The 144179-nt window shown below is 39.4% G+C and overlaps 4 protein-coding genes across 12 annotated transcripts; 1 reads left to right on the top strand and 3 right to left on the bottom strand.

Moving 5' to 3' along the window:
* Positions 1-52818: 52818 nt before the first annotated feature.
* Positions 52819-64679, bottom strand: RWDD3 (RWD domain containing 3). Of its 3 annotated transcripts, none has more exons than XM_051795019.1 (4): positions 64423-64679; positions 58072-58556; positions 57253-57368; positions 52819-57154 (listed from the first exon to the last, which is right to left on the bottom strand). In XM_051795019.1, the coding sequence occupies exons 1-4, from the start codon at positions 64427-64429 to the stop codon at positions 57040-57042; spliced, it is 723 nt and encodes a 240-aa protein (XP_051650979.1). In that variant the 5' UTR covers positions 64430-64679; the 3' UTR covers positions 52819-57039. The 3 variants fall into 3 exon arrangements, with proteins under 3 accessions (XP_051650979.1, XP_051650989.1, XP_051650973.1); XM_051795029.1 differs by lacking the exon at positions 64423-64679 and adding an exon at positions 64348-64369; XM_051795013.1 differs by lacking the exon at positions 64423-64679 and adding an exon at positions 64011-64110.
* A 5107-nt stretch (positions 64680-69786) lies between these two features.
* Positions 69787-76388, bottom strand: LOC127474352 (holocytochrome c-type synthase). 2 transcript variants are annotated; one of them, XM_051794995.1, is made up of 7 exons: positions 76252-76388; positions 75674-75823; positions 74805-74953; positions 74050-74198; positions 72996-73115; positions 72390-72476; positions 69787-72150 (listed from the first exon to the last, which is right to left on the bottom strand). In XM_051794995.1, exons 2-7 carry the CDS (start codon positions 75786-75788, stop codon positions 71952-71954), a joined length of 819 nt encoding a protein of 272 aa, XP_051650955.1. In that variant the 5' UTR covers positions 75789-75823; positions 76252-76388; the 3' UTR covers positions 69787-71951. The 2 variants fall into 2 exon arrangements, with proteins under 2 accessions (XP_051650955.1, XP_051650965.1); XM_051795005.1 differs by lacking the exon at positions 76252-76388 and having other exon boundaries at positions 75674-75825.
* A 3855-nt stretch (positions 76389-80243) lies between these two features.
* Positions 80244-121742, bottom strand: TLCD4 (TLC domain containing 4). Of its 6 annotated transcripts, none has more exons than XM_051799316.1 (7): positions 121537-121742; positions 103021-103186; positions 98415-98504; positions 93938-93996; positions 91243-91337; positions 89247-89320; positions 80244-86841 (listed from the first exon to the last, which is right to left on the bottom strand). In XM_051799316.1, exons 2-7 carry the CDS (start codon positions 103173-103175, stop codon positions 86526-86528), a joined length of 789 nt encoding a protein of 262 aa, XP_051655276.1. In that variant the 5' UTR covers positions 103176-103186; positions 121537-121742; the 3' UTR covers positions 80244-86525. The 6 variants fall into 6 exon arrangements, with proteins under 6 accessions (XP_051655276.1, XP_051655257.1, XP_051655246.1 ...); XM_051799297.1 differs by lacking the exon at positions 121537-121742 and adding an exon at positions 108165-108289; XM_051799286.1 differs by lacking the exon at positions 121537-121742 and adding an exon at positions 107890-108045.
* An 89-nt stretch (positions 121743-121831) lies between these two features.
* Positions 121832-142320, top strand: ALG14 (ALG14 UDP-N-acetylglucosaminyltransferase subunit). Its single transcript, XM_051799253.1, has 4 exons — positions 121832-122177; positions 124066-124217; positions 128632-128754; positions 141516-142320. The coding sequence occupies exons 1-4, from the start codon at positions 121832-121834 to the stop codon at positions 141744-141746; spliced, it is 852 nt and encodes a 283-aa protein (XP_051655213.1). The 3' UTR covers positions 141747-142320.
* The last annotated feature ends 1859 nt before the right edge of the window (positions 142321-144179 follow it).

The following is a 144179-nucleotide window of genomic DNA, read 5'->3' as shown; positions in this document are numbered from 1 at the left end:
AACTACAGCTGCTTCACTTGTGAGATGTCTCCTAATGCTGTTGATGAATAGCCCTACATTTATCACCCAGGGAGGCTGATCAGAAGGGAATCTGCCTTGTGCTCCAGATTTCAGTACAAGTGCCTGAAACCATGAAACGCCACAGACAACCACAGGCTCACCTGGGAAGAATGATGCCATTGTTATGACTCCTAAATAGTTTTCAGATCCTGTCAAAACAAAAAGCAAGCATGCAATTGGAACAGCTAACAATGATACAGGGGTTTACACACTAGAGGTAGGTCTTCTTTCAAGCTGTGTCTTCTTCAGGTGCTCAGGTCCTTGGCTCTTCTCCAGGACCCCCTCAGAGAGGGCTGCGAGCCTGCCTGGTCTGCTTTAGGGCCAGAAATCTGGTACAGTCATCAATTCTACATTTCATCCATTACTAACCATAGTTAATATTAAATATTTTGTGTCAATATTCAACAGGGGTAAATGAGATGACCCAGATAATTATAAACTTCTCAGCCCTATTTGAAACCAGAGGAAAATACTGAAGTGGTTGATACAGGACATGACTAAAAAAAAGTGATAAGAGGTTGTTTGATGTCAAACAATGTGGTTTTATGGAAAAAAAATAGAACTTTTCAGGCAGTTGTTACCATTCTAAAGGAAAAAAAGTTTCAGAGAGGGGTAATATACTTAGCCTTCTGTGGGGTATTTTAATTGCTAGTCCTGATACAGGAGATCAAATAATAGGAGGTCAACAGAGTTAACACTTCATGTATTAAAAACAGGCAGTCAGGCTTCATCTTAGTAATTTGAAGTAATTAATTATCACAGAATCACAGAATATGCTGAATTGGAAGAGATCCACCAGGATCATCAAGTTCAACTCCTGGCCCTGCACAGAACCATCCCTGAAAATCACACCATGTGCCCGAGATTATCATCCAAACGCTTCTTGAACTCTGTCAGGCTTGGTGCTGTGGCCACTTCCCTGGGGAGCCTGTTCCAGTGCCCAACCACCCTCTGGGTGAAGAACCTTTTCTAATATAAAACCTAAATCTCCTCTCACACAACTTCAGGCCATTCCCTTTGGCTCTGCCACTGGTCACCACAGAGAAGGGATTGGTGCCTGTCCCTCCTCTTCCTCTCATGAAGAATTTGTAGATTGCAATGTGGTCTCCCCTCAGTCTCCTCTATAGCTGAAAAGTCATCACAAAGTAGGTATGTGTAGGAAGGACCCCAAAGATTTGCCTCTTGGACCTATGCTGCTGACATTTCTCCTTGGGACATGAAAGAAAATAGAGCCTCCCCACTGAAAATGGCCATAGAGCTGAAGATTAGGGAGGTGGTCAGAAACAGAAACACATCCCCCATACAGAGCAATCAAGTCACATGCATTTCAGAACAGCCAAATGTGCATGTCAAAATCCACAGATAGCCTAAAAACAAAGAGTGAAAGTCAAAGTTTAAAAAAAAATAAGGAAAAGGTGTTTAAAACCCGTTTCTCTGGGCAGTTGCTCCTGCGCTCACTCCTCTTTTAGGTGGAGCTAGGGATCATGCAGCATGGCTGACTAGTTGTCTAGGCAGAGTTGGTTTCCTGTTTGTAAATTTTGCAGGCTTTAAATAAAAACACTGAAAAAAAGTTTCCAGATATTATGTGGCAGTTCCAAGGCTCCAGCTAGCTAACATAAGGGAAAGGGAGACAAGAGAAATCCCTCAGGAGATGCAGAGAGGATAAAAGGGAGTTTTACTTGTTCCAGAAAGTGCCCCACTGAGACTTCTCATTGTTCCTCATGCTGTGGAAAAGTCATAGATGCCATGGGTGTTCCCACATGTTGTCTCATCATTTTTGACAAATGAGCTCTGGATAAGAAATGACAGGTCACAGCGTGGACCCAGAGAGTGTCCTTCCTCAGGACAGCACCTCAGTATATGTTTAAAGTATCCTGCTGCACTTAAAGTATAGCTATATGTTACCTGCCTCTGATTTTTGTGCTTAAGAATGATGGTTTCAAGTACGTGCCTAAATCAGTGTCAGAATCCTCCACTTCTTGGCTAAGCAATTAGTGTCAAGTCAGGGAAGGGGAGCATATTTTTATTATGTGAACATATGCCCAGAGAGAGTAGGACTGAGCCCAAAAATCATCAAATATGGTCCTGAGTGTTGCCTGAGGGTAAATTTCAAGTTGTGTCAACTTGGCCCACATTCGAAGCAGTAACTTCCGGCAGACAGGCAGGAGTAACCTGCCAGCCCGGAGAGCCATTCGTTACATCCTCCCTGACACAGAAGGAAGCAGGTTAATTTTGATTCAGACAGCCCAGCAAAATTCTGCTCTTGCAAAGTGAGCCATTCTTCCAGGTTTGTTTTGAAAGGCTTTTTTTTTATAATAGTTAAATAACTATTTGTTTTTGTGCTGTTATCAATCATTGTGTGAACGGCCAGTGATAACTGAAAAAATTGGATGTGTTCAGAAAGGAAGAATACCTGGGGACCAGGCTATAAACATCCTTCAAAAAAAAAAGCATCCTCTGTAGAAAGCTGATTTTCATTCTTTCCAAACACATATCCCAGACACACTGGCACTTTGTGAATAAACAGTTTAACTGCTTTAATTAAGGCAATACAGCTAAGCCATCACATCCAGCTAAGCTAATGTGACTTCTGTTGAACAATAACAGTAAAAGTATTATTCCCTGAAACTTCAGTAAAGGAGAATTTTACAAATTATTCATTTTCTAGTCTGTCCATCATCACTCTTGTGTGAGACCAAATTTGTGGTCTCTTCTGTACTGAAACTCACTGAGCTAGAAAACGTAAAGGCTAGAAATATCTAGTCATCAATCCCTGTTAGAGTATCACTTCAGGAAATATCCAATAAAAATTTTACTGGTTTTAAAAGCTGAAGTCTGATATCACCATTCTCTCCTCTCCCTCCCATCCTTTTCAAAGCATACACTAAGTTTCAGCAGTTTCAGAAGGAACTGTTTCTATCACAACAATTGAAACTCTGGCAAGTGTACCTAATATGGAGAAGGAAATGGCAGTGCTCTAGGTTTCAGTATTTGCAGGCAGAGAACAATGCCTTTAAAAGTAAACAATGGAAGAATGCTCTTCATCTTGTACAGTGAAATTTTAATCAAAGGATTTAAAAATATTTATGAACATAAGGACAAAAATCACAAGAACATTAGAAGAATTGTCCAGCATAGGCAAAAACACCACTGCAAAAACATCTCTGACAGGCATGGACAGTGTGTCCTGGAAACTTCCAGCAAAACAGCTGCTCCCTTTAGTAAGAAACCAGCCTGGAGACCCTCCCACCCAGCACTGCAAAGCTGAGGGGCCACAACCAAGCTTAGAGTTTTGTCACTAAATAAAAGCATAACAAATTTTCAAATGTAATGAAAATAGTTTCTGGAAGTACTTAAACATGCCTCCTCCCAGCATCAGTAGAGTGTGGGAGCATGAATACATCAGCCTAGTAGCCTCTAGACCAATTTCAAGAATACAGAAATACATTATGTGAGTATGAGGGCCCTGACCAGAGGTTAACTCTCAATTTGAGTAGCCTGCAAAGAGGGACAAGACATGTCTTCTCTCCTTCCTTCAGATACGCAGTCAACAAACCCTCAATTTCATAGCTGACTTTTGTTGTACTTTCTTAATTCTAATCTTACAAACTGCCTTCTCCATGAAATACTAGGATATTTTTGTAAGTTACTCCAATTTAAGATATTTTGTACCCTTAGCCCTTAAAAGTACCAAAAAACTTTGAAAGAATAAACTCCCTAGGTGTCCTCTGGAGATAATACTTCTGCACTCAAAACTGCAATAACCAGAAATTTTGTCTCTCTTTTAATCTGATCTTATAGATCAGATCTTTACTCCGAAAAAAAAAATGTGAAATATGGAGAAAATTAAATTATAAATCTCAGCAGCTTCTAAGGGACACACAGTTGAGGAGGGATTCTCCTGAACCAAGGCACCATGACAGGCAAAACTGGAGCCACCCTGGAGGTCTGCGTTGCCTCAATGCACACTGTGTGCTCACAAAATCTTATTTCATGCCTAGTGGCTGCAGAGCCAGGGCCTGGTTGTGCCTGCCACAGGAAGAGGGAGAGTACTGGAGATTCAGAGAGAGAGGAAGCCTTGGAGGTGTGCCTCACTGCTCTCCCACCATGGAGCAATGGAAAGGGTTTAGGGACAGGCACCTGCCCACAGCTGCCACCCTCAGACACCCCTTGGCACAGGCAAAGGAGGCACAAGGCCACAGCTCTTTTGCTGCAGAAGGAAAACAGCTGCCCAAGGCAATGGCTTTTTTTGTCTCCACTGAGGATTAATGTCTCGTCAGACATGCCCACACCCGCAAGAGGAGCTGGGTCCTGCAGAGCCACTGCCTGCAGCAGCTCTGCATGGTTGTGCTGCCCACACCCCCAGCAAACTCAGGAGACAGAGAGCGAGCCCCTACCCTTGGGCTTACCTCAGCATGCAGCACCCACCCCAACAGCTTTACTACTCTGTACCACTACAATGTTTTGTGGATTCAAATATCCATGCAACAAGTCCAGAAAAGCTCCACCTGCCTACAGCATCACAGGATTTGTGTTCAGATCCCTACTCTTGGGTTAACTTATATAAGTTTATGTGAACTGTAGCTGCACCTTTGAACTTCATTGTAGGTATAATGCATTAGCCAAGGTGACATGCCCAGCCAAGGCACCCCTTGGTGCTGCTGGTGACATTGCTGGGACATCTGTCCTCTGCAGCACATGCATCCCTAGAGAGATGCCTTTGTTCCCCCTCTTTCTGACCTGAATCTCTCATGTCACACCTCCTGGGGCACAACAGAGAAACCTGGCCAGATGTTTCAATTTCCTCATATTCACAGTTTTGATTGCATTAGACTAGACAGGATTTCTCCACTGGCACTACCCAGGGGTAATGTGAAATGAGTTATGAACATTATCCACTCTGCGGTGTACATATCTGATGCCAAGAAAGCCTTAATGGGGTCAAGTGGAATTTCATGCTTGAAGAATCTCATATGCTTGGACATGACCCAACTTCAGGAAATGAGTTGGTTTTATGTCTTTACAAAGGCTTTGGAGATGTATTTCCTAGTAGAAAGCGACCGCTGTGTGAGGAAGCCCGGCATAACCTGTCCCTAAGGGGAGTCCTGTGTGTGGAGGCAGCTTTCTGTCATTTACATCATAAACTGTTTGGTGCATTAAATGGCTCTTACTCTTTTCGAAAGAGTGACTATAGCAGCCTAGCATGTTTGGTTCATTTATTGAAATGGATAACCTGACCTACAAAGGAAAGAAAAATAATACCAAGTTTCGCTTTTGAGCAAGAGGTAACCTTGCTCTACACATGATCTCAGCATTTCAGATAATTAACAGAGAGCAGCAGACACATCACCACTTCTTAAATCAAAAGCTGAAGTTTTGATAAAATCCTCTAAATTGTTCAGTAACAGCATCAGTGAAGCCTCCCTCCTGCACATAACTCTTCCCAAGGTGAGTGCCTGCAGGCAGGTCTGGTGTCTGATCTGGTTTAACACAGCGCTGCCCTTGCTGGTGTATCAGGAGGGTTTCCAGGTGCCCTATCTAAACACAGAAGGACTCGATGTCTTTGAAATCTCCACCCTCAATCAAACCAGATTGACACTGTCTGAACCCAACAGGTTCAGAGGTGACAGGGACAGGGGAGAGGGAGAACAGTCAGCTAGAAAGAGCAATCTCGTAATGTCTCATTTTATTGAGAAATCAGACTAAAATCATTATCTAATTAAGATGATCATTTTTCCAATCGAAACACAATATGTTGGTATTGACTGCTATATACATAATCAATAATAATATTTAATGTTGCTGTAGCATTTTTCACATTCAGCATGCACTGATTTAATCACTGACCAAGCAGTACCAAGGATGAAATTCTGATGCCTGCACAGTTTTTACATAACAACAAGGGAGCCTTGTCTGATAGAACCTGAACCAGAAGGAGTTAACACAGAGTGCACACCTACCATTAAAGAATACGTAATTGTCTTAAGATAAAATATATTTATTTTCTTTTAACACAGTAGTTTGACCAATATGCACTCCATTACAACTGCATGCCAAAGATTTGATCCAAACCTGCTGAATCAGCTACGGTTACAAACGGTTGCTTTGTGTAAATTTGTGGATTTTATAATAGAGGAACTTCAGGAGGAGCAGAGTGTCCAGCAATCCATTTACTGCTGGCAGAGGTCGATTACCACATGGTTCAAAGGAAAGCACAAGAAACCCTTTGTAGACGTATAGGGAAAAACCTGTTCAGAGAAAAAGCCCTAATTAGTCAGAAGATGGCTTGTACCCTGAAGCACAGGAGACATTTGAAGGTAATTAAATATAAAGAAAATTAGCATGTAGTTCATGAACCACACAAGCAAGACGACACAGTGCCTGGTAGCACTGAAGCGAACTATTCTGGACGCAGAGAAATTAATACTTTTGTTATTAATGTGACCTTTTCCTCAGCCCCAATTTCAGTTTGCAAGAAAAGGAGAAGGATGAGAATTCAGGAGCAACTGGAAGAGGAGGTGAGACTTGCCAGTGACAAACACAGTGTGAGGTGGAGGCAGAAATGACAACTGTGGCTCGGCCCTGACCAGGCAACCAGCAGGCAAGACACAGGGAGCTGCTGCTGCTGCACCTGCTTCTGTCCAAATCCTGCAAGAAACACACCAAACAGAGCATCAGATGGTTTCCACTTCAAAGAAGAAAGTGGAAAGGTCTCCAAACAGCAGCTGAAGATACTCAGGGGAAAAAAAAAAACTAATGCATCGCAAAGGGGGACATCAGCTAGAAGACCTGTATGATAGACTGAAATGTTGTTAATGCCTTAAACATTGCAAAAATCATAGAAAGACTCTTCGTCAAACTGTAAAGAAGCAACTGCCCATCTGTGACCACCAAAGCACACCACCCCACCCTCCCCACCGCACTGAATATGCCTCCTGACTGGGATGCAGACTGTAACTGGAACTTGAGACAAGACTATTATCTAAGGTCTAAGGAGAAGGAAACAAGCCTCAGGGAAAAAGAACGTATCCACAAAGAAAGCCAAACTCAGCAGCTGTGCTAAGAATCAGTCCTAGCTGGTCTGCAGGGAGAGGAAGGTTTTGGGGGTGTGATGGTGAACTCCCCACACAAAGCCCCTCTCTCCTCTCTCCAGGAAGACCACCTACCCATGGGACATTCACGTGAAAGGCAGCTGAGACCATCAAAGACACCCAAAGCACCCCAAGTCATTTCCGAGGCCTTCCAGAGGACTGCACATGATCCAAGTGATGCAACAAATCCAGAGTCTGTCGCAGGGGACTCTAAAACTTCCCCCTCGGAGGAGGTGCCTGGGCATCCCCTGAACAAGTATTAATCCATTGGACTCTGTTTTGTAGGACCCTCACCACCAAGAAGGCCAGAAGAAAAGGACCTATAGGACACTGTTGGGTTCCATGGAGTGGTGATGTATTTTCTATTTAATCTCTCTCTGTCCCTCTCTTTCTTACCCATCCCCTCCTTTTTCCTACTTCTTTCTATCTCTCTCTGCCTCACATTTACTGTTAAATAAAATCCATACTATTGACTTTGGCATATGGTCTTTTTTGTACCTTAATTCAGGCAGAGGCACCTCTAATAATTTTAATAACTGGATCATAACAACATGCCAGATAAGATGAGTGTGAGGAGAGAGGTAGAAAAAAGCAATTGAAACATGAATTTCCTACTGTACTGCAGCAAGGTCCTACAAGAAGTCAGAACGAGGAGACATAGAAAGAGCTAAAAACATGCAAGAGCCTGGCAAGCAAATTAAAAGGAAGCACTGAAAGGAGGAGAGACAGGTAAAATGATCTTGACAGTATAATATGAGAGGTAAAGTGCGTATGATACAGACCATGAGAATAACAATAGCATCTCAAGTGCAAATAGATACTCCTCCCCACCAAACCACACACACAAGGCATTAAAGAGAAGCATCAATTGATATAAAAAGGATATGCAGAGTAAATTCAAAACTGTGTTAAAGACTTCAGTGTTTGGCAACAGCCTCTCCCCGCAGCGCATGTCAGGTTGCTGGTTTTTTCCAAGCCATGCTACATTTTGCAAGGATAGAACGTTTGTCTGGAGGGAGTGGTGAGGGCAGGAAGAGTGTCTTTTCTACCCACCCCAACCTACAGGAATCTTTTCTTTTGGGCTATAATGTCTCATCACAAATGTCCCCACAAAGGTTTATTCTCTCTTCTCTCTATCAGGTCTGCACCAGAGGACCTTGTATTTTGTGCTATTAAACTCATCCTACTTTTATACTTTAGTATGGGCAGTGACCTATTCTGCTGATAAAATAGTCTAATCCTTGTCTCTATTGAGAGTGCCTCCTAATTTTTATCATTGTATCTGCCCAAGAACATTTTTCAGCCCTGCTATTATTTTTCAAACTGTACATCAGTTCTCCTTAGGGAGTCCCTGTGAAATACATCCTCCTACTCTCAGGTCTCCTGTTTTAACTCCGCAATTAAACATTTATGTTTGAATTCCTTGGCATTGCTTGCAATCTGAGATGTGATTTCAGACCATTCTTCCATGTGAGCATTTCTCTGGCATTTGACAAGGCATGGCCCCAGTGTCCCAGACAAGCCCCATGACCCCTGGAAGCAGCGATCTTCCTGAGTGACCATCCTTCCTGCTTCAGTGGACAGTCCTGAAACTTCGGGAGAGGAATGAAGGTGAATTTCAAAATCTCCATATTTTTCACAGGTACGCAATTCATATGTAATTTCAATTTTTATAATTTATAAAGAGATTAACAAAACACAGGAGCATCAGAGAGGCAGAGCAGGATGACTACCTTGCCAGACCTGGCAGATGGCAGTGTTCCTGCTCCCGGTATCTGATACAACAAAGGCACACTCAGCTAATCCCTGCTGGCAGCTACCATTTCAGCTTCTGCTTCTATTGGCAACACAAGACAGTTAACACCCCCTTAAATGCCTGGAAGATTCATGTGAAAAGAAATACAGACACCTAACTGGAAAAAAACACTACAGAGCCATAAATCTCAAGTTAAATTAGGAAATTAGGAAAGACCTCACACAGTATTGCAGGCCACAAAAAAGTGAATATAAGTATAAATGGAGTCAATCTGCATGTTTACAGGCACTTGCCTTTAAGTGAATACCTTTTGTCTTTAATAAACATACATAGCTTTTTATAGATGTCAATTCAGACAAACAAAGCAATCAATACTCCTGCTCAAACAGTAGATACCAAGCCTTAATAATTTTTTCAGGAATTTATCAAGCTATAAATGTGAAAGCCACAATGTTGTCTTAAAAAACTATTCATAGCTAGTACAAATTAGGAATGACATGGCTAGCTAAGGACTACAAGTGTATGAAAAAGCAGAACCCACCTTAGGTATCAAAAGACCACCGCAACTGTTTGCCTGTTTTTCAGACTGTCTGTTATAGATGTTTATTTGCCTGTACTCTCTGCAGGAAGCCAAGGTCTGGCAAGTTGAGATTATGGTTTGTCTCAGTTCCTCACTGCAGGTTTGGACAGAGACCCCACAGTTGGTTCCTACATCAACTGGCACCAAAGTCTGAGGTAGGTGGTTCAAAGGCAGCCTAGACTAGAGTCTTAAAAAGAGCTGACCTCAGCTGGGGCTCAGCTCATCCCTGTCCCACCACAGCTAGGCCTTGGAGTTTTCAATCACAAGCTGGAGTCCCCAGAGTAATAGAATTTTCAGAAATCCCACATATTTAGAGCCACAAAAACGGTGAGAATGGAGCTCTCTTTTGTGTAGACCCTACGCTCACTGTCTCATGCCTCTTCCTAATGCTCCACTCTGGAGCAAGCCTGCTCCTCTCCTTTCCACTTTCAGGGCAGAGTATCAGCTCTCCAGCCTAGAGCTTCAGCCAAGAGGTTCCAGTAGGCTGGGGAACCGGTGGAAAGCCGGTGTGAAGCCTTACAGCTTTTGTCACCAACCACTTGCTGGGCAAAGCAGAACCCTGCTTCTACTTCCTTTCTAACCCAAAAAAACAGTTTATATCAGTTTACATTTCCAAGGCTATCATGGCAAGGAAAAGTGCCAGAAAGTTCCTTTTTTTGAAATGAAAGCCTACTTTACATGTTTAGCTCCTCCAAACAAATGCAGCCTATACCATGTTTTGAGAGGCCCAAAGTCTAGCTCTGCACAAGTGAGAGAAAAACTCAGGGCCTAAATCTTTTTGAAATACATGTTGAGTGTCTGTGATTACCAATGGAAACGTGCCATAACACACGTCAATCTAATTTTGGAAGCAAAATGTCCAACTGGATGGCATATTGCTAATTTTTTTCTCCTTCTCTGTGATTCCCTGCAGACCCCGTCATTTCCTCCATCTCTGCATGTCCACAGCCATCAGAAACACTGCCTCCTGTACACAGAGAATTTAGGCATTCTGACAAGAGCCAGCCCTCCCAATCGATGCCAGTGCTGCCAAAGGAGATCTTGATGAGATTTACAGACTACAGGAATTTGTGTTTTCTTTCCTCTCCCTATCTCTGCAAAGCGTCCCAAGCCATTGTTGTCTGTCACCATGCCATTAACCTAATTAACAACAGGAAACAAGAAATTGAGACAGGGTTTAGTGTGCTGAATTGCTACAGCTTTTGACTCCACACAACAAGAGTATGTCATGAGAGGAGGAAAACTGAAAGTTTATCTAAATTAATCTTTGGGAATCAGAAATAAAAAACAAATATAAACACTCTTTAGAAAGCCTTATTTCTGCATTAGTTTTTAGGTTTTTTTCTTTGAGAAAAAAGGTATTTATGTTGTGTTAAATTTAAACATTCAATATTTAAAATTCCAGCATTATACAAACCTTTAGTTACATAGAAGAGATATTAAAATATTAATACCCTGTTATTTTTTTTTCTTTTTGAGGAGATGGCCATTACTCTTTTAGTACATATTTGGCTGGTTTATCAAGTTTAACAATTGTGGTGTATCTCTGGACTATAGGGTTAATGTAATTAAATCCTATTAACACATCAGGAATAAAATCCTTTAATAGGCACATGAGGCTTTGAGAGGCAGCTTATTCCTGAGCAGATTTAATATCCTTAAATTAAGCAAGTGTGAATGGGAGGATGAATCTTATTAAAAACTTAAATCTGATTATATTTGAAAATTATTGGTTTCTTAATGTAATAAATTATCCAATACAGACTAGAACAAATAATATATCCTAGCTTCACATAACTCCACTCTATAACAAGTGACAAACGAAATTAAGAATGACTGTGGGGCAAAAAGGAAGGTCTTTTTATAAAAGTCATTTTGCATAATGAAATACTTAAATCATTTTAACAAACACTGGGGGAGGGGACAGAAGATATATGTGCAGATGAAGGCATTAGAACAGGACTCATTTTTCCTCTTCAAAAAGGAAACTCAAAGACAGTCGGATTGGGGTTTTTTCCTCTAAAAATGCCATTCTGACGAATTTGTTGTAAATTTTGAAAAGAAAAGCTGAAGCTTATGTTGGTGGGAGCTGATTCCTTTTCCAGAAGGCTAATGCAAATGTAAACCATCTGCCACACATTCTGCTGATAAAGCTGTACTTCCGAACAATGGACCAACAGCACTGGAATACTAAAACATTAACTCAACATTAGGAAAAAGTTTTGAAAGAGACTATAACTTCCAGAAAATAGAGGTATTTTTACTGTCTCTTCATGCAAAGAAATTATTTATTTTACATGTATATGTATACACATATTTTCTTATGTAATATATATGGAGCATAAATCATGAGTACTGAGGAAGAGGTAAGAGTGTCTGTTAAGGGGATCCTCTGCTAAGGTATATATCACATTAAATCACTTATGTAAACAGAAATACCTCAAAGTTTATAAATAGCATTTCTACTTTAAATGAAAGCTGGAGGTTGCCATTAGTCACTAAACACAATTAGGTCTCTTCCTTTTAACATGGGGTCATTCCAAAGCACTAGCAAGTAACAGCCCAGCAAGCACTAGTTTGACAATCAGTAGTCTGAAGTCTTTAATCAGGAGAGTAGACACCATTCAATCCCTAATGAATCCAACGGAAAGCCCCAGTGGATTTTTAATCAGGTCCTATGTGACACATTTATGAATGGAAGAACTGGGGATCAGAAAGCTTGACTTTTGGATCAGAGTAACCAAAACAATTTACTGTGAATGCATACAAATAAAAATAGTTATCCTAAAGAAAACACCACAAAAATGTCTTTATGGAGATAAAAAACTACGCAACTGATTAAATATGTCCCAAAATGGTTTCTTAAACTACTTTGATGATGGTAGACACCAATATAAAATTTCTAGTGAAAAACTTTAAGCTATTTCTATCACTCTAAAAGTGTTTCCCTGTTTCATCACTGTAAAATACTTTCAATTGCATTTCATGCTAAGCATAGGGCACCTTTTTGTATCCACTGCAACAACAGATTTGGATATAATATAATAATAATATAATATAAGACTTCAATATCCACTAGTTCCCCCAACTATGTTAATTATTCAGGCATCAAGCTGGGGTGAGAGGACAAAACTGTATAATCACAAATTAAAATTTCTCTAAAATGCAACACCAGAAATGCAAGAAATATAATTTTTCTCTCTTTTTTTTTTATATGCCTGACTACTAGGGCTGATGTTGTTTCCAGCTGTAAGCAGGCAGCAACAAAAGGAAGACCAAATCAACCAAATGTCAGAGATATTTGCATGATTCTGCAAGTCCACCTCCACGTGCACTTCCATATGTTGAATGTCTCTTTAGGTAAAAAGTGTCATTTAATTGCAGAAAACAGATACAATTGTGACTTCTTTAACAGTAGTTGTTTTGCTCTTCCTCAAAATTCGAGCTTTAAAAAAATCACTATTAGTCTTTCTGGAATTACTGTCTCAAGTTGTATGTGCATTTTAGATCAACAATTTCCTCTCATTCTGTTTTATTTATTGAAGTAAAATAGCAGATACATGTGTGTTCAATAGACAAAATAGGTTATTCTAGAATAAACAAAGTAACTCTCCTCCACCATCATCTTTGGTAACCAGTACTCATTTCTCTTTAAATCTGAGGCAAAAAAAAACCCCCAAGAGTTCTGGTTGTTTCTTAGATGGATGACAGATTTTGTTCTAATTAATCTAGAGCACTGTGTATAGAAACGACTGCAAAAGCAAACATGTCTATTAACAAAAAGCAGTGATTACTGCTTGGCATTTAGCCAGTAACTCTACATAAGCAATGAATTGATGCCTGCAACTGTCTCAGTGCCATATGGGTTCTGCTGTAGCAATGAATTGGATCCAACGCAAGGTTAAGATGTGTCAAATTTAACTGGGGTTTAATTGATACTGGTAAAGAGGCTCTAAATAAAGAAACAGTGTGTGTGCTATTAGAAACAGGATGCATGTCAGCCTACATCCCCCAGCTTGTTGGCAACAAAACTATTCTGAGAGATCCAAAGGAGTTTCCAAACTCCCTTTTTTTCTTCCCTCTTTTTTTTTTTTTTTGATAGAAAAAGAAAGAGACAACAAAAACTTTAGGTTAACAGGTTTACTAGCACTTAATTGGAACTGAAAGACAGAACACTAATCAAGTATATGGTATTACCATCCTCATGCGTTCCTGTTTTTTACATGCTAACAAATCTCTTCACGGCAATGCCAGTCATTTTGCCTGACTGAAAATCCAAGCTAATGTTTCCATTTACTTATGAAGAAAATATCCCTAAAGTACACGAGTAGCAAGCTTGCACAACTTAATATCCAAGAGCTAGAAGTGATAATGTTACCCCCAAGAAGGATTATCTTCTATTGAACAGCAACAAAATACTGTGTGACCCCTAACCAGCCTTAGAAGTTACTCATTCTGTATGATCTCTATTTTTGTTCCACTGACAGCTTTGGTGCAATGAGCCTTTTATACAAAGTGACACATACTCAGAGCGTAAAGACCTGAATTGCTCAGTGGGAGTGGATTAGTGCCTGGCCTGGGAAGCAAGGAGCTACAGAGAGTTATGCCCATCCATTTTGTGCTTGGAGTGAGCCAGCAACAGTGGGACACTGCAAACATCCATGCCAGCCTCTCAGTCTGAGACCTCGAGCCTGGCTGGCTCCTGCTCTGTCAAGGACTCTGCTCCCTCCATGCTGCCAAATCTCACCCCAAACTGCAGCACCATCCAAAAGAAAACCAGCACCAGTCACCCGCCAAGCCCTTTCCAGCCATCTTCAAAAACACTGCTGTGACCAGGCTGCAGACCCTCCTCTCCTATCCAGGCTCAAAACATGCCAGACCAGAGCTCCCAAAGTACCACCATCCTCAGTGTCAAATGCTAATATTCACAGTAACAGCCTCCCACTCTGCAGCCTTCAGGTGAGGAAAGGGGATGAAGTCGTATAAGGAAGAGAAACAGGAACCACTCTTTGATTTGCAGCTTTCCCCAGTAAGGAAGAAGATGGAAACAGGAACAACACACCTGAGTTTTTCAGAAGCCAACATTAACTACATTCTCTGAAAATAGAGATGACTGCCCCTTCAGAACTCTTCAGTTCTTACACAATCAGGATCAAAGATACGGCCTATAGATATCTGATGGGAGGGAGCAAAGACAAGAGGGCTGAACTCTTCTTAGCAGTGCCCAGTGAAAAGATAAGCAGCAACAGGCACAAGCTGAAACACAAGGAATTTCACTTAAACATAAAAAACAAATATATATAAATAAAATATCTAGATAAATAAATAAATACAGGCATAAATAAATAAATATTTTTACATTAGGAGTGATGAAACATAGGAACAGGCTGACTGGAGAAGTTGTGGAATCTCCATCCCCGGAGATCTTTACAACCCAGCTGGGCACAGTCTGGAGCAACCTGCTGTAGCTGGCCCTGCTGGAGGTTGGACTGGATGGTCTCCAGACATCCTATCTCAACTACTCTGTGATTTGGTGATTCTGTAAATTAGCATCACTTTAATACTGAGCCAAATCTTACCTATCATAATACAAAAAAACCCACCAAAACCCCAAAACCTACTGATAAAGAAAGTTGAGAAGTAAAAATATTAAACTGGGGTATTTTTACTTGTTACATTTCCAAAGATATACTGCTTCCTTCTAGCTGTTCCTCATGCTTGAGTGGTAGCAGCCCATAAATATCTCTAGTTTCCTTAAAACAGTTCTGATTTACTTCCTTCAAAGAGAAAAAAGAAAGAAACCACCTACACTGAGACCATACTGAACCTATGCTCGCTCAACTACATCCATCTTCCATATTCTAAATTTTGTTTTGGAATTAGGTCACTGCTTTACCTCTTATTTGAGTAATACCTGGTGCAGTGAGATCCATGTTGAAAGCCAGGATTTCTAGGCATATCTCTACTAGCAGTAATAATTACTTTATTCTAAGAACAACCTTGATATATGAATTTCTTTAGTAATATCTTTACTTCTTCCTCCCAGACCAGTATAATTTAAGTTAGTGTTTATGACGAGTTTGGCATTTATACATCAAATGGCATTGAGCTTTTATTTGATAGCCTTTAGTCCTTTTATGTCAACATTTAATTCTTCCAATATCTGTGACTATTCTGACAATTCTTTATCATGATGCTTTATTGTGCAACTAAATTATTTTTTATTATCATTTTGGTGCGATTTTGGTACCTTTTGCAGCAGTGGAAAATGTTTTCTAGTAATTGTAATAATTCCTTTTCACTTTGCTTTGCTGGCAATGTTCTAATCCTGTAGGTAGCTTTCTGCATTGTTTTTAACCCTGCAGGGAGTAATGACTGTGTGACATATTCAGCAAAGGAACCATTTACTGTAAAAGGACATTGTTCCATTACTTACATTAAGAAACAAAGACAAAAAACAAGACAGGGAAATAGAGTAAAACCAACTGTGTCTGTACAGCTAATGTTTGATATTTGTCAGAAAGACATAACAGAGTTGTTGTTCTCTGTATGCAGGCAGTGGAATCAATAGTATTCTACAAATAAATAAGTGACAAAGAAAAAAAAGTTGTTATTTGTTTATTAATGCCCAGTAATATTATAAGCTGTATATATTTCAAGCAAAATGCAAACCTTGGTCTCATGCAGCAAGGAACATAATGACAAAACAGTTATTTACTGCTGTATCTTTAATGCCTCACTGACCGTCTTGCCTGAAAAGTGGGAGCTTGATTTTCTTCCTCTCTGTCCTTTGAAATGATGCCTGTGTCTGAGAGACAAGATTGCCACGTTACTGCCAATTCTCTAATACACAGTCTTGTACACTGGAAATCAGTATGGAACACTGCACTCGCATCTCCCCTAACTTTTTACAGCCTTTAAATTGCCAGTCTTCTGACTACATTTCTTCAAACAATATTGCCATCTGACTGATATCAATCAAACACATTGCCCTTTGATGTCAGAACTCACAGAGTCATCCCACTTGACTGAATTTTGATTACCTCTGTATTCAGTCAAGTAATGTGCTGTTCTTCAAAAAATAAAGAAGCATAGCCACTGTGCATATCTAATAAAAGGACTATTGGCTCCTGTATTAGGAAAATAAAGCCAAGAGCATTAACTTTGAGATTCCAACTTCGCAGGCATGTTTTGCTTCCTGAGTAGAGGTAAACGTTTTAAAGTGTAGTATGGAATGAAGGAGAAACATTTAGAGATTTAAACTCTAATATCAGATTTTCATCTGTTGTGGCTTTTTGTTTTTATACATATAATTTTAACAGGTTTTGTGTTAAAGCGTGATTCAAGGACAGAAGTCTTTACTCAACAGGGAATTAAAAACCACAAATATCAAATTCCTTATTGTTTAAGTCAGGTAGTCAGGTACAAAAAACTGCACTAGCAAAGGCACAAAGGATGGGAGTCCACCTAAAATCCTGAAAATCACTGACCATGATAATTCTCACATGGACTGACTGAATGCAGCAGTTAAGAAAGACTGGATAGCTTACAACGAAGCATCACATAGGAAATGGTCTATGAAACTGTGCTGAAAACTAAAGTTATAACTATGAGGTTTTCTGATGCTAAGGATTTGGGACTTGGAGTTAAGGGGCTTTTTTGTGATTTTTTTGTTTGTTTGTTTGATATTTATGTTTTTCCTGAGCTTTATTTTAACCCCTGCAGTATTCTCTTTCTCTGGGCTCTACTCTTTGTTTCAACGAATGCATACCTTTCCATTGCTGCTGCACCCACCTCCATCCCTCCATGCTGCCAGAATGAAGGGAAAAATAGCAGGTCAAAAGAAGAAATTTCAGCAGAATTTCCTTTGCAAGCAGGTATTTTTAAAGCTGCCCAAACAGATAGAGCCAATGACCATCTTCCAGTCTGAGACTGAGCTTAAGTATATGGTGGTCCACTCCTGAACAGGAAAGAAAAATCTGTTCCAGGATATGAGATCAAACATAGTCTAAGCATATTGAAGATAACTGTTTCCAGAGCAAGTAGAGAGTAGTGGAAATCACTCTCTCCCTATATGTTAAAAGTGCTGAGGAGACAGGGAAGATGGGCAACCAAAAGAAGGAGGCAGCCCAAGCCACCATGTAGTGGAAATAACTTGTGGATAACAAAACTAAAAATATTAAAAAGATTACTTTCAGAAGATCCCTTCTAAGAAATAGGACCTCATGCAGCTAATTTTTTTTTCTAGAGGAAAACATCTATTGATAGTTAAAAAAAAAACAATAAATAAAAAAGAGCCAACAAACCTCTGTATCTTGCTAGGCTTCCTTTTTGGTCATTTATATAACCGAGTGGGCTGTAAGAGTTCTTGATTTGGTTATGGGTACACCTGCAGTACAGTACCTACCCAAGTATGCTGCTTAGGCTCCCTAAATTAGCACAGTTTCCATGATCTGTGTTTCAGACATCACTGACTGTATTTTGCTTATGTACCTCATGAAAATTCAAGTCGTTCACAATGCTTAGCTTTTGCTGCACTCTCACTCCATCACTGTTGCCAATACATAAAGTTCCTTGGCACATCAGGGCAGACAAACTGTTTCTCTGGATGGCTCATTTTTCCAGAAATGACATGTGTCACAGTGCAGCTCAGATTCCTTAAACCCTACATTCATTCCCAGCCAGTCAATATATTCTCATGTCCTTGTATACAACCTTCAGTCCTCGAAAGGAAGAAGAATTAACTTTCATAAAATCAATCCTCAGTATTCCTAGTGTAACTGACTGTACTGTCACACCTAAAGCCTCTGCTTCTTCAAACATTCTCCTCATTCCTTGAGGGAGAAGAAAGGGATAACAACTATTTTCTTAATTCGCACCCTCAGAACAAGCATAAGTGCTTATGGAGGTAGAAAAACTCCATGCCTTCAGAATTAAGTCCTCCCTCTGCTGGAGACAGACACTCTGAATGCTCACAAAATCATTTTTCTACTTCTGGGCCAGGAAAGCCACCCCAGTCATTCTTTGTTGATTCTGATCAAGCAATGAGACTTGCTTGAGGCTGTACATAATTCTTAAAATTGTACTTTGAAGAATGAATTTAACGCAAAAGGGTGGAGGATTTGTTTTTTCCTTTCAGTCTAAATGGCTTCTAGTGACACATATTTCTACTGGTCAGCTAAACAAAAAGATTAGATCTGCCAGACATTCCAGTATGTGGGTAGTGCTCATCAGAAAACAAACGAACAAAGAAAAAACCTACTAAGATTCACAACTGTGTGTGTAGTTTATAGTTTATACCTCTGTTAGTTTTCTTTCTTAGTTAGCCTCTTCTAAGGCCATTAAAAACTTCTTTTGAGTTGTACTTATAACATGACTTCAGTATGTAAAGAGATATATCAGTATGAGTTTAGCTTCTTCAAAGTGCTGTTCTTGCAGACACACAGGCTCCCATCCCACAAGGAAACATTTCATGCATTCAGTAACCATCACAAATGCTTCACTTACTATCCTAGTTTTATTGCCTGGCTGAGCATGTTTAAGTAGAAAAACCAGGGAAAAACAGAGGCGCTGAGGTAAAAACCTGTGGAGCAGAAGCAAGCGGGGCTGCCCTCCGGCGCCTCACCAGGGCCACCTCTGCCACCTGCCGGCCACCACACCCCGTCCTGGGACACGGTCCAGGCCCACAGCAAAGGGGTTGCTCGCCCAAACCGGGAAACCCCCATGCTTGTTGCATTAGGAATTTCATTTCCATTTGAAAGCAAAAAAAAAAAGATGTAGTCCTATAATATCCTTCTTTTTCCTCTATCCCCAGCTCCTGATTCGCCAAGCCTCTCCTCTTTCTTCTTTCTTTTTTAATCTAAGAAAGTATTTGCCTTTGACCATAAAAAAAAAAAAAAAAAAAAAAAAAAAAAAAACAAAACAAACAAGAAAGAATATGTAGAGAACTCAAACATTAAAATGCCTCAATCTATAACCACATGTCCTTAACAACTAGCACAAAACAGTTCCTGAATGACAGTAGGAAAAGCACAAATGTGACTGAAATGGCATTTACAAAATTAAGACTCAAATCCTTGGCACTTCCTAGAAGGATTGGTTCCAAGAAAATAGCATTAGTGGTGCACTAGCATGGGGAGTAACCCTCCTCCAAGTCTCTGACAAAATAGCTCACTGAAGGATGACTGTCAGATTTTGCATCATTCAGGAAAAAAAAATAAAATTTGAGTAGCTGAGCATAATATATATTAACATTAAATGGTTATTATGTTCTGGACAACTGTTAGAAAGCTGTTAGAAGATGACATCTGCTCTTCAGAAGAAAACCATACTTAAATGGGGCTTATAGCTCTTAAGCATAAGTGATTCAATTTTTAAGTCATGCTCAGTCACAACTTTTTCAGACATATTTCTTCTTTTCCCTTCTGACAATCTAAGCATAAATCTGCTGTTCCAAATCTGATGGATACCACTCCATCAGAGTCAGAGTCTACTTACAGATAAGACATTTTGGACTATAAGGTCCAAATCATGATTTGGTTTTTCAGTGCTCCTAAAACAGCAGTATCCTACTTCCTTCTTCAGCCCAATCCCAATCTCTTAAATAATTGAGTCCAAGTTCCCACATTATGTGCAAATAGAGTCATTGCTGTTTAAAAAAAGGCAGGGAAATTAAACACAGTATGTCATGCTAGAACAGGGGTGCTGCTTAGATATTAATGATAATTAGGATAAGCACAGATATGCAGGCTATGGACTGGTTTAATGAGGAGAAAATCCATAATCTCCCCCAGAAGATGCTCTAGCCAGTGCAGGTAAAAATTAAAAAAACTAGCCCAAGGCTGCCCATCCACCCACAGAGTGATTAGTGTGGGCTTTGGTTGCCAAAGCCAGTTCTTTACTAAAGCCTACTGTGTACCAAGAAATACAGAGAAATACAGAGTTTCTTCTGGTGTTCTTTATGGAATTAATGGAAAAACTAGAGAATAGTTAAATAATATTTTGGTTGGCTGGGATGTCCATTTCAGCAATTCAAAGGACAAAAGATTAACTTGAGAAGTACTCGCAAGGTGTTTCAAAAGTCAAGTGCAAAGGAGGTTAGCACCAGAGGAGACAATAAAAAAGTAGTTTAGCCTATGATCCAAGGTACTGCATTGTTCTTTAAAAGTTTACACTATGCTGCAAAACTGTATGGTGTGCTGCCAGCGAAAAGTTTCAATTATATGCTTTTGGAATGGCAGGTCTTGTGTTTGGTACTCATCTAAAATTGGCTCTTGTTGCTTTTCCACCATAGCTCATTGTGTTTTGTTGTTCTGGACCAATTCCTTCCTTCTTGATTTGATGCTTCTTGGATGCTCAGTCTTAAAACAACTTATCTTTTAATAGTCAAATTAAACACAACACAGCAGTACTGCTTTTTGGTATTGTCCTTAGTATTATTTTTGAAGCCCTGTTGGAGGGATTGACCTTCCACTCTCTTGCCTCGAGTCAGTGGGTTGTCACTAAAGACTAGGCTGAGCTGTTTCTCTTTACATAGTTTTCCATCCCTGAGTTTTGTGCCCAAGGTTGGTAACTTCCCAAAAATCAGTCTCTTAATCATGGTGCTACAGGCCAATATATCCAGGTACATACAGTATGATTATACTCCCATGAAAAAAAATTGGCATTTTATCCCAGTGAGGGGTTTTACAAACTGCGCAATTTTCAATTCTGAACTGCTTTGACAGTTACTCCCAGGAAAACTAAGCATACAGGTTCAATTTTACCCTTCACCAGTTCAGAACCAACCATTTTATGAACTCCATTAGGAAATATTTGTTTATGGATACATTCCTCTGGACCAGACTATTTGTATTTCTCCACTATCAGTTAGAATTTCTTTTCCACCCTGACCTACTAGGCCCACCTTTGGACAAATAACAGCACAGGCCAGGCACTATGATCTCATTTCAGTTACACAGCACTATAATTTTGAGTCTATAATTCCCATTCTGCAAGGTTTTGCAAAAAATTAGCTTTTAAAACAGTGATATACTCAGTCAAAGTCCTGAAATGATACACATTGACCATCCTAATCAGGAAACTCAGACAAGTTTCAGCCTCATAAAGTATATTAAGCTTAAAAAAGCATGAAGAACAAAACACTGTATAGCTGTACTTGCAACCACTTCTGCAGTGCCGTGGTCCATTTCAGGGAAGCATCTCTGTTCAGGAAAGCAGTCACAGATGAGTTCGAAACAGGCACTTGCTGAGGTGCTATCCTGAATGTAGCCAGTATTTGGGCCATTTTTATAAATCAGTGGCCTTGTGAAGGCTTGGATAATCTATACTTTTGCCTTTTGGTTTTCAAATGCAGAATACAAGCTCAGCAGTCATTAAGAAACATTGCAACTGTGGAGCAATGAGGGCAAGTACTGATAGAAGGTCCTAACCTACTTCTGGTTCCAGCTGTGCAATATCCTCACATCTCTAACGTACAAAGGAGGTGGCTCTCCCATTTCATTCATTATTACACCTCCGATTTTAATTCTTTCTAGATATTTTGCTAGAAATATTGTTTTCAAACAAAGCTCACTCTAAGCTGTCCCTTTGGCAGTGTATGGGTCACCACAGCAGTTCTTGGAAACCTTCATTCCTTGCAGCAGGTTCAGTCTACTCTAGCACTCCTGCACAGGTACCTGAGATCCTGCAAAACAGGATGATATATGGCACTGAATATTGCTATGGAGAGAGGAGTATTCTCACTCATGCATGCATGTGCAATAATGTGCTGCAATCGCCAACAGTCCTTTTTATTCAAAATTTCACTCCCTTCTCATATCACCTCCAAGGACCAGTAGAATAATAGAGACATCTGCAAAGGGGAGCAAGAGATCTTTACAGATCCTCCTGCCCTACCATAATTTACTGCCTTTACATCCCATCCTGATGGCCAGTTGCTTCCTTCATCACCACCATGCTTTTACCATTATGACAGAAAACGATGAGGCAAGAGGAAAAGACCTGCAATCATGAAGCAACCCAGCGATAGCCCAGCTAATAACATGAAATAAAATGCATTGTGCTTCCCAGCTCCAGTGAGAGAAAATGATGAAGCACAAACCCAGTTCTCATCATTCAGCAGTCTGGCTTGAAGAAAAGAAAGAAAAGAGACACCACATGATAGCTAGAAAAAGATTTTGGATAATGTCACAGAAATCGTTCCATTTTCTGTATTACATAACTGACTGGTTTTAGGTCCTTCTTCTTACCTACATATGTGAAGTTGTCAGACCGGATAAAAGTGAAGGGATACTACACTATTTGACAATAAACCCCACTTTCAGCAAGCAGTGACAGTCATCCTGTTTCAGAAAGCATATGTATGCTCTTTTTTGCCTGTAGATTATTCCCTCCAATAACTCTCAACTAAACTTTTCCTTGTTGCATTGTCTATAATCCAAGAAAAACCCTGATGATCGTAATGTGGGAAGATAGTTGCCTTCTTCTGCTTACTTATTTCCTATAAGACTGCTCAAAAGAGCAACAACTTTATTGTGTTTAGTCTTTTCCCCAAAAGCTAAATTGTTGGAAATGTAATCCAATAAAATGTCTTTGCAGTCCATTTCATGATCTTCCAGTAAAGATTTTAATTTTGAGCAGACTTTTACCTTTTTTTTCCAAAACCAACAAGTATTTGTTGCTTGCCACAGAAAAAAAATTGGGTTGAAAAGCTCTGATTTTCTGACACTGGATCTTATAATCTAAATTTTTATTTCTTCCTTAAGCAGTCTGACTTCTTGGGGGAATATATGAGAGCAATCAAAACCAGCCTGAGAAGCAGGAGAGGCCACCAGAGCCCCCCCAGGTGTGACACTGACCGACATGGGGTCCCAGGCTGTGCAGCCCCACAGGGCCAGGTCCCTGAAAGGCACCTTGCAGGCAGGTGTGCAGAACCTCCTGCAATGAGAGGTGACACTGGCCCTGGACATATGACAGAGGTCCCACTTAACCCATGAGCCCGAGCTGTCCTCCACCCAGCCTGTGCCACAGGAGTTCCTGAGCTTAGAAAGTGAGGAGTTTTCGGTGTCTGCTACTCTGTCCCTAGGAGCTCGATCCGAACAAAAAGTGAGTTCCTTTGGGATCATAGGAGGAAGACCTCCTCTGCCAAAGACATTACCAGACTTTCCTGTTCTTCACTCTTATGATTTTTCCTAGTAAGAAAACACCATTTTTTAGGCATATTGCAAAGGATTGTGGACCAGTTCAGTAGATATATCACCAATAAAGGGTTTTTTCCTTCAAATTATTTCCTTACATCTTAAATACACAATATTACATTCAATTTGCTTTTTTTTAATTGCTATTTTTACTAGCCTTACTGAGCATACAGTGACTACATATTCTTGGCTATTTTATAGAGGAGCTCTTTGAAAATAAGCAAAGACATAAGTCAATTTATGAGATGTAGAAGTGTATTACCACCTGAAATTGTAGCTTTCCATACTATGTAAGTCCACATTGTTTTGTAGCATTTTTATTTTTATCAGAATTTCATTAGAGTACAATGATAAATGGCTGTTGCATACCCCCAGGCTCACAAGTAGTTGAGCAAAAATCTACCATTACAGGAAGGTACAATTGCTAGATTTTAAATAAATACACTCTGTCATGCAGCTGTATATAGCAGGTATATATAACAAATTAGTATCAGAGGCACATGTATATTATATAACCTCACTCTAATAATGTATTTATACCCTGATTTATTCAAACTCTATGTGATGAGCTTAATCATAAATAGAGACAAATTAAGAAGTGCATAATAATTTTCAGCTCAGAGACCAGCACCTACTGTGGTGGTCTTCTGCACAGGAATGAATATCTTACTTAAAAATCACTATGCACAGTAATTTGGAAGGAAATAACCTCCTTTGTCATGTTTGCATCTATCCAGCAAAAGGAAGTTAGTGATTAATGCTCAAGATATTTTCCATTATGAAAGAATCTGTTTCCTCTATACACTTTGATTTACTCTCTCTTATTTTTGTGTCGTATTTTGATAAAGGACATTGTACTCATCCATCAGGCCTGGTCTTAATCTTTGTAACTAACCCAGCTCCTGAAATCCTCAGGCTTCATGCAAACCATTAGTACTTGTATACAACCATATTACCAACTGCTGCAGACACAAAGCAGCTCTTTGCAGCCAGGCTACCCTTTTATATAACCTCAATATTTTCTCTTACAAAGAAGAATATAATCAAGACAAGGCACCAGAATTCATCCTGCAAAGCGATACTCATTGCATGACTTCATGGCAGCAGCCTCATTTCCTACGAGTTGCCAATATATTGTATCACAAGTCACTTTCTCTCAAAATCAGTTCAGCTGACTTTTTTCTCAGAAGGTTTTCCAATACTCCCTTGAACCGTGAGAGTCCACTGCCCAGTGCTGCACAGCAGGATGGTTTTCCGGGGAGGGGTGCAAGGGGCAGTGGTGGAGGCACAGGGACTTGCCTTGCCACCATCACCACCCAGCCGGGTTCTATCTCACCCAGGCATGAACACCCACCCGGCAGGGATCCGGTCTATCCTCACTACAGCTCCCTGCTTTCCTAAAACCACAGAGTGCTCCCTCCCCTGTTCTGGAGGCTCACTGCACAGGAATCAAAACCTTCATGGTCCCCTTGGTCTTCTTCCCATTCTCCCTTCCCCTCTAGGTTATTTCTACCTCAAGCCATCTCAGCAGACAGCAGAGATGCCTTGTGTCTCCCACAGCCTGCCCTCCACAGACAACCTCAGGAGAAAAGCCACTCCAGCAGCCGTGTGGAGGGATGCTCCTGCCTGGGAGACAAAACCCCAGTCAAAGCTTACAACCACCATTTAAAAAGAATGCTACCACCTGTTTGGCTATGACATCTGCCTAAATAAAAATTAAATACAAAACAACACCCCGATTTTAACAATAATTTGAATATTTTTACAAACACTTGTTGAAGGGAGAAGACAACTTGCCAGGAGCACAAATGCTCCAGGAGTCGCTGCATCCCAATCTGACTAGCAGCGTTTATTCCCTGCAGTTTATAGCTCAAAATCGGATAAATGCTGGAAAATCTCTCAACTCACCACACTTAGGAGCCACAGTACAAAGCAATGTTTGTTTTAGAAATAAGATTACAACGTATACAGTGATTTATAAATATTTGCATTTTATAATTCTTTCTGCAAATGAGTTTGTAAGTCAATCCACACAGGGATGAGATTCTTCTCCTGCAAAAGGAATGAGTCACAGAATTTTAACTAGTGCCCTCTTACTGCCTGTGAGCTTTGGTCACTTTTTCCCTCCCAGGGCTCTTCCCTCATGATGTGCCAGGGAAAAATTACTAACTTTTCCTTTCCACAACTTCTTACTTGGGGCTGTGTGGGAAAGGCAGCCATTGTCCAAAAAGCAACAAAGACGGCAGGAACAAAGGAATGGTCCATTTCAAAACAGAGTTGATATTTCAGACAGCCTCCTGCAGTTCCTTCCCTGTATTGTACAAGAGAGTGTAAATACTTGCGGCCACAAAGAGGCAACATGCTCCAGCTCTTGCACCACACAGAAATCCACCCATCAGGGTCCAGACAGAACAACCAGTCTTACAAACACTTTTTACAGTGATGTTAAAGAAATCCCTAGCACTACTGGGGAAGTCAAAGGGCTAATTGGCTCACAACAGGGATGCAGGTTAATGTACACCCTCAAGGATGCTTTCCCTGAAGCCCAGTTATCTAGAGTGTCAGTGCCAAGTGCCCACACGTCCTCTTCATCCTGCCTGACTTAAGGATATATGGAGGCTGGAGATTCCTCTCCAGGCTGCTGAATGGCAAATCAAGAGTATATGGAATTGCTGAGTCGCTTCTCTCTCCTTCCTCATACATCAAGGAAAGAAAGGGAGGGAACTCAAAAGGTTAAAAGAAATAAATCAAGTCACAAAACAGTGACAGTGTGGCAGTCCAAAAGCAAGGGGGTCAGCCTGCTAGTGCACAAAGCAGAGACAGCATTACATGGAGACAAGAAAACACCTAAGCCTGTAGCTCATGGCCAAAACACCATGAGACAGCCTTCCACTGTGGCTTGGGGACTTCCTATCAGTGATGAGGTTGCTCTCCCAGGCCTACAGTAAAAGGGTTGACTTCTCTAGGAGAAAGAGAAAATGGCATGTGCAGAATTTCACTTAATTTCACTTTCCCCCACTCCTCTCCACATAACCCTCCACCCAGGTATGCACACTTGGCAGTTTTGCTTTTTCTGTGCTGAACTGGACTCTTGAAGAGGAATTCAGACAAGAAAACGTAAGGCAGAGGCTGATGTTGCAAACACATCAGCCAGCATGTCCTCCTGCTCTACCAAAGGGAAAGTGTTGTCTTCAAGACAAGCTTGCTTGTTGAGTAAACCAGGCTGAGCAGAGAGAAGATGAACATAACTAAAAATGAAGTAAAATAAACACATCTACAAATGTCACAAAGAAACTGTCCATTTCTATCTGCTACAACAGGACAAGTCCCACATCACTGAAACAACAAGGGCACACAAGTCCAAATGCGCTTAACCCAGGCAACCAGAAGTGTGTTTCAAACCACATTAAACCAAGTGCACACTCTTCATCTGATGGCAGTAGAGGTTCCCTTCTTCATTTTGGATATTAGCTCCTTTCTCTCCTTAAACCATATACCTGGCAATCTCCCTAAGTATCTCCAAAATTCTAGCAAATACACCAATTTCTGACAATTTGAATGAGGCTGTTGCTAAGCAACACCTTTTCTCTTTCCTTTTTTGTTTGCTTTTTTTGGTTTTGTTTCAGTTTGTTTGGGGGTTTTATGTTTTTGTTTGGTTGATTGGTTGGTTTTTTGTTCAATTAAACTCAAAAAAAAACTCTTAAGATTCAAAATTTTCAATTTTTTTACAAAAACAATGCCTCAAAAAGAAGCTCATTTTTGGAGACTAATTGTATTTCCTATATTCTTCAAATAAAAAACAAGTTTGTTTGTTAATAATATGATGTTACTAATTCTTACCTACAGCCCATCTTACACTTTTGGGAACTCCAGTGCTAATCAGCTTCTTTACACCCATCCTTTCCTTCCCATCCATACTTCTGCTTCTCCCTGTGAAAGAGAAAGGACCCTTTTCCCTGAGTTATGGTAAATATGTGAAATAAAAAATCCACATAAGAGATGACCCAAAGCATGCAATACTAGTGGGGGATTTTCTTTTAATTTCGACATATTTTGGATCTGAAAGGAGTCAGGCCATTTATAAATTTCCTTGCAAACACTGCACATAAAATTATGAAGCTGTTTCTGTAAAGCGGCTCATTAATTTAAAAGGGTGGCTGATCCCTGAAGGGAAGACCCTCTTCAACAGGGAGGTTCTGATGTCACACCGGGATTTCATTAGTGTACTGGCTAGAAAAAATGCTAAAATAAAATGTAAATAACTAACTAATTATGCATGCAGTACAAAATGGAGCGCCTCCAAAGTAATTAGAAATGTCCATACATGGCAGTCGGAACTGCAAGCTGAGCACAGAGGGTTCATGCTCTCCAGCTATGACAACAGAGCGATCACAGAGAGTTTCTAGGCTGCGGTGGGGCAAAGAGAGATGGCATTTCCTGAGTGTGCTGCCTGTGACTAAATTTAAATTAACAAAATTACGAGGGATTGAACCATTGCCAAACCAGGACATTCTGGGTTCATCCTTGTCTGTCAGAGACTCATGTTAAGGGAGGCTGAAATCTTACATTAACAGAGAGAACTGGATTGTTTTTAACAGAGCTGAACCTCAGTAAAGACAAATATAGTTCTGTATATTGTCAGTGAAAATGGTGTGAGTTACAAGAGAGGATGAACATAGTGACAAGTAAGGAACTAAGATGTTTCCCCTTCCCTTCACCAATTAAAATTTTCTTTTATTTTCATGTCATTATTCTACCTGTAAAACCAAAGGATTCAATGTAAATGCTTCATTATTTTCTTAGAACTCCTTGTTAGACCTTTTTAATCCTTGGCACAAAGAAATGTCATTTTGAAATTATTTTCCTTCTAATGAAAGTACCGTCTTTGCTAGGAGATGTAGGAAACTTTCTTTGTAGAGAATACAATTATGCAGAATGGCACAAATTTTGCTGTCATTTGTAATCCTAAAACTCCTGTGGAGCTATTGAAGCTACATGGGCATTTCAGAGAAGAATCTGTTTTAACTCTTAGACACTCTCCACTTTTTTTACAGCAAGAGCTGTCACTTCCCACTCAATTCTTCTGCCAAGACATCACTTTTCCTCTGCTGCAATCTCAACTGAGTCCTGTTCTGTCACAGTGATGTTTGCTACCTCAGCCAGAGGTTTTGTACTCTAAGTCAGGTCATACCTGTAGGAGCATTATTAACAACCAGCAAAAACACCAAGCAAGGCTACTAAGCTCAGAGATTTTTCTCCTTCTAAAGCCTCCCCTCCATTTTTATTTAGAAATTGGTAAACTAGAGAAGAGCCTCTCACGTCTCTTTTTCTTGGCTGGGTGTTGTGGGTGCTACTGCTAGACACTTTTTTTTCTTTTTTTATCATATCATAGTAAAACAAGAAACACCCCTCAGTTTTAAGGTTCTTCATGGTTCACACTATTGTCACCCCAGCCACTACATTTCCTTCTATAGACCAACTTTCTGTGCTTCATGCAAAAGTCTGTCTTGTTGTTGCCTTTGTCATCTCTATTCATAACATCTACTCTTCCTCTGAAAATGCTTCAATCTAGGAAAGTCAGTTTCCTCCTCCTTTCTTCTTTTCAGAGTTACTTAAAGTCTTACACGTTACAAGGGGCATTCCAGCTCAACTAGCACAATTTTACATATGTTTCTGTAATTCCTTATATGACATATGTCTCGTATTTAACTCATAATACATTAGAAACCCTTGACCATCATCTCCCCAAGGACGCTCTGTATTTTACCTCTTTTACACCTTTAGGTGGAAAGCAGAGCTTGGCAACACCCTGAACCAAAGTCCTGCTCTGAAAAGGCATTGGGTCTAGTTACTAGGTACTCCCTGCAAAACGAGAGTCCTTGTCATAGTAACCTACATTTTCGAACAGATGCTAGATAAAGCGCAAGCTGCTTTTACTGCATAGTTTCAATGTATTACTCAAGTCAGGTTTCTGATATGTGGTCCTGGAGCAAGCACTGTTGTTCCCCTGCACACATCTCAGGTCAGCAAAGGCTGCTTTATTAATAACTAAGATTAAAGGACAAAGTTAAGGCAAATAAATATTTTTTCCCAAATGAGGAAAGAGCTGATGATCTGGAAAAACAGTGCTTTCTGGTAAGATCTCAAGATTATCATGGGCTTGGTTGTGATTTCTGTGCAGTATTTCTTAAAGTGTCACGTTTGTCTACCTTGGGTGTTTGGGTTTTCTAACACGGGGCTGATTTTTCCATGTTTTAGGGAAGAAGCATGTTCATTGGGAAGAGCAGTATAGGAGTGAGGCAGGGATGGAGATGCATAGCAGCCTGCCCATGCAGCAGCAGCAGGCACACAGGGCCAAGGAGGGCTCACCTCGCATCAAGCCCCTGCCTTACCGGCACAGGATGTCACATCCACAGCATGGGGGAGTTGCCATGGGAACCACCTTATTTTTTTCCTAAGCAAAGCACACAGACCTCTGCAACCCGCCAGCTTGCTCACTGTAAATCATTGCTTTCTCAAGGGTTCAGTAACTTATAGAGGTGCCCCTTCAGAAGTTGCCTGAAGTGTTATTAAATAAACTCTTTTGGGGGCACTGTATTGACACCTGTGCCACAAAAGGCAGGTGTCAGCCAGAGAGAGAAGGGGAGCACAGGGCAGGAAGAAGGGGGTAATGGGGGGACAAAGGCCATCAGGCACCCCAATCTTCAAAGCTGCTGCATGGCATGGAAACACAGGAAAGCAGTTAAAGGAGGGAAGTCCCATGCAGAAAAATGTGTCAGGGAAATAAAATTTCATCTTAAATACATTATAAATATTATGAATTGATTGGTCAATTATAGCAGACTTCAATGAAATCACTGCTGTAAGTCCCTAAAACCCAAAGGGGTTTTTTTAATAGCCTTTAATTTAAAAAACCACCTGCAAGTTTAAAAACATACTTAGGTTAAAGCTGAGAATTGAGAAGAGGGTATGAGCAAGGTGGGTTTCTTGTGATGTGATTATTAAATAAAAATATTGCTCTTTCCAAAGTTTCAAAAGTGAAAAAATAGACAGTTTAATAATGCAGATATGTTGTATACCCTTTCAGAATGACTAACAAAAAAGGGTAGAAACCCTTTGTGCATAGAATTTAGTTACCAAAAAAACTGAAATAAAAAAAAATAAATCAGTGCATTAACAGTCAATTACTTCTTTGCCTCTTCAGAAATAAATATGCAATTATTAAACTACAAGTATTCTACCCTATTGAAGCCAAGGGGTGAACACTGGATTCTGAAAAGACAATGGATCCAAAGGGTAAGACACTCTAATTTCTTTAGGAAGCATTTGCTGTGTGAGCAGCGCATTTACAACTCTCTATGTGCAGTCTTTGGTATTTTCTTTTTTTTTCCCTTCTTTTTTTAGAAAATAAAGAAGGGGGAAGGGGAGAGAGCTGCTTCTGGTTTACAGGCTACAAGATGAGATTTGCAACATGCCATATTTTGTGTGGTCTAGCAAGCTACTACTGGTTCAGGGAGCATTCTATTTGCAACTGTTTTCCAGGATAATAAAACCACGTGCAAGTGTTTTATAGAACGTATTTCATATAGAAAGTTTGTAATCCAAATGTATAAATACTCAAATAACCTTGTGCTAAAGCAGGTAAAAAATGCCAGGGGGAAAACAAATAACAAGAAATCATATTTGAGGAAAAAACAAACAAACAAAAAAAAAGAAGAGTGAGGGAAGATGCTACTGCTATTTTTCTAATGCAGTGAGGTGGTTTGTGAGGAGGTTTACATCCCTGGAAGATAATGTTAAATTATAACCATATTTTATTCATTCAAATCATTAACAAGTTGATTCAAGCTATCTCCTACTAAGGACTTGATCTGGGGGTAGGAATACATGGCAAAGAAGAAGGTGTTTCACTGCTTGCTGTATTCTGAAAGTATTACTTAAATTATATTCAAGTCATCAGATAATTATGAACTTTCTTTTCCTTTATATTTATATGGAATATTTATTGAATTGCACAGTGTGCTTTTACAATAAAGTGCTTTTTACGTTGGTTTCTTTGTTCATCCAAAATAAAACTGACAGTTATCCTTTTATAACCTATTCTGAGAACATTTTCTCTTCTTTGAAACTGATTGATGCACTACTTTAAATGTTCCTGCAAATATCGTTTCAATTCAAGTTTCTGCATAATGTAATAAGAAGATAAAAGAATTCTATACTTCAACAAGAGACATTACAAAGCAACTAGAGACATTATCAAGGGCATTAACAAGCTCCTAATAGCAATAAAACCTTTTAACTGTCTGATGTAGAACATGCTCCCACCAAACCACCACATATTATGGTAATTGGCTCCAATTTCTGAATCTTTCATTGTAAAGTTACAAAGAGTTAGGTAGAACTGAAAAGTGAACCTGGAATTCACAGTTCAGTGGCTTATCTTTTTTTTATTATTGTTATGATAGTGTTTTCTTTACAATACACAGGATCAGCATGAGCCCCAGCTGCAGCAACATCATTTTATATTCTGCTCTAAGGTTCCCGATCCTCATCTTATTCTCGTTTCTCAATATTTAAATGTATATGGTTTTAGTCCTTCTAACAGCTTATCATGTAAAGAGTATTACAATGTGTGAGTTGGTCATAGTTTGGCCACTTCACACGCTCAGTCGCTGCAACACTGAAAGTTCAGAAAATGAGATATAACTGAACTTCAGTGCTCTAATTTACCTTAGGAAATAACATGGGGTAAGTTGCTTGCTTTTCTTTTTTGGATTCTCCTCTCAAAAACATAAAACTCAGGTTTCATCCAGGGTCCCATGAAAATAAATACAAAATTCAGTACACAATAAAAATGAAACTAGAACCTGCAGCAGAAAAGTGGAGAAATGACATGAGGCTCTGTGGTGATTAACCTGCAGTGTAAAACCATATGTCCTGCTGACATGTGTATGGCACCACACCATCCTTCGCAGGCTGGCAACCTGTTTACTTGAGAAGGGCAATCCAATTGGCATCTAGAATCATGGTCCAAAAAAGAAGTTGTCATTTCTTGCCTCTGAAACTATCCTGGCTTAAAGGACAAGATGCCAAGAAACAATGTACTGCAAAGGAACTCCAAGGAGAAAAAAAAAAAAACAAACAAACAAACCAAAAAAACCAAAAAAACCAGCCCAAAGCTTGGTGTTTAGGCACCACAAAACCCGTCAGGCTGGATCTCCATTAATTTGACAGGTTTTGGGGGCAGATGTGCAAAGTTTAGATAAGAAACACAAACTGGAAACACCAAACAGGATAACTGGACTACACACGTCTCTCTCTCAGAAGAGGAAAGAACTATCTCATTTCCGAAGTTCTGGCTGATGGCTGGAAAGATGATCACTTGGACTTCACTGAGATCATAAAAGCACAGCATGCAGTTTCTACCTAGTCTGGAAAAGCAGTTTCACTATTTCCTGTAACATTTAATAGCACAATACTTTCATTACAGTGTAAATTAGAGTAATCCTTTTATTATTGCCATTATCAAAGGCTGCTTTAATTAGACTCACTTAAAGGTTTGTTAAGGCTTTTGACAACAGAGCACACAACTATCACACAGTTACAAACATGCTTTCAGCACGATTACTAATAAACCTCCTGAAGCCTACTCAGAACTAAAAAAAAAAAAAAAAACAGGACAAGCAAACGCGTTTTCCCAAAAAAACTGTGACTCCGGTCTTTCCACTGCAGCTGTTGTAAAAGTCTGGGAGATTAAAACAAAACAAGACAAAAAAGACTTAAGGAGCAACAGAAACAGAATAAATCTGCAAGAACACCAATTATGTAGGTGAAACATTTTATCAAAGCATTGTAATTACTGTGACTTCACTTTCAAAAAACATAAAATGGAGTTTTTGCTTGACAACAGATTTTCTTTATAAATTCCACTGAAATCTCTATAGCCTTGCATCCTGCTTATTCCAATCTATTGCATCTCTGGTGTTAACTCATTAACAATTACAAGTGAGATATTAGCCTTGGGAAAACAAAAATGGCATCACTCAATGCCATATTACCTTACACAGTTCTGCAGTGAAAGCAAGCCTACTGTGGTGTTGCTCTCCATCACAGATGAACCTTTTTGAATTGTGGCATTGCTAAAGGCATTTTTAGGGCATTTTAGAGGCTTTCCATTGTTAAAGCAGTACATTTTCAAGTCTCCATTTTACAGAAAATGAGCAGAAAGAAACCAACAACTCCAAAGCACGGAAAGAGGAATAAGCAGGCACCACAACACTGTCTTTGGCATATAGCCAAGACCGAAAATCGCGCTGATACCACCTTGCGGAAGGGACACGCGTGAGTTATCCCTTGCGAACACGTTTCCCCTCCGATTATCGCTGGGGGCTGAGCGACAGTCGGCCCTTCCCGACCGGGAGTTTAAATCACCGCGCTCATACCTTGGGGGGGGGAAGCGGGGGGAGGAATAAGATCCCGGGTGGCACGGGGAATTAATTACAGCCCGCGTGGAGGGGCTGGAGGGGGGTGAGAGGCCGACAGGGGAGGCGCCCCGGCAGCCGCGGGGAGCAAAGCGGGGCTGGGACGGGCGGGCGGGGGTAGCGCAGGGCGGGGGCAGCGGAGCAGCGGAGCAGCCGAGCCCGGGCCGGCGCCGCCGCGGAGCTCGAGCAGCCCCTGGCGGAGCCGCGGAGCCGCTGCCGCCGCTCCGCCCGGCGCTGGGGCCGCGACACCCGCTGGTGCCGGCCCCTCCGGCTCCCACTTACTAGACACGGGTCCTCCCGAGAGCTCGGTCCCCGCTCCCTTCTCCGTGGGCTTCGACACCATCTGTCTCCTTCTGGCACTCAGAGAGGGGAAAAAGCAGTGGGAAACGTTCAAATATGTCGATTCGTCTCATTAAAATGCCGCTACCTTCAGACAGGTGATCTACCGGACAAGCTGCTGAACGGGAAGGGGCAGTTCTAGAAAAGCATTTTCTATCGAAAACTTCCTGAGATCGCGGCTCTTGCTATGTTTGAAAGGGCATCTGTGATATTTGGGGTCTCATATGGACCCCAATTTTGGGCAGCAAACCTCTCGTTTGAGGACAGCCGGAGGAGCCCCGCAGCGCCAAGCCCACGGGGCACGAGGCATCCCCGCAAGCGGCCGTCTGCGCTCTCGCTCCCAGGGGAGGAGCAGCGCCAGGCTCCCCCGGCTCCCTGCTCCTGACCCGTACCAGGGCGTGCAGAAAGCTCAGACTGCTCCACAACCCGGGCCCAAATTAACAAAGACCGTTGAGCTCTGCAAACCTGAACTGCTCTTCCAGTACACAGCAAAATGAAAGGGGTAAGATCAGACAGTTTCTGGTTACAAAAATCGGTTTGATTATGAATTAGAAAGATCAATGAAATCAAATAAACCACTGAAAGGGGGATAAAAAGCTACGCTGTAAGTTTCTACTAAATGTCGCTTTATTTGAATAAGAAAGGGAGGAATGAATGTGAGGAAAGCAAACAGTGTGAATAATCTCAGCCCTAATGATTAATAATTGCTACTTACCTGACATCCAAAGGCCTCACGGGAGCCCTGGGGGACAGAGCTCTGCAGGCACTGATTGAGGAGCTGTACAGTGACTCGAGGGGACCGTGGTAAAAATCAGGCGGGGGGCATCAGGCTCCTGCACGTGGGGTCTCTACACAACCTCTCCTACATCCTTAGAATCCACTAAACACAGAGGTCTGGACACACTTAGCATGAAGCACAGGAGCCACCGCTCAGTGCTGGGTGGCTGCTCAGTAGCTCAGGCCACTTCATGACACCCTGAACCCACGTATCTTTCATTAATGTCTTTGTGAGGACAAACCAAACTACTACAAACCATTTCCTCTCCCAATCCTGCCTCTTTTTCACAGGCAAAGCTGGATGCTGTTTGTGAGCGCTTACACACATCCCTGGGTTAGGACAGCACAAGCAACTTGTGTACTGCCACTGAGGTGCGGGAACTGACTGCAGAAGCTGCTATACCGGCTGGAAGTGTGAGATGAAGCACATCTGCCTAAATCACAAACCCTAGCACAATGCATGACTCATTCTTGCACCTTGGAAAGGAATTGCTTTTGCTCAGGTGGCACCAGCAGCTGAATTTTACAACCAGCTTCCCAGCTTCATTTGCTTCTTCCCATATAAAAAAGCAGGGCCCTGCATTTTTCAGACTATTCCTGAAAGTTGTTTATTTCACTGTAGCTGCATAGTACTTAAGATGAACTCCAGTTTAGACTACAAATTTTTCAAAAATAAGTGGGTAAAATAAATCTTTTTTAAAAAAATCCTAAAATTAAAAAAAAAAAAAAAAGGAAAAAAGAGGGGAAAAAAAGAAGAAAAAGGAAAGAAAAAGAGACCTACCTTTAAGATCCTCATCTGAAGTTACAAATCTCTCCGGGGTCATTCCAGCACTAGAAGAAGTAAGCAGGACTGAGCTGACCTGAATAAAAGCAGATAAATTAGCCCAGTGTTATTTTCAGGAATTATCCAACTAGAACAAATACATTTTGTTAAATATAATCTAAACAGACTGCACTGGGCAAACAGATTCTGGACTGGGGAGTCCATGGAAACCCAAATGTTTAAGAACAACAACATTAGATTGCCTACCACTGAATTTTTGAGCAATACATTTTGATCAACTTCTTTCTTCCCACTCCCTTCCCCTTACTCATATTCAATTGTCTGAATTGTCAGACAGGTCAGATTGGAAGGGACCATGGGAGTCCATCCTATCCAGCCTGTGCTCAGGACAGGGTCAGCCATGAGACCAGACCAGGTGACTCTGGGCTTTGTCAGGTTCTTGAAAACTTCCAAGGATGGAGGCTGCACAACCTCCCTGGACCCCCACATGTGGGAAGTCCCTACTTGTATCAGCCTGAGCATGTCTTGTTTCAGTTTATCCCCACTTCCATTCGCCAATGTTAAGGGCCTGGCTGTGTCTCCTCCACAACCTCCTCATAGACACTGGCAGGTTGCTGGTAGGTGCTCACATCCATCCCCTTCCCTGGCTGAGCAAACCCCCTTCCCACAGCCTCTCCTCACAGGGCTCCAGCCCCAGACCAACTTGGTGGCCCTTCACTGAACTTATTCCACTTTAAGGATGTCTTTCCTGCTTTCATTTCTGCTGCACTTTTCCATAGAGTTTTCCTCCCAAGAGCCCATCCCAGGGATGAAACTCAGAGGTTTCTCCTTTCCCAGCGCAGATCTTTGCATTTGTTGCCATTGATTTTCATGAGGTCCCTTCTCCAGCCTGGCTAAGTGTCCCTAAAGAGCAGCCCAGCCCTCGAGTATGTTGAATGGTATCCCTCCCCCAGCTGCAGCTGATGACACCTGCACACTTGATGAGAGTACACTCCACCACCTCCCCAGGTCACTGACAGGGACGTCAAACAGGACAGGTACCCCACTTTTGACATGCAGAGCAAGACTCATCACCCACAGCCTTCTGAGACCCAGCCTGGGTTTATAATCCACATACTCATCCACTCATCCAGACCTCAACGTACTAATCTGGATGCTTGTCAGCCGCCTCCTTTTCAAAAGAGCTTTCTCTTGTTCTGATGTAACACAAAAAGAAATGTCACTATACAAACCTCCTCCACAGGCAGAATAAACAACCCAATAACTGAAAAAGACCATTACTCCCAATAAAAAGTGGAGAAGTAAGAAAACTATGGGAATGTCCTGCACTTGACTTTAGAGACAAGCCTGTTTATGCAAGCACTGCTGTATGCCACAAGTGCCTGAGCAATTTAAGGAGTCATTAGATAGTGTAACAGATGTTTCAATACTTTACAGATCTAACTAGCAAGCAAAAGCCACAGCACGTTGCTGTCACCTGCTTCAGTGCAAAGAGGGAAAGAGGTGAACCCACCAACCCAATTTTTTTTCACATCATTAACTTCTTTCTTCACCACTGCCTCTCCCCTGAGTCCTCGTTGCCTTCATTTCTCTGTCTCCCTGTATCAAAACTCCCATCTCCCCACTGTCCATAGGGTCCCTGTCTTAGTTTCCTCTCTCCCTTCTCCTTGCAATCCTGAAGGACACAAGCAGCCAAAGCCTGACAGGCCAAAACAGACTTTTTCTATGGTCAGAGAGACACAGGTGAGCCTCTCCTGACTCTCACCTGGCTCCTGCTGGGACTCTGCTGCAGGTTGCCTCCAACATTTCATGACAAACATTTTCCATTACATTTTCCATTTCCAACTCTCAACCTTTCTATCATATGATTTCAGGTTAAAACAGCAGGAATTTTGTACAGCTTATCTAGTTCAATATGATCTTTCTGTCAGCTGCTGAAAAAAGATTGTAGGCGTTAAAGCCAAAAGCCAAAATCCAGCTGTGATTCATCTCCAGCCTCACCCTAGAAACTTAACCTCATCCCAAATACCAGTTTTTCTAACTGAAACCAAAGGCTTATACACATGAACCGTCATTCATAACTTTAACACTCATCACAACACACTTTCAACTACCATAAACAGATTTTCCTCAGCTGTGCATGGTTTTTAGTGATTAACATAGTACAACAGCTAAAATAGAAAATACTACGTAGTTCCAGCTACTGAACTTGTATTTAACAGCTGCTCAGCACCCTGTGGGACTGCCAATGCTGCTTTTGCTCTAGGCAGATAAAGGAAGAGTGTGAGAAGAGTCACGTCGGCTTAGACCACTAGTGCACCCAGGCAAGGGCTGTAACCACAGCCAACAGGGAAAAGGATGAGAACACACACACCTTACACGGATATTCCCTCTGGCCATCTCTGGCCTTAGAGATAATGCCTTTGTATTATAAGAAGACATAAAAAGAAGAAAAACACCTCATTGGTGTTTTCCATTGCATTCCTAAAAAAAAGGGGAGAAAGCTTCTGACAAAAACAGTCCTTCCCCAAACTGACAGGTGTCAGTGCTCCTGCTAGAATAGCTCTTCCAGGAGATCCAGAGCAAGCTCTTGCCCTAAACTTAATGTATAAGAGCAGGGCACATGATTTATATGTATTATACTGGATTAGGAAAGAGACAAATTTTATTTCTTCCATTTAAAAACTATTCCTATATTTAGAATTTTTATATCATTTCACAGAAAGATACATACTCTTTTGTTAGCTATCACGTCTGTACCCTGTCCTAGGTTTTCTCATATTTTCCATCTACCTCATGTCAGAGCAGTGGGTCCTGAACTGTAGCCCACCAAATCACAGCAACTGATCCACAGGAAAAGGTGCACGGTTCTGCATTGCCTTTGTTTAATAAAGTTTAATGGGGAGGACACTTCACTCCTCCCTCAGCCCACTCCTTGCAGCTTCACAGTTGCCTATGGTGGAAAGACAAAAAAGCTTGGGAGTCACTTTCTGCTTTCTGTTCCAAAGAATAATGGTTTTATAATGGAATTTTCCAAGGATAAAATTCACCTGGCCATATAACCAATTAGGACAACTAAGAAATTCACAGAAGTATGTCTCTGCAGCAAAGAACCCAGATTCCAGAATTTTGCAAATCCCAGACACTAACTGGCTTGATCTTCTAATTTACAGTGATACCACATTACAGTGACCTGCCTACATCTGACATTAAGCATAATTTAATGCTTGTTAATCAACAATGAGGGGAAGTGTAAGCCCTGCGTTCCTTATCTAATGCTTTCCCTCTCCTGTGCTGAGAGAGTTAGAGGATTTGTCTTGTTCTGTCTATCATCTTCTTCGGTAAACACCAATCACTGCAATAAATCTGGTAAGAAGGCCGACTTCTGACCTCTTTGTTCATATTTGTGCCATATATAAATATGTTGCTGGCAATATTTTCTGGTGGATTTTTTTTAACCCATTAAACAGAAATGCATTATAGAATAGAACATAAGGGAATTTCAAAGTATTATAAATATAGGATTAGGAAACTTGCCAGCAATATCTATCGCTGACAGCTAAATTTATTAAAGTTCATCAGCAATAATTGCCTCATTGTTGAATGACTTTTGCATGTAATTATCACCAGTCTAAACACAGATTGCCTCAGGTACAGTATCTAATGTGATCGTGCATTCTGAATCCTATTAAAATAGCCAAGACGTAACAGAAATTATTCTCTCCCTACCAGTAAGGAAGTGAAAGAAGCAACAGACACAGAGAGAGTTTATTTTGCTCAGCCTAAACAGTGTTATTTCTCTGTCTCATTCCAATGTTTCCAGCAATGCTTTGCTACCATAGATGCTGAAGCAAGACTTAAGAGATGCCAGTTCTATACCAGTGTCATTTATCTCAAGGACAAATGAAAATTCCTGTGCCCCACTAGAAAGACAACGCCTGAGGCATGATTGCTAAAATGGGCTTTAAACGTCATGCTATATTTTAATAGACAGAAAGATGGATACATCAATGTCTAAAATAATAATTCTTAAATTATATTTATCAGAACAAGGAAAGGCTGGAATTGTAATTTGAAGAAGTCTGAGCTCCAGTATTGTGAGATAATATCCAAGGAGAGAGGACATACAGCCCTTTCTTTGAACTTCTATGCTGTTTTAAGATGTTTTCAAGATCTAAAGGCTCAGCATCAAAGACAAAATTTCATACTTTTTTTACAGCAACCTAAAATCTTCACACCATATTACTGTCCCATTCCCAAACCCCACTTGCTCAATAAAAAGTAAATACATCAATTATTATTCCCTTTCCCCAATGTACCAGCTCTTTTGAGACTGAACAGAATACACTCTACTCTTCTGAATCACTACATGCAATAGACACATGAAAGGTTTTTAAAAAATGAAATAGAATAAAATTTCAAAATTTAGCTTGTAGATTTATTTAATATCTTCAAAAGGATCATCTTAAAATCTTCAATATCATCTTAGAAATGCGTTAGTCATTGTAGCCAATTTTGTCAATGTCAAATACCCACCATTCTCATGCCTCCTTATATGCACATTTACCTATCACTTCCTAGGGTTCTGAAGTGACTTTTCAGATAAATTCGTATTCAAGATGGTGTTTCAGCCGTAGATGTAACAGCAAAGGGTTGCAAAACCATTACGTAGTATTTAAAAATACAGCATGAAAACCTACGTTGAATAAGGACTTTCAGCAGACAAAAAGGATTTGACTGTGCAACAGAGACAGCTTCAGAAATTCTACAGTCTTTTCAAACACTACTAAGCTGTTCTCGATTTGATGTTGTCTGTTGTCAAGGGCTTTTGCAGTTCTCTTGTAAGAAAAGCAGCTGCAGACATAAATGCTTGAATAAAGATAAAACTTGTCCCATAGTACCTTCCCTTACCCCTCCTCCTGTTGCTTTTTCTCTCAAGTTTATTAGCATTAATAACTGGAAGCACTGATGTAGCCTTTTAGGGTATTAGACCAAACCTGTAAATTAATGCATTGGTTCATCACAATTCATTAATCAAGCCTGTGCTGGATTTAACAGACAGCAGATTATTAAAGACACCAAATTACACAGATGAAAAAACCCAGCTCCCAGAGGGTCAGCTGTAATGTGAATGGTTTTGCATAAAACCATAAACCTGCTATTAAATTAAAAACAGGCAAAAATTATGTCCACTGCTTATCTAAAGTAATTTTTTTTAAAAGGGATGTTACGCTAATTTCCTTCTTAACTGGTCCTGGTTACAGAGCAAAGGACTAAAGGTTAACGGCAATGGCTCCTCTGATGCTTGGTTAAGCAACTTACACTAACATATCCTGACTGAGGTGAAGAAATTAATGAAATTACTACTGTAATTCATTACTAATGGAAAATTGTCAATGCTTTCAGCCAGCAGTTCACACAAATCTTCTGCAGACATGAAGACCTAGTATAGTGACTCATGCTCTTAGACTTGCTACTCTTATGTCAAGTCCTGGCACCATTCATCACAGCCGAACTTTATGCCATGCTATCCAGCAGAGTTGAGCAACCTTTGATCTCAATAGCTGAGGTCTTTCTACTTCTGTGACACAGGTTTATGAAGAAAGAAAAAATAACATGTAATTTTCAGCATCAATCTAGACAATGCTAAAATAAAGAGAGAGGAGAGGCAGAATCACTGCAACCAGCATCCACAGTATAACAAACATAAGAAAGGTCGTAATTTTTCAACTAATGGTGCCAAAAACAAAAAGCGTAAATTAGCGTAAAGTTTATATATCAATTACCAATTTAAAGGACAACATCTATAACAAATAGTGAACATTAACAGTTAGTGAAGATTTTGAACAAGATTGTCCTACAATGTTGTGCTACATAGTCCTGGTTTCCCTGTATATTCTTCACTAAACCACAAAACAGAACATCAGAGTAAGCTAGGATAGCAAAATTGTCCATCCCAAAAGAGAGATTCATCTGTGACTACTGTAACAGTTGTCATCTACAGATAGCAAGAATATGTTATATTCAGTGACTTTGACTACATAAGCAAAGTATTTAATATTACTTGACTGCATATAACATGAGATTCCTAACAAGAGCATTCTTTTACATTAATTTATAGGACAATGTTAATTTATAGGCTATTGTTTTATGGTTGTGGAGTTATGCTGGGAGGAAGCTAATAATCTTTTCAATCTTCCCACTGATTTGCTCTTTGCTTGTGAGCAAGAAAGATACTCTTTCTGATGGCCATAAATACCCAAGAGATGAGAATTGTGCAGCACACTTCCCAAAGGAGCAGCAGGGTTAAATTTATGCAAACAAAAATTAAAGTTTGAATATCAGTATTGTTTTCCCCCATGAGGAAGAGTAGAATTAAGAGGTAAGGAAATCCCTACCCATATAGGAATTCAAAATGGCTTGTACTTTTCTGTGCATCCCACCATGTGAAATGGAAAGATCTGGCACAATGAGAGTGACATCGGCATAGAGAGCGTTTTTAAAGGAAGAATAGAGCAGATTTGCTGTCACATTCTTCCCTCCCTGTGGGGAGTGGGGCTCTGTGGATGTCATTCAGCAAGCGTGTCCAGAAAGTCCCTGTACATCACCTACTTTAAGTGATATATGATCTCCTCAGGAGAAGCCATTGAAAGTAAAAACCAAAAGAACATTGTCCAGGGAAGAGCCCCTCTGTAGATGTTGCCCATTCTTTATAATTGTTCCACAAGCATCCCATTGGCTGCTTAGAGGGAACAAGTAGCAAGGCAGACAGGACCCCCATGCACTCCAAATGGTATTTCTCAGGCTAAACTGAGTTCAAAAATTAGCATTTATGATAACTCAGAGTAGCATATATAGAGCTCTTATTCAAACTCCAGCTAGCCTGGCATCACAGTGCACACCGAGAGCAAAGCAGCGTGTGAGAAAGTGTCTGCTTGCTCTGCTTTGCCATTGGCACTCCTATGGATTAATACAGCAGCAGAGCTTAGAAATGCAACCTAGAAATCACAAGAATGGTAATGTCTTCGTGGAAAAAAAGATGCTCAAAATGTATTCAGTGTAAAAGTCTCTGGTTATGTTATTTAATACATAAAAATTGCTTAGACCTCTAAGCTAATTCTTATTAAAATCAGACAAGTATTGCCTTTGCATACACTACTCTACTGATAGACTATAACATACCATATCAAGTACAATCCTTTTCCCAGTACTACAGACCAAACCTTTAAGCAGTGTACTCATAACATCTTAACAATGCAAATTAGTAAACCTTCTGTCAAATTTTTAAAAAATTATTTTATTTTTATTTTATATTATTATTTTATTTTTAAAGCATTTTAAAGCATTCTTTTGCAAACTCCACTCCAGTATTCAGTGGGATGGTACACACAGTCCCATTCTTTATGCCAAGTGTCCCAAAATACCTGGGAGGTTAGGGAGAAACTTATCACACATATGTAACACTGCTGCAACTTCCCTACACCACAAGCAGGTGAAAATAACAGGTATAGGAGCAACAACAAAGTACACCTTCTTAGCACTATAAAAATTACAAAATGATAATGCTGAATGTGTTCCTTAATTATAAAAAACTCTGCAAAGAATAACATGATTTAAATTTATTATTCAAATGCTTTTAATTTATGACAGACTGCTGCTTCAAATGCAAGTATTAAATCTCTATTAGATTCGTTGAGGTAAAACACTAATATGCATGACTGAGGTCTTAAATTTCTAAGCAGCAACAGTGTTTGCTAGATGCAATAAGGATTACCTTAATTAAAACACTATCCTCAGCATCTCAGAAGATTTAATCCAAATCTTTATATAGGGCACATTCATTATCTATCTCCAGTTAATAAAAATATGACCTACTTCGGTTACATTTTAGAATTTAACGTTGATTACCATTTTGTTAATAGAAATAAGATACTAAAGACTCTAAAGACAAGCCAAAAGCAATTTTGCCAGCCTAATTAAAATACTATTTAATGGCCTCAGAAGGAGCTTTATATTTATTCATAACTGTAGATGTAGACTTTTTAGAAATGTTTTTAAAATATCAAATTAGACAACAGACTCCTAAAAATATACCTAAGAATAACAAGTGAGATTTATAACCAGTGGGCTTAAAGCAGAGCCTAAAGAGATTCAGAGAAGAACTAAACCCCACAGGGACACTTTCGAACATGCGAGCTGTTCTGATAAGCTCAACAAGACTCTGCACTTCTGTAGGAGGAGGCCCATACCATGTGTCTTTGCAGAAGCAAGGCTTAAATTAATCATAACACTCCAAATGTAGCATCAAGTTACTGCTAAGTAGTAGTTTCCAAGGAGACATGATGCTTATCAAAATACTCTGATGCGCTGCAGGCTGCCGGATCTAAGACAGCATCTGAATGGGTTAGTGCACTTCTTAGAAAAACACAGCTTATTCTGCTTTAAATCAGGGACACAGGAGGCTCAGCAGGAAGGCAAAGTTTTGGGAGAGCAGGGGGAACATACATCCACACCATAAACGTTCTCTTGTACCTACTACTGCCATAATAAACAGGATAAAGGGGGTAAAGAGAGATCACAGTCAGGCAAAGCATGTAGTCAGACACCACATGGGCCACCACTTCTCCAGAGCCATCCATTCACCTCCTTGGATTTCTCAAGCCCATGCACAAAGTTGTCTTTTCACAGCATTGCTCAGCAAAATGTAGTCTCTCTGTACATATCCTCTTCTCCATACAGAAAAGCTGGACAAAGACATGCATCCTACAGAGACAGTATGTCAGGGTTTGTCCTACAAACCCCCACAAAGGTGTCGCTTACAATACCCTAAAACAAAATACTTATTTTTGGAGGTAAGAACATCAAGCGACAGCTGAATCCAAAGCCTTGTCCACTTATCATCTAATAAAAAATGCTAGCATATTTCTCTTGCAAAAATTAATTCAGATTGGACACATCTAGCTATTACTGGGTTTGTTTGTTGAAAGGTTTTGAGGGATGAAAGAATCATGCTGCTTTCAATACAATGTTTATGGCTTCCTACTGAATGTGATTATGAGTTCCTACATTGTAAACCTGAATGTATTATGGGTGAACAATGCCACAAACCTCTCACCAGGGTTCTCACCACAAGAGGCAATTCCCAGTTTAATTAAAGTCAGCACACACTGTTTTCTCTTGATCTCCATCACAGAGAAGCCACCTGCTCCAACAAGGGGGATTCACGCAGTCAGTGTGAATCTGAAGTTTACAAAAGGTTTACAAAATCCAGAGTTTACAAAGGTTGGGAGACCAAGTGGCAGCTTCAGACAGAGCAATACCGCTCAGAGTGGGCTGTGGGGAGACATACGGAAGCCTCACTGCAGCCTGTGATCTCCTCCCACACTTTCAGCTCTAACACACTGTGCTGTGTCTGGCACTCTCTACTCCCTTCCCTCACACTGGTTTTAACATCAGTTTCTAGTCCAATGTCTTTTTCCTTTTCCCTCATTCACTATTTCAACTCTATTTTTTCTCTATAATTTTTGCTGGCCCTTTATTGCTAAAAAATTATTAAAAAAAGCTCTTTCCCAACTCTCAAGTACATTTTCTGAAAAAAACAAGGGTAATGATGCACTTTCTTAGAACCACAGAAGATCCTGAGTTGGAAGGCACTCATAGGATCATCAAGTCCAACTCCTGGTCCTGCAAAGGACCACATCAAAATCACACCATGTGCCTGAGAGTATTGTCCAAATGCTTCTTAAACTCTGGCAGGCTTGGTGCCATGACCACTTCCCTGGGTGAGTCTGTTCCACTGTCCGACCACCCTCTGGGTGGAGAACCTCTTCCTAATATCCAACCTAAACCTCCCCTGACTCAGCTTCATGCTGTTCCCTTGGGTCCTGTCACTGTCACTACAAAGAGAGAGATCAGTGCCTCCTCCTCCGCTTCCCCTCACGAGGAAGCTGTAGACTGCAATGAGGTCTTGCCTCAGTCTCCTCCAGGCTGAACATCCATTTTGTCATGTTCAGTCCAACAGCAGCAGCTGTTGCCAACAGCCAGCTTGGCTGCTGTGTGCCCATGGTCAGCAGCATCTCATTCTGTCCCTCCATGGATCCCCAGCTCCACAGCCTCCCAATGCACCCACTGCCACACAGACCTGGGGGATTGTTCTCTGCAGCCCTCAAAAGCCGATGGCCGAACGTGAGGAGTTAATTTTATCAGAGAGGCAATTTCTTAAGCCTAAAAAAACCTGATGACATTAGAAAGCTCATTGTAAATTTTACATAAAGAGGCCTTGTCTCTTTATAAAGTACATAAATGTCACCCACTGGAAGACTGTTGTCACAAATGCCTCCCATGAGTGCCGGATCTGTCTGTAACATGGCATATAAGATGCTTGTTCTACTAGTATCTGCACTTTTCAACAATTATTAATTCCTTAAACATTTAAAATAGACCTTTTCAATTGTGCTTTCACCTCTTGAGGTCAATGCAGCAATCTTAGCTCGTGTGGCTCATAGCCCTGCTTTTAACATTCATTTTCAAAGACATATAAAATACCCAGACAAACCAAGAGTCAAAAGCAGACTCCTGAGGCTAAGATCTGTTTTTCCAAAAAAACTCTTCCATATATTAATATGGAACCCTTTTACCAGGCTTCATGCATGAGACAAGGGATTCTAAAATATTCCTTATCTTGGGGAAAGCACAATAGTCAGGATTTTTCCCCTTTCAACTCTCAGCTATTCCTCTCCATAAGACCATAGGCTGCAAAGACGATAAGGAGAGTATTCTAGTAGATCTATCCCTCTCCCTCTATTATTAAGAAACCAAAAAAATAAAAAACCCATTACCTCCAAAATGGAGGCAGGCTTTTTGTGAGATAAGCCACTCCTCCACATCCACCAAAGGGATTCATATTGGTCTCAGTATCTTCTAATGGTTTCATCAGTTAATATTAAATTGGTTTCAGATAGGAAAAAAGAATTTTCCTTGCACTGCACTAAATAATTTGCCTTTATATAGACTGCATAAACTACATTTCTGAAGAGGAACAAACAATTATTGTTCCATTTATATAAGTGACAGTGGATGGCTTCTCACAGATTGACAGTAGGCATCCCATACTTTCAGTATTTTGCTCTGTATCTGACTTTCATTATTTGATCATTTTCTTACTCCACATAAATGAAAAGACATTTCATGGTAAAAACACAAAAGGATGGTGTTTTGTAGCACAAAGCTCTGGAATTAGGGTATTCCAATCTTCACAACAGCAAGACAGTCCTTTGTGTCAGGGTTAGAAATGGTCATATATAAAAACAATCCATGTAACTTGGACAGTTGATGGGATAATGTGGCATATAACATACATGAGGTGACAGTCCCCAGAGGCACTGTCAGCATCAGTTCTCATGCAGCCTAAAACCAGCTCTGATACCCACCTAACCCCTTGTGCCTGTCACAAGGTGTCCAGGAACAGCTTCTGGGAACAGCCTCTGCCCTCTTTGCTTGGACAGAAAGAACATCGTTTTCCCATTTCTTCCAGCCCCAGCTGCCAAAGTTGTTTGCTCAGTTCCAGGGCCAACCAGACTGAAATCTTGCCCCTCTGGTGTCCCTTCAGTCAGCAGCTGCACCAACACAAGGTGTAAGAGAAAGTGAGGGATACCACTGCTCACAGCAATACCTACTCCTGGAACAAACAAACCTTTGCCCTCCTCTTCAGCTCAGTGTTGGCAAACTGAATCCAGGTCTGTCCTGACTACGAGCACCCTCCATGGGAAGCAGCAGTTTTATCATGCCAGCTATAATTTTCCAGGGAAATGACACTTCATCACTGAAAACCTTAGGATGTTGCCACCATAAGCCAATCACCTACACAAGCCCTTTAATTGCTCTCCTGTCTGCATTTACTACACAGTGGGTTGTGAAACAAAACGAACCAAAGAGCAGTAATAACCACCGCACATTCCTGATTTTTATCACAGTATGTAATGATTTTCTAGAATTGCCAAAGCCTCCTATTTCTGCAGAACTTCAGTCTTCAGTTTATCAGTGAAACATCCACTCTTTTTACTTTGTAAAAGTAAAAGGGAAATTAGCACCTGTTAAGGAAACTTCCCTGTCTGACCATCCAGGAGTTTCTCTGGCAGTCATTCTTGCACCACCTGAGCTAGGACCGAAGCTCCTTCACAGCTACACACCCCACACTCACAGTCAGACTACGTTTCCTTAGCGGTTCGACCCTAAGTTTCCCAAAACAGCCTCAGACATCCAGACCCTTAAAATAATTTAATCGTGGTGTAATAACTAAATAACAAAATAGCAGCTTGAGCTGGTGCCTCCAAGGAGGGACCGCACAAAGGAACGCCTGGGTTCTTCTCCCCTCACAATCTAAGTGCGGGAAAGTCTGGGGGTCTGTCTGGGGGTGGTGGGCTCCTGCCATGCCTGTGCCACAGGTCCCTGGGCCCTTTATTTTGCAAAGGGTCAGCAGTTCATGGCCTCTTCCCTCAGGCTCCAGCTCCCGCCCCCCAGAGCTCCACCAGCATCTCCCAAATTATATTCCTCAACATATCTTTGGAACAACCCACATCATGTTTGACCTTGAGTAATGACCTGAGGTTTACTGCAGGTTATTTGTTCACATACTGGTTCTTTTTCAAATGTTTTGGCACATTTCAGCATCCCCTCTGATTTTAATAGGAAAAAAGAACAAAACAAAACCTAAACCCACCCCTTACCTGTGCAGACAATAATCTCACAAATACATCTGTACATAACCTAAGAGCTATCAATTCAGATTACCACTAGGTATATTTATCGTTAAAGTAACCTCTTCCCAGACCGTGCTGGGGTTTGTTTGTGTTTAGATTTGAAACTTACGAATGAGACCTACAAATTTGTTAAAAGTTCTGCTCCCCCTTCGTGGTATTGCAGAAGTACATCTCTTATTTTTGCTATTGGAAAATGGCATAAATAGAAACTCTTCCTACTGGCTACGAAAAAAATTAAATCCTCATTTCTATTTAGAAAATTTTACCCCCTTGCTGCTTTTCCCAAGAGTCCCTGCAAAATACTGAGTAATGAGAGTTATACACACATCTTTCTGCTTTAGTTTATTCCATGGCAGTTGAAATTGTATTTGTTGCACTGTTTTAATGATTTACTGTTAATAAGAAATTTTTAGTGAGCTGTAACCCATTTTTACTTCAGATCCATAAGAAACCTAATGGTTAAAGTATCTCTTAAAACTTTCTCACACTCTACCTAAAGGAAGGAAAACTTATTTTGCTGCTAAAACTTTACCCACAACTCATGTTTCAACTTATCAATGAATTTATAGAAAAAAATCCAGGAACTACATGACTAAGAATAATTTTTTCCCTTTTTTACATAGCTATTACTAAGAACTATGCAAAAAACCCCAGGGATTAGCTTTTCATTGTCCCTGCTACCAAGAACTATCAAGCTTTCAAAACCAGTGCTCCCCTGTACTGAACAACTTCACTCTCTACATTCACCGTGTCCCTTTGGACCTGATTACACAGTTTCAGTGTTGCTACCTTTTCCAATAGATTTGATCAGTTAAATAAATATTCTGAGCCAGTACCAGAGCTCCTGTGGGTATTACACTGTTACACACTGAACAACTTCGAGGGCCGTTCAAAAGCTGAGATCCTAAAAATGTCAGCATGGTGCCTGTACTTCCAAGTCTTGCCTTTGCCTTTAGCTGTTCCCAATCTTCCAGCACAAAGAGCTCTTTAGTGCCAGCAATGCACACTGCTGTGTAGATATACCTGTTTTCCTCTGCTAAGCACCAGCATCAGCTTCTGCAAGAGCTCAGAGACATGGCAACTCCAGGTCAGTTTTGGTACATGCTCTGCTTTATGATTCTCCCTCTTCTTGTGATACATCTTTTTTTTTTTTTTCCACAGTTCAAATATGTAAATGAACAGCTACTCCAGAGGTTTTATCTCTGTTCCTTTGTTGGTTTTAAAAAGCATTCCCTTGCTTCTTCAAAATTAGTCTGAAGGAAACCTGTAGCACTTTTAGTAATTAGTATTGTAGGAAGTAAATAACAGAATTCATAGCAAGCAACTGCCAGCTCCCTCCCTGCAGCAGCCTTCAAATAACAACAACAACAACAACTAAAAAAAGGAGAAGAAAGAAATCTGGTGCAATGCTGGCATGAAAGACACATGCTTTGTGCCAAGCTCCAGGCACCATACAGCCCAGAAACTCTGACTGACACCCTTACACCCAGATGAGTTTATAGCATTTGGCTCCTTGTCAATGCAAAGGTAAACCTGAAGTTCTCCTTTGCCACAACAATAGCTCAGAAATACGATTTTCTGGATATCTTGTAGCCATTCTAGTGCAGTATTTTCTTTTCCTCCTGTTTTTGCTCTTATTAGATGTGCCTTGTCTAATCCATACTTATAGGCTGGTTCATAATTGCACTGCAAATCCTTGATCCAGAATAAGTTAACAGCACTTAAATCTTGTAATGCCACTGACCACCATTATCATCCAAAATTATCTTTGTAATTGACATGGAACTGAAATACATCAGCCTCCCAAGACACTGGGAGCAAGGACCATCTAACATTGCCAGGTCTCTATAAAATCAATGCAGAAAAAGTCTCATAAAAATTAAACACTTACCTGTATTCTCTGATTCCACATATAAGCAGAATCTTTTTTCCCCAAATTGATTTGTCAACCCTCTTAACCCCTGCTTTCCAGAATGCCCATTTTGTAGAAAATCTGCTCCTGGGAGCTGCTGGTCACCATTTCCATCAAATCTGCCCAACCACATGGAGCCAGAACAGCCTGGTTTTCCACTCATGAGACTTCTGGAGATTGTTGCCTCAACAAAGCCTCTGTCATCCTTGGGTCATTTGAGGACAATTCCTAAGAATTGTCCTAATTCCTCTGCGGACAGCCTACAGCTCCTGAGTGAGGTTAGTCATCTCTATACTCATGAAAACTTCCACTGCTTGTTCTCAGTTCTACATGCTGCTTATACTAAAAAGAGAAAATGACAATGAAGCTGCGTATTTATTTCAAGCATTTCTACTTGAAGCTTGGAAACAGTAGTAACTTCTTTGCTCATACTCCCAAACTTCTTTCCAGAGAGTAATCAATGCAAAAAAACTTCCTTTTGGCTTCTCTGAGAGCCACATCACCAGTTTTTACTGCCGTCTGTTCCTTTCTAACTCCTCCACTTCTACCAAATAAAAATCAGCCTCTGGCACAGCTCAATCCATACAGTTCAGCTTCTGTTCAGCATCTCACGTGGACAGTGCTTTCACAAGCAACTCAGTTACTTTACTTTAAAAAAGAACTGCTTTTTTATATAAAGATACTCATAGCACCATCTCCCATAAAAATGTACCCTGACTTTGTAAACCACTACAGATTAGTGACCAATCAGAGACCGACAAAATCATTTTGTGTTGTTTTTCTAAGTATGTCCCAGAAAAGTAAAGGTACACTGAGTTTACCACCTTCATTCTTAAAATCATGGCACTGGTTTTGCTGTGCCTTGTCCTCTGTGACTAGTACAAGTGTAAACTTCAGGTTATTACCCTCTATGGCACTGACATAAAAGGAGTACCAAGAACACTTTCCTGATGTGAAGCTCGGATCAAGCAGCAGTCAACCATTCCTCTTCTCCATCGCTGAAATTACCTCCCCCAAGTCTCCGCTTAAAGTTCCAGAAATATCCAGCTAATTCCTTCAGTGGAACAGTTCGATGTTGCCAAAAGTGGTCCCCCAGAGGCCTGCAGAGTACCCCACCTCCACCCCACAGGCATCAAGATCCAGAGCAACACAGGGAATTGGCCTGTTAAATTCAGCTCCAGAAAACTCTGATCATTTGAGTGCTTCCCATAGGTGCAGGAATGTAAAAGGTGACAATAGGAAAAGAAGTACAAAGTAGAGTTATTGCTCTCATGCAGAGATCTTTTGTATCAAGTTTCATCCTAAAATAGCTCTTTGCATTCATGTTATAATAGATAACAATGCATACATATAATGAATCACAGACATTTACAATGGGAAATACTAATAAAACATTGACTCCAATTTCATGATCAGCTATGTTCTAATGCAAGATACAAATAGATAACATGTATTACATTAAGAAACACAAAGAAAATAAGAAGTGCAGCAGTTGTTACCTTATTAGCATAAAATTAAAGTATCTGAATGCATAATTAACTGGAAGTATTAAGGTATTCATTTTTAGAGTCCAAAGAATTCCTTAAATGAATGTCTTCTAGGCAAATTTTTCTGTCATTCTGAAGAGTTCTCTTCACTGTGGGTTAATACTTTGAAGTTAGACAACACAAACTAATACAAAAGCCAATACATGAACGCGGCACAGAACAACAGCTGCAAAATGGCATTACCATATTCACATTTCAAGTTCCATTTATGTCTATAACTAATATAAATAATCATAACTCTTGCATAAGATAACATAAAAATATGTACACATAGAAAATATAAAGCCAGACAGAGTGCTGCCAGTGTTGCATGTGTTATGCACTAAAAGACAGGATGATAATGCTTAATACTACTATAAGATATATGAAAGTTGATTCCAGCAATTGCACTATTTCATAATATAAGCAATTTCAGTTTCAAACTTTGGCAGAAATACAGTGAGTGCAACCTTTCATCATCTTATTTCAGATGTACTATAACATGATTATGTTTGTATTTTCACAGATAAAGCTTAACAAATCAAGGGACACTCAGTTTTAAATCACCCATATGCAGGGTTTATTAAACTATTTTTAAAGGAGACATCATAAACAAAATATTTTTTCCTCTATGAAGTTTCTTTAGGCTCATTACAGTACTTCTGCATATAATTTATACTAATCTGAGTTTTGTAGGTCAGAAATAAGAGACAAATGATCTTATTATAGGAAAATGAGACAGAACCACAAACCTGCAAAAATCAGCCTTATTCACAAAACAATCAAATCTACTTTCAATTATTTTTAATTGATTATGCCAAGGATTTTCGTATATGAGTTCTTACAGTGTCCTGTCCTTCCTCCAACATCAAATAACAAATCAGAGTCGGGGGTGTTGCAGAAATTAATGAGACTAAATATGAAAAGCAGGTGAATTCCTAATACTGATGATGTCCTCCATTAAAGTTACTTCCCTCCTCTAGATCTTTCTTGTTTTCTTAACCCATTTTTTGTTTTCTTAACCCATTTTTTGTTTTCTTAACCCATTTTTTGTTTTCTTAACCCATTTTTTGTTTTCTTAACCCATTTTTTGTTTTCTTAACCCATTTTTTGTTTTCTTTACACTTAATACGCCAAAGTATTCAAAAAGACCAAACAAACCTCACTTTTGTCCTAAAAACTTGATTCTTCAAGTTGTCAATCCTATTGCAACATCTTTCATTTTAGCCTGATTTTCAAAGGAAACTATGGTTACATATCTGTGCTGTCTGTACAGAAGCATGCATGTTTATACTATGAAGTTCTCCCAGAACTTTTTAATTTAACTCATTTCAATTAAAATGAGAGATTAACAACCTGAAAGAAACCAAGTACCTACAACTTTGATGAACAAGGTAACAGGTGAAGAAAAGCTATTCATACTCTGAAGATTTATGTAAACAATAATCAATTTATGCACAGTCAACATCAGGCACTGGGGAACCCACCTGGGAGAATACCATCAGGAATGTATCTTCTGCAGGGAAGGCTTCATGTGTGCTATTGTTTAGAAACGAGATAGGCCACCAGAAACAAGGCTTTACTAACCATGTATTTTGAAGAACTACTTATAATATCCACAAGAAATCTAGCTTCTTATTTGTTAAATCATTTTTGATTTGTGGATTTCTTCTTCCTTGCAACTGAATTGTCAGATTCTGATAGTTACATACACTTCACAAACTTTTTAAACTCTGATAGGCATTCTTTAACAATGCTCAAGAGTTTTGACTTTTCCCTGCATTTTGTTTTTCTGTATCTGCATGTTTTGTTGTTCTTCTGTGTCTGCTTCAGTTCCCTTGGAGGGCAGAACATGCACCACACTACCTATTTTGACGACTTTTGTGCCCCAGGGGCTCACAGGTTTGCCCATCTCTTTTTACAATAAATGCAAACAAACCATCAGTTAACAGACAGCTGCAACATCCTTCCAAAAGAACAGCCTTGAAAAACATTGTTTACTCATGTGAACAGAAGATATCCTCCTACCCTTCAAAGTAAGTGACTGACTGATGGGTAGGCAAAAGCATTTGCTTTAACAGAATCAGACTGACATCAGTTTTCATGTTCTCTGCTGTCTGAACAGTATCAAGCTGATCAGATTTGTAATTCTCCTGAAGCACATCAAACCAACCAAAAAACCTGCAGTCCTTTCCTACACCGAACTTGTGGATTTGTCCAATGTAAGCTAGTGAGTAACAAATTTAACTATGGTAAAAATCCATTGTATAAACTGCATTTTACAACTCCTGAAACACAGAAATCATCTAGCTTCTTACAACTTCATTTGGCAGAAAGATGAGCGCAGATTAGAAGAGAGCTGCAACTTACCCAATTCTCATTTGCTCTTTTTATCTGTTTTTTTAATTAGCTGTTTCAGAATGCCAGCTCCGGCCAAACAGTTGACCAAGAAGGCATCAGGCAATAAAACTCAAGAAAATACATCAGTTTATATTCAAGTGAAACTGGCAACCACTGACCCTACAAATAGCTTTTCTCGTGCAGCTAATTACAGTCACTTTTCTGTAGGGAGAAAAGAATTAGTGGGTCTGCATCTAATCTTGCAAGAAAGACGACCACAACTTATGCCTCAATTATTTTTTAAGTCACATGCAATTTGAGATCACATGAGTAGGTATGCTATTCAATCTTATTCCCAAAATCAACAGAAAGCATATACAACAGATTTATATGCATGTTGCATATGGCCTCAGGCAGATTTTAATGGCAAAATATTGTGATATGGGTTGTACTAAAGTACCTTACTATTCTTGTTCCAGAAATTTGGAGGGTTTTAAAGTAAAGATTTGGCTGAGGACATGAAATCCATCTGGCAAAATCTTACAACATTTAGTTTTGCAGAGAGATACTGATTATGTTTTTGTATTGTACATGCATAGGCCTTTTCTTGGATTTGATACTTGTCAGATCCGCATAGCATAAGGAAAGACCCCTGGCATCTTTTCAAGACTATACTCCGCTGACACAGAGTTTTTCAACATAGCTATTTTACCTGAGAACAGCTCAATTCTTGAAACTATAATTTAAAATATATGCTATTTTAATATTTTAAAGAGACTTCTGTTTCATTCTTCTTTATAACAGTAAGAATTCATCTTCATATGCATTTAAAATGATGGAAAATTAGATTCCTATCTCTCAGGAAGCCATTTCAAAATAATATAAAACAGATTTGTAAAACCTGTTTTCTACTGTGCCTGAAGTATTACATGTGCTAAACATGAAAGACTCATTAAGAACTTTTGCTACTATGTCATTAAATAAGCATCAGTGCACAAAATAACATGCAACATACATATTTGAGACACTCTCTATTAAGAAAATTACCAAACTCCTTAGAAACTTCAGAAACTCTCTAATCGTCTACAACCCCTTATGCATCTGATATCTCAAAAAAAACCCTAAAAAAAGTAAAACCTAAAAGTCTTACGAGTTTACTTTTCTAGAATAAATAAAGAAAGAGGAATAATTTCATGGTCTGAGTATGAAACTGGAAATCATATCTTACATAATAATTTTCCAGGACAGAAACTAACCAAAGTGTCCTGATCTTCTCCCAGTACAATGGAGATAAATTAATTTATACTGAATTTATCAAATCTGTTTAGTTTACAAAGAATACATGAGACAGTTGGTTTCTAGGAGTGAGTTTTAGAGAGCAGTAAAGCACATGTTTAGGTACATGCTAAAACCAACCAAAATGACATTGCTAGTTACTGAGAAATTCATGACTGCAAAATTTTTATTACTGGATAATTTATCTAGCCTGACTAGAGAATGGTTTCAGGTAAAACAGAAACCAAGGGACATTAATAATTTTAAGAAATAAGTATCCAATTCTCCCTAGGCAAACAGAACTTGCACAACTTGTAAAGTTTATAAAATTATGTATATAATTTGTAACATTATACTAACGTAAATGTAAAACACAGACTGACTAAAAAAAAACCACAACTATAAGCTGGCCAAGGTCACTGACCAATCAAAAACAAAACCAAACCAAAACAAACAAACAAAAACACCAAACCAGAAAACTTGACCAAAGTCTTGAGAGACAGAAGTCTGTATATATGCTGCTCTGACAGTTTAATTGAATCAAGATATATAAAGATGCACAGACAGTAAAACCAGATAAAACGCAAAAAGAAATCTGTAAACTATCAAAGCAAATATTACCATTGGCTTTACCTTAGCTTTTTAATGAATTTAAATTCTCCAGTTAGGTGGTTTTATTCATTTTAGAATTAAAACTAACATTCAAAAAGACACTTTAAGTTTTTTCAGGGCCAAAGGAACACGAGCTTTTTCTTCAAATCAATAGTCTAGCATTTATAGTCAATTAAATGGAGAATGAAAAGTTAGCAAATGAACTCCTAAGGAATATTAAGTATATGCTGTCCTCACATATTGAAATCTGTGTTTGCTATGTTTTTATACAGAAATATCTTCATATAATCTCCCAAAGCAAAATTAATCATGCTTTCTAGCAGACCATTATCAACAAACTCTGCCATGAGAGAGAAGAAACAAAACATTGAAAAACAGGGACTGCAAAACAGTCTTAATGTATGAATTGCCTTCTTCTTGCAAGAGGATGACTACTTCTGGCACTTTTTGCAGAAAAGCTTTAACATTTGCCACATTAGTCCTTTTATCTTCCATCAGCATCTGTAGTCAACTACTGCCTTGGTCAAAGGTCCCATGTTTTCTTTTAATTTTATTTTAAGAGAGGAGGCACAAACTCAGAGAAAAGAGTTTTAAGTCCTGCAGTTTCAAATTCCTTTTGTAACTCCTTCAGTGTTGAGTATTCTTTGACTTCAAATGTCTGAAACCTACATTGTAAAAGGGAAACTCATTAACATGTCCAGATTTGTCAGAATGTAATTATCAATTCTGTTACTTCTCTATCCACAACACTACTAAATTATACCTTTTATGCTGTGATTGTACTTCTGTCTCACACAGTACACTCATCATTTTCTCTTTGCATTTCTTTCCGCTTGAGTCCACATCTACCTTACAAGTTTTCTGAAGAATCAAATAGTCCTAAATGACAAAAAAAAATAAAAAAATAAAAAAAAATTAAATGTCACTGAGTATCTTCAAAGTTTAGTAAAAAATGCAAAAATTTGTATGAAACATACAGACTTTTTTTTCAGAACATAGCAATCAAACTTTGAAAGTGCCCATCCCAAGCAGTGCATGACTACTTCTATTCATCAGTTTGAAATTAAGTGCAGGCTTAAATCATTTAGAAAAGCCAAAACATTCTCCTCCAACATTGCCACAAAAACCCACCTAATGCAGTGGGACTTCATAAGTATAGACAAGAATTTCAAAGCCCAGGCATGCATGAGGAGCACCAAGTCAAGGAAAGAAACAGTTAGTAATGAGTTAGAAATATGTCTGTTACTCATTTTACATAACAATTTTTTCTACTTTCTGGGGCATTTGGGAAATACAGGAAACTGAACCTAGGCATATTTAAGTCAGGAAACAAAGGGAATACAGGGGTACAGTTGCAGTGATAAGTAAAGCAATACAGACCACAGGTCTACAAGTATCACTGGTTTCTTTCATATAGAATACCTTCTTTCTCTTAAATCAGAATAAAGTTGCTGGGCCTATTCTCATAATGATCAATTTGCTTCCAAAACCATTAATCTCAGAAAAACACAGACAAAATATTCAGACATGTAGGCTTCAGTGGTAAATCGATAGAACTAGTCAACATTCATTGTTCCTGCACCTTAATGCTGCTCCTGTCACCCTGAAGAAGAATCAATATTATCTTGCCCATGAACATCAGTCTTCCAGTCAGCCTTAGATCTGAAGCCCATTTTTCCACAGTTTTCACGTATTTTGCCTTTGCTCTCATGTGATCTAAATGCAAAAGGAGCATCCAGATACCATCTTCTGCACTTGTTCCTTTTGACGAAGTAGTTTTTTCACTGCAAACTGTTGCTGATTCCTTAATGACATCTTTAAGATGCTGCTGTATCCAAAGAATCAGATCATGTACCATGGGTTCAGAAAGATGCTTCTTTGCTTGTTCAAGTAATTTATCTTTCACGTCCATACATTGGGCCCTTGTAAGCTGGTCTGAGTTAACAGAAATATCTGGTACAGTTGATGGATAACTGACTGGTAAATGAAATAACAACTTTAAAAGTACATCTGTATCCAGCAGTTCTTTCACAGTGATTTGAATTCTAAATGAGATTCCATGCGTCTCTGGAAAATATAAAAAAAATAAACATTAATAGTTTGTTTCAAGTTGGAATACACATATATCATTAGGTCATATTATTTTCTCTAACAATTCCACTCAAATTACTGCAATTTCATACAAAATAAGGGTGTGGGGTTTTTGTGCAGGGTGGGGTGGTTGTACCCAATGGCTTAAGCTATACCTGCAGGGAATCCTGAAATTAAACACTTCCACAACATAGTAGAAGGAAAGTTATTAACACATTCTAAAAAGTATTCACACATTTTGGCTCTTTCAAAGTCTAGACAAGCCAGGAATAAAGAACTGTCTCTCTCAAACACATAACTCAGCTTCTACAGCTCAATAGCAGCAGCAAGGACAACTGAAAATAGAGACCTTTCTGGACGGACTCGGCACTGCCCTAACTTTGCTCCTAAAGAAATCTGTAAGACTTCTAACATCAATACCAGGCAAACAGATTTGCACTGGATATTTTTGAAGACAACCAGTCAAAAGCAGTTCCACACTAACAAGAGACTTGGAAATAAAGAAGTAGGATTCTTTGTCCCCTACAACTTGCAGAGAAAATATGCTTAAATCTTGTCTGTCAACTCCTCTACAACGGTGGGATTGATATAATGAAAACAACTCTGTTGGATATCTGACCCTAGATACTACATATATAAATATGCATACACTTATATAAATGTATGTTTATATATCTGCATATTTACTCAAAATCTGTAGCATCTACTTTAGAACAGAATTATTTTCAAAGTGAAAAGGATACAAATAGTATGCAGCAGGAAGGCCTAAAGACCACATCCTTCTAATAAACCATATAATCAAAGATGCTTAATACGAAAATTGTGTACATGAATTCCTAAAATAAAACCTTTCATGGAAAAACAATACAAAACTTGACAAAGTGAGAAGTGAGGACAAAGACCTAACCTACTTTTGCTCCTCTGCCATGAAGTAAGATGGTATCAATCAGATAAAAGATGATCTTCTTCAGATGTTCTCCGTTTCACCCCTTTGATGCATTCTAAGCACTTCACCCCTTTTCTTTAAAAAATTGCTAAAATGTCAGGCTGATTCATTCTATGAGGGCAGGAGAAGCCAGATTTGAACAGAGCTGAGTTTCAGAGCAGCTCTTTTGAAGTGACTTGCGTTCTTCTCCCCCTACCGTACCTTACCTTCCTTTATATGACAGTCAGTTGAATTATGTTTGATTGGTATTGCTGACACTGCTAACCAACCTCAGTGCTCTCCATGATTTTATATTAGAAACTTACTAAATAAGTGAAAGGACCTAAAAGTTACTTGGACAGACAGAAGCACTTCAGAGAGCAAACCCAAGGGCTTGTTTCCAAACCTCCTTCCTGCATCGTACAAAGAACTCTCTAGGTCAGGGCAGTCACAAAATAAAATCAGCAAACCCTCCAAACCCAACAATAAAAGTCTAGCAGTACTCTAAAGAAGTCTCCAAATATCTACAGACCATCACTGCCTAAAGAGAGTCCAATCCAGTGCTGAAAGCAGCGATGCAAATCCAGAGAATTAAACAGAACTACACCCAACCATGCCCATACCCACAGGCACTACGTGTCAAAGTGCTGTTCCCTGCCAACACGATCCATGTCCAATCTTCCAAGACGCTATGAAAGGTTCCAGGCTCTTTTAAAGGTAAATGTACTCCTCAGAAAAGCACGAGCCTTGGAAGAGACCCTCACACATGGTCAGCAGCTATGCAGGAGGACCTCAAGCCTTCCCATTCCAATCTCTGTCTTCTGCTGCCCAGACAAATGTTTCTTCCTGGGTACTAATGATGATGGTTCCTCTGCCATTACACTCAGCACACACAGTCATAGACGCAAGAAGAAAAGACTGTGCTGCACCTCCTGGGACCCCCAGCACCCTCCAGGCCACCACAGAGGGTCTCTGCACACCCCTGAGCATCACACCAGACACAGACAGTGCCTGCTGCCCCACCTCCTTCAGCCACCCCTTACTCAGGGCAGCCCCACCAGGTGCTGCCAGCTGGAAGCAAGTTGCACCTGGCTGAACGGTAGGAACATTATTGTACTCCTGCCTGTGAATCACTTTATTTTAGCTATCTTGCCAAGAGATTTTAAAATGCACAACCTATATAAAAGAATACTACTCTATTACCAGCTTAATTACAGTGACAGAAAAACATGTTACTTTTCTGAAAATCCTCATAGGATTTTTTCACTAGCTTGTCATAACAGATCTCACCAACTCAGAAGTAACCTAGGGATAAACAGACAGGCCAACCCTGCCCCTTCAACAAGGGCCTCCTGCTGCAATGATCTTATTCTTAAGCCTGCAACAATCTCACACCTTTCCCTGTGATGATGAACTAATCCAAAGGAAGCAGTGCAGCCTCGCATCCCAAAGTGTATCACCCTGAGCCATTGCAAAAAGCCCAGCCGTGCTCATTTACATCTGTTTCAGACTCACTTTTAAAAAAGGAGAATCAGTTCAAAACCTACAGCATCCAAAGTTTATTTAAACGTTGCAGCGTCCATTTTCTGCACCAGCGCTGCAGACGCCGGCAGAACAAAGAGCAAACCACCGGCACCCTGCACAACCTGGCTCCAAAGGAACATTTCCTTTGTTTGCACATGCTACAAGGGCTGAGTTGTCTTCACAGCAACATGGTGATTATTTGTGAAATAAAAGGTTGGGTATGACTGTTCTGCTGGCATTTAATGTGCTAATCAGACTAAACTCAATATATTTTAACTCATTTTCCCCATAGTTGCATGCTTATCAGTATATTTAGCTCTAGCATACTTCAGATTTTTTATGTTCCATGTCAACCAGACAGATATCCCCCTCCTCTCCTGCCCAAAGGCATTTTATGCAACACATGCAGTCTATTTTTAAATTCAGAAAATGGCACCTACTAACGTACAAGCTTAGAATATCTAAATATATTTTTATAGCAAGCTTGGTGAGCAGACTAGAAGAGAACAGATTAACAATTAAATTATGGATTTCTATCTGTAACACTAATCTTTGCATATAGATATGTAAGGTAAAAAAGATACGCTGTAATTAGTTTATTTAAATTCATCAACACATTGGTTTTAATAAAAACACATTTTACATTCTGAATACTTCATTGTTAAATTCCAGAAAGCCAAAGTTTTTACCATACCAAGAGACCTGCAAAAGAATTTTCTTACATTCCTCAAAACCATAAATCCCCAATGGCCTCCTTTTTGATCTTGTGGATCTACACACAAATTACTCTTAATATATTAGAGATATCACAACATAACAGTCTTACTGGAAGTTATGTCTATGCCCCATCTGTCAATGATAATTTATATGGTTCAAAGAGATAAAGCAAATATAAGCTAATGACTACAGCAGAAGTTAATTGTATACAGACTAAAGGATTCTGTAGCTCCAACATAGGACAGGTAAATTCCAAAAGTAAGAAAAATACCAATAATCACTGTTGTAAATAATCTTTTCAATTCCAGCAGAAAACTATGGAAATCAACCAGAGATACCTGATCCTAACATATCATGAACAGAGCCTGGTTAAAAGCCCTACAAGGTCACGTAAAGTCAATATAAATAAAATAGCCTGTTCTCGTTCTGCATTTGTGGCACCTCACTTCATGTTCCAGGAAGGCTTCTAAGCCTTTTACATTCTGGTAACTTATAAACACAAAATCATTCTTCCATATATGAAGCACAAAGAAGAATGTGCATATATTTGGCTAACAGATCTGGAGGAACAGACATGTATATGCACTGTTCAGGTATGTTCACAATTTTTAAAATTAACATCTGATAAGCCTGGATACTGTATTTTCAAACCATGCCCAAAATAACATTATTGAACTTTTTCACTTTAAGAAGATAAAGCTCAGTTGAAACATTTCAGCAATCACATTTTAAAAATACAACCTTATAAAATGGTAGAATTACACGCCTACACTGGAGCAAGAGGTGTGTCACGCAGACCTAGACACAAAATTCTGCTTTTAGATTACCCCAGTTAATTGTGCTCCCTGCAAACACTGATGTCTTCATCCTTCTGAGGCTGTCTACACACATAGTTTTTAAAGTGAGTCGCTCAAAAGCAGCCGCATGTAACTTCACACAACAAAGCCATTTTCATGGAATCACAGAATGGTTGATGTCGGCAGGAACCTCATCCAACCTCTCCCCTCAAGCAGGGCCACCTACAGTAGGCTGCCCAGGACAATGTCCAGATGGCTTTTGACCCCAGGGAGAGAGACTCCACAACCTCTGCACAACCTCTTCCAATGCTCAGTCAGCCTCACAGTAAGAAAGTGTTTTCTTAATAATCTCAGTCCTCTCAGGCTGAATACACACATATGCAGACAAAATCTGACAGCAGACCACTGCATCCCTCTTTAACAGCATTCCCCAGGACTTCAGTGAAGTCCAACCAGCAGGAAGCCACTTGCTGTCCATCACTCTGCTGGGGAGCTGAGCAGCACTCTGCAATAGCTCCTAGGGCACCAGGGAAGAGTGATACAGAATATAGCCATATTCTGTGCATCTCTGTGAGTGTATCTCTCTCCAACAAATATGCAAGAGTTGTCACATCCGTGGTATGCACTACGCAAAATTTACTTCTGATCTGGATCTCACACAGACACGCAACACTTGCATATGCCACCTGACATTTAAGCCTGATAGTAACTGCTGTTGTACGCTGGAACTACTGAGGTTTATTCTCCCTTGCTGAAGGGGCATCTTCACATCACCACACAGCACAGACTGATAAATGTCATCCCTTAACACGACGTTCTAAACAGTGGCTAGTGCAGAAACCGTGAAGTAAAGGTGTCTACACTGACTGCATTCCTACCCTACAGCAACCAGCAGCTGACGGGAGCAAGGAGTACAGACCATCCGACCATTCCACCAGCACCAGACACACACATCAGACTCAGTACCCTGTAAAATCTACAGCCATACACATCTTTGCTGAAGCTGGAGAACACCGGACACATCATAGGGCCCAGACTATTACCTTACCCCAGAAAAACAGAAATTACCCAAGCACAGCATGGTCTCACGCTGATCTCATACACAGCAAAAGCTACACCCCTATTAAGTATTACAGGATAAACACCTGATCCTGTTACACGTACGAGATTCACCTGGTTATCTACCTAGGTAAGAGCCAGCCCCTTCCCAGCGCGGCCCTTCCCTGCTGCCAGTGCCTGCAGGCGTTGGGCACAGCCGGGACAGCGAAGGTCGCTAACTATAACCGAGCAGGGCCCGCTGGGCTCCGTGCCCTAAGCGCGGCAGTACCGACACACGGCGGGTCAGGGACAGGGACGGGCGCCGAGCGCCAACACAGGAGCGACTGAGCCGCCCGCAGGGCAGCGGGGCCGGGCCGCCGCCGGGGCAGCGGGAGGGTCCGCGCTGCGGACAGGGCGCGGCCGCGTCACCTGAGGCCGCCAGCAGCTCGCAGCCGCCCGGCTCGCAGTAGATGGCGGCGAGCGCCGACAGCTCCTCGCGCGCCAGCTCCGACATGGCCGCCGGGGGCGGGCGTGGTGCCCCCTGCCGGTCGCGCGCCCGGCACCACGGCCGCGAGGGGGCGCCGTCGGCCCGGCCCGCGCCGCAGGGACGCGAACAAAATGGCGGCTCCCCGCGCGCGTCTCGCCCTTCTTCCCTGACCCCCTCTCTGCGTCCCTCCCTGCCCCGCGGTGCGCAGCGCTGTGCGACCTTCCGATCCCCGGTCGGCCTCGGGCCCTGGGCGGCCCGCCGGTGCGCTGCCGCACATACCCATACACAAAGAGTTACTGGAATATAAAATTAGGCTTCTTGTATTCAGTCATTGTAGCTTCACAATCCCGTTACCAGCCATCACACCGAGGTCTTGCACAGCCGACAGCACCGTTAGCTCCCAGGCATAATGATCTCAAACGTTCACTATGTTCCGTTATTATAAAATCACTTTTAAAAGGAAGCGATAGGGGGGTTACTTTTCAGGAGAGTATACCCTGCTATTTCTAAGTCCCTAAATTCAGTTGAAATAACAAGAAAGACGAGAGCGCTGGGCCGGGAAGAAGGGGGATGCTGTGACGGAGCGGCACTGCCGGGTGCAGCCCCTGCCGCTGTCAGAAGGCCGTGCTGGAAATTAGCCTTAGAAGTGCCTCATTATATTATTAAGAACTTTCTCGCCCCGGTCTTTCCCCCTTCTCTTCATATACTTTGCATATTCCATTTTACATGTTTAAATAAAAAAGTCGATGTAAATGTCTTTTAAATTGACACTATCGCAAGACATGGAGGTCCCTATGAATAAGTTACTGCACTCTGACATTTGGAAGTCATCAAATAAGACAGTATAATGTCAGCTTGATATTTTTCACACTATGAAAATATCAGCTTCATGTCAAAGATCTAAATTCCATCTTAATGTAATAAGTTTTCTTGTATTCACAGACAACTGAAAATGCTAAATATTTAAATTCGAAATGAACTTCTACAGTTACAATCTGGCCTTCATATTCCATTATTAATAAATTGAAGGCCAAGATCTTATTTCCCCTTTTTTTTTAATGATTTCTTCAAACATTGCAGTGTCGATAGAATAGCATTAGCCATATTCTTTAAATGGATTCTTTCCTATCAGCATGTGGCAAAGTTAAAAAAGTAAAGCTCCACTTTTTAGAGTCAGCCTACATTAAACCAGCTCCAACATCCTGTCATAAAACGATTGTGCCACCAGTATCTTCCACTTTGCCTGACAAGCCAAACAGAATGCAACCTTTCATACATACGTAAGATAAATCTTCCCAGTGTTATTTGCAAAAGTAGTGTCCTTTGCTTTCCACTCACTACAATTACAGCCTTAATCAATTAGGTGTTGCTTCGACAACCACTAGTGATTATATATAAAACAATGCATTTAGACTTGTTTTCCCCTGAGTGGTGAATCAGGGGAGGAGTAGACAGACATTTGGGGAAAAAATGTCCATCTCTATCTTTTTGCCATCTTTTCCATGCCAGCCACTCAGGCTTCTCCTCTACCGCAACTGCACACAGTCCTAAAGGTGTGTACTCTAGAAGGCATTAGAGGACCAGTAGGAAGAGTGTGAAAATCACTGCAGCTGCCCATTTTGGGGGTCACAAGACAGACACTAATGAGGAACTCATAACCACAACAAAGGTGGTGGATAACCAGTACAACACAAACCACATCCGTCTCTGGCACTGCTGTAAGACAACTACGGTTCCCATATTTTCTGCTACAACAACTTTGCCAGCTCTACTGTAGCCAGAATGGCATTCTTACCAGCTAGAACTGTCCTTACCTGAGTTAAATAGCACGGCTTTTTCTGATACGTAAGAAAGAAGGTACCATTTCTGTAATAACTGTGTTATTGCAATGGTAGAAGTTTTCCCAAAAGTGGCTTGTACAAAAGTGGCAGAGAGAAACCAACATGAAAACCTGTAAATTCTCTCCAAATAAGCTAAAAGGCAAAAGCTTGAAGAAAACAGAAGCGACCCCAGTAATTGTGAAAATACATGACAAATCATGGAGGTGTTTTCCCACCAGTTTTCTCAAGTGCAGCTCATGCAAAAGTTTGGGTTTTGTTTGGGTTTTTTTTTTGGCCCAAAGCATGTAGTTTTTTACTATTGGAATAAACTCATTTAACAAAAAAAATCTACGTTGCAAATTAAAACTACCAAAATTTAAATGATTTGTTCTAAGGTTAAATTCAACATTTTCATGAGGTTTTTTGCTTTTCAGTTTTTGAAAATGAGTTAATGAACTCTCATTGATATATACAAAAAAGACCTTCTCCAATTTGAGAAAAAACAAATCAGAGAAAAAAATATTTTCTATTACTTTTCCTTTAGAAGTAAGTTTTTCAAGGATTTGTGATCTAGCAGTGCTTTTTAAAGGCACTTGCATTTATCCTCCATGCATCAAACTGCTCTAAGTCAATTCCCCAAGACACTTAATCTTTTGGCAGATGGAAACTCATTTTGAAAGTGCACTAATGATCAATTAAAGCATTAGCTGTCTCTACAGACAGGAAGTTTATGGGGTCACAGTCTTCAGAAGCTGCAGGCAAGAGCAGCAGTATGTTAGCAAAATAGCTAAAACTTTCTGTAGTTACCACAAAATTGGCAAAACATTGGAAAACAAAACCCATGACTTCAGTCTTTTTTTTTTTTCATAATATGTTGAAAACAAATCGATGGCTTCTATTTTACACGAGAGGCCATGGTCCAAACTGGTCATAGGCAAAGGAAATGATCTTTTAAATTTTTTTAATGAGCCCTAATAACAATCCCAATACTTCCAATAAATTTACATTATCCTTTGAAAACTGGATTCATTCAGACTCCAGTCACAAAATATATAACCCATGCTGCAAATATGCAGATGCGAGGAGCTGCCATCAGGATCAGTGGCTCACTGGTAGATAATGCATCACTTTGTGCATGCTCAAGGCCTCACAATAAGGTCTGGAGTCAAGAAGGGTACTCTGCCCAGAAGTTTCTCTGCAATTTGATGTACATAAGACCAAACAGATGTAACTGTCACATTCATAAAAGAATTTAAGATTCTTTCTCTAGGAGTTTGGCAAGCCATTTCGTCTTGAAGGAAATGCACATAATAGTGATTAGCCATCTAATATAAACTAAAAAGGTTGCTTTTTACAACATGACATGTTCTAGTATGACCACGGGTTCCTAATGCTAACATTGATGAGAGAATCAATACGTATTTGATTCACTCCATAAAGTTCTTTGCCAGTAATTTACTTTGTACAAAGGTAGAATAATAAATAGAACATATTTTCTTTTAGTGAGAGTAAAAATGCATGAAGTTGCCTACTAAAAATTTGCAGAAAACTAGCAATATTGTGCATTTTTAAAAAAAAACATATGTAAGAACTTATGAGTAGGGAAGGCTATGACACTGAAGACATAAGCACAGATAGCACTGAGTAGTATATTCTACCCTCAAAAAGTTCAGCTTCCACATCAAGTTCCACATCTGCTTGCGGAACCTTACTACGTGGACTCTACTCCAGGTGTAAGCACAGGGAGACAAAGAATTAATGTGTCATTTAATTTAGTAAGTGTTGGGAACAGATCTTTCTAAAAAGTGGTGGGTTTGAAAGAGTCATTTCTACTCTATAAAAAAACAAACATTAGTAAGAGTTCAAAAATTAGGCAGTGCTCCTTAGTTTACCAGTTCATTTTTAGCTGCTGAGCTACAGCAGTATTAGTATCCGTGCCTCCATCCTTTGAAATTTGGCACATTAGCTATTATTTCCCCACACTTTGATACAGGAGTGGAATAAAAAAAAAATGGGAGTGCATAAGATGACAGTCTATTTATGACCATTTTGAGAGCACTGAGAGATCCTTTGCCACACTCACACCTTTTGAAGGCAAAACAGTATTCATCACCACATTTTAGACTTCAGATTTACAAAGCACATTAAAGTCCTGATGGCAAATACATTATGTAAACACTAGAGAGCATTTCACACTAAACTAGCATACCTCTTTCACCTCATAATTCAAAAACAGTAATTCAAAACACCTTGCTTTGGCAGTAAAAAGTAGCAATAATCAAGAAGGGACACAACTACCTTTGTACAGCAACAGTCTCTTTCTTTTACAGCAAAGCAGGGCAGAAATTCTAGGCCTTAGCCAAAAAATTCTGAGACTTCAGCTAAGACCATTGGAATGATATGAAAGAGAGCAGCAAAGGTGTTTCTAGGGGGCAGGGGAAAAAAATAAATAAGTGAAGGGTGACAGAGCTACAGCTCCCCCTTCCAAACTGCCTGCTAATACACTGCAAAGGCAAAATGTTACAGGATGACTCAGAGCCAGGAACTCCAGGCATACCAGAAGGCTAAGCCTCTAAGTTACTCCCCAATTACAGAGCGCTCATGTTGGCCAGGTACCAACAGGACAAGCTGCAGAAGAGTTGGGCCAACACCACTGAGTAGGGAGGGTATTGTAGGCACAGCAACCACACAGTCAGTGCCTCCACAGAATGGCAGCACTGGGCCAGACACCTTGACTGCAGGGTATCTGAATGCAGAATGGTCTCCTGCTCCAGGTGATACAGATCAGTATCACTTTTGATCACATATAGATGACCCAAGACCTGATTACAGCTGGAGTGTTATGCTGGAGCCCTTTTCTATCAGTCACAGAGATTGCAGTTTCTGAGCACCCCAATATCCTTGAAAAACCACATACATCTTCAGTGGCAGACCGGGAGGGCACTCCTAACTCGTTTTATCTGCAAGAGTCAAGCAAAATAGGTCAAGCAGGGCTTTGACACAGTAAAGCAGAACATAGGTAAACTTCAGATATCTAAACACAAAACTAATTTAAAAAGTGACCCATCTTTAGTGAGTGTCTGCATTTTTCCTTATGTATGTGCACAAGGTTAACCTTGGTTTGAGATGTTTCCAAAATTCTGTTTCAGTTTGACTGGGACTGGGAACCTGATGTCACTGCAGAATTCCTTGAAAGGGCCTGCTCAGAATACTTCTTCACTTTCTTGAGCTCCATGAACTCTCCACACCTTTCTATGCTTATAAAGAAATTATATAAATGTATTTATTTATGCATACTCACATACTTCCTTTAATATAGCCTAAACAATAGTTTTTCAGTTAAAACATCCTTCCTAAGGATTTAAAAAAAAAATCAATTTAAATTACTGTTTTTCAAGTTTACATCGGAATTCTAATCATTCTTCTGAAATGACACCCATCTCCTGAAAAACAGCAAACTACCAACATCCTGCATCAAATAACCCACGCCTAAAAGTAAAAACTCCACGTTTACTTCCTTAAGTCTTACTGATTATAGAAATTAATTACTTTCATTGACGTTTCTAGGATTTTTTTTTTAAATTTCCTCGCATTCCTCTTAAATTAGCCAGACTCGGGATGAATATATTTGTTGTCATATGCTCTTATTCTGAGAACTGCTGGTTTGGTAACAAACACTTGAATTTAGTCCTTGGATTTTGGTTCTGTAGTCACCTAAAAAATGAGTAGTATATATTCAAAGATGTAATGATAGTTAAGTTGTAGTAATAATACAATAATATATAATAAATGTATCAAATATATAACAAGATCATAGTTGTAACAGACTATAATCTCATATGACACATGCAAAAGCTCATCTTAATAATTCTTATAGCTGAAAGTATGATCACCAAAGTTAAGAAAAGTATATTTATTTCCTTTTACTTTGATGACAAAGTAGAACATTTCATTAACAGTAGCACAGAAAAGAACAATTTTGAATCTATGGAAGATGGAACATAACAGGACACAGTGAATACATGAAGTGACATGTGACAGGTTTCACCAGATTTAGCAGCAATAACAAATTTCCATAACGCACTCAACATCACACTGCCAAAACCAACCAAGCAAACTCATTCTTTTGAAGCTTCTGAAGTGCCCCCTACAGTGGTTGTACCCTTTCCATATCTAGTTGCGAGAAACACAGAATCCTCAGTATATCAAGTTACCAAATGCATAAACCAATAAAAAAAACAAAAACCCAAAAAAGAAAAAAATCACCCCAAAAAGCAGTAAGCCTAAATCTTTACTGCTAGAACATAGAAGCAGTTCCTTCATTATCCGATATGCTTCATAAAAGGTCACACACTTCTCATATACCTCGTACACACGCTGCCTACTCAGATGGAATTTTTTTCTTTTCCTATTTATCATTTACACATATATATATATATATATATGTATGAACCACTAGAAAGGTGAAAAAGGAATGAGCAAAGCGGATATGGCAAGAGCGTGGTTTTCCTCTCAGGATTCCAGACTTCTGGGTAATATCTGTTCCTACCATGCATGACAGTTGTCTCTGAAGTGGGAGCCATTTAGAATTCTAAAGTATGAAAGCTTCCCTGACTAATTTTTTCCCAAAGAGGAAGTTGTGGAGTTTCCCCTCAAGGAAAAGAAAAAAAAAAGAAAAACAAAGAAAAGAAAAAAAAAAGAAAAACAAAGAAAAGAAAAAAAAAAAGAAAAGAAAAAAGCTTCCAATGTCAGTTAAACATAAGGACTTTGAAAATGAGTGTACAGCTGTTTCCCAGTTAAGGCTGGGAAGCTTTGTGAAGGCAGCTTCCCTCATTTGAGAAGCTACAATGTGATATGCTCTTACTCCTTTCCAACTTACTGAGCCATGCAAATTTTAAGCTATTACAGTGCAAGACTTACAAAAAAAGACAGTTTCCCTTATTAAGCACAAACATTAATCAAAGCTTTAAGCCACACAGCATTAACACGCATCACTCTAAGAAAACATTCAAATCAACCTTATTTCTTGGCACTTTTGATACCCTGTTAGCCAAGTTACATACACAGCTGTGATATGCCTCACTATAATCAATCACATGTGACTGTGTAGTCATACACTCTTGTGCGATTCTGCTTTATAAAAAAAAAACAAGCTATGGTACAGCTGATGAAGCCAAGATGCCAAATACAGATGCACTGCATGAGGTTCTTTAAACAAGGCTTGTATCTGTATTGAATACATTACATGACACATGTGAAAGACATGAAAATACTAAAATAACATATTTTCTTACATCAGAAAACCTTTTAAATACTGAAATAAATAGCCATTAAATATTATCTACTTTTAGAAATGCTTTAAAAGTGACACTCATTTCCTGATTCGAACAGATGTTCTTCTGTTCAAAGATAAACTGCAGATTAAGGCATGAGTATATTCTCCTGCTCAATTTAACATATCTTTAAAATATTCATACTACACTATACTTTCTTTAAACTGAATGACCTCAACTGACATTTTCTGAAGAAGCATGTAATTGAATAGGTAAAGTACCCATGTGAAAACAAATACATGAGTTTATATTGTTAATAAAACATGCAGTTTGAAATAATCCAGATCTTTTACCCTTTATTCATCATTGAAGTATCCAAACACTTTAATTATATGATTTATGAAATTTCCAGTTTTCACTAATGAAGTAATACTCAAAACTTCAGTCAGAATCAGAACTGTAATGTATTTGGTGCAGCACTGAAGTCATGAAATGAAAAGGCGGCAAGCTTATGCACAATCTGAGCCAAAGTAAAAAAGGTTCCCCAGTTTTTAAGAAAATTAAGATACATGTTTTTGCTACTATAACTTTATTATTCCATTTGAAACACCACAAAGCATTGGTGTGCTTAACAACAGATTTCCCCATCCTCCCTTCCCATCCCCAAAGAACAGTGGTAATCATGAAAACAATGACAGCTGCAGTGAACTTCCATTTCAAGTCCTGGTATTCACTTATCCTTTGCCTAGGAGGAAAGTAGTTACTTTTTGAGTACACACCTCAGGAGCAGTTATGAAGTCCAGCGCCACCAAGCTACCTTTGTTCTGTCCCACACAGCCGAGAGAGAGTCCAACGCAGGGCGCACATCCAGGATGGTGAACTGGTAGTTCTTATCCACTGCTCCGCCATCGTAGTAATCAATAACGTAGCGCACTTCTTTTCCACACCGGTCAACAATCCAATCATGTCTGTCAAAGGGCAGTTCATATCTGGAAAGATGGATAGTAGAACACGTAGATATTTTAATAGATAGTATGAACCTGGGAGAGGGAGTGGAAGTCCTATTTAAGACTTATTTATCCGTAAGATCCCACTAGTACTTCTATCTTCTGGCAATTCTAACTTCCAATGCCAGTTCTGAAACGTCTTACAATTAATTCTACACCACAGTTTCAGACACGTTTCCCTAACCTCCCACCTCCCTGGAAGACCTTTCCTGCCCACATACCCCATCCATGAACGTATTCTGGCTCTTGGTGAATACTCCTTTGCTTTGCCTCCAAACCGCATCAGTGATGGTCCACACGGACACTCCCTGTGCACACAATTAAAAAGGAAAGTAGGTTTTACCTTTAAAAGTAGTCTTATTTTAAAGTAATTAAACCACTATGGTAATTTATTTTAGTAAGAGAGAAACTGAATAGAAGAGAGAGCAAGAGTAAAAAAAGTAACTCCAAGTGATCTAAAACAGCTTTTTTTTTTTCTTTAAAGGTCTGAAAAGTCACCCGGTTTCTGCCAGCACTTTCTGCTGGTATAATAAAGTACCTCTGATATGCTCCATACCATTGTTCTAATTTGTCAAGAGAGCAGTTCTCAGCAAATCTAATCCACAGATTTAATAGATTAAAGAACAGAAAACCATAATCCAAAGATCATAAAATTTCAGAGAAAAATTTATACATACTAGTTTGTCTCTTGCAGGAACAGGGGCTATGCTGATCTAAAAACTGATAGTTTGCTTTACACCAGTCACTGCTAATCTAAGTTTATGTCTCATATCTTTGTCATAACACAATGAAAAATATTTCATGTGTAACATTTCATATGTACATACGCAGCATGAAGAGCTTCCCACTTCAAAATCTCCTTCCAAGCTTGTTCATTATTTTGGTTGTGAATCTTAATGATGTTGGTCATGTCTTCACTTGTTATGTCATCATCTTTCCATCTCCACCTAAAAAATAAGAACTTGAAAACAGTTTATAAGCATTACAGCATAACTACTGCACCTTCCTCAGTTTATCTGATGGACTTTGGAATCAAGATTTAAGGTTTTATGCAAAGACACAAGACAAGTATTTAAACTTCTGGCTCATCTGTCTAAGCATCATGAGAATCACTTCATCTTCTGTGCAGAAATGTAGTTATCAAAAGTTATCATCACAGAGATCCACAAATTCTACATAGCTAAATTAAAAGCTTAACTGGATCAGGAAGTTATCAGTGTTCAAACATCAGCACATCCATAGGATTCATAAAAATGCTTAGGAAAAATCCCACTTGCATTCCTAATGCACAGAAGTCCTGTATTCCATACACTTAGTATGCTTAGAAATGCCTTTCATCTCTCTTGACCCTGCACTGTGACTATACAAAAGAATAAGGGAACAGTAGCACAGGAGGTTTTTTAGGTCACAGGAGATATTAATCATTAAATTAGGTCTTGCCTACACTAAATTTCTTTAAATACTGAAAATACCTACTAGTAAATTTCCACATTTTTAGCAATTCTGCAAAGTCAAGTTAGTTGTTCTCACAATCATAGAACTTCTACTATCAGTATATAGGCCTAGCGTGAAGCCAGCTGAGTTTGAAAGTTGGAAATCTTGCAAACTTGGTTTATGCCTATCCAAAGACTTTTAAGAAAATTTTCTGAGCCAGTAGCAGTTGCTTGACATTCCCTAACATCCTCCTGATCACTAGAAGGGACATGGCCTTTGAGACCAGCTCACCCTTTAAAACAAACATATTTATAAAATAGTACTTTTTAAAAAGAGCTAGTTAGAATCCACAAACTCTTCAAAAATAATGAATAATAACTAATGATATTACTTAATGAATTTCAGGCTCACAGACTCCATCTTATAATTCACAGTGTATTTATTTACCCTTTTCTTAGCATAGCATTCCAGAACATTTGCTCTGAAGGGTAGACCCATTTCTTGTCAGAATGTGCTCTAGGAATAGAAGATTCTTCTCTAACAGTTGACAACGGAAATGGTTGACCTGGGGATGGCTGCTGATTAGGAGGAGGCATCTAGAAAACAAGAAGAATCAACAACAAACTAGAGTATGAATATTTTTTTATGTTACAGTGTTTGAGAAAAATCAAAGTATGATCAATCAGCTCTTAAAAAGATCAAGACATTCAGCCTTTATTTAATTCCATCAAAATTATCTTTTTTGCAGTAAAACTGTTTGCACAGGTTTGTCATTGGAAGACTAAAGAAACCCTTTTTGCCTAAACTTTAACTTCCAAAAGAGCAATGCTTTTTGTAAATCAGAGGAAATCTTTGAGAGATACTAATCAGAACTTACCCATACTGCTATTAAACAGAACCTAAAATCTACCAACGTAGCATAAAAAACATGCATGTAACTCATAGAGAGTAAAAGGTATTTACAAACTGGAAAACCACCTTTTATCAAAGAGGTGTAAATTTGAAGACAATGTTAAACAAGATGTAACTTGTTTTTATATAAAAATTTGCACACGAAAAGAGAAAAAGCAGCATTTAAAATAAAAAAAAATAGTGCTATTTGCCAGACTTTCCACCTTAGACAGTATCACTATTTACACCTGTGGTACATTATTTCAGAAAAAACAAGACTAAAGAAAACATCTGAAATAAGCAAAAATTACCATATTGCTAGGATCTATGTCATCTTTCACTTGAGATGAACCAGACTTCATAGGACATGCTACAAACTCATAAGCTCTTTCTTGATGTGCAGGAACATCATCTGTGTTCTCAGTTCTGTGATCAGCAGTTTTCATGTGCATTGGACAACCTTAAACACAGGAAAAATAGTATGTATTTTGATACAAAATGAAAACTCTTAAGACATGACACGAAATGGGACAGTTCATTGAATGCTCAAGTAAATGCAAGCGGCTATTTCACTTTTTCTTCTGAGCTTTGCAACAGTTTTAACTTTTCTCTTTCCTGCATTTTAGGACCCAACACCATGGTAAGATCTGAGCTTCCTGTATGTCCTTGAATGCTCATTTCCTACCCTATGCTGGCCCCTATACTGAATTGTCAGTACCTAAGATTTCCTCAGCAATGTTAATCCAAAATGTGTTGACTGTGTCACCAGAAAAGCAAATGTCCTCCTCCAGACATTCATCTGATTCCACCTTTCCGCTACCCTTTTCTAGATGCATGTTTTTTAGTGACATCCACCTGCTCCCAGTTGCCATTTCTGCAGGGGCTCCCTAACCCTTTGTGGGTGTACCACACCACAGGAAAAGATCTGCAGGACTCCTGTGAAATGGGACAATTGGGAATGACCCACAGGTTCTACAACAACCACCTCCTGTCTCTACAGACACAGCACCTGTTCTGGTGAACAACTGCCTCCTATTCATGAAAAGTTACTTAAGAGCAACTTTTCCTAAAAGAAAAACTCAAGTTTTTATTTGAAGGATAATTTCTTTTTCCTCCCTAAGATTTTTCATCTGGTTTCCACATAAGGAGTTTAGTTCATTTAAGTTTCAAGCATGATTACCGCTCATTTTTTCCTGATGCATGGGACATTCTGAAGGTGGAGACGCCGTCTGGTACTGCCTGGATGCATCTGGCGACTGACCTGCAGCAGCCGGGGAGGATGCAGACAAACCCATGGCTCCCACACACCGGGCCTTCTTACATCAAATTCCTAAAGAAAAAAGAAGCAAACACTCCTAATACAAAAGTACACCTTATTTATAAGGGGGAACGCAAGCGCAGATACAGTGCTGTATCACAAATTAAAAAATTAATTACGAAATCGGTTTAAGTAACAACCTTCCAGCCCAAATAAAACCCCAAGGGTCTACCAGGGCCGACCTCTAGCTCCCTCCCAAGTCCTTCCTCGCGGCCACTGGCGTGGGGGGCTCTGCCCGCGTCACACGCCCGTGCGGGGCAGCCGCGCCTCCCGTAACCCGCCACACTCCGTGACCGACCCCCAAGGTCAGGTCAGGCCCGCCCGCAGCGCGGCCCGCCCGCAGCGCCCGCCTCCCGCCGCCGCGGCCCCCAGAGCTGCCGCCGCCTCCACCATCGCCGCATCCTCATCCTCATCCTCCTCCAGCTCCTTCTCCTCCTCACCTCAGCCCTGCCGGCACAGCCCGGCCCGCGCCTCCGCGCCGGCCCCAGCGCCTCGCGAGAACGGACACCCACTCCACGCCTGCGCGGGGCCCCGCCCGCCGCCGCCACCGCGAAGGGCGGGCCCGGGGACGGAGGGGCGGGCCCGGGCACGGAGGGGGCGGGCCCGGGCACGGAGGGGGCGGGGCCGGGCACGGAGGGGGCGGGGCCGGGCACGGAGGGGGCGGGGCCGGGCACGGAGGGGGCGGGGCCGGGCACGGAGGGGGCGGGGCCGGGCACGGAGGGGGCGGGGCCGGGCACGGAGGGGGCGGGGCCGGGCACGGAGGGGGCGGGGCCGGGCACGGAGGGGGCGGGGCCGGGCACGGAGGGGGCGGGGCCGGGCACGGAGGGGGCGGGGCCGGGCACGGAGGGGGCGGGGCCGGGCACGGAGGGGGCGGGGCCGGGCACGGAGGGGGCGGGGCCGGGCACGGAGGGGGCGGGGCCGGGCACGGAGGGGGCGGGCCACCCCCGCCGTGTCCGCTCTCTCCGCCGCGGCTCAGGGAGTGGGGCCGGCGCCGCCGGGCGTTCTCAGCGAGGCTTGTCCCCCGTTCAGCGCGCAGATGCCAAGGCATTGCCGCCCGGAGAGGGCGCAGGGGAGCCCGCGGCCGCTGGGCCCGGCCGTGCCACGCCGAGGTGCACGAAGGCTGGTTCTGACCTTGCCGACGACAGCGAACTCCGCGAACCGGGACTCGCGTTAATCCCCGTGCAGCGGCGTTCCGCGAGTTGTATGTGCTCTTACCTCGTGCTGTGAAATCATCTCTTACAACTGCAAGTTACTACCGCTAGTACCACTGAATGTAGTAGCAGCACATACCGATACTGTATAGGTGTATCCTTTCTAGTATTAGAGATATGGACATAGTAAAGTTCCCAAGAATATTGCCTTATTTCAAGCCAGAAGATGCAGTTTAACTACATACATGAAATTCCGTGCATAACACACAAACGATGAAGCTCATAGTGCATCAGACCAAGGAAGACTTACCTTCATCCCATCCCTTTTGGCTAACAGGTGATAACACCTGGCTATACTGTAACAGTGGGCAGAGATCCCGCAGGACTATTTCAATGTTCATCTCACAGCATGAACTCTAAAGAGGCTGTCAGGTGCAAAAAGCAGGTGGGGAGATGAGAAACATTCATTATAAACATGCAACAATTAGAACTGATTAGAAAAATATTGTTTCCCCAAATATTCTATTTCATTTTAACAATTAAAGTAGAAAGGAATTTAATCTTCAAGTGGCACAGTTATTACAGTAACTTAGAATGAAAAAAATCCAAATTCAAATCTGGAAGAGAGGTCACTTACACACTCTGCATGTAGAGACAGAAATGAGTGGTTCTCTGCCATTTCTTTTGAAAAAGATCAGAAGGATTGATAGACAAATTCTAAACCACACTGAAGCAGTTCTAAGCAGCACTATTTCAAACCATTTTACTACCTGAATTAAAAAACTTCTTTTATACATTCTTCTCAAGAGTGCTGTTAAGATCATGTTCACATACTGTCTTTCAAAATAGGATCTTTCTTATTAACAAGGACATTGCCATTCAGTGTGAACATGAAATAAAAATACAAGGATAAAGCAATATCAAATATTCATCCTTTTAGTCATTTTTTGCCCTTTTATAGTCTCGATTACTTAGGAGGAAATTGCTTTCTACCCTTTCTGCATGCAGGAATTATTAGCACAGCATATGGAGAACCTCAAGATAGAAAAAAGAGGCATCATGGCAGTAATTGAGTATTATATGCCTTAGAAAACATTCTGATTGCCTCCATCATTTCCCAATTTAGGCTTCGCTGCAGTCTCTAAGACCACATTCACAGTAACAGCTGGATAAGCTGTAGAATAATTTTAAATCTTCACTGGCTGCACTTACAGAATCACAGAACAGTTTGGGTTGGAAGAAACCTTGAAGCTTACGTCCCCTGCTAGGGGCAGAGACACCTTCCCCTACACCAGGCTGCTCAAACCACTCTCCAACCTGGCCTTCGACAGGGCCATCCACAGCTTCTCTGGGCAACCTGTTCCAGGGCCTCACCACCCTCATAGTGAAGAATTTCTTCCTAGTATCCAATCTAAACCTGCCCTCATTCACTTTCAAGCCATTCCCCCTTGTCCTATCACTACATCTCCTTGTAAAAAGTCCCTCTCCAGCTCTCTTGTAGCCCCCTTAGGTGCTGGAAGGGGCTCTAAGGTGTCTAAGAGAGCCTTCTCTTCTCCAGGCTGAACAACCGCAAGTCTCTTAGCCTGTCTTCACTTAACAATACAGTTTAATAAGATCCTCCCATAGACCAACTAACATCTCTGCTTCTAAATATTTCAAGTCAGTGGCAGAAGGACTCTAAGGTAAACCAGATTTTCTCTCTCTGATGTTCTCAAACAGGGAATTGGTTCTACTCTCTCTTCTCAAAGTACATAATGCTGTTGATGTCGATGTGCCGTCTCCCTGCTTTTCACCATCACACTCCACCAGAAGCAACAACTGCATTATTAGTCATTGTATAGATAATAGTTTTCCCCCTCTGTAAGATAAGCCAAGTAGCAAATACTTTTTACTCTATGTAAAGCATTACAAAGAACACCAAGGTCACAATATCAACAAAGCACACAATCTACCCTTAGGTATACTGCACTGTGAACTCCACAAAAGCAGAGCAAAAGATAAAACAGTAGTCCATCTCCAAAAAATGAGATGTCCATTGTGAAAATTAAATAAAAAATTTTAAAAATCTTAGTGCAGAGTTATCACACCAATATGAGGAGAGAAAATAAAGTTTTTAGCAAGAACACAGAGAGTAATAAAAAAAATTTGGGAGGAAATAAAGAGCAACTTTGCATCGGAGTATGACAAAGAAGTGATATACAAAATACTTTCTATATCCTACATCTTAAGGTGGTATAATGTTTCTCACACTTTAAACAAGACTTGTTGAATGTATCAGGTTAAGAAGGGCTCACTGAAAGGCATCCCCGGTTCCCAGCCACCGCTCAGTCCTTCCTCTCCACCATTCAGTGTTAAAAGCTGCCCAGTGCCAATACAAAAGCCTCCTACCAAGCCCCCATTGTCTTTCCTCAAGCAGTTGGAAATCTGACCTATATAGCATCTGACCCCAAAGAATATCTGTTCCCAGGCATTAACACTCACTTCCAAACAGACCAACTAGTTAATGAGTAATTTTCTATGCTAACAGTGTAAAATTAGTACCCTAAGAATAATCTACATATGCAACTAAATACCTCTCAAAAGATGAGAGGGGGAAAAAAAAGGAAAAAACACCTCACTGCTTTGTGATTTCTTTTAGTAATTTAACCATTGCATAACACAAAAGAAAACCCACAGTAACATGAGTAATTCTTGTGCTTGGAAGCCAGCGGTTAAGACATAAAACAGCAGCAACTTTCTGTGAGGATGCTCAGAGAAACCTCTGAGTTTTACCACACATGCTTCCTAGGCATACATTCACTGCACATACAGAATCTAGGAATTGCCATATTTAGGAACTTAGTTGCCCATCTTAGTATTCAGTAAGGGACTGTGTAGCACATCGTATTTATAATACACTGCAAACAGCAGCTCTTTTTCCCTGGAACCTTCAGACAGCTGCACAGCTTATGTCCTGAAACATGCAGTATTATAAGACAGTGCAATATAATTATACTATCCAACATAGAAGTTATTCCCCAATACACAAGAGAATTTATAGTATAAATTCCTGGCCCCAGTGATGTTCTACATAGAATTTCGGCCTTGAAAAGTCCAGCCACCTGAGCAACTCCCATCTCCACCTTTTTTAAATAAAGAAGATACAGTATGAAATCTCAAGATACCATATAAGCCAGTTGTTATGGAACTGAACCCAAAGAAAATTGTTCTTTCATGATGCATTCATTGTAGGTACATAAGCTATTGCCATATAAGAAAGAAAAATTCACAAAATAAGAAACTGTGTTCCTTTCCTTTATTATGAAGTACCAATACCTTGCATACAACATGCAATTTATTGCTTATTGACATTATTGCATATATCAAAGGGAAAAAAAATCAGCCAATATCATTTTATGCAAGCTCCTAAACTGTTCAAACAAATATAGAAATGCCTTACAGTATCACTGAAATGCAAACAAATAATTCAGATTCTTTCTTGTAATAAAAAGTAAATTTAAACCCACAATACTTAATCATTTGCCTTACTATGACTGATTACATTTATCACCAATCTGCAGAATTGTTATATTGCATTTTCAAGTTCTTGTGCCATGATAAGGATTGCTAGTACAATCAGGTCACATTACTAGTTGAATTCAATAATGTGGTCCTGATATTTTGTGATAGTATTAGTATTTACTGCAAATCAGATTGTCAGGATTTACCAGAAATCAGTCTAGCAGAATCTACAGTTTTCATCCTTGCTCTGCACATAAGTTAGATATATTTATCAAGTTTCTTCTTAGATAGAAGGTATAAATATTTTTGAATTATAGGCTCCGTTACTTATGCTTAACTTGTAACTCATTTGTTCCCAACAGGTTTTGTAATTTGATTTTATAACAGGTTAGCTGTGCTTACAGGTTAAATTATTCTACATGTACAGGTATCTGTCAATATTAAAGAAAACACCATTTGACATATGCATGCTAGAAACAAATCCAGGATATTTTGATGTGTGCATATTAAATGTGCAAATTATATAGCCAAGCTCATGATTAGCCCTTTTCCTCCCTTCCCCCACTATTTGATGGATTTCTCTTGTGAAACTGGAATAGGATTACAATAAACAAAACCAATATATGCCACATTGCATTCAAAATGTTGTGTTCTGTATTACAGCTTAGTATTAATATTTAAGTGTTGCTTTCAAACTTAGCAAATTTTTAAAAATACCAAAATTTAAAAACTTAGAAGACAATTTACATGCAACATATTCCACTTGGGTGCAGATTCTCATATACTTAAATATTTATAGGCTCATAAAAGCATGTCCTGTCCACAAGACAAGTACGACGTTTGACATCCCACACATAGATTAAAAATAAAGATACAATACAGAATATTTTATTTGCTTTTATATTTTCAACTTCAGTAAGTAGGAAGTTATAAATAGCACACTGAATCATTATGGTTGATAACAAGCCATGCTGAACTCTTCATAATTCACTCTTTTAGAGACATTTCTTTTATATTACAACTAGGTTAAAAATGTACGTACTTTGTTATAAACGGATGGCCTCAGTGCAGGACATCAGACAATGAAACTGTTCTCAGAAGAAACTTTGCCAAAATATTTCTTATACCAAATGATACAATTTATTTCTCCTAGCTACCTTCCATTCATTCTTTACTGAGCTATAAAGTGCTTGGTTATTATAAATAGAGCAAGAATGTCAAAGGAGGTAGCTAGTAGAAATTTTTAATGGGTAAGAACCCTTACCAAGTGTTTTTACCTAAAAGTATGATTTGATGCATAATCCCAGATCTCTAAACAACCCAAGCAGCACCACTTTCATCTTCTCTGCCATAAAAAGAACTTTCAAATTGCTCAGAAAATCCTAAGACCTTCACCTGTCCAACAGAAATTTTATCCAGGTTTAGATGAATGTTAAAAGTTCATAAATATTATTATTATTTCCATTTGACTGCTGTCAGAATCCCAGCAATTAAGTACTGTTCTTTTTCCAGCTGTATTCCCTAGATAGAGAAATTCAACCAGGAACAAACCTTCCCTCGTGAAGTTCCTTGTAGCCAGATAACGTTGTACAGTAGGTTATTAAAAATATGAAAGGGGGCTGTGATACTTTTCAAAGTCTTCTACACTTGCACTTTGTAATCTGAAAATTCTAGTCCCTTTCTATTTGCTTTATCGATGGCTTTCCCCAGCAGCCAACACTGCACCAGACCCTAAACTGGAGAAATTGTCAAGCAGCCCTTTATTTTTCTTTGAATGGCTCAGCAGAAGCATCACAAAACAATTTTACAAACTTCTCTATTAAGTGGCCTTTTACAGAAAACTTGTATATACATATGCTTAAACACACACAAAGCCATGAGAAAAGTCCTCTCTATACAGTAATCAACAACAGATACCCCATTTTATACAGCCTGAAAATTTTAAAGAATAAAGTTTCATTTTCCTCTGCGAACAGAGATACAGAAACACCTAAACCTTCCTGCTACGTATCAGTCTGCTGTTGACCCAACCACAGCAGTAGGAAGACATCTGGATCTCTATGTGTGTTCTCAGTCTCCTCCAGCTCTCCTCTTTAAACCTGCCTAAATGCATTTGCTCGCTTGTGTAAGCTTTTACTTTTAGGCTAATGTTTGTTCTGCAGTACAAGTAATTTTCTCCCACAATATTTTAAGTAAAGATGGAAGTAATTCTCTTCCAGATACCGTAACTAATTTTTAATAAACTTTAGTATAAAATTTGGAATTCTTAAGAATTAGTATATGAAGTCAGCTACCCTCATTTTCCTGTGCATAGGATATATTTCATTACTCAACAGATTCTATTTTGTAAGCAATTAAGTTATTGAGCTCACTCAAGATAGTATGTATGTATAGAGGTAGAGTAGGCTTCAGGGATGTAATTCTTACCACTGAAGAATTCGCTCAGATAACCATAAAGCATCTCTGTAGTGTGAGGCTCTCGACTTCACTGAAATCCACTGAAACACTCATTGAGAAAATGAGTATTTGAAGTGTATTTCCTTTCTGCAAGTACTGATTCCACAAATCAACTACAAAAACAGAAACTTGACCTACCATTCCCCGTAGCATTTCTGAAAGTGGTATTTACTAACCATTTGATGAAAATGTAATGTCATAAAAAAGGGAAACTTGCATTCCCACATACAGCCTTACCACTAGAAATAGTCTCTCCCATGATCATCAAGCTGATTTTATGTCACCTCGTACTGAAGAACGGAAAAGGAAAAAAAAATTAAGAGAGGTAAACATTTTTACAAGATTAAGTCCTTCCATTTGATATGTCCACAGCAAAGACACCTGGTGACATGCCAAGAGTCTGCTTTTATAATGCATCTGTTAAAAATATAAGTTTTAAGCCACTAATAAGATATTACATTCAAAAGCAATTGTTACAATGCTACTTATCATGCATTTACTTCTCTTGCATAAGGAAGACACAAGCTTGCAACATTGAATTTCATCAATATTTCACCACATTTTTCAAATTAATAAAGTGCAATTAAAATAATGGGTGCCACAGCTATCTAATTTGCTGTATTATGAGCTTTTAATAGTAGGCAAAAAGTGCCCGGTACTACTGTATTCAGTACATCACAACTTTGCAGCCTGTTTACTAAAGTCCTTGCCAAAATCACAGGTCTTAATAGTTTTTTTCAAAGAAAATTGTCTTCTGATGCACAGTGGACACATCAGGACATAACTGTAATATTGTTTAAAAAAACTAGAAAATTTAAACCTAATGTATTGTAAAATAGAGTTTTAATTACACTAAATTTGTACAGCAATGCAAAGTACTAGCTGTTTTTAAAAAGAATTATTCCACTGCCCTTCAATTCCAGATTGTTGCCCAAAGTGTATTATGCCAATTTTGGGATTTTTTTTTTCTTTTAAATCAAGTTTTAACATTAATTTTATTTTAGCTTGACTTACTTTGCCCCCCCCCCCGCCCCCCCATCAGACACAAGTCTATCTATAAATGGAAGAAATAGACCATTTTAATGAATGGTCTCTACAAAGAACAAAATATTTAAAATACTGAAATATTAAAGATTAATGCTAAATTATGAATTTCAGAATGTTTTCATGCGTTATCACCTTAAAAGTTGCTCCAAATCATCTTATCGATTTTTTTCATCCTACTTCCCAAATAACAAAATAACAAAAGCAGACTTCTGCTTTCAAACATATTCTCCAAAATGTTTCAATTTACTCAACTTATTTTAGAAAGGAACAAGCTACTACAAAACGATTCCCTGATCTAAGGATGTTAAAAGCACAAGAAAAAAGTACTTCATATACACCTTTAAATCATAAAGGTGATAGAAACACAGAGCCTTTTTACGAAGCCTAGATTTTGCATTAGATTGACTGAAATCACATTTTAAAAGATACCAGGTTCTGCAAATCAGCATAAAAGGGAGTCGGTTTCTTTCTGCAAAGGATCAACTCTCAAAGACTATGGATTTAGCGGTGCCCAAATGAGGTACTGCGCTCACACAAATCATACAGCTCAGCAGATTAATTGCCAACTCTCCCAAGGCATAAACAGATCTTTTGTCTGTAGGCTTGTGAAGTATTAATAACCATAGAATCCAAAAACCAGAAGTACTAACAATCCTTGCTTTCTCTGCTAACAAGGCAGGATTGGGAAACGATTTTAGAAAAAAACCTGCCCAGCTAAACAGTGAAATTAGGCTTTTAAAAGCGTGTGTTACACTTGTCCAAACAATACTCCCTGACAGCATTTTAACTAGGGTACTAAAGTCACTGCAGCTGCTTTGACTATAAGGCATTTCAGCCTGCGCAGTCCTCCTGGGGTCTTACAGACATCTGACTCCTGGAAGACAGGAATGCCGAGTCCCTCAGCAGAGCGCACAGCACAGGGCACTCACACCTCTGACGGCAGAGGGGAGAGCTCACATCATCCAGCTTTGTCAGAGGGAACAGGACTTATCATCCTACACAGGGTAAATGCTTTATCTTTTTCTTTAGAAATAAACAGACTGCCACAATAATTGGGATGTACACTAAAGTCTCTGGGAAAATGGATACTTTTAGACCTTACCAGAAGTTACAAGAAATAACAAGTAATGTGAAAAAAACCAACCAAACAAACAAAAACACAAAACAAAGCAAAACTACACCAAGGAAAAAAATTAGAAGTTAATCAGTCCCAATTCCAATATGGTTAAAAGTAAGCAAAACAAAACCAATTTACAGACAAATATAGCTCTCAAAATCATTTTAAAATAAAACAAAACTCAGAATTTTCTCAAATTGTATTGTAAGTTGGATTTAAGACTATTTCTAGATGATAAGGTTCCTCTCTGGTGACCTCCAAACCTTCAAGTTCAGAGAAGGAGGAACTGAGTACCTATTGACAAATGCGTGGTTAAAAAAAAAATAAAATTTTGTGTCTACGGAGGTGAACTGTTCCTTCTACAGAATTACTGTACAGCTTTACAGAAGTTTGGCACAGTTAATTCAATAATGTTTTTAGTCAACACTTTGGACTTCTGACTGGATTTACATGGAAAATGTGACAAAAAACCTCAAGACTTCATATCAAATATGCCATTTCTGTGAGAAAAGAAAAAAAACCATTACCGGAAGTTATACATCATGTATACAGAAGAATTCTATCCCTTTGCAATTAAACTTTGAATCCAAATAGCCAATGGTTAAAAATACTCCAAGGAGAGTTGCAGCACTTCTCAAAGGTAGTAGCAGCAAAGGAAAAAGCACTCCAGTAAAAATTACGTTGTTTCCACACATCCCTTACCATATTAATTGACAAAAAAAATTCCATGGGCAACCTAGAAGATGTACTATTGCATCTAATCTAGCACAGCAAGTGTGAATCCTTCCCATCAAAATGTGAATTTTAACAATTTTTAAGATATTATGTAGTCTTATAATACAGCATTTTAGATAAAATTATTTCATAAATTTCCCAAAATGGTTTGCATTCGTATAAGGCAGAACAAAAAGCAGTAAAAGACTTCACAGAATCAAAGCCAAACTTTTAGCTTTTCTTGCAAAAATTAAAAAGTTGTCAAGAATCTTGATTGTTATTCCTAGAAGAAAACATAGAAACGTGACTGGAAAATTGCACCATATCAGGAGCTTGGGGGATTTTTCATTTTCTAAAAAAAGAGATATGTCAGTATTCACTGGATTTATAAAACACATTAATCTGAGAAACCTGAGTGAAACATTTCGAACACACTGGTGGACGACAAGCAAGTAACCAGTCTACTCCTTTCTAATTTCTGTAGCTTGTAACTGCTTAGAACAGACACGTGGAACTCATCTGTGTGAGCTTTTGCTTTTATTCCTCACGGGACGGGATCCAAAAAGCGTGGCCCTGGGTGTGCAGGCAGTGTGGCTAGGGAAGGAGTAAGGTCAGTACAGAGGTAATACCTTGTTTCCTCAATAGGAGCATTCCATGGCAGAAATGTGCACTGTTTCAGTGAACCCAAATTATTTTCATAGCAGAAATTTCATTTTATGTATGATTTCTAGGCAGATTTTCCATTTCTGTGAGTTTTGGCTTCCTCCCGTCCAATAAGACAAATGACTTTGTAGCATCCTTTCGCAATTTTGACCATCCACATCACGTTCATAATATCCAAGACAACACTTGAGATAATCCAGGCGCTCTGGGCTGCAAATCCTAATCTGTGGAAAGCTTCTGTTCCAAACGAAGCAATTACGTGGCTGTAATATATAGGCATGACGGCAATCCTCACCACGAAGAACACAACTGTCATCAGCACACCATTCATGATGTTGGCCTTTGAAGATTTGGGATATCCCAGTACTTCAAAAAACCACCTGCAAAAGAAGTGTTCACAGATATCAGGCAGACTTGAAGCCATCTCATTTAAAAATTATTTAACTTCATGGTTATTTTTAATTAATAATTTATTAATTGCTTCTACCCCTTCTAATTTCAAAATTATTGCACTGTGTCTTGGCTCAGCTGCAAATTCTTCTGCTTGGCTGCACTTTCTCTCTGCCACTTAAGCAGTGTGTCATAGCCTGTACATTGCAGAATAACACATAGAAAATCCTAATGTGAATTGTAAACCAGTTGACAACCAGTGTGCATTTCAGTGACTATTGTGTAATAAACAATAATAAAATTATCTTTTAAAATGATGAAGATAAATTTATTACTTACTATTACAATTTGTACCAATGGGCAACTAAAATCCTCTTTGCTTCTCTGAAAGCAATTCTAGAATTGTCTTTGGGTATGGTAATCTAGATAGAGCTCTAATTTATCATAATTGTATTTTCTGACTGCTGCTCTTCAGACCAAAACTGGAACTTCAAAAACAGACATTGTAAATGGCTCTCAACCAAGTCTCAGCTTGGAATGTGATGCAATGAACAAGATAACTCTAAATAAACTGCCTCTCCATCTACCACTGGGTCACAAGTGGTCTTTAAACAAGAATTCTTGCATATTAATTCCTCAGTAGACAGGCATAACTTATCTATTGCCTGGCATACAGAGCCTGAAGACTGAATGCCTAGAAAAAGGAATAATAAACTCCTAATTCTTTGCCACTCATACTTAAACCAGAATAAACATATGTAAAATTCGTGCAGCAATGGCAGACAGGACCAGAGGAAAATAATTTAAATCACTGTATTCATGATGGGGAAAGGAATGAAATAATCAGTTTATTTAATTTCCAATTAATTAATTAATTAACTAATTTCCAATAAAATACAAGGCTAAAAGTATTTAACAAAAAAAACCCCCACAGTTCTAAAACTGATTTTAAAAGTAATTTTTAATTTAATTACCTACAGATTGCAACCTAAGTAATTATAGATATACTAAAAAGATTTGCCAGACATCCAGCTCTAATAGAAATACTCCAGAAATTCATTAAGCATGCAACTAGGACAATTAAAATCCAGGCACTCGAGGTGCCAGTCTAGCCTGGAAGCAGGATGCTTCACCACAGAACACCTACTGGGATGATGAAGAGAAAGACCTAATATGTTTGGTCAGACTAACAATCAAAGCCTGTACTTTCAATGGTACGTACAATGCAGAATCAAAAAGTAATATAGAAGTGGGTTTCAAATATACTGCAATGTGCCAATAGGTAACTGGACATTGGCTTAGCAACTTCCCTCTCCCAGTAAATTTAAAAAAAAAATAGAAGTCTGTAAATCACAGTTACCATTACAATTTTACCCATCACAGTTCAGAATTAATTATATAAATACTGATACTAACACTAAAATATCTAAATGTTTGGCAGAGAGACAAGATCTGAAATTACAGATCCCTAACAACACAGACAGGAAATACACAGACAGTTCTGAGATTAGAATATCTTTTTATATTTTAATAATAGCTCTTTTGGTAATACTAAGAATGCAAACAAGAAACATAATGTAAGTCATTATCATTATCTGCTACTTACTGTCTTAAGGGTCTGATTCTCTTCAAATTTAATGGGGGAAAAAAATCATGCACTAATGAGATGACAGCCCTTAGTGCAAGGGACTTTATCTCCTGCAGTGATTTCTGCTATTCTGAGAAAGGCCTGAATGTCAGTATTCAAAGACTCATGATCTCACCACAGGCATTTTTAAAGTGTAACATAAATTACTTTTAATAGCCAGATGTATCATGATGCTTCCTAATGCCACAGTCTGAAAGGTAAGCATCAGTACAGGTACCCACTGAAACCCAGGATGAATTTCTGTCCTGGTAGAAGTCAGCTGAGAGAACAGCCATTCCCTAGAACATGAATATCAATGTAAAACCTAGAATATAGTATCACCCTTTTAAGTTTTAAGAAGTGTTTATTTACTCTTTAGTTTCTCTGCACACACATAGCACAGGCTACATTAAACTATAATCTCCTACTCAACTGCACTGGTGTAAATGAAAGCACCCTCTGGAGAGCTCCATTATCCCACCCATTTGTGAACTTTTCTGTTTGGTATTTTCATAAATTTTGGCATTTCATATGAAGTCTGGTCTAATCTAAAAAGGAACTATGGCTTGAATACATCAGTTATAGTGTTGCAGCTATAGCAGCAAAACATCTTCAGAGCAAAAAAGACTTCCATATAGTAATCCTTAGTTCAATACATATAAATTCCCTTTCAGTAGACATTCAAAAACTACAAAAAAACTTCCTGACAGAAATATAAATGCAGATTAGATTTTAAAAGAACTGTGGAAACATTCCCTAACCACTTACCGTTGATTGACAAAAGGAGTGGAGAACTCTGCAAGTAGACGGAAGTTTCCAAAATAAGCCAGCAGACCTTTGCTCTGGTTAGTAAAACAAAACAGACATACAAAAATCAACAATGTAGATGTGAAATTGTCATTAAAGTCTTCAAGTATACACGGAACTACACAACATCTCAATTTCCTCGAGAAATTCAGACTGATAGTGAGTTTGCCAGCTGTGGTCACCTTCCTTGCAATTTCAAAATTAGTTTTACCATTAAAGCTGCAATTTCCCTTCAGGAATCTCCTATCAGTAGCTTCTTACTTCAAATAAATCTTTAAAAGACTTACAGTTAAGTGGCCATGGAAAGATACCTAGAGAAGACTTGTACAAGTAGTCATAGGTTATAATTATCATGATACTATTGTTGTCTAAAAGAATTATAAATATTTTTGATTTCCCAATGTTTAAACAAGCCCAAACAGGAACACTGTATACTAAAGAAAAATCTCCCTGCATTGCTTTAGGAACATAATTTGCCAAAGCAAAGATGAATTCTCAGCTCTAATTTGACAGCAGAAAGAGCATGTAAAGCCCTTTCATCCAAGGGTAGAGCTATATCCACATAATAATAACAACTGCTTTAAAAGTTTACGCTAACACTACATTTTCTGTTTACTCTAGCAACAACTAATGAATTTTCTGCATCAGGGATTAGCTTTGGTAGTGGTATTTTCATTTATCTAATATTCAGCTCTAATTCACTTTCAGCCATGATAATATCAGTAGATGTAATTATCTTCAACCTGAAACAGAGTACTTACTTGTCGGCATACTTCAGCCCCTTTAAACTGTTACATGGGAAATCTGACACTAATCTGACATCTGGACACTTTTAATATTTTAAGCCTGGGATTCACATAGTGGGTAGGGAAAGAAATAGGGTAAATGAAGTAAATTGTATTTTGTAAGACTGCTTTACAGAATGAGTTTTTCAGAAGAAATTCAAGAGCATTATTCTATTCTGGACACCAAAGGGATTTCTACCAAGTTACCTGGACATCTTTGAGAAATTCCAGCAGCAGCAATGAGTATCTTAGTCTTTATCCTATAATACAATCCTTCCCCTTTTCCCCTCATTGTATGTGCACCACAGATCTTTATAGATATAAAACAGTTAACAGTCTATTGTTTCCCCACCAAAGCAACCTTAAACAAGAAGTCTCAGAGGATCACTTTGTCATAACTGATTAAAAAAAAAAGTCATGAAACAGAAGAGAAAAAAACCTACCCCAGAAGATACACATCCACCTGACTATAGTACATTCACCACAGTTAGGGATCACTGACCTATGGCCTTGCAAATACAATCACAGAAACATTAAGGTAGTAAAAGACCTTTAAGATCAAGTCCAATTGTTAACCCTGCACTGCCGTGTTCACCACTAAACCATATCCCCAACTGCCACATCCACACACCTTCTGAACACTTCCACAGACGGCAATTTCATCACTTCCCTGGGCAGCCTACTCTGATGCCTGACCACCCTTTCAGTGTAAAAAGTCTTCCTAATACCCAGTCTAAACCTCCCCTGGCACAACTCAAGGCTATTTCCTCTCATCCTGTCACTTGTTACCTGGGAGACAGAAACAGAACATAACGACTTGAAACCATTTCCTTCTAATTTTCCGACTAAATATTCAAGCTTGTGCTTTTATTTGAAACCCTTTTCTATAACCATATGAAAAGCCCCTCTGTCAATGCCTCTTTACAGCAAAAACTGAGAAGAGTTTTAACTTCAGCCATTACACATTTTTGTTGAAGGAGTGTAACGCTGAAAAGGCATGTGCTTACCACAAATAACAGATAAAAACATTTAGAAAGAATGATCATTGAAAGTATAAATATGCTTTTCATTAGCAAGTGAAAAATTTTTTCAACATTAAGCAAATGAGATATATAAAAGCATTGTCTTCAATCTCATCTGCTTGTTATGTTACTAGAAAATACAGCACTTACCAGTACAAAATAGTAAGCATACAGAGCTGCCAAGTGATGTATTACAAAAAATTTGTCACCAATTGCCTTCCAGTAGTAAATAATAAGCAACAGATCTACAAAAGAACAGAAATAACTATAAAGAACATTTTATTATACAACCATTGACCTCAGAATAGTTTCTCTAAGTTTTAGAGATATGCCAAGATAGGGCATCAGTAGAAACTTTCTGAATTAATTATCTCTGAAGAGAGTATCTTTTGCAGACAGAGTTCTGGGGGTAAGACTGTACCAGATCCCCTAAAACTCCCTTGAGACCCCTCTTGGAGAAGAGGGACATGGACTCCTATTTTAGAGGAGCCTTGGAGCATGCAGCACCGGAGAGAGAGAGGAGCTGAGAAGCTCAGAGTGTCCCGTAGCTGGACCGGGACGGCCAGAGGAATGCGGGGGGAGTTGACCTTGGCTCCCCCCCCTTGCACTGCTGCCACGGTGGCAGCCTGAGAGACAGGGCACAGAGGTCCTGCAAGGAGCTGAGTCTCCTGGAGATACCAGACCGTCACGAAGACCCCCCTGTGTCTTCGTGATATGACGTGGTGATACGACCTTGTCTGGGGTTACGAAGCCCACGGAAGACCCCTCGGTTGGAGGCGATGGGGCCGAGAGAGGCTTGAATACCTCCCTCGTGAGTGCTGGCAGAAAGCCAGCTATCAGCTGCTGCATGTGGAGAAGACAGACAGACTGCTGCCTCAGAAGATACTGCTGCTTAAGGACTGGAAGGGATCTGTCCTTCTTTCCCTCCTGGACTTTTATTTGGAGGGGAGAAGAGATCTGATCCACTGTAAATACATATGTTATGGTAGAGATAGTTGTGATCATGTGTATAATGTGATGTGGTATTTATTTGTACAGTCATTGTAATATATTCCCTTTCCCCCACTTTGAGTCTGGTGTGTTTTGTCTGAAAAAACCCATCTCACATTAGGTTGAGATGTGGGAGGGGGGAATGGAGCTAGGGAATTGGATTTTGGGGCTATCTCAAACCATGACAAGACTTCACTTCAGTCAAAACATTAAGCAACAGTATTCTCCCAACAATTGCAATAAATTATTACTTTCCCCATCAATGGAAGGACAAAAGCAGTAACTTTATCTGAAATATTTTGGAAGAAAAAGTGGATCCTGAATCTCATAGTGACTTCACACTTCTGACCCCAAAAATCTGGAACAAGTGACAAAAAAAAAAAAAAAGGTGAGGGGTCTACAGGGGGCATAGTAAATACACAAATACATGCAATAAATGCAGGGATCTATTATGGGGAACTTCTGAATCAAAAACAGGGAAGCATTTACCAAAATATTTTGCAAAAGACACTTGGAATGAGAAGCATATTTATTTAATCCAAATTTTCCAATTACTGCAAAAATGACATAGTGGATCTGAGTTAATGTTATAGGGAAAGCTTTAACAGAGAAGTTCTTTCTTCTCTCATGATGGTCTGAGATTTCAGATTTTCTCTTCTGTACTGGAACAAGCAATTTCTGACCCTGCTTTCTCCAAGTGAGTACTTTGGACTGGAATATTAGTGACCAAGGTTCCAAATCAAAGACTTTACCTCTGTGTCTTTTTTATGTCAAGTGTCTGCCTTGATCTCTTTTATATTAGCTATCCTCAGGCAGGGCTCTATATCATCTGACATAGCCATTCCACTTCCTATTAATAATTAAACATTAACTATATAAGGAAGTGAGAGAGAATGAGTGGCCAGGTTGAGATCCCTGTTCAAAGGCATTCATTAATTCATAATTAAAATCTAATGCATAATTATTCAAAAATAGATACTGATTAATTTAAACATGGGAGAAGTAGTTATGGAAAAAACAGACTTAAACTAACCCACAGTTTAACTGAATGTGCCAATCACTAGATTATCAATTCCACTAGGGTAAGTAATCTAATCTGAGAGATAAACAAGTCCATGGCCCAGTCTCTGGTCAGAGACTTCATCCTAACGCAAGAAGTTTTCCCTGAAAGTAGTTCAAGTCACAAGTTTTTATTTAGATAAGTCGCTATTTTCCCCACATAACATAAAAGAAAGCTCCAAAGCATTTCGTAGCAAAATTTCCATGACAATTTTAGTAGACAGCAAAATTAAGAACATAAAACATATGTAGGAGTAAAGACCATACCAAGAAAATAATTTAAAACTTCCCTGTTTTATACACGACTAACTTTTGGCTTAAAGTGAGACTAAAAGACAGACAGGCAAGATCCAATGGCATCATTTGCCTCGGTTTGTATGGAGGGCTACTAAAATTCTTCTGCCAGCATTCTGAGGTCACAGGAAGAAACATATGATAAAAAAGCTACAAGTTGTAGACACTGTGAAGGGAGTGAAGGGCATTGCTCTAACACCTCCTCGATTGGCCAAAGGACAAAACTGAGCTGGAGTTGGTGGTTGCATATCAAACCATCACAAAGCCACACTGTGGCATTTCCTCAGTGCTTGGGGAGATATTCCATCTTTCACATCTGCTAGCAAGATCCTGTGATTTCACCACAACCCACAACTCCATTAGCAATTATAAAGTCACAGTAGAAATTGTATTGTATGCACATATCACATCTTCAGCATAGCGGCTTAGTATGAATAGATAGGTGTAGTCACTCAATATAAATATACAGGTTGTATGTGTTATATACACATTGCATAATTACCAGAAATGAGGTAGCCTGTGGTAATAGCAATATTCAGCTTCACAATTGAAGGGTCACCCCTGTAAACATATCAAAAATACATAGTTACAGCCCTTATAACAAGGTAATTTGCAAAGGACATACACATATCAAACACAGTGTCCATCAGGTCACCTTATTGTTGGCTCATCAGTAAGATATTACACAATCTGGTTAAGCAAGGTTCTAGTCATGAAAATTGATTCCTTTTCTACCCAGATAAAAGACATCCACTAACTAACCTAATGAGGATCAAGTCCTGCCTTGCTAGAGGTTAGAACTCAAACACAGCAAGTACTCTGAGCTGGCCTCTCTGGAAACTAAGGATCAAAGAGAACAGCCCAGTCAGTGTCTTTTAGCTTTAACTGACACTCTGTGTCTCCATTTTTGTTTTCTGCCTGTGTCAAAACCTTCCTAAGGATGACAACAATGTCTTGCTCAGCTGGTGCTTTTCATATTCATAATCAGATGGATGCTTATAGGGATAAACAGAATAGAAGCAGACATGAAAGGAATTATTTGCCAGTTCTTTGAAGCCAAGGAACCTTCGAGGAGAAATGCTTTTCAGAGAAGTTTCACACTTTTTTGGTGCCAAACATGCAGCAGGCAAATCTCTTCGTAGCACACACACAACTTCAGTTCCTCTACAGTGTTCAACAAACCCAGACTTGTGATTACAGATAAAAAATGGAAGTATACACATTACAGCAAGCAACATTTGTACTTTCCTCTACTGTCCTCTGTGCATTCCTACTTTGAGGAGTTTGGTAAGCAAATCTCTTTTCCCTTGACATAAAGATCATAACTTATTTTTTTTTAAGTAAGTTGTGCAACTAATCTAGCTACATTTTGTGTAAGTATGAATCAAGTTTCAAGTGACAGATCAACCCATTCATAAAGTGTGAACTGCCCAAGACAAGCTGTGAAAGCAACCTTTGTTGTAAACTTTCCAAGAAAAAAAGGAACCTAACTGTGCTTACAGCCACCTCCAGTACAAAGTCTACCTCAGCCAGAACACAGTAAAATGCTATTGCTTAGCTTTAATTTCCTAATCCTATTAAAATGGAGCGAGCAGTGAAAGAGATTTCCTGTATTATTAAAATCTGTTCACTAAATTTTAAGGCTTTCTTAGTGTCTGAAACTAACTGCTTCCCTCGTTGAGAGGGTAGCTAACAGGAAAATAGGACTCCCAAAATCAGAATTGTGCTGCTAGGCAAAGAAAAAACACTATCAGGAGAGTCTGAAGCTCACTCCATCTCTTAAGGTTGGCCACAGAGGCGCTCTTGAAAACAATTTGAGATAGGAACATTTTTCCATGGCTTCAAAACCTGCTTTCATGAGCTACATAGGTTGTGGGTTGAGTACATCTTTAGGTTTAGACATAGAGCATAGACAGATGTGTTCTCACAACTTTAGCAGAAACTCTTTAGTTACAGCCCTCCTGTTAGAGCTCCTAGATGCAGCAGCAGCTTCACAACCCAACTTCTGCGTGGTCCCAACACACTTCAACACATCAGCACAAAGACTGAGCCTTCATATTTTTTTCCAGAGAAGACTGAGTATATGAAATTTGTTCCTTGATATTGGTAAACATGAATTAACTGGATAAGACAGGGAATGGTTCACCTCCCTTCTTTTTTCCCCAGAGAACGGTCACTTTGCAACAAACCTTCTCTAGACTTTCTAAACCAACATTTCAACATATATGGCTGCACTGTCCATCTGTCTCTTCCCTTCAAGTAAAGTCCATGTCAGAATCCCAAATTAATCTCAATTAACGAAAAACTTAGAGTTTAGTCTAAGATATTCTAGATTTCCTCATCTACCTCCTTGAATGGAAAGTGCAATGGAGTTAATGAGCCCTGATGTCTGCAGCCTAGTTTTGATGCAAGCAAGAGCCAGGAATGACAAACAGGGAGTGACTTGAATAAGCAAATGGGAAGAGCTATCTCTTTGGTGATTGCTACGGAGGAATGTGTGGCAAATGAATTACACGTGAACATGCACAGGCAGACAGAACAAACAAAAGTACACAACTGACTTTCTTCAAAGTTCTTTGCAGATACAGTCATATAAAAGGCTAATCAAACATCAGACTTTGAAAACTGTAATGACTTTAGAGTGAACAGTCATAGGAAAGAGTCTACAACTTAATTCATTTATTTCACTTATTTACATCTTCTCCCTCTCCTTATCTGATCTCTACCACCTCCACATTTCCTACTGTGTGATTCTCACCACCTCAAAAACAATTTCTACATAGTTTATGTTAGCTAGTCTGTAGTACATATAGAAAAAAAGGAAAAGCGTGAGGAGAAGTTCCAGACCATAAAAAAAATGTATATATACACAACACTGATGCTTCCCTGTAACTTACCAATGCTCCAGTCTTTGTTATGAGTCATCCTATCTATTTTCAGTAATACCATAATTCTCTCTCCATTGAACCCAAACCCTTAGCAGAAGTTCTGATCCCTTCCAAGATATTGGGGTATCACTATCACCATGTATTTAAGCTTTGCATGAACCCAGAAGTTATGCTGGCATATGTAGAGGCTCAGAACTGGTGATTTTTCATTATAGATAATAGATTTTTCATTATAGATATCTTTAAATTATACAGAAAAAATGATTGGATACTGTCATACAGTCAATGACTACACAAAGATGGTGAAAATAACTAAAGGAAAAGATTGTCTGTACCAAAACCTTCCCAGTAGTCAAAAATCTGATCATTTTCAGACTACCTGGGCTAGAGCTGTGCAACCAACCTGCATGAAGGATTCCTAGACATTTACTCACAAACTACTGAAACTAGATTCACAAATATTTCTTGTATTATTAATAAGAGATTCCTACAGAAAGGCTTATGCATCCTTCATGTCTGTAAATGACCAAGTCCCACATCTTATAAGGGCATTACATTCCCAGACTGAGTAGCCTTGTAACAGTCCATCTGGTGTTTCCCATATAATTTGGTTTTTTCCTCTTCAGTCTTACTAAGGCTTCATAAGCAAGATTAAGTTTTCAATATATTATACAAAAATATCTATTTATGTATAATGCAACAAAAAATTTCTCAAACATACTAAGAACAAAAATAGTTTGATTCCTATTTAATTTGAATTTTTCTTGGAATTGCTTCTGAAAATTTAGGAAATGTAAAGATCCAATTTATTTGTCATCACCAAGAGGCTTTTATTTCTTCCATTCATGACTTCTTTTGTACTGTTTAGAACGACATCTCCTCAGACAAACTAGGATAAAAGCTTCTATCTGATAAAGCCTACAACACTCAACAAGAGAGCCACAATAACATGCTGCTTTTCAACAGGGTTAACAGATCTCATAAGATATTCAGACTGTATTTGATCTCTCTAAAGATATCAGGATGCAATAAAAAAAAAAACAGCCAACTTAATCATATATCACTACATACAGAAGAGGCCAATGTTGCCTAAATATGTGTTATGCATTAGTGTTACATTTATTAAAGTCACATAACAGGTCCATGGCAGAATGCTTCAAGAACCCAATCCCGTCTAGTCCATGCTACATTGTCATTAACTTACAATAATGTAAGAGCAGAACAAGCATCAGATACTGTATTTATGTGAGTTTAAACTGTCTCCCAGTGTGGTCCTTTGACAAGGTGAAATGCAACAGTCTATGACAGATAAATGAAATGAAACTTAAAATAATTAGCTATTCCTCAGGAAAAATATGGTCTCCTCCTTCTATAGGGAAACAGTTCCAGAGGGTAATGAGTGAAGTATCAAAACACTGGTACCAATCTATAATTAACTCAAACAAAATCAAGCCATATTGTTCCTCCTCCCTCAAAAATGTGTGAAACAAAACAATATCATTAAAAAAAATCAAGAAAATATAAGCTTACTATAGAATATTTTGTTAACTAGATAAAATATTAGAAGCCCATTTATTAAATATTCCTATTGCTTGTGAAGTGTTTAGCTCTTGAAACTTTCATACTTTTGTTAAAATGAAGATTGAAGGAGCTTTATGGGAGGTAGAAATATAAACATCTTCATTTATCAATTTAGACATATAATAGGTCACTCCAACTTTCACAGACATACACTCTCCAGATCTGTAACAGCTTTTCAATTTCACTTTAAAATTATTAGAGTAAAGAGCATAGTTTCAGTCATGCTGACTTAGTCACAGTTTACTCTTTAGTAATTTAATACGCTATTGCAAATCAATTGCTTGTATTTTACCTATTCTGAACAGATAGACACTGAACTAAGACATTAATACTGACAAAATTATTATCAGATTTTCAAATAGTACAGACATAAAAATGGACACATCACAACTGCATATTTTAAAGGGAAATGAAATAATTATTTCAGTAATTAATACACTGCAGGATTTTTTTTCTCCTCAATTATGTTATTTTATTGTGTAAACACAATATATATGTAACGTGCCTTACCAGAGATGGTCAGCATTAACAGCATCATCGTACAACAAAATATATAGGCAAAACCCTCCAACCACCAAGGCGTGGAATGTGGACACTGTCCTGAAAAAGAGATCACAGTCACAATGGCATACTGCCATTCACAACTTCTTATTACTGTGCTTAAGGTAGGATGTTTCCAAAGACATTCTCAACTCCATCCAGATAATTCTGTGGAAGACAGTCATCTGCTCTTTACGCTATATCCAGCCACTTACCCAATGACAGGCAGGAAAAAACAGTCAAAAAGAAAGAATCCATTAGACTGGAGCAGGATTGGCGATACTAGATAGAAAGTAGAGCCTCAAAAGTAACACAGATCTAAATTTTCCTCCAATTATTCCATATATTAATGAATCCTTAAAGACAATATGATATTTAGTTCTCTAGCAAATGCTTTCTGGATTCTCCCATTTGCTGGAAAATTTGTGTGCATTTCATATTTGGATTGGCTCGTGAGTCCGGCAGCAGCAGGTTTCTCTTTTCAGGCACCAAATTAATAGATGACCCATAACAACTCTGCCAAGTTCAGGTTTGGAAAGTGGCATTAAATGAAAAATCTTAAGTTTCAGACAGAACTTCTAGTGCATTTGAAGTAGTCAGGTTTTCAAAGATAAAACTTTTATAACAAAATGTTGTAGCTGAGTACCCGAGGTATAATAGCTACAAGTTCATATGAACTAGCAGCTTGCAGCTTTATTTTATATTTCTCTCCTCCAATATGCCACAGTAATCAGTTGCTTTGTCTCTGCTTCAAGTACTCAACACTTTTTTTTCCAAAGACAATAGTCTCCAATATACAGGCTGCATGCACACTGCAGATAAACTCTGCATGTTAACAAGCACTTAAAGAGAAATACCTATTTACAGAGGCCCCAGCAGGGTTTCTGCCAGCACACAGGCCAGCACCACTCCTGCCCTTTTGAGTCCACATGTATTCTTGGAAGGTAGAACAATGCAATGGGCATGGGTCCAAACTGTGTAACCTTCTTTCTCTAGCCATGGGTTTAACACTACTATAAACTGCATCTAATATTGTGTAGCTACTGTCCACTTTCCCACTTTTCAAGTGTGACTAGGAATACAGAAAAATTATGTGACAAAACAGCTGTACTGAATCATGGATACTGTTTGAAAGATGAGAACTAGGTTCAATGCTGTGTGATTGGAAACATCTTCACACCATATTCACAGCATTAACAATATGCACACAAATGTACAAATGCTGTTAGTTACTAGACTAGTCTTTGTACACATTGAATACATGTATTTGGAGGTCAGTAATATTTTAAATGTCCTTAAGGTACTCTCAGGAGTCCAAACTCTTACCATTCAAGATCTGAAGAAAACATCTTCCTTCCTGTGGAAGACTTTGCAAAGAAAGAGCATCTTATAATCCCTATTCTGTTTCCAGAAGTTATATTATTATCTATTGGCAATAGAAAATTCTGTAACTTTTCATAAAAGAAGACTCTATTTACAATTTGTTTAAAGAGTGTCATCGTGCTATTTTCAGCACCTTTTCAATAGTGTTCCAGCAAATTAAAGGAGATTAATAATCCAAATGTAAGAGAAGCTAGATGAGAACAATTAATAGCCATTATAGCACAGGTTACATTTCCCCCCACCCCGTTTTTTTTAACAAAGAAAGAAAATTTAATTATTGGAATTGTAATGACAATTGTTTAATTAAAAGGTCTACTCTTACAACACAGAATTAACAAAGACAGGAACTTTGCTTCCTTTTTTAAAACAAAGTAAGGCACGCACTATTAGTGTTTGAGAAATAACCTGGAATTTTTGAACTTGAGGAGAGGATAAAGCTGCAAGAAGGAAAATTTGTCCTAGAATATACTCATGAGTTTACAGTTGTATTTGTCTCTGGAGTGGCTGTTTATTTGAACCTAAGTGTTTAGAACACAAGCTAGACACAAGCATAGCACTTGAAGGGGGAGAAATAAAAGAAAAAAAAAAAGGCAGTAGAAGCAGATTTCCTCCTTAACTCTGAAGTTTCTCCATAGAAGACGGGACAGAAGAAGGGAAATAGTACAACACTGCATTTTAATATGGAATCTAGGTCAAGTTATCAAGCTCCGTACATTTCCTTGAAATTCCTGTCAAAGCTTGCATCCTTTAACTCCTCGTTAAACTGCAAACAAAAATGTTGCAATTCAGCAGTGCATACTTGTTCCTTCATTAATATATTTTTTTTTCACAACTACTTAATAGCAGTACAAACGTATTATAGGAGAGGTGACAGGAATTTATGCACAACAACTTGAGGAGTTATACTACATGTGTCAAAATATAGTTTTTAACTCATTTTGAGCATCTGCATACTTAAGATGCCAGAACCACTTACTTTATTGGGTCTTAATTCTTGGAAGGTCAGAATGAACAGATTGACAGTATGGAAAGAGCTGCAGCTCAAATTCTTAATTACAAAGCCCTCCAAACTGTAACAATATATTTTCAATGCTACAGCCCATTTCAGGCAGATGCACTCTTCCAGACCCAGTTAAGCTGATAAAAATGCATAACCATCCTCTGTGCCAGTTTCCTTCAGGACTGCCAACAGAATCATTTGTGTGTGCACTCCCTACACCAGTTCAATACAGGACAAAATAACAACCATCTACTTTTAAATCATTTAAGTTAACCCAACTCATTTCATTGGGAAACAGTAACTTTATCTGCAGAGCTGTCTGCAGAATAAATATATATCCATCTACCCTCTCTGAACTTAGAAGATTGAGGTGTCTCTTAATTTTGGTGAAATACTGGAGTGATAAGGCAGTTTGACCAAATACTGTGTTTGGTTAGCAGAGCTGAAGTAGCACAAGCACAGTTAGCCTTTCTTTCACTTCATGCCCTCCTCAGGTATAACATCAATAAACTGTTGATGAATCATGGTTTGTGTTTCATGCCTTCTAACTTCAGAAACGGATGAAGTCCTGGATCACAGCTCATCTCTGTGCCAACATCTACATCCTGCTATCAAGCCCAAGAAAAAACGCAGAAAGAGGTAAAAAAGGACATAGCCTGGGATGCTGTATCAACTTGAGCAGTTAAACATCTTACTACAAAGTAGCCCAGAGATTATGGAGCAGCTTATTTCCAGCACACTTGTTATGTTCGAAACAATTCATATGTTATTATGCAAAGCACTACACCAGCACATGGGGAAAGTTCTCACAAAGCTTATTATGCAATTCAAGGGCCACTTGATATGGCTTAGAGACAGAAGTTCAGCTCCAAATGCTAACAGTTTAGTTTCCCTGTCTGCCTCTATTATCAGTTGTAACAGAGAGATAAACCTAAGCTGCACTGATATTATGAACTGCCATCCTACAACGTTGTTCTGGCAATAGGTAATTATTCAAAGATGGAACTGAAATTAAGATGATGCCTTTAAGAACAATGCAAGCGGACATTTGCCAAATGGAAGGGCAAGACTATTTGAATTGCTAATGCTGCCTAGAACAATGGAAACAACTTTAAAAGTATCCACCTGATACTACCTCTAAACATGACTGAGGAGGAACAGTGATGCAACTAATGCATTTTGAGTGCAGTGACAGCCATACAGTACATATTTTTAAACTTCAAATTTGATAAAGGTCTGAAAAAATATTTTGAAGTTGTAATAGGCTACTCCAACAAAGCTGTACTGTACCAACTGGAGAACCCTGTGTACTACAAATACCCTCTCAGAGCAGTATATTGCAAATAAAACCTCACTGATCATCCCATTTGCAATTAGCACCCTGTACTTCTTTTATGGCTTAAGAGAGAGGGAAGTGCCCAGAAAAGAATTACAGGGTTGAACAAGTTTCTAACAGTGTTCTATCTGAGGAAACAAGTGTAATGCAGGTGGGTCCATCTCAGTGATGGAATGCAGAAACACAAAAGGAGTGAGGAAGGTTTTTAGATTGAGTTTCCACAACTCTTTCCTGAATGTATACCCTGTGTCTGCCATAGCTTCTTCTTATTGCAGTCTCCTTCCCAGTCAACACATAGATGTACCTGTCAAACCTGACTCTCTTAAATACTATACCAAATATTAAATTTCTTGGAAAACCATAACTTACATAAAACAGTTTGTAGCGTAGTAGCACCAGAAAACAGAGAGCAAACTGCTCCGCACCCAAAAGCGTGCCCAGAGATACACTAGCATTTAGATCATGCAATAAATTGCAATAGCTTTGATTTTCATATCAGTTTGAAATGGAATTTTGTATCTCTTCTCTTTACTAGAAGTGTCACAGAGCGTCACTTCAGCCTATTACCTCTCACCAGGCACTGTTTTCTTTTTTTACTGACTTTCATGTCAGCATCACGGTTTAACAAAGTGTTTAATGTACAAGTGTTTGTAATGCTGTGTGTTCATGAAGCGGTCTCAACGTTTCATATGCATAATTTGTTGAGTGCTTGAAGCCAGCCCTCAGATCTTTACATATGTTTAACTAATAATTAACTACTAAGGTTTTCTGCAGTCTTATATATACACACACACGGGTGGTTCAGGTGTTGATGATTTCAGGTAGGTCACTAGCTGTAGTTGTTTTGAACACTCTACCTTGAATTCCATTCAATCTTCCTTTTTTGGCTGAGATTTTTAAAACCTGGTGTTATTCGTGTTGACACCCAGGAACTTAAAACATGGAACAGGAGCTGAAATACAGTAAAACTGGCAACAGCAATGCCGATAGTCAGGTTGCTGAAGGAAGCCATTGTTCTTTAGCCTGTGAAGAGAAGCAGAAGGTAATTTCAGTCCATTCTCCATTTAACTATTTTAAGCAGACACAAAAAGTGTTTGTGACAGGTAACTAATCAGTACAAATATTATTCACTAAAAGTTTCAACCTGTTCAATGTTTCCACTTAAGCCTTAATAGTATAAAATTATGCCCAGAGTTTTATATCTAGAAGTTGCATTTGGTTTTGTTTTTAACATTTGCACACTATATACATTTTTGTGACCCAAAGTTGCATGTATTTTATCTTTACAGAAAGGTCAGGGAGGACCAATGACTAGTGCAACTGCCAGCTCTAAAGTCTCCACTCCTGTCCCAAGAAGCTCCAGAGTTAAAACTCATCTCATTCTTACCAGATTGACTGCTGCCAATGGGATTCTAAAACACAACAATGAAATCAGATAAGCATAGTAGAGAGGTTTTTGGGTCAGCCTCGGGGAGCAATAGCCTCACTGCAGCTTTCTGGTTGTGTATTTACAGAGATAATAGTTCTCAATTTGCACTGTGTTCACACTTGAGGGCTCATCTGTATTTTAGGTCTTTTCTTCATCACTGAAGTCTAAACTTTGCACAATTTCACAGCATACTGAAAAGCTTCCTATCATCAGAGCTAGTGGACTTTTCAGTTGCTGCATGTTTAGCTGTTTCATGAGGTCTAAATAAATAGTTCAACAATTCTAAACATAAGTGTCAGTCTCTCAATGCTTCAGTCATTTTGCCCAAGTCGCCAGTATTTGCAAGACAGAATGATATTTTTCCAGAAGCCACAAACTTCTGACATACATCTCCACTTTGATGGTGATGTGTTTCATACTCCAAGACTGGCAGAGGTTACAAACTCATAAAACATCAAGTTACATTAAGTCAAACAGAAAAGGGGAAAAGAAAGGCAAAAGGCTTCCTTTAAAATATTTAAATAATGATTTTAGTATCTATTCAAAAACTGCTGTCACTTTGGTTTTACTTATGAAAATATATAAAAATAAAATTAAGACTTATACTATAGCATAACTTAATGTTACTAAAGCAACCGAATGGTCAGCAAAAACTGATACAATTATATAATACACTTATGTCCACTTTATTTCACATGCATTACAGAATGAGTGAACATGGTTTAGAGTTTTGAAACTGTATCTGCATTGCAGGTGGTAAGAAACTTGAATTTCAGCAGGAAAAAGAAATAGAGAAGTCCACCAATGAAAATAATAACTTTTTTAAAATTAAGTACAATATTCTTACTTTGCAGGGTAAATGGTGAGTATATTGAAACAGGTAGATCAGGAAAAAAATACTTTTGTCTTCAAAGATGTAGTAGCAGAAAGTTCGATGACCTCAAATTTTTTCCCCTCCATCTCCTTTTCTATTTATTCTCCCCAGAACTGAAGAGCAATAAACATCCTCTGACTGGTACCCACAGAGCTACAGCTATATAAACAGAATGCAGGACAAATAAGAGTAGATTTGCTGAGTTAAACCTGCACCTATATCATATGGATTTCATGTGTTTACTTCAGACCACCTTTAATCCTGTCCTAGGGACTCCACGGTTCTTAGAACATATTTGATGTGCTCCTAGGGCCTATCTAGGGCTTGCATGCTCTGGGATAGCTACGCAACACAAATCAAAGGGCAGCAAGTGGGAGTAATCAGAAGATTTAGTTCCTAAACACATTTTTAATCCAAACTATAATTTTAATGTACACATGCTGCAGTGCATTGCATCAAACTAGTTGATTCCAATTGTTTTCTGGTTACCTGTTCTAGTTCAGTAGCATACTAATCCTGCATAGTTTTTAATGTTACTCTATTAAAACTTCCAATTTCAATTACTATCCTGAATATTCAGTATCCTCAATTCTCCACATACTTCTCCATCTGCCTCTACTGACCAAGAAGATATAAAACACAAATCAAACTTTACACAGTTTTTACACAGTTTAAAGTACCTGAGCCAATGGGTGTTAAACTTGATTTTCTAAAACTTTACCATTTGAGGAAACAATGAATTTAGTATCTTCCATTTTAAACCCATTGAGAAGGGCTGTATGTTACAGATTCTACTCCCAGGGTCAAAAACTTTGTTATTACATCACCTCATTTGTAGTAACCAAATCTCCTCTTGGACAATGTAAGGAAAAAAAAAAAATCAGTTGATTTAATTCCTAAAGTGAAGGAAGCCAAAATCCAGGTGAAGGACAATTCTCTTCAGAAAAACGGCAAAATCACTGAATATCAATCACACCTATCTCATCCTTTTGACTAAAATATAGCAATTCTCGTGATGCTACAGATTTTATTCACCTGCAATGACTACACTAGTACCTCTGAGTTTCAAAGACACTGACATAATCTCTTGGACAAGAGAAAGTCATGTTTTGTTTTGCTTCCTTAGTACTAGAAGATTTTATTACATAATGTTTCAGTGTTTGACAGGTATTCATTTTAGTACAAATTATGGAATTAAACAAAAAAACCTTCCAACCAACCCTTGCAAGAAATGCATTAGAAGACTAATCTTTCTCCTAAGAAACTTGTACAGGGCCCTTAAGAAAAGCAACTTTCACTGCAAGCATCTGATCTGACTTTCAGGAGTTTTAGCAGCAAATACTAAACAATGATGCCCACAAAGGAGAAAGGTATGATGGTTTAGAGAAAAAAAGAGAGGCAGAGAAGACACTATAGTCAGTCAGCCTCTGTGGTTGGTCTCATAGATACCCAAGTTTTGCAAGCCTGATTTCATACAATCTTATCACGATAGACGCTGTTTAAGTAAATGAACTACCAATAATTTCATGTTTTAATTCAGCAAATTAATAGTGTTGTATTTTAATTCAATTCAAGGACCAGGTGTAAACACAGTGTTTCATGTGAGATCGAAAAAAACCGTTCAGCCACAAACATTTTTTCATATCTCTTAGTCATTTTCAACTATATCTTGTTTAACATGAAAATTAACTGTTGTTTAGCAGACTCCCTTTTAATTTACAAGAAAAACATTCATGTTGTCAAACAAAAGCTTATGACTTAAAAGAAACATAACAAGTTTCTGATTACATACAATTTCTTTGCCCTGAGGACAGTGACCAAAATTAGTAGGTCAAAGGCAGCTTCAACTACACTATGCTTTTTTTCCCCCCAAGTATCTTCTTATAGCTGTCCAGCAAAGTCTGATCAAGTTACAGAATTTAGTGGACTACACATGAGCAGACACTTTATCACTCAAACTGCATAGTCATTGATTACCACTCAATCAGCTGATGCGGGTTTTGAGCTAGTGGAAGGCTGGGTGGGGAGGGAGGTTTAGTGTAACTACTTTGTAATTCAGGAGAAAAAAGTACTATATCCAGGTTGGTTCTTCACCACTAATTTTTAAGCAGTAGTATTTTCCTGGGTTAGCCAAAATTACTGTCTTAACCATTCAGTTAGACAATAATTACACATGGTTAGAACTTCACTCTTTCAGCTTTTCAATGAAGTCTTCAGGTAAATAAACACTACCAAACACTTGAAAGTAACAATTTTCAGCAAGATACTGCTTACATACGTCTAGTGTGATTTCAAATTACTCTACTGAACCAGTAACTTCGAAAAACTTAATAACACAGCTTTTCCATCATACTCAGTAAGAGCTAAAAATATGGTTTTTTTCATCTGCTATTAACATGCAGTGGTTTTCCTGCAATTCTGTTTCTACTTGAAATTTAGAAGAAAAAGCACAACATTAAGACTCCACATTCATTCACCGCAAATATGAAAACATTAGGAACTTCTGATAGAAACAAGTCTGCACTCACTGGAAGAAGATAAAGGAGCAGAAGAGTTACCAGGCATTGTACCATCAAAGGCTTTAAACATTTATGTTCCCCTCATCTTACTGTTTCCACATCAATTCTTCACATCATAAAAATAAGAAATGCAATAGTATAGCCACAAGACATGGTAAGAAGATGCAGATGAAGGTTTAAGGCCCACAGCCCTTACTTTCTTCAAGACTGGATTTCAAGATGAATTAGATCAATTTCCAAACAAGATTACAATCTAAAGCTGCTAGTGATACCAGGACATCCCATTCAGTCCTATGCTCTCCTGATCCGCTTGAAACTGAAAGCCAAATCCCATAGGTGTAAAACTTGTCGCACCAATCTGCAGTGAGCAACTTTGGACTGTTTGCACATTTTCTAATAAGCCCAGTAATAAAACATCTGCAGTGCTGGAGCTCTGCTGTGCTGTTGGCTCTGAAGGGTAGTTTCTATTGCTCCAGCTAGATTAGATGTACTGCGTTTGATATTTTACTTAGCTCAGTAAGCAGCATTAAGGAGAAACATGACAAAATTCAAGCTACTCACAGCTTAAGCCATCCCCTTTTCTATTTAAGGCTATTCACCCCCCAAACTCTACTCTGCTTTCCGCTCTTAGAACACCACAGCCACCGGCAGAATAGGCTCACTTTTTATAAAGGGTGAGGTGTCCACTGCGATACCATTTACCGAATTTCCTCAAACCCTCCAAGGAACCGGGAGCCGCGAAGCCACAGCGAGGGAAAACCCCCACAGCGAGGGGACACCCCCCCCCCCCGCTCCAGGCCGACCCCGCGGGGTCGGGGCGCTGCCCCCGTACCGGGCGTTACCTCGCCTTCCCCGAGCGCCGTTCGCCCCGCAGCCCCACACGGCTCGGGCGGGCAGCACTCACCCGCCGCGCTCGCTCCGCCCGCGCCACCCGCTGCCGCTGCCGGGCGGCGGGAGGAGAGCGACAGCCGCGGTGCCGAGCGCTGTCAGCGTGCCCAGCGCCGCCGGCTGCGGCTTGCGGCCCTCGGCCCCCGGGGGCGGACCGACGCGGACGGAGGGAGGGAAGAAGCCGCTCCGCGCGGCCCCGCGGGGCGGGGGAAAGGGCCGCACCGCCCCCGCGCCGCCCGGCCGGCCCCGGCCGCTCAGCGCCCCCCGCCCGCCCTTCCCCGCCCGTCGCACCTGGTAGCGGGGCTACGGGGGCTGCGGCGCTTCCTCCATCGGGGTCGGGACAGCCCTTCCCGGGTACAGGATGCTCCGGCTGGGATCGAGTTACGGCAGCCGGAGCCTTAAAGGGGCCGAGCCGTCGCCGCCACCTGCCGCCGGGTCCGCTCGCCGCCTCCGGGGGGACGCGGCTTCCCCGGCGCCTCCCGCCCGCCCCTCTGCGCTGCAGCCGTGCGGAGCGGGGCTCCACAACCCAGGATGTTTTACAGCCCGGGACCGTCCTGCCGCTCCTCAGCGCGGCCCGGCCGCAGCCGCGGTAACAGCGCCCGGCGGAGCTAAATGGACATGGCTGAGAACGGCGTATGCGTTGGGAGGGCAAAAACCCCAGTAAAGCATAGCGTCTCACCTTCCAACAACATTTTAGTCACTATGCCTTTTACGTCTATATGGCCCCGTTGTCTGAAATATATCACGGGAAAATGCTGATGTGACCGTTCGTGCGCTAGGAATCTATTTGTGCACAGGGTCATAGGGAACACATCCATCATACAGAGAACAGGTATTGCCAATATTTGCTATTTTCTAAATTAAATGTGATTTATGGCAAATTATTTTTTTATTTTACATTTTTAGCTGTTGTATTGAAAAATCAAACAGAAGCAAAATTACGTTGACAAATATGATGGATAGACTTAGTCTTACCAACTAATGGCCATGACTCTCTTCCTCTTGGCATCCTTCTGCTATAATCCACATCCTAAACCACCTTAATTTTACATTTCCGTTAAGCGTTGCTGATCTTTCAGATCAATAATTTAAAAATTCTCTTCTCTCAGACAAAATAATGTTAAAGGCATTCATATATGTCTCACCCTATAGATTAAGCTTCAGCTGAGAAAGAAATCATCTACCCCTCTCTGTAGTGATCGCTCTTGCAAGACATCTCCCACAGCAGGAATGCTATGGCTTAAGCCTGAACAGAAACTGATGTTGGCTTGCCTTAATAGGCTGATCTGGGAAATGCAGAAACCCAGGTGCTGATTAACAAGGCATTGAGCCATTCTTACTACAGAAGTGGTAACCTGTAGGAGGTGGGCAGGGCACACTGCCAGTATCCGTAACTGTTTCCAGCCAGTTTGGCTTAATCCGCCAGGTAAGTGTATGTGTAAACATCAGAACTACTGAAGTTTGATTTCCTGTGGACTTGAGTCTTATGATTGACCAGCTTTTAAAATTATTTTTGTTAACAAAATTCCACAAGACGTCCTCAGACGAGTGCAGGAGGAGACCACGGTCCTGCTTCCAGTCTTCTTCCATTCCAGAAACAAATGGATAAATAAAGACAGCAATATCATATCAACACCATTTCTTAGTGAAATTAAGATCAAAACCTCATCTTTTACTCTGATGTGATATAATTTTATTCCTCATATAAATGAAGATTTCCACCTATTTTTCTACTATGTCTGCAGTTTTTAGTGAATCAGAACAGCCACTAAAACCTAAGAACTCCATGGTGGGATCATCAACCACTTTCAAGATGACATAAACTACAAAAATTCCAAGAGAATTTTTTCTTCAATAATTCACCTTCCAAAGAACAACCCTCACTTTTTCTTAATATGATATCATTGACTTTGAAGTGCCTTTATACATACTCCTTGCCCTTTTAAGTTGTAATGATACCAGTACTCCATACAACCAAGCAGTGGACCTCTGGGTGACAGAGGATCTCAGTGGCAGTAAAAGCAAGAATGGTTGTCCTTAGGCCTGCAGGCACTAGCAAGGACTCCTTCCACTTATGGTTTAGAACCAAAGACTCTGAACAACAAGTTCTGGCAGATTTAGCTCCTATGTTTTAAAATATTATTTCTCTCAACTGCCTGAGGTCATGACCATTCTAGGAGAGCAATGAAAGTGGGTAGATTTTAACATGCCAGCCTATAACCTGGAATCTCCCATCATAAGAGTGTGGTAATACCTAGCTAGCAGTTGGCTAAAACAGACAGTTGAGAATGGTAACGTCTTGAACTGAACAGATAACTCTGCCAGAGACCACCTATCAGAGCTCTAAGCCTCAAAACTACCCGCACTTAACAGGTTAGGAAGCATCTGGGAGAAGACAAACCAGACTCTCCCCAAACCTCCGTAATCAGGCCTGTGTAGCTCACAGCCTAGCAAACAATTCCTTCGGCCCAGTGCTGCGTGGGTGAAAGAAACAAGTTTGACCTGCCTCACTGCTCTCTCCTTGGCCTGCCATCAGCACGTTGTTGAGCATGTAGCAGATCATGACCAGAGGCAATGCCCTCTTTCAACAGCCCAACAACACGTGCTGGGTTGAAAGCTGCCAACTGTAAAGCTGAGAATGGTGGTGCACTGAGGATTCCAGAGCTTACTGCTCTTCCACATAAGCGTACAGCAGAGTATCTCTCAGACTTTTGATAAACAAAATTTGCAGATCAAAGAGAACTAGCTAGGGGGGCATGAAGGCATTGTAGTAGCAGGAAGGCCTGTAGACATGGTTAGATACAGCTACCATAAATCCAGGTTGCCTTAGATTGGTTGTCTGCCCTCTTTTCCAATGAGAAGTGTTTTTCAGGAAGATTTTGAGAGCTGTCTGTATATCTGGGATTCTTGGTATCTACTAATCTCATATCATGTTATTGCATACATGCAGCAGCCTCACCTTGGAGGTCCCATGTCCAGCAATCTCAGAGCAAACACACTAGGCCCATATTGCATATGCAATGTAATTCCAGCAAAATCAACAGAGTACTCTACCACTCCTACAAAGTGTTGCATGAACACACCACACAATTACTTTGAGCATTTCCAGCAAGTTCTAAAAGTATCAGGCTTACTGTACTTGCATGATGCAACTGGTGCACCTTTTTCTGCATCAGAAAGAGAGTAGCCAAAGGGTGGGACAAAAAGTCACCAGAGCAGTACCACAGCCACGTGGCTGCTATACAGTGACCACAGTTTGGCTTTCACAACTAATACCCGTCTTCCTCCCTCCCTTGTGATGTGCAGCCACCACTTTCCAGCTGCTGCAAACCAAAGTCACCTCTGCCAAATGACAACTGCCAAGAACTTCCCCAGTAACAACTGCAACTGCTGAAGACAAGCTTCAGCCTCAGCATGAAAGAAAAGTATGAGCAATGGGCTTGCTAAGGTGAATTGCAGAACAGAGATTTAGCAACATAGGGCAAAAAATAACATTATATTCCATGACAACAGGGGGCATATATGCCGAAAGACCATAGAAAAAGTAAGAAGGACAGGGAGGCATCACAGTAGCACTTGTGGGTAGCAGCATAATTCTATTGGCATCAGCTGAATCATCTTATTTACACTATGTAAGAGAAAAATTGGGCTCTGCTTTTCATCTATGCTTTTATTACAATTAAACATCTTGGTTAGATGGATGATTTTCAGCTTCATGTCAATTAGACCCAGTAAATCCATAAACAAGGAACAAATTTGGATAAAATGGATGGGGTTTGCTATCACAGGGTGGTAAAGGGAAGGCAGCCCAACATAAGTAAGTCAAAGTCTGCGGTAATCCGTACACACCTGTTCCATACCCTTCTCCTTCTGGAATTACTTCCAGAGTGGCACTTCAGATATGGTAAAAACTTATTGTCAGATGACTGCTCCCACTGAAGTCTGCAAGGGAGATGTGACCATGAATAGAAAAATACACAGTAACCTTTCCAAAGCATGCCTGCAATTTCAGAGCTGTGCTTTCCCAGAGCTGAGCCTCCTTTTGCCAAGAAGGAAGCCTTTATCGTGGTTGCTGTACTGAAAAGTGAGATATATGTGAGAAAGGAATATACTTTTAGAGCTTTTGAAAATTATTTCAGTTGTGGTTTTAAACTTACACAGGACATAACTAACCCTTCTGTCTGAACTTACCCATTGTAGGAAGAACAGAGTCTTAATGAATGTTTAAAACCTGAGCAGTTTATGAGAGAAATTATATAACACAGTGTTGTACAAGCAGTGGATTAAGAAATGCTTTCATTTATTTCTGTCTTAGGAAGTTCCTAGGTCTACCTGTCAGCAGCAGGAGATATTCCCAGAAAATCAATTATACATGTAAGCAAAAATATTGTGGAGATTAAAGAACACATGAAAGAGCAAGCACAATTCTTCTTTCACAACATTGTGAATCAAAAGTAACTTCACTGAAGCCAATGAGTTACACTGATGTGAGTGAGAAAAGAACCAGCTCCATTGTCTGAAAATTACTCAGGCCACCCATGGAGTCCAATCACAGGAACTGCAGGCAGCTAATATTGCAGCATTTAATTCAGAAAGCCCAAGACTGAAAAGAGGAGACTGAAAAGAAAGGATCTGAATTTGGTTTTAATCAAAAAAAGCTGAAAAATAGAAGAAAAATGGTGAATTGAAAGGAAAAAAATTACTCCATTTCTAAAACAAAAAAAATCTCAAAAAAAAAAATTTGCATAGAAAAAAAAAAACAAATCTGTGTGCCTTTTCCTTTTTTTTTTAAACACCCTGCAGGTACCCAGTTAACAGTTGCTGAGCTGTATGCTTCCTCGGAGGAAAAACGTTATCTTCATTTTCCAAACAGCAGACACGTTTTGTGAGTTTTGCGTGTTACACCTACTCAGATCGAGTGCTACAGAATGTGTGTCTTACCTTTCCAGCACAGGTCACTGTAACACATGCTATCACATTTCTAGGTAGTAATGTACCTTCACTTTTCCCTGCTTTAGTATACTTCCTCTAAGTATGATTTATACTTCCACCCTCAGTTTTTCATCTGAGGTCAGTGAGTTTAGCTTTCCTAGCTCCTGTCACCTCCCCACTGGAGACAGCATTTCTGCCAGTAGTACTTACTGTCCGTAATAGAACAAAGGCTTGTTTCTGGAAAGCTGTCTGTTCACGAACCTCTTCCTGTCCCTTCTTCAGTTTTCTTTCAGTTTTTGTCTTCTCCATTTATCTCTCTCATCACATGCTGTCTCTTTCATCTATTTACACCTCACCTGCAGCATTACTCTCTCTATTGGTATTATTATCCTGATTATAACCCTCCAGAAGCTATTGAGGACCTGTAAAACAGCACATTGTGAGTTTAATCTGCTGCATTACAAACCACTACACTGATGCACCATGTCAGCATTATGACAAAACATCAAACCACATTAACACAGATGTGCCGAGTATGATCCACAGAACTCACAGAACACCATCTCTTTTTTTCTTTTCCAGGTCATTCTGTCTCCTCTTTTTCTTGTCTTCCACTTTATAGCTTCTTTCTTCTTTCTTATCACCTTTTCCTTTTCTGTCACTTTATTTTCTTCCTTCCCTAGCTTCCTTTACTGTCCACCTCACATTCCTCCACAAATTTTCTTTCCTCTGATGTTCCTGCACACAGGAGTATAAAGGAGGCAGTACTGCAGCTTTGTTAAATGTGTCCTTGGCTCTTTAGTAAACAAAGTTGCATCTGGCTGCATCTTTGGGATCTACAAACTGCGGGTCTAGAAAGCATTTCATTCCCAAAAGCTTAAACCAGAGAGCAACTTCTTGGTTCCCTAACCTCTAACATGGAGCACACCAGGAACAGCAGGAAGAAGCTTGAAATAATACCAGATTCTTTTCTTCACATGCACATATTTCCTTTTGCCTTGTGAGCTGAGGCTCTTAGCAACAAGAGCACTGTAGAACTGGGTAGTGACTTGATGATGTCAGAACAGCAGAAAATGGAAGAAAATGTACTTTGTAATGGCATACAATTGAAAGGCATGAAATTGGTGCCAAGCAGTGCAAAAACCAAACAAATTATTTCCCAACAATTCAACATGCAAAGGGTCAAAAAGCAATCTGTTTTTTAATGTTCTGACTGATAATTAAAATCAGCACAATTCCAGTAGAGAACAAAACAGTGCTTGTTGATACTTGTTATTTTTTGTGATAGCATCAGATTTTCAGGTAAAAAGACAGAGTGCATGGTTGGGATAGTATCACTCATCTGTATGCCAAAGAAGCTTCTAAGCCTCACTTAGCTCAGTCTAAACTTTGGCACATGCCATAGCAGCTGCACACCATTTAACTGTGCCTCTTTCAGCACACACCACAGCGTGGAAAGAATGGTTTATAAGGGTATTTTAATGGCAGATATACTAGCCTGAAAAGGTAAAGTACCTTCTTCAGACAACATAATTTCCTCTGAGTGTTTTGTCAATTTTTAAGATTTTGGCAAAAAAATTTCTATCATTTTTAGTGATTTTTGATTCTTCTGTTGATCCATGAAAGCCTTGAGGAAAAAAGGAAGGAAAATTACTTGGCAGCACAAGGAAACAATAAAACCTGGTGCACACTCACTTTATATATGTCTAAGTGATGTTGAAATCCATCAAAAAAAACCTGACTAAGGAAACAAGAAATCGTCTTCCATATAGTTCTCAAATATAGTACTCAATAATAGGAAGATCATGCTCAATAGAGTCAACTTTCAAACTTAAGATTTAAGACAACAATCCTGGTAAGAAACATACAAAAAGAGAAGAAACTACATTAAATACATCGGTGCTAAAATGCAGAAATAAAGCTTGCCTTTCAAATCAAGTGGGGAATTTTGTTTAGGTTTCTACTTCCAATTACACTATTCAACACCATACATTTTTGCTGATGAGTAACACTCACTCTGATTGACTTACTCAGCTATCTACAAATACTAGAAAAATACTGAATATAAAACCAAGAATAACTAAAAATAAGGAAAATACAAAAATAATCCTACTTGTATTTGTGATATATATGATATGCTAATTGTATATATATGAAAAAAAATGCTAAGGTGAAAGAATTCCACCATAAAAATGCAAATGTTTTAAGTGGGTTTGAAAAGTCACCTTGTAAATTGCATCAAACATACTGTCTAACTAAACAAATTGCAGAAAAATTGCTTTGTGATATACATGAATTAGAATATCTTGGTTGTGTTTGGGGGTTTTTTTTCAGTGTTTCCCACTTACTTTTATTTTGTTGTAAACATAGACATTTTTCTGTGATAACTCTACTGGGACTGCTTGAAGAGCCAACATTTCAGCACCTGTTCATTTGATTTGCTGAATAAGGGACATTACACATCTGGAGTGCCTCTGGCAATGTCCTCTTTTTCTATGTGGAAATTACGCCCCAGTGGAAACAGGAATCTCACTGCTGGAAGTGGAAAGTTTATGATTCAAGGTATCTTGAGCAGCAGTACCTGCACATATGCAGACAAGATGTTCTAGTCTAATGCCATGTTCTGCAGTGCACAAGTCAGGTGTTTTCTGGACACACTGTACCCCACACATGCACTAAGTGTTGGACTGGACTTCTCTGACTCACTGGGTATGCCAGACACATCATGCAGCAAGTCCATGGTGTTCAGAATTCAACAAATTTGATGCTCATGTATATAGGCCAAATGGGCACCAAACAAACTCTTCTATCTCAGGTTATCCTAGGGAAAAATACTGGAAGCCAGGTGCTGGAGCAGGTAATGCTCTAAACCTTGTGTAATTATTCTTTCTTTTAAAAAAATGCATATTCCAATAGATCTTAAAACAGGGACAGTCATTTCATCTGATTTTTGCATAGCATCTGTCCTAAAAAACTCCTTTATGTTGTAACAAGAAATAAATAATCTGGATGAGAACACTGTACTTCTTCCCCCCATCACCACTGTGGAAGTTAGAGGAATCAAGACTTCTCATTATCTGATTCCTAATTACAAAAATATATCACAAAAGGAGAAGGTAACGAACACAAGGCAGTAACTCTTCAGCTTCACTTTGAACAAACTTTTTTTCTCTTTGCATGTACAGTACTCTTTAAAGGTGATCGCAGTATACCTTACAAACAGTTCACCAAGTGAATAAAAAAAAAATATAAAAAATCAAGACTTATGAAAGCTCTTGGCTTGACTATTAGCTACTTAAGAATTGCTTGTGTTTACAATTGTACCAGTCCTCAAATAAAAAGGTACAATCAAGAAAACAACATATTTTTTCTTCAAAGTGTTCTAAAAAGAGTATAAAATCACTTTTAAGATCCCTCTTTGGAAATCATTTCTATTATTTATTTGACTTTGGTCAGTGGTAGTAAATTGGAAGCTGTCATAAAAACTCGTGTTTCCACATATGTAATATTTTTTTTCTTTTCAGTAATATATTAATCACAACTCAGCAAAATAATTAATATCATAACTAATTGTCTCATTATCACTGTTTAATTCACAGCCACGGGAATCGACCAGCTAACTCTCTTGATACCTTAACAATGCATTAAATTCACAGTAACTAATGCAAAGGATTTATAATTTCCTGACATTCATTAAAACTGTAATATAGGCAGGGACATTCTTTTCTTGTACTGTCAAACATAGAGAGAACAGTGTTACACATCACCTGTGGTTGATGAAAAAAATGTAAGTGAGGGGTATCTTGTTTTAAATTTTATGTTATCACATAATTAAAGACTGTTAAAGTACAGTGCAGAAGGCAAGTTATATTTGCCATAGCTGGACTTTTAACTGTGTCAGCTTTTTCTTAACAGGGTTTGCCGTGCTTGACACCTTACATATTTTTAACTAAGAGATGGAAGCAATAGAAGGACCTTCACATTTCAAAATTTTAATATTTTGTGTTGCAAGAATTATACACAAACATACAGAAATTAAAATAAATAAATGAGAAACCTTTGGCAGCACTTGCAAACTCTACAAAGAATTCAATTTATCTTCATTGAGAGCTAGTGGAGTCATTACATTCAATTGACTTTTATAGAACTTGGTTAAATCCCCAAACCTACAGCCATATCTGGCAGCATTCGCAAAACAATGGTCAATAAAAGACACATTTTTAAACACAACTGCATACAGAGAAGACAGAAGAAAAATGGGAGGAAAAGAAAATGAAAGACAGTGAGGAACAAAAACAGAACACATCTCATCTTCTCTTTTAATATGACCAGCCCCTTCTGGCTCCAGCATGTCATTAATTCAATGCTAGACCTTTAGAAACCTAAACAGCTCAGAGAACTGTCCTCACTTTTAACTCAAGAACCTGTCCTTACGTTGGAGGGTGTCAGTTCTGCTGCATTTTGTATGCTCAGAAAGAGAGGATGCAGAGAACACAGAAGGGCAAGACACCCTTTTCTCAAACCTAAGAATCCTGAGGGCTGAGCACTGAAATCCAGAACATGACCTGTGACAGCAACACCAGCCTCACAACTACCTGGTTTTCAATCTGAGAGGAAGAGCTGTGCACAGAAACAAGCTGATAGATGAGACCAGGCTACCTCCCTGCAAAAGCAATGGCCAGTTTTCTGACAGCAGGAATCCAGGAAAGGCTAAACGAATGTCCATTTCTCCTCATCCTCCTTACAGATGCTTATGTGGAAAGCTCAGGAAAACCCCAGTCAAAAAGCATCAGTGAATATGTAGATGACTTCTACATTCTAACCTCTGAGTACCCTGCAAATTTCATTTAACACTACAGATCTGAAGATATATTTCCAGGAGATTAATATCAGACTTCAAGTCTATTTTTAGGAATGCTTTTTAAAAAGGCCTTATTTTTACAGGCTGAGTGGCCTGAGGCACCCAAAGGACCTCTACAACACTCAGTAGTTTTGAGTAAAACAGCAGTCTCTTTCTCCTGGTCTTTTGAATAGACAGAAGAGCATTATTTTATATTATGTTACAGGAACTGCTCCCTGAACATGCTACCCAGTAATTACAAGTGGCATTATGTAATTTTGGTTCTGTCTGCTGCTAAAATTCTTGCTTCATAAAAGCACACTCAGAATGCACCCAAACTGTTACCAAACCTTGTGTCATCAAAGCCACGCTCACCAGCCCTCCATATATGCTCTCAGATGTAGCAGGTTAAAGAAACATCTGCTAGCATCATGGCTCATGCCTATTAGAGAAAACATTTTCCCTAAAAATTGGTACTTTGATTCTATATTCATACATGGTATTTAGACCCAAACAAATTTTTAAAAACAACCTCTTCCCCCACTTCCAAAGACTATATGCAGAAAACAACATTGCCAACAAGAGGGAAATGTTTAAATAGTAGGAGGGAAGGATACCTTATGTATTGAGTTATTGTAAACTCACAACCACTTTGCTGTCTGTCACTGAAAATTAAAGTGAATGTGAATGTGGAAAAAAAAAATAAATTTTTTTAGGATTTTTAGTATGGAATAAGTCTCATGATTTGGAGAATTTGGTTCCACTTTTTTGACTATTTAGCAAAAGCATTGGTTTAAGTGTTTGCAAGTGCTGTATCTTTGTGTCTAAATGAGACATAATTTACAATTTATATACAAGCGCCATTATACCAAGAAGCACAGCACTAACTCCAACACAAATATTACAGCTGTTATTGATTACAAATACAAATCAGGACTTCTAAGATTACATTCGTATAATTCTGATGACTCATACGAAAGTGAAACTGCATTGGGCCCAAAGTAATTGAAAGTACCTGCTGCTAAAAGGGACAAATTTTGCCAGATTGGCTCTGATAACATCCTAATTCTGCCTTCAAGTGAGATCAGCCAGTAGCTTATATATTTATCAGCTGCCTGCTTCATCGTGTCACTCAGCTGATTCCAAATGGTCTAGTCCACTGATTTAATTAAAAATTCCTTTCCTTCCCAAACACAAAAGTTTTTACAACACTCATGATAATGTTACTCTTAGAGTCTTCCAGATGCAGCTTGCATTTCTAACATTAAAAGGGTAGCAGCAGGTTTTTCTTTGGAACATTGTCTCACAAGCAGTACATGGAAAAAATACTACACCTATTTTTTCCTATTTAAGAGCTTCAGAGTTGAACAACAGTGATCAAGTATTTAGAGTAAGTGTAGTTTATTTCTCCTTCAGTAAAGAAGTTCAAAGCTAACTTCATGCAACAGTAGCAGAGGTACCAGAGGCAGCCTCTGTAATTACTGCACTTGCATCACCTTCTGACAAATGACTTTTCAGACCAAGTGCACTGCTTCCTCCCAAACGTGCAGGTCACACACTCACTTGTACTATTGTTGATTTGCAGACTGGAGAGCAGGATCCAGCACTAGTCCTCACAGTAGTCCTGTACTTCACCTGCTTCATGTTACTTAGCTAACATGACCATGTTGTGCTAAACTTGGGGAGAGTCACTGCTTTTCACATTAACTTTCACATGGATGTCTGATGCTGAGATGAAGAATTCTCAAGGCACTTCATGGATCAAGATCAATCGCGGAGCACACGGCACAGCTGAAGGAGTAGGAGCAACTGCTTGATTCATGACTGTTACAGCTTCAGACTCAAGTCTACCATGTCCAAGAACATCATATCAAGCGAGCAGGGAGTTGCCACGATGAAAAAACACAAATACACTTATGTCCTACTGAGAAAAGGCATAATTAGCAGTGTTATGCTGCAAGTGGGATCTTCATGAGCTCTGCTCAATTTTCACCAAGGAAAAAAAAAATCCACAAACCCTTATTCCAACTAGGTTGCAGATTGTTGCTTCAGTCTTTAGTTATTTTAACCTGTCTTACCAAACTGACTCTCCCCTCAAGCCTTGCAATCTTCTGTGTTTACCACTTGAAAGCTAAATCCCTTACTCTAGCAGCATTAACAATGAGTTAGATGACTTCAAGCACTTGTTGTAGGAATTTATGAGGCAAACTCACTGATCAGCTTTTTAGACTCCTTGAATGTCAGCAACTTTGCTTTACATCCAAGGATTTCTCAGATCCTCAATTTTCTACTCCAAGGAAGAGGTATTTCCCTGCATGTATCATTCTTATTTTTTCCTCTTGTTTTTAAATAACTTACATAGCAAAAGAAAACCCCCAAAAACAAAAACAACCAAACAGAAACTTCCAACTTCACTGGTTTTAGGTCAGTTTCTCTTTAATTTCACCAAATAGCTTTACAGAAGAATTTTGCATTGGAAGGAGAAGTATGTACATACAGAAGAAATAACATGAAAAGGAGATAAGAAGTTGAAGGTTTTTATGTCACTCCTTGCCACTGTTTTCAGGATTGTTTCTTGGAATAAAATGCCTAATAAAAAGCAGTTCTTTAACATTTATGGTAGGGAAAATATAAGAGCAAAGGAAAGATCTTGAAAAATCTTGAAAAACCAACTTAAATAAAACATTTGCTAGCTACAGCCAATGTGGCAACGTGGGCTAAATTCTACATCAATGACATTATTTTCACTGAAGAAAGTACAAGTGGGGAAAAGATCACCACAGTCAAAATTAATACTTAAATTGTCTATGGAACTTACTGGCTTATTTTAACATAGTAGTTTATGTCCTGAAAGGGACTGTGGTACTTTCTTCCTCTTCTGTCATTGAGAGACATCCATCTCTATTGTCCCTACTTATTAGTTTTATGTAGCTAATTAAGTGGAAATCAAAATGAATTTTTAAAATTCATGCATCATCAACAGAACTATTAACTAAAACCTTGTTGCTCCAAAATGTCAACAACGATTAGGTAGTGAAATATTGTTTGTGAGGTTACTCATTTGGGTGGAAGACAAGCTTACCATGGTAATATTGTTTTTAATAGTCTCTGCTTAAAACAACTGCAAAATTATATGTTACACTGATGTAAAGAAAAAAACCATAATCTGTAGAACTACAAGGCGTGAATCAGAAAGATTCACTTCAGATCCTAAGATGACAAAGGATAGCTAGAACACGGATCATTTAATTGCATGTTACACAATAACCACTGGAACCCACAACTGGCACATTTTTGTTAAAAATGAGAAACATTCAGCTTCCAAGGCCAGTAGGGATACAAAAAGTCCAATTTGCTTAGAACGAATAAGAAGGGAAAAAACAGCCCTCAAAACCATGGCAGGCAGATGCAGAATTGCAATGTGTTTGATCTATTCTGTTTGTGCACTTGAGGTACAAGTGCTCAGCTGTCATGCTTCATATGTGTGACAACTCAGCCTATAAAGCACTGGTGTCAAACCGCTCCATAAAGTTCCAGAGTTCATTACTCCTGATTCATCAGCCAAAAGGATGGCCTTGCTCCCTGGCAATAATTTAAGAACAGTGATGAACAAACTCTTTCCTAATCATAAAATGCAATATCTTACTCTTTCTAGCAAACAGATATCTCATCTGAGATTAGTCCGGTGGCTGAATCATCGCTATCTCTCAACAAAGAGCGGATGCTGACAGGGACACAAAGAGTGCTGATCTGTTGCTCCACGCTTCTTACTGAAATAAAAAGCTAAAGTATTGGAATGAATGAAAACAGGAGTCACGACAGGCACTGAAGTGTTAATATCCTTCATTTTATGCATTATAGAAAATTACAACTGCATGCAAGCATACGTACCTGGGTCGGTGTTATGCCTGCGCACGCTGGCAAATTGATGCAGGAATCTGTACGTGCCAGAGGAGCCACATGACAGACACATGCTGCGGCACGCATGTCTCGGTTTACAGGTGAATTAGGGCAGTTCGACCTCGTCTAGCAGACCGCAGCCCCTGCAGGGCCCTGGGAGCGCCAGCTCTTGCCCACACTCGCGGTCGCGCTCCCGCACGGAGGAGTTCGGAGCTCCGGGACCGCGCTCGCAGGAGCGCGGAGCACACCCGGCACACGGCGGGAGCACAGACCGGCACACAGGTTCATGTTGTATTTTTCAGGCACGCGGGGGACACAGACTCCGCACACTCGGGGAGCACAGACCCCGCACAAGGGAGTCCCTCATACTTTATTGCCGCCCACAGCCCCGCACCGCTCCCGGCACCCCCACCGCGTTCACGGCGCGAGGAGGTTTGAACCGCGCCGGCCGCCGTACGGGGGAGGTGCCACCGCCGCTTCCGCGCGGAGCGGCCCCGGCCGCGCCATGGAGCTCCTGCAGCCGGCTGCCCTCCTCCTCCTCCCCTTACTGCTCGTCCCGCTGGCGCTCGTGGCCAGGAGGCGCAGCGGCCGGCGGACACCTCCGCTCAGTCTCCTGGTGGTGGCTGGCTCCGGTGAGTAGGGGTTGCTGCCAGCGGGAGTGGATGGCGCCGTAGAGCGGCCACGCAGTGCTCCTGGAACTGCGAGTCCCGGCATGCAGCGCGGTGCGGCGCCCGCCGGTAGGCCCCGGTGCATGCCGGGAGCTATAGTCGCGGTGCCGTGGTCCCTCCACGGCAGCTCTCGCAGCCCGCCCGGGCCGGGCCCCCTCCGCGCTGCCGCCTGTCTTTGGGTTTTTTAGTGCTCGATTTGAGAAACTGTTAGGCTACGTCTTCATGTGGGGCGTTTTCGTCCGTGTTTCAGAACCTTTCCCTCCGGCAGCACGTGCATTTCTCCAGTCACTCCCGAGTGTATCGATAAACTGGTGCAGGACTGACCTGTGCAGCTGCTTAGTCTGCTGACGAAAAATTATTGATGGTGGTGCAGGGCATGGCTTTCCAACGATCGGCGCACCCCTGACATACGTGGCGTTTTGTAATTCACCCAAACCACGTTCCTGTGATTTACTCACAAGAGCCTCGCATGGGTCCGTCAGAGGCAGTACAGCTGTGCAAGTGTGTCACCCCATGCTAAGGGGGGCACACACATCTACTACTCCTTGTTACCTCCTCCCCAAAGTTGCAGGGCAATCAATTTGCCCTGAAAAACTAATTCGAAAAGTTGCAATTGACAAATCCAGGCCAGCTTGGATTTCATCACATCAGTATCCCTTTGGTTTCTGTGCACCAACTAATTGAGTAATGGTCTCAGGATCTTCCTGCAATCTGAGTTTCACTGGCAGTTTTATAATTCTTCAAGTCATCTTTACTTCCACTAGGGCTGGAAATGTGCTTGTTTTCCTTCAGTCCTTTGGAATCTAGTTTGTCTGTATCAAAAGAGTACTTTCCCTATATATAAGCTTACCAGGTGAAATAATTCATGGCAGTTAAGATTCATGTAATGTTCAAGACTATTTGAGACTTTAAGTAGGAGTCTCCTACTCTTATGTGAATGCTCAGATGATTGCATTAAAATTTGTGAAACCTTCAACAAACGTACTCACAAGAAAATACCTCCAAACATATTTGAAAAATACAGCATGAAATTGTGTGGAAAGGTGGCAAACTCTCATTTGTAAAAGGGCACACCTGCCTTGCTTGTCAATCATTCAGCAGTCACGAGTGCTTCACCTGTGTAACAGGTCTCTTAGGAGCCTGGTGACCCTGGTTAGCAGGAGGTAGTAGGAACACATTTAGTTTGCTGTTTTGGTCTGTAAATGCCAGCAAAGTAACGTGTCCAGTAAATACTTATGCACATAGCATAAGTGCAGTTTGATGTTAAGCTGATCCAGTCCAACAGATAAAAGGTGAGCCCGTTCCACTGTGCACACAGTCTTCTTTCTCTCCCTTTCCCTGTTGCAGCATCGCTGTAGCTGCAGTTCAGGAAGCTCAAATGACAAAAAAAAATTAACCCTGCCCCGTAAAAAGCAGAATTAGTACTTCCTCCCCAGTTTGGTGCCAGTTTAGCTCCCTGAATCAAGTGACCTTGCAGTTGGAAGGTTGTGAACACCTGCTCAAGGGCAGTGGTCAGAGCGCCCCGCGGGAGCAGGACTGTTTGTTTTGTCGGCACCAGGCTGTTACACTGGAGCGGCTGCGAGTGAAACTGCTGCCCAGTTCATTTCGGTATTATGAGCTGGGATAGTACAGTCCCTGCTGAAAAACATCCATCAATACAGCTTCAGTGCATTATCTCCACATTATTTAAACATTTAGTCTTAATCATCCTCTGATTGAATCCTCTCAGGAGAGCATCACTGAAAGCAGTAGTACTAACACATTTTAAAAGGAAAAGTGACCGATTCAGCTGAAAAAATGGAAAGTTACAAAATTTCCCATATACTAATTGCAGTTTGTTTTGGTTTTGCAGGTGGGCACACAACAGAAATCCTGAGGTTACTTAGCTGTTTGTCAGAGTCCTACTCTCCTAGACATTATGTTTTTGCAGACTCAGATAAGATGAGTGAAGCTAAAATACGTTCTTTTGAACAAAAAAGGGCTGAAACATTCCCCAAATCACAGGTAACTTGTTAAATATATTCGTGTAAGGTAAAATGATCTTAACATGACATTCTAATTCAAGGCAATTTGGAAGTGATTCTTTAAAAGGATATTTATACAGACAGCAAGTGCTTTTGATTTTCTAGGTATTGATGATCACTTACACTAAAGTTCAGCTTAGAGTGCTATTCTATAGATACTGGGTTTTATGTTTCTAAAAGTGAGCTAAATAACCACCATTGATTATTGGTGTACTGAAAATGCAAAGTAAATCTACTTAAAAATAGCAAATGCTGTTCTTGCTACCAGTTTTCACAACCACCTTTCTTACTTTCTCTTAAAACAGTCTTTACCTCCTGTTTATATGTTAATCCATTTAAACTAATGAGGAAACATAATTGTAGTGAAAGTGACTGTACAAAGAAGGCTGTCTCTTGCTCAAGAAAAACATGTTGAAAATAAATCTCTCTTAATTTTGTAAATCAGCCAGCCATTGAAATGTTATTTGTAGCTATAAATATACTGGGTCAGAAATATGGTGGGGCAGATTCTTTTTTAATTTGGCATTTCCCTCGATGACACAATGTATTTTTTTAAAATAAATTATATATAAAAATGTTTTATGTAAGTAAACCTTAATTGAAATTGTATTGGTTTTGCGTCTTTCTAGACTGTGTTTTGGTTGTATTTTAAAATAAAATATTAAACGTGTTTAAAAGACATGTAAGGCCTCTGAATGTCAGAGTTTTGTGGCTGATGATCTGAGCAAATCCTGAACTCCTAAAAATAATGAAAAAAATCATTAAAATATCTTGTTTATCTTTTTATCAAAAATTTGCTTGCTTTGAGCTAGTTTGCTGTATGATTAACAGACAGCAGCATGACTGCTGACTTAAAGTGTGATCTGACATCCAGTGAAATTAGTAGAAAGATGGTATTTTTTTATTTAGAAATTAGAATAAGTACAATGGAAGTGAGTGTTCTAACTATAAAATCTTAAGTCCTTTTGAGCAAACAGTACAACACACAATAAAATAATTATTTACATGGTGTCGATTTCATATGGTGCACTTGCATTGTCTTCAGCAGTGCTATTGGGACAAAAGGATGTAGAACTTGGTACCAATGATTTTTAGAATAAATCCTTTTACTGTAAAGCAACTGCTGCTAAGGTGAGCAACAGGCTCACTTGGCAATGACATTTTTAAGTTTGCTTACCCCACTTCCACCTTGGAAGTTGAAGCCCACAAGCTGCCAGATCAAGTGGGGACGATTTAGTTCGAATTGAGCATGGCAGTCTCTTCTCTCGTTGTGCACTGAGGATGAAAGTTTAGTAAAGTAACCAGAGGTTCTTCCTGTTCTGAGAAATCTTGTTTGCTAAATAGCTATTCACACAGTCATATTCACTTACCTGAAAAATGTCCAACCCTAAATTATTAAATTTCTTAAAAATACATACTTTGAGTATTAAAAGATAATTTTCCATTAGTTCACTTGTTTTTGCTAAGCAACTTCCCTTTTATACCCCCTCCAACTGCTAACAGATCATATAGTTATATTTTCCTTTAACATTGAAAGCCAGAGGAATATTTTTGGCTGCATATGAGTTTGATGTCTGGATGCTCATTTTCCTTTGACCATTCTTTTTCCACTGACCAAAAGTATTTAGAGAGAAAATGGAAGATAAATTTTGGAAAGTAAAGATCACATGCCTATAACATGTATTTGCTAACTTTCAGAGTATGCTTTCAGCTACTGGCACATACTATGTGTTTTGTTACTGGGGATGCAGGAGATCATCGAGCATTTAAAAATAATGTGCTTGTAGCTTCTGAGAGCCTTGAATAGAAAGAGAAAAGTCTGAATGCTTCTACACATGGTTATTCCCTTCCTCATCTTGTCAAGGAAGTAAATTTTTCCAGATATAAGGACCAGATGGAAGACAAATTAGAGAAATAACCTAACAGAAAATCAGTGATGTAAGAGAAAATTATAATGTAAAAAAAAACCCCACAAATACTTTTCTTTTTAATCTGTGGTCTAGCCCAGTTCTAACAGCTGCAGTATTCAGGGAGAAGGAAAAGAATCCAGAATAAGCATCTTGCTTACAAGAAGGAAAATGCTGTACCTCAACCTACTAAGTCACTTGAAAAAAAGAAATCCAAAATGCCTCCTATGAAAAGTCTCTGGTCCTGCTATCACTGTGTTGCCCCCAGCCTGTAACCACAACTGTTCCATGTGGATGCCCCCAGAGCTGTTACTCAGGGAACCTTCTATGCTCAGCATAGAGAACCTGCTGCAGTTGCTGTCAGCCTACTCTAGCAGCAGAAGGACAACTTAGATTTGTTGGCTGATGAACATGAATTCTTCCCTGGATCTTATATTCCCCTTTGTCATGTCTGAGTTGAGCAACCAGATTAACTAACCTTTGCATAAACAACTTCTGACCATATGTTTCCATTTTTTGTTTCATGAGAGAGACTATGCTAAGAAATCTTGTTTCTCAGCATGAAAAAGAGCTGTATAAACCCAGTTTCTGTGAAAGCATTGTAGTGTGTTCAGTTGGCCATATTATAATAATTCACAGCAGTTGCAGTTTTCCACCAGCTTTTCCTTGCATGCTTGCATACACCAATATTAACTAGGTAAAGGATTAAAGTTTCCAGCATGCTTTTTAAAAAGAATAGATAAAATCAGCATGATTCTTACTTGAATTCTACAAGTAAATTTCTTCTTTGATACTGTTTGGGGTCCCTGCCAAGTTTTACTGTAATTACTTAGGGTTTTTTAATGATGAAGAAAATCACATGCATTTTTTTTTTTGTCAAATACTCTTTAAAACCATTCTTACAGTGAAGGTTCGTCTGAATAGTTCCACTGAAACCTAATCTGCCTAAAACTGTCTTATCATACCCATATTTCTTCCAGGACTGAGTACTACGCAAGGGTCTAAACTCCCTTTACAGCATTTCTTTTTATCTCCTGAACTCTTCCAAAGCTTTAAGAAACAGAGAGGCAGTGATAACCAGAAAGTGTTGAATAGGGAGCAGGGGGCATGTTTATTTTTCTGTATTCTGTTGTCAGACTAATGCAATCAGAGTTTCAACACCTGCAAATAAAACATAAGAAAAACAGTTTATAACATCTGTTTAAGCCTCTTGGTATCACAGCTATTAAAGAAACATATCACAACAAAACAAGTTAATTTTGGCTAAGAAAATTAACAGTCTGTATTTATAAATGTTGGGGTTTTTTTATTCTTTCCACCTTATATATTAGAAAAGTCCCAGTTAGTGCTATTAAAGACTGATTTGTAGTTTGTGTTTACTGTACAGCCACTGTTAACATGATCTTTCCTGGGCACAAATCATCAGGACTAAGCTATAATAATTAGCAGTGTGTATTTGAACCAACTGGGCAACTTTTAGTATTTATATTTAGTGTTTCTCACTCCCAATAGAAGTTCTGGAGTGGTAGTGATCTGCTGTCCCCGATGAAGTGAGTTAAGGACCGCTGTCCACATGAGCAGTGTGTCAGTGTCACTGAGCAGTGCACTGCAGCCTCTTTATTTGTCTTTTCGTTTAAACAGTCAAAAATTTCATTAGGATAAGGACTGCCTTCTGACATAGCACTAGTTCTTATGTGTAGTTTTTATGTGTAGCTCCTCTGCATCATAGTAAAAGCCACCCATGAAGAGTGCAGCTAGCCTAACTGCTGTTACCTGCTCACAGTGTTTTGAGACAAGAAGAAAACGTCCTTGTTTTATTAATTTGATATCTTTTACGCAGTAAATAATCTTTTTCCTAGGGAAAACAAAAAGAAAATTATATCTTTATTTTTAATTCAATAATAAGAGGTTCTTTCCTCTTTATGCAAATGTTTTACATTTTGAATATGCATCTTGCATATCTGTTGAATACTCACTGGGTACTCATTTAAAGGATAGCGATATTTGCTTTTACATTTTTTAATAGCATTCGCCGGGCATTAACTGAGAAAAGCAGCTGCATTTTCTGCACTGTAAATGCACAGAGGGTTTAAGCAGGCGAGAGGCAGCAGAGTCCCCGTGCGCGGGTTGTGCGATCGGACGGGCTGGCGGCGCGGTGCCCACGAGGTGCCGCACTCGGCTCACACACCGCGGGGCAGCTCCTCCGCCCGGCTGGCTGTGACGCTGGGAATGTTTTAAAGTAACCTGAGAAGGGATTAAACAACAGGTATATAGTTCTAGTATTTGTGTTTACTTTATTGCCAGGAGTGCTAAGCATCACACCACAGGCATCTATGCAAAGCTCTTATACTCAAACATTTCCAAAGTAGATTTAAAAAAAAAATAAAAAAATAAAAAAGGTTGGCACAGACAGAAGTAGTAACGCTATAGAAGGAACAAAAACATTCTTAGAAAAGTAACAGCTCCAATTATCGTGCTCTCTTCCAGTTCACCCTTCACCGCATTCCCAGAAGCCGTGAGGTTAGACAGTCTTGGATCTCCTCTGTGGTAACAACCCTATACTCCATACTCTACTCTCTTCCTTTGACCAACAAACTGAAACCAGATTTGGTAGGTAAATTTTAACTCGTTGAGAATCAGCATCATAAAAGCATTTGGAATATCAACACATTGCAGACTCTGTCTCATATGCTCTAGATTTACAATTCGCAGGAAAAGTATTTTGTAATATTAAATTAAATGTAGCAGCAATACATCAAGAGAGAACAGGTTGCACTGCTGGTGAATTAGAGCAACAAATACCAGTTTTCCCTCTCAAAGTTTGCAAGTAACATCAGAGTGTGTCATTTCCTTGTTAATGCTGGTAGAACTAGCAAAAACAAAGTTGCTATTCTTGATAATATCTCTTTAGGATTGCAACAGCACAAACTATGCCTGAAAGCCCGGTTATCCTGTTGGCTGGACTTGCTTCTAAAATTGTATGACCAGTCTGGCACAGACAGGTTCAGACCAGCACAAATATATACAGATTCAGTTCTTGTGCTTACATGGACTTTTGAGCTACAATGCATATTTATTTAGTTTTTGGCTGACTGACATTAATTATCTCATCTAATGGCAAAAAACATCACTGCTGAATAGCAACTCCTCAGCACTTTGGTAACTTTTCAAGCTGTTCACAAAACTGCACTCTCATGCTAATTACAGCATTCATTTAAAAATATTCCACAGAGTTAAACAAGTCAGAAGCATTGAGGGCTGTCAAACTGTAGAACTAAAATGGAGATACCCAATCAATAAAATTTTGTGTTAGTGCAAAAGGTACGCACTGGACTCCTAGTTTTAAGTCTTACAATTCTGTAAGAGAAAATTTGGTTACAGCTGGTATTTTTCTTTTTTGCTAGACCTGAAAGACTCTGAAGGAATCAGTAATGTAAACTTGAATTTTTTAAAAAAGCATTATTTTAGCAAAATTTCAAATTAATATTTTATGAGGTTTTAAATATTTTATGAAATGTGTAAAGACTAATGCAGTTACAAGGTATTTTTCATAATTTCATAGCAGCATCTGACACCCACAGAGATCATTTGTAAGGAGACTTTTTTTAACTCCCACTGTGAACTGTATGGCTAATTCTAAAGAGGCTTTTGTATATTTGTGGTATTCTGAATGTTTAGAGAGGCTGCTGTGAATAATTTGATCTTATTGACTTCAATAGTACTGGTCAGTTCCTCTCAGATCAAAAGCTACTTGCTTGCTGAAATTTTCCAAGCAATTTACTGTGCAGAACAACAGAAGTAGCTTTTTTGCATTTATTGTTTTTCAAACCTATTCTGAAAAGATAAAGTAGGGAGAGAGGAGAAGATGCCATATTATTCTTTTTACGGAGGTTTTAGTTGGGGCAGGGGAAATAGTCAAGTTTGTTTACATGAAGCAGACAGAGCAAATGTGAGTAATATTTAATAATCACTTTGCTATACCACTGTGTTAGGTTAATGTATATGTACCTTTTTCCTTCTTGCAAAAGAAATTGACTGAAAAAATCTCACTGTGTAGCTTGTAGGAAGCAGGAAGTTACTAATGTAATTCCATGTGCTCTCTGTTTACAAAAGGAATTTAAGGTGACAGTGAGATTTACACATAAAATTATTAGAAATAGTTTTGGAGTTAATAAACTATGATAAGCTATCAAAAGACTAGCATTTTCAAAAACCACTTAACCTTGTAAAATTGAGGATACATTTTAGCAAGGCCTTTAAGCTCTTTGTAGTGTTCAAGGGAACCACTGACTCAAAATGATATCCAAAGAGTCTTTATCCATGATTAGAGAAGGGCTGGAGGGGAGGTTGTCCCCAGTTACTTTTTCTCAGGTACAATTATCAACCACAATAGTAGCTGGCAGAAGCATCTCTGGCATTATGCCACATCTTACAGCACTTGAAAGCTGCTTACATACTACTACTTGTATGGATATCTTAGTTTCAGAATTCTGTAAAATACAGAAACTCAGAGAGCTCCAAAGATTTTAAAACACTTATCCAAGGAGAGTGATTCAGGGATTAGAATGCCTCGCATGTCCAGTGAAAAGACTGTGTGGTATGTGAAGCAACTGGTAATGTTTAATTGCCTTTAGACAAAAAGGTTTGCAGGGAATTGCAACTCACCCTACCCTTGGCAAAATGCAATGCTTAGTAGTTTAAAGAACTAGAAAGCCTGGGACAAATGCTTAAGTTCACAATACTCATCTGTAACTTTTGGCATGGAAATCAAGACCTGAGTTTAGAAACAAGGACAGTATTACATCATGCTGAGAGCTTCATATTTTTAAACACCAGAGCTTATGGGTACTGTACATTTTCAGTCTAGACACTGGTTCTGTTTAACTGCAGGAGGGAAAGACAACTTTGAATTGCTTCTAAATCATTTGTATGTATGAATGATCCCCAAATCCTTACATTTGCTTTTAGGCTTGTCAGAAATACGTGTATGTATGAAGGAATGACTAAAGTCTTCTCCAGGCACCCAAAAGCTAGAGAAATGCAGAAATGTTGCAGTTTTCAAGAAATGTAGGACAAGAGAAGTACTGTGAAGGGAACCTGAAACCATTAGGTGCACAAAGGCAAGGTTTGGAACAGATAAGCTTAGTTTGGCATAACTTGCATATCTGCAGAATGAAAATAGCTGGAAAACAGCAAACCAAGCTGCACAGGAGTTACTTGCTATGTGCTTATTTACATGAGCACTGTGTCCCTTTTTGTATCTCACACTGATCTTCTGGCAAAGCTTCTTGGTTTACTTTGCATGAGAAAGGAGTTCCATCCAACCCTTCTTCAAGATAGTGAGTTCAGAAAGAACTGAACAACTTCCAGGAGACCTTTGCTGTCTTGCAGGACTTGACCCACACTTGAAATGGGCCCCCAGAGAGTTTAAGAAATGTAGAAGTTAGCTTAGTTGTTCAGTTTGAGATCATCTTCAGGAGGCCCATTTCTGAGTTACGAACATCTGCACTCTGCAAAGTCAAGTCCCTTTAGAGATATTAAACCAAGTAACAATTAAGATGTCAGAAGTGATGATCAGCTTGTGTTTCTATAGCCAAGAATTATAGAAATATAAGTGTCAGGGTGTTTTGCAAGCAAATGTATAGTGGGCAGTTTTTACAACATTGATCTGCCTTAGGTAGGCTTTCTATACAGTGGCCTAAAATTCCAGGGAAGCAAGGCTTGTGCCAGCACACTCTGCCTACACCTACCTTCGCCCAGAAAAGCTTTTAAAACCATTCATCAGTTGCAGCCAGATTTAGCATGCAGTTGTTGCTCAAAGACTGCAAATTCCTACCATGAAAACAGGCAGCTGGTCAGAGAAGAGAGATTTATTGTCTTCATTGAGAGAAAGGCTAAGAAGATGCATAAAACCAGAACAAGATGTTATAAGATCTATTTTCTAGGAGAAGATGCAAATCCTTCTTAGTTATAGAAATTAGAAAAGCTGCACAAAGATTTTTCCCGAAGATAGAGAAAATTGCTGGATTAGTTGATGTACAAGAAGGAATAAACTTAAGTTATATAATATGCTTTAAGTCAGTCAGTAGATACAAATTCAAAGGAAACTGATCTTCAGTTCTCTTGCTGCTTACAGAACCATTGTTCTTGGGCTGGTTTGCCAGCCCTGCAACCAGGTTTTCAGGTGATCTAGCCCTTTGTCTGGGTCATGATTATCCTGGTCATTCTGGCATACCTGAAATTCGAACCAGAAACAAAGGATGTGCACCCGCCACACAGCAGAAAACTACAAAATACTATATCCAGGCCTTGTTTTCAGCCATAGAGGGGTTATGTCATTGGACTAGTGATTTGTTGTCCTTTAATATAATTAAATTTCACCTAGAACTGTGCGGAAATGCTGCATAAAGCCTTATTCATTAGTAGATTGCATATCCTGGACCCTTAGGACCAGACTTTATTCCTTTTCTGGGGACACTTCTCAGCAGTTCCTACTGCCTAAGGGCCCTACAGAGCCTGAAATAAGCAGATATTTTCAGATCACTGCTATTTGGAAAAACCTGGGTTAAATCAGGCAAAGAAGGCGGTCCTCCCACATTAGGGCCTCCTTCCTGTGGGAAGTCTGTAGTAAGAAGTTTGCATTTGCACAACAAGAACAAGCTCTGCTGTCTCCCTCCCCACCAGCTGTCAATTGAATGAGTCTCTCCTTGTTAAAACTTCTTTCTAGAAGCCTGAAACCTGCACAGCTCATCATGCATGTAGCCATCTACCTATTCTTTTATGACTGCACATCCCATCACACATGCCTGGTCCCCTGACGGCTTAAACTGACTACAGGCAGCCTCTTATTACAGAAATGTTCACCCAGTAAGCTAAATGAAAAGAGACCATTATTTCATTTAGCTAAGATTTTCCATCCTTTGTGCCCTGCCCAAAAGCTCACTCTAAGAAATTACTGTGACAAATAGCAAGTTATTGTCCTTATCACGGTTCTTATTGGAACTTTGTGGAAAGCTACAAAATCTGGGTGGTAGCATTTTTTTCTCTATTCACTTCATAACAAGTGAACTTTGTATAATGCCATGTTAAGACTATCTGCTGCATTCTTTTACACACTGAATCTTTCACCACTAATTTATAATTCTTTTGGACCAGACTGACAGTGTGTTTGACCTACTGTTGTTGTTCTAGGATCAAAATAGTCAAAATAAGCAAGAGTAAGAATATTGGATTAAGACCTTCAGTGGCACAAATTGTTTAGTCAAAAAACCCCAAAGTTAAGCTATTAAAATTTGTGTTTAACTTCTTAGTGTTGATGAAAATTAGTTTTATTCACCGGTCCTCTGCCATATGTGCTGTGTACTGCTACACTGCACTCACAATGTAGAATCACCCTGCTGAGCACAGATAAACATCTAAAGCTATTCCAGTTGGCTGGTTTAAAGCTGTGGCTCTGGTCTTTCTGTGACTGCTGATTAGACATGGCTGTAGACACTTCATTTCAGAGGAAGGACAGAAGTGTTAGTAAAGATGAACTGAGTTCTTAGCTTAGATTTAAGCAGACTTTAGACGTAAAAAAGTCTTAACTCATCAGCTATCAGGTTCATCATGAACCTAATGAACATCCTGGTCACACTTCGATGTATGTTATGAAGCATAACAGTCTTGCTCAGTCTAACCACTGGTATGAGATACAGATTGCCAACACCTCCAGGGTTTGCATTGCGAAGGTATTTCAGGCAGGAATTTGATGTGCATTCTTGCTATGCCAACTTCAGTGTTTAGGCAGTAGCCTGAGATATGTTTTATGTACATATAAAATGTCGTGTTTAGCTAACCTAAAATACTGCTTTCAAGTTCTAGTTAAATGAATGCTTGACTAACGTAAGACACATTGAGATTTGCAATTAAAGGCTCATTTTAGGCCACTATTACTAATATATATGAGTATATTTAACAGTCCTTGGATTTAATTTCTCCTTTTGAGTAGAAGCAGGCTACTAGAATAAGTAGTACTTTTTATACCAGGAAATATAAAAATTATTTGTAAATAAACTCTGAAAGGTTGGATAGTATTTCTCATGGTGACCAAGAGACTGTAGTCAGGTTCAGATTCAGCCAAGGTGACATTGCTGAAAGACAGGTAGTACCTAGTATTTGTAGCTACAGACGTAGTTCAGTGACTACCATTTCATTTACTTGGCAAAGGCCTTTTACCGAATTGTTTTATGACCAACTTTTTCATCTACACAAAGTCAAATTTCCTTTACTTTGTACAATTTTTGAGCAGCAATAAACCAGACCCACTCCATAGTAATGTAGGTAGGGAGTTAGTTTATTCTCCACCCTGTATCTGCTTTTTAACCAACCTTCTATCGATCTCCCACAGTTTCTCAAAAGACTCACTGGTTGTTTTGTTGGTCCTACTGACAGTCTGGGTCTTAATATGATGTTTTAATAGCCAACACTAACATTCCCATAGACTTGAACATTACTACCATTTTCAAACACCTGTCATTTATTATTTCTTTTAATTGATTCGTTTTATGTTTCTCATTTTACACTTGGCAACTAGACTAGGAAGTATGCTAATGGAAACTACCACTCCAAAATCCTTTTAAGTCAAATTACAGACCTGCCACCTGTCATACAGGGGCAGTTAAGCAGGGTGCCTAAGGTTAGATTAATTTAAAAAAATTAATAAATTAAAGCCTGCATGTTTCTTTATGCATGCAAATCTAGCTTCTCAACCTTTGCTCACTAAGCTATTGCCTAACTTCTGAGGCTCTTAATGACCCCAGTTATCTTTCCTCTTCATCAGTAAAGCCCTTGGGCATACCCAGAAACAGACCTGAGCTGGTTTGTCTTTACAGTGTCATATAGCCACATACATAGCTGAGCTCCTGTGCTCTGCCAAAATCCAGAAACAAGGAGCTTCCCTCACTACTTTGTATGTGGATGCTGATGCAAATCACAGTAAGCTGGGCCTGTTCCCTTGTCTCTTGCCCCTGAGAACAATGGGCTGGTAACTCTAGGTCAGGCCACTAAGTGCCTAAAAGGCAGAAGTGACAATGCCTAGTGCTGTTACAATTAAATTCTGATGCTACATCTAGTTCCTAGTGGTTTTGTGAAAGCTCTCCTTTTCTCCCATAGAAAAATCCACTAGGTAGGATTTTTGTCTCCCTCTCCCCAAACCTTTATAAAGTAAGAGCTGCAAAAGAGAAGGAGTTAGTGATGCTTCCCAATGTATTTCATTCCATGATGCAAGTAATACTCCTTAAAAAAAAGTCCACATTAGAAACCCAGCTGCATAGTGTGCTAATTTAAGTCCTTGCTCTTCCACTTCTCTCTTCCCCACTCTGGCATTCACCGATCTTATTTATCCTGCTTAGGTAATCTGCCTGTAGGACCACACATGTCTCTGCTTGTTTTGAAGAGCACCTCACTTACTGTGTAAATGTATGATAATAACAACAGCAACTGTACCAACAAATACAGAGGTGGACAAGGAAGGCCTTCGTGTAAATGCTGCAAGCTGCTGACCAGCCCGAACACAAGCTGTTGATGTAGAACGTTATAACTATCTTTTTGCACCCCCGATGATTCAAGCGATTCAGACAGTAGAAGATAAAAGTGTACCTAGGTATAATTCAGTTCTACCTTAATTACCTGATTTAATCAGACTACACAGCTAGTTTGGGGGGGGGGGTTTGTCCTATCTTGCATTCTGCAGCTAAGTTCAAACAGAAAATAGGGTGTGAAGTTTTACCTGGTTTTATGTACAGGTTGTGGAGGGAACTGGATAAGATCTTCACTCTTCAAAAAGTAATAAACCAGTAGGTAGTTTAGTTTTATTGTTCAAACAGAACCTGAAATTCTTCTTTTCCCCCATCAATAGCAATAATAAGGAATTGTTGAAAAAGGTTCCTGCTTTTTTTTTAAACCCTAAAAAAATAACAATTCTAAGCTAGTTTCTCTCAAGGTTCAAAACTTGAATTTTCAGATATGCTAAATAGCAAGACTAGCAAAAGCTTTAACAAGAACACTCTCACTCAGTATTTGGGTAAGGAGAAATCCCTTTCTCTCAAATTCTCATGTTTCTCTTGTTTTTCTGATTACTAAATTTATCTACCCTGAAAGAGTTATTTCTATAACTGCAGTATCTCTGTGTGGATGAGCAATGTGTCTCTTGAAACCTTTTAGGGTTACTAATTTACGAAAAAAGTAACAATTTTTCTCTGCCATCCAGGCTTTTGTTGCCACCAAAGTAACTACCAGAAATTGATTCTTAATAGATAGGGTCTGCTATATTTTAACATACTATAAAAAAATCTATTCAAGACAAAATAGCATGTACATTTTATCTTATTCTCAATGTATGCTACTGAATCAAAACACATACTAATAAAAGCAATACTCTCCATCCCTGGAGATCTTTATTGAGAAGGATTTACAGGAATTTTGATCTGAGGAATAAGTTATTGTTTTTCAGGTGTTAAAACAGAAAATGTCGATGTGAGAGAAAGCAAGTGCTGTGCCCTAAATCCCATGGTGAGTCCATAGCAGAGCTGTGGGTACAACCCATGCTTCTTGACTCTCCAGGCTTGCATCTTGTTCGTGAGCTCATAAGGGAAATATAGTTATAATTAAAATTTGAGATTTGTTTACTGATGCTTTTGTAAGCTTAATTTTACCATTAGAGAATCTCCAACATTGAAAAAGCATGCCCCAGAACTGCAGGGGTATAATGCTTGCCCTGGTGTTTCCCACAGATTTGAGGATTGTTAAGGATACACTGAGAAGTCAAGGGAAACTTTGCGAATTATGGGACAAGAAATGGGCACAGCTGAAACCAAGAAGCCAGATTACAGCAGCTTCTGTAGCGAAGGAAAAATTGTTCAGCCGGATACGTCACCTTACAGGGCATTAGTGTGAAGTTTTTAAAATAGTAATATAGTACTAAAAAGAAGCAAGGGCTGATGAGCTCATGAGAATCTGTAATTTACATAGCAGAATACAAATTAACTCATTGTGTTCTTCTCATGCCACAGAAATGGCCACCTCTCCCCATCAAAACAAGAAACACACAAACAAAAACATTCATTGTTCCTATAACATAGGAATATCTAATGGTTTTTTTCCCTACATTGTTAAAAAATAAGTATTGTATAGCAGTTAAAAAGTAGGACTTACACAGATATACAGACATCATGCGGTTAACCCAGTTTGGGTACACTTTGTGTCACTCAACTTACCTTTGCTTTTTTTAGTAGTTCTCTGTCACCACCAACTCCTATTCCCTTAGTCATATCTCCAGTTGTTTTGCACTGTAGAGTAGGGAGCATTACCAGAACTAAGGAGGCCTAAGCAATGTCCTGAATATGCTCCAGGAGGTAGCTCCATGTCTGGTAAAGCAGTCTTCAGTTCACATGTGCACATCCCACCACAAGCCTCTCCAGCCCCAGGAAGCTGGGCAGTTTTTCTGCTCTTGCCCAGGTAACAAAGGCCAATCTCTGCAGAAGTCATTAAGGAGAACAGCAGGTGTTGACAATTTCTTATGCAAAACAAATCACACATGTTTTCCACTTTCTACTAGGTTTGGGGGGACTTATGTTGTCCTCCCTTTGATTGGTGTAATTTGGGAACATCAGTAGTACTTAAACACTTGCTCCTTGAAGATATACAGCAAATGTATGTTTACGTATTTATGAGAAAAACTGCAAGTTTTCTGCTTTACTCATTTTTGCTTTAATCAGTGGCCTGACATTTAATCCCAGTGAAGCTGTGAGCTCTGCTTTCAGTGTTTTCACTGGTAAATGTCACTCTGCCACAGTGCTGCATTCACCAACTCTGAAGTAGCTTTTATCAGCAGTGGTGCCATGTGCTAGTGTTCTCAGTGTGCCAGACTGCTGGCTTAGCTTATTTTCTTTCAACAGCTGTGGAAAATATCTGAAACATAAAAGCAAGAACTATTTGATTTTTATATGAAAGTGATTAAAATGAAATTAGATTTATAGAGTAGCAAAAGATAAATTTTGTATTCTGATCCTTTACTTTTAAACCTCCATTAATATACAGCTTGGTTAGTTTATTGTACCGTTTAAACTCTGGTTAGATGGAATTGGTAGAGGTTTTTAGTATGTACAACTTAGTTTACAGACCTAGCTATGACCCCAGGCAGCCAGTGAGCCAATTCAGCAGTGAGCTGGGCATTTCTTCGCATTAGAGGTGCATGTAAGTGGTGTAGAGAGACCTGTAGCATTGGCTTCTGAAACAATCCCTTACCACTTGTTGGCAACAAAATCAGATAGCCCAGTGACCAAGAACGTCTTTGGGCAGTTGCAGTTCAAAGGTGACACAAAAATTATCTTTGGCCCTTCTTTCCCCCTTTCTGCTGCCTCCTTAAGGGAGGCTGAACCAAATAAACCACAGATTTTTGAGACATATCTCATGCAACACAAATATTCTGCAGGCAGCCTTGTAGCTAAAGTAAATAGATATTGGGAAACACCCTGAAAAGCTGATTGACCTTGTAGAGACCCTGGTCCCTTCTTGCCCAATAGGTGCCTGTCTCTTCCCTACATACTAATGATGGCCATTGGATTCACTGAGAGATACTTGTATTCTGCTGGAGAGGAAAAACAAAAGTTGGTCTTTTCAAGATGTAAGACATCAATCATTCTCCAAAAGTCAGTTTTGAATAGTGTTTTAAAATTCACTAGTAGGGCGGCTCATCTTCTCTTACATATTTAAGGAAGGCTGTACATGATTCAGTTCCTTTCCACAGTCAGCAAGTTTGTATACTGGCAGGAGCTGAACAGTAGCATTTCTAGCTTAAAGTTCTGCAATGGTTCCTCTTCTTTATGATGTACATATTTATTTTCTCAGAAGTTTCCCCTGTATCCATTGAAGAGTGTGTGATGTTGGATTCCAGGCAGAAGGAACACTGGCCTCCCTTCCTGCTGACAGTGTGAGAGGGAGTAAGTAGGACTGGTCAGACCAGATTTTTGGAGGGGAATTGCCACTGCAATTGCAACTGCACCAGTTCTAGGTAGGACATGTCTCTAGACACGCACTGAAGGTTAACTGAAGGTTAATTTTTAGTGTTCAGAGAGATTGATTACTAGTTTTGATTTACAGATCATGACCCCGAATTCAGATAGGGACCTATCTGTCTGTGGGCTTCAGCAGGTTTACACCAGTCTCTTTCAGGGGCCAATTCCTAAATCCAAGCATTTTGGAATAGCAACATCTATAATCAGAGTATTTTATGAGCATTTGGCATACATAAATCCTATAAAGCCACGTCTGCTTTGTTTTGTTTGAACTGGTATGTGTGGAAGGGGAAAGAGCAGAGGACATGAGTTATGATCATATCATGGTTTTTTAGAGATGCCAAGTCCATAATTTTCCTGATCCTTTTCCCTGCATGCAAGTGCTTTTCCATGAATCAAAGGGCATTTGAGAAGCACCCTACAAGTTAGTCAGTAGAAAGTATAAATTGAGTGCATTATATCAAAACCTGGATATAGGAGAGGTATTTTATTATGATTTTAATTTTGATTATTGCTTTTCTGTTTTGCGCCTCAGCAAAATAACAGCAGCTCAGTGTGGCCTTTAGAGCTACATAGAGGTTTGCAAATAGACCTGTTTACCATTATGTCATTACATGATCTTTTGTGAGTACACTTAGTTTGGAATTCATTGTGGCATTTACCTTTGTGTGTGCATTTAGACACATGGTTTAGTTCACAGGTATGGAAAAGTTACTATGGAATGCTAAAAGGCAGCGTGTGTGGTTGGTTTATGCCCTTCCTCACCAAGACAGATGTATAAAATACAGCTTCTTCATTCTCAGCAGATTGTGGAGTTTAAAGTCCCATGGATTTACTTGAAGTCAGGCTCAGCAGGAGGTTTGAAACCACAGTTTGAAACCTCTGGTTTCAAAATAGTATGCAAAGTTGATGTGTTCAGCTGCTTTGCTTCTTAGCTATATAATTGTTATTATAAAATCAGTGCACCACTTCACGTTCCAAATACAAGAATGTGTGGACATTGATACCCTAAAATTCCAAGATTAGAAACGTGTGCAGCATGTTGCTTGTAAGGGACTTTGAGAAAACATCAGCAAGTCTTGCATGAATAAATAGTTCAATTAAGGTCAACAATAAAATTTTGCAAATAGTATTACATTCTGTTGATTCTGATAAGAAATCAGCAGTATGGCCATCACATCCCCAAGCTAGATTTCTGGGGCTATGATAGAGACACAGTATAGGTGAGAGAGTTTAGAACTCAGAAGCACCAAAACTGTTACCCCTTTTAACTGAGGCAAGATGTTGCCAGCCAGTTTGTCAGTGGGATCTTGCCCTGAAGCTGGGAAGGAAACATTCTGAGATGATTGCTACAGTCCTGAAAGAGAAACTCAGATTTTTTTTTTCCCCACCAGTATAATATTTTTCACAGGCTGGTGAACTTGGAACAAAAAAAAAAAAGTGAGTTTATAGGATATAGAGCCATGATTTTATAAAAGAACTCTTTATTTCCATATAACCCCAGCTGTGCAGAAAAGTGCTGATTACATGGTAGTATTTAAGTTTAGTAAGAAATTCCTCGCCTGAAATCCATTTTGATACCAAGTAGAGTGCCTAATGTACCCTGGTTTAAACCTTTTACTTTTAAGCAATCTGGTTTTCAGTTGAATAATGTCTAAAATTAAAAGAGTACTTCCTTTTACTGTTAACATTTATAAGTGAATTTGAGATCCTCTGCTACAAGGATGTGACATGTTTTTACCAAAACACCTTCCTTCTGTATGCTTGTAACTATCTACTAATGTTTATTAAAAATAAAAAATAAAACCCAATCATGCTTATCAGCTAATAGAGTCTCATGAAGGTCCTAATTCATCAGCACATTTTTCATGAACTCTTAAATGTTCTGCTGACTTAAGCCAAAGTTCAAGAGATTTATAACTGGATCTCAGGTTTAATAATCCTAATTAAACTTCTTTCAACTTATTAGGTGCATAGATTTCATGACTGATACAACACAAAGCTGTGACTGAGACTGGAAACTGTTTAAATTATATACCCAAGGAATTCTAAACTTTTCCTTCATAGAAATTAACTGTGCCATATCGAAGCTCCATGACATGTAAATAAATATTTTTTGGCAGCTACTTTGAAATAATGTCTTTTCTTTACCCCCCCCATTTTTTCATATTCACTTGCTTGTTCTGTTTTTTTCCAATATATTTGGAAATATATTTTTTGTGTAAATGTAACATTGAATAAATATGCACATTTTTAATTCTTTACTGTATGGAAAAACTCATGGTTTACTTTTATAATATGTTTCATCTCTTTTAGATATTGTGCAATGGACCAGGAACATGTGTTCCTGTCTGTATATCTGCTCTTCTTCTTGGCCTTCTAGGAATAAAGAGATCAATCATTGTATATGTAGAGAGCATCTGCCGTGTGGAGACTTTATCCCTGTCTGGAAAGATTCTTTACTACTTTTCAGATTATTTCATCGTTCAGTGGCCTCATCTAAAGGAAAAATATCCCAAGTCAGTATATCTTGGTCGGATCGTGTAACAACAGAAGACAAGCTATACCTAAAATAAACTCTGCAAGCTCCTCACTGAAGAATTGCATTCATGTAGCAATTTATTTTCAAGAATTCCTATTAAGAAATGAGGCTGGTACTGGAAAATGAGGCAATAATAAAGATATATCTACATTTAGGTAAAATTTTTGTGTACTTGAGTTTATTGCTGTCATTTAGGTCTGTTTACCAATACTCCTTAATGGCTTTTAAGTCAATGCTGTCTCTGTTTTCATCTAGTTTTCCTGCTATGTGAATGGTAATTTTTGTCTACAAATAAATATGGGAATTTGTATGAATGTAACATTTCCTTTAAGGAAACTTTGTGTTTTCTAAATTGTAAGCAACAAAGTCTTTTTCTAGCACAACAGACTTTATTTCCTGTATGCTAGCAGTGAAGTCCCTTGTGAATCCTTAGAGTATAAAGGAAACAGTTATATTAAGTTGGCTTCATGACAGTTTGTACTCTACAGTCTTCCAAACCCCCCAAAGCATTAAACCACTATCATTTTTCCTCTGGTCTTGTCAAAGCTGCCCTTATAATCTGTTGTGCACCTTTTGAAAATTGTTGCTCTGTAGTTAAGATAAATAAAAAGGTGACAAGTGTCATGCTATAGGCACAATACTTACCAATTTAAGAAGTACTTTCTTCAAAGCTCACGTGTAAAAAGCCTTACCAAGTCTATATCAAACAGAGCAAACTGTCAATTGGGAAAACAACAGGTTCAAGCTCTAAAACATAGAAAAAAATGTTACTATCAGTAACAAGGGAAGGAACAGAGTTTCCCTCTCTTTTCCTGATACAGTGAATCTGGCTTTCAGTATATCCTGTTTTCTTAATTTAAGCACCTTACTTTCAGCAGTACAACATGCTCTTAAGACTTTGCCATGGAAAATGGTATTCTGTACATTGGAACAACTTTTAATAGGTATTTTGCTGGAGCTAAGTATATGAAAGCATACTCTAGCACTTCACATTCATCTGGTGAAATGTAATTCTACACACTATCCCACCTATAAAGCGATATAAACACATCTGTCTTCTGCACACACACAGAGCTATGTGGCTGGCTACAGAAACACATACAAAGAAAAAAGCTCAAAGAAAAGTAGAAACGCCCAACAGAGTGCACAGCCTGGCTCTGGTGAAGCCAACAGCAGCTCCTCGCGCTGCCGCAGGAGGAGGCTCAGCCTCAGAAACCTTTTCGTCAGTGTCTGATACAAAACATTGCAGCAGCTGTTCTGGTAGGGAATGGGGGGGTGGTGGAATTCAGCTGAACAGAAACAGTGGTTTCTGCTGTCAGGAAACAAGGGTCCAGAGGAATAGTCTGCTTTATGCAGAAAATCATTAGAAATCATCAGAAAACATCATGCAGAAAACTACTGCCTGGATATTGCGAGGCCCTGTGGGGAAGGCAATCATTATAACCTGTCCAACAGGCTTAATAATCCCCATCATAAGTAGAGTCCCTTGATGTGGTCACATGTGAGTTCAGAACAGGGAGTTTTTGTGGGTTTTAACTGAGATTATGTCTGAAATTAAAGAGCAGTTAATAGGTTAAGGCTATGTGAGAAGGACTTTGTGCAGCACATACTGAGGTCCTTGAAAATGACTTGGCTGAAGTAAATCTAATGTGTGCAAGGGCTTTTTTTCCCTGAACTGGAGAGAGGACTATCTTATCGTGACTTTCTGCACAGTTGCAGATAGTTTAATAAATCGGAGATATGCTGGACCTTATTATGTCTAATGGTAGTTTATTTTAGATTAGTGCTTTCTGTGCTGAATCTTGCTTTGAATCTTGCTTTCTGTTTTGCAAGGGAACTAGAGTAGAGGGGAAGAGGACAGAGACAGCCTCTTCCTCTGCTCTGGATAAGGGGCAGCAGCACAGGATCAATGCCCCGAGGCTTAGAGAAGCATGAGAAGAGAATGGCAATGAATGCTTCCATTCATGCACCACATCCCGTGCCTGAATAGCCCACTGGCCTAACAGTGAGGCAGCCGAGGCTCAGATAGCAGAGTTCACATGCTGCTTCTGCTTAGAGCAAAGCAGAAGGTAACACATCCTCATCCTGCTCTGGATTTATACCTCAGTGAAAACATCTCCAACTGCTCAGTTACTCCCTTAGTGCCCTGCCCAGGGCAGGATTTTGGGATTTGGTGTGCTCTCAAACTGTGGGTTCATAAACTTTATAAGTCTGCCTTTGAACACTGGGGAGTTCCAGGAATTTTCTTCCACCTGTCACCTGCATGGCAATGATAACTGCCAAAAGAAAGCCTGTTCAGACTTGTAACCTCCCATGTAAACATTCTGAAGGTAACATGGATTTCTTCACAAGAGGCTGTTCTGAAAAACTGAATTGCTCCAGGCTATCTGATGTGGAGGAGTCTCATTTTCAAGGACTTTTCCCCCTTTACTTCACTG

Source organism: Manacus candei, unplaced genomic scaffold (assembly GCF_025592945.1).
Source record: "Manacus candei isolate 608988 ecotype Guabito, Panama unplaced genomic scaffold, ASM2559294v1 h1tg000005l, whole genome shotgun sequence".
Taxonomy (NCBI): domain Eukaryota; kingdom Metazoa; phylum Chordata; class Aves; order Passeriformes; family Pipridae; genus Manacus; species Manacus candei.
This window is presented reverse-complemented; position numbering and strand designations above follow the sequence as displayed.

Coding starts and splice junctions, on each gene's coding strand:
- RWDD3 (XM_051795013.1), bottom strand. CDS start 64,095: ATGTCGGAGCTGGCGCGCGAGGAGCTGTCGGCGCTCGCCGCCATCTAC. Junction 58,557..64,010: donor CGAGCTGCTGGCGGCCTCAG/GTGACGCGGCCG, acceptor TATATTTTCCAG/AGACGCATGGAATCTCATTT. Junction 57,369..58,071: donor GTGACAGGAGCAGCATTAAG/GTGCAGGAACAA, acceptor TTTGTCATTTAG/GACTATTTGATTCTTCAGAA.
- LOC127474352 (XM_051794995.1), bottom strand. CDS start 75,788: ATGGGTTTGTCTGCATCCTCCCCGGCTGCTGCAGGTCAGTCGCCAGAT. Junction 74,954..75,673: donor GCATCAGGAAAAAATGAGCG/GTAATCATGCTT, acceptor CCTGTGTTTAAG/GTTGTCCAATGCACATGAAA. Junction 72,151..72,389: donor AGAATACGTTCATGGATGGG/GTATGTGGGCAG, acceptor CCATCTTTCCAG/ATATGAACTGCCCTTTGACA.
- TLCD4 (XM_051799316.1), bottom strand. CDS start 103,175: ATGGCTTCCTTCAGCAACCTGACTATCGGCATTGCTGTTGCCAGTTTT. Junction 91,338..93,937: donor CACAGGCTACCTCATTTCTG/GTAATTATGCAA, acceptor GTTCTTTTGTAG/ATCTGTTGCTTATTATTTAC. Junction 89,321..91,242: donor ATGCTTACTATTTTGTACTG/GTAAGTGCTGTA, acceptor TTTACTAACCAG/AGCAAAGGTCTGCTGGCTTA.
- ALG14 (XM_051799253.1), top strand. CDS start 121,832: ATGTTGTATTTTTCAGGCACGCGGGGGACACAGACTCCGCACACTCGG. Junction 122,178..124,065: donor CCTGGTGGTGGCTGGCTCCG/GTGAGTAGGGGT, acceptor TTGGTTTTGCAG/GTGGGCACACAACAGAAATC. Junction 124,218..128,631: donor AAACATTCCCCAAATCACAG/GTAACTTGTTAA, acceptor GCTCTCTTCCAG/TTCACCCTTCACCGCATTCC.